This window comes from Salmo trutta, unplaced genomic scaffold, assembly GCF_901001165.1.
Source record: "Salmo trutta unplaced genomic scaffold, fSalTru1.1, whole genome shotgun sequence".
NCBI classification, from domain to species: Eukaryota; Metazoa; Chordata; class Actinopteri; order Salmoniformes; family Salmonidae; genus Salmo; species Salmo trutta.
The window spans coordinates 14,554-158,732 of NW_021822680.1; the positions used below are offsets into that span (position 1 = coordinate 14,554).

The window sequence follows — 144,179 nt, forward strand, 5'->3', positions numbered from 1 at the left end:
ATTGATTTGTAGTGGTGAGTTCAGTCAGACAGTCTATTGATCTGTAGTAGTGAGTTCAGACAGACAGACACACGCAGAGTCCTGCTCTCTCAGTCTTTTGATCTGTAGTAGTGAGTTCAGACAGTCTATTGATCTGTAGTAGTGAGTTCAGACAGTCTATTGATCTGTAGTAGTGAGTTCAGACAGCCTATTGATCTGTAGTAGTGAGTTCAGACAGACAATCTATCGATCTGTAGCGGCGAGTTCAGTCAGACAGTCTATTGATCTGTAGCAGTGTGTTCAGTCAGACAGTCTATTGATCTGTAGTAGTGAGTTCAGAGAGAAAGTCTATTGATCTGTAGTAGTGAGTTCAGTCAGACAGTCTATTGATCTGTAGCAGTGAGTTCAGACAGTCTATTGATCTGTAGTGGTTAGTTCAGACAGACAGTCTATTGATCTGTAGTAGTGAGTTCAGTCAAACAGTCTATTGATCTGTAGAGGTGAGTTCAGACAGACAGTCTATTGATCTGTAGCAGTGTGTTCAGTCAGACAGTCTATTGATCTGTAGAGGTGAGTTCAGACAGACAGTCTATTGATCTGTAGTAGTGAGTTCAGTCAGACAGTCTATTGATCTGTAGTGGTGAGTTCAGACAGTCAGTCTATTGATCTGTAGCGGTGAGTTCAGACAGTCAGTCTATTGATCTGTAGTGGTTAGTTCAGACAGACAGTCTATTGATCTGTAGTAGTGAGTTCAGTCAGACAGTCTATTGATCTGTAGTGGTGAGTTCAGTCAGACAGTCTATTGATCTGTAGTGGTGAGTTCAGTCAGACAGTCTATTGATCTGTATTGGTGAGTTCAGACAGTCTATTGATCTGTAGCATTGAGTTCAGTCAAACAGTCTATTGATCTGTAGAGGTGAGTTCAGACAGCCAGTCTATTGATCTGTAGTAGTGAGTTAAGACAGTCTATTGATCTGTAGTAGTGAGTTCAGACAGACAGTCTATTGATCTGTAGCGGTGAGTTCAGACAGACAGTCTATTGATCTGTAGTGGTGAGTTCAGACAGTCTATTGATCTGTAGTAGTGAGTTCAGTCAGACAGTCTATTGATCTGTAGCAGTGAGTTCAGACAGTCTATTGATCTGTAGTGGTGAGTTCAGACAGTCTATTTATCTGTAGTAGTGAGTTCAGACAGTCTATTGATCTGTAGTGGTGAGTTCAGACAGTCTATTGATCTGTAGTAGTGAGTTCAGACAGACAGTCTATTGATCTGTAGCAGTGAGTTCAGACAGCCTATTGATCTGTAGTAGTGAGTTCAGACAGACAGTCTATTGATCTGTAGCAGTGAGTTCAGACAGACAGTCTATTGATCTGTAGTGGTGAGTTCAGACACACGCAGAGTCCTGCTCTCTCAGTCTTTTGATCTGTAGTAGTGAGTTCAGACAGTCTATTGATCTGTAGTAGTGAGTTCAGACAGACAGACACACGCAGAGTCCTGCTCTCTCAGTCTTTTGATCTGTAGTAGTGAGTTCAGACAGTCTATTGATCTGTAGTAGTGAGTTCAGACAGTCTATTGATCTGTAGTAGTGAGTTCAGACAGCCTATTGATCTGTAGTAGTGAGTTCAGACAGTCTATTGATCTGTAGTGGTGAGTTCAGACAGACAGTTATTGATTTGTAGTGGTGAGTTCAGACAGACAGTTATTGATTTGTAGTGGTGAGTTCAGTCAGACAGTCTATTGATCTGTAGTAGTGAGTTCAGACAGTCTATTGATCTGTTGTGGTGAGTTCAGACAGTCTATTGATCTGTAGCGGTGAGTTCAGACAGTCTATTGATCTGTAGTGGTGAGTTCAGTCAGACAGTCTATTGATCTGTAGTGGTGAGTTCAGTCAGACAGTCTATTGATCTGTAGTAGTGAGTTTAGACAGTCTATTGATCTGTAGCAGTGAGTTCAGACAGTCTATTGATCTATAGAAGTGAGGTCAGTCAGTCTAGAGTCCTGCTCTCTTTGTCTATTGATCTGTAGCAGTAGTATTGATCTGCTCTCTCTGTACTCAGCAGGAATTTGTGCTGATCTGTTCCACTCTGCTCCAACATTTACCTGCAGAATACAGACACAAGTCCTCATAGTCATCCATGTGTGTGTTTCAAATCTAAATCAAATAAAGTTTTATTAGTCACATGCGCCGAATACAACAAGTATACCTTACGCTGAAATGCTTATTTATGAGCCCCTAATGAACAATGCAGTTAAACAAAATACAGATAAGAATATAAGAATAAGAGATAACAGTAACAAGTAATTAAAGAGCAGCAATAAAATAATGATAGTGAGACTATATACAGGGGGGGTACCAATACAGAGTCAATAAGTCACCGGTTAGTTGAGGTAATATGTACATGTAGGTAGAGTTATTAAAGTGACTATGAATAGATGACAACAGAGAGTAGCAGTGGTGTAAAAGGGGGGGCAATGCATTTTTTAAAATTTAATTAAAAAAAAATTGTCATTTAGCAGACGCTCTTATCCAGAGCGACTTACAGTAGTGAATGCATACATTTCCTACATTTTTTTCTCCGTGCGTATGTTATCGTGTGTATGTGTCTGTATGCATGTCTGTGCCTATGTTTGTGTCTCTTCACAGTCCCCGCTGTTCCATAAGGTGTATTTTTATCTGTTTTTTTAAATCTAATTCTACTGCTGCATCAGTTACCTGATGTGGAATAGAGTTCCATGTAGTCATGGCTCTATGTAGTACTGTGCTCCTCCCATAGTCTGTTCTGGACTTGGGGACTGTGAAGAGACCTCTGGTGGCATGTCTTGTGGGGTATGGATGGGTGTCTGAGCTGTGTGCCAGTAGTTTAAACAGACCTCTGGTGGCATGTCTTGTGGGGTATGGATGGGTGTCTGAGCTGTGTGCCAGTAGTTTAAACAGATAGCTCTGTGCATTCAACATGTCAATACCTCTCAGAAATACAAGTAGTGATGAAGTCAATCTCTCCTCCACTCTGAGCCAAGAGAGATTGACATACATATTATTAATGTTAGCTCTCTGTGGACATCCAAGGGCCAGCTGTGCTGCCCTGTTCTGAGCCCTTTTTTATCCCTTTTTTTGGCACCTGACCACACAACTGGTCAGCTGCCATGAGAGTAGTCCAGGTGCCATGACAGTAGTCCAGGTGCCATGACAGTAGTCCAGGTGCCATGACAGTAGTCCAGGTGCCACGACAGTAGTCCAGGTGCCATGACAGTAGTCCAGGTGCCACGACAGCAGTCCAGGTGCCACGACAGCAGTCCAGGTGCCACGACAGCAGTCCAGGTGCCATGACAGTAGTCCAGGTGCGACCAAACTAGAGTCTGTAGGACCTGCGTTGGTGATAGTGTTAAGGCAGAGTAGCGCTTTATTATGGACAGACTTCTCCCCATCTTAGTTTCTGTGGTATCAATATGTTTTGACCATGACAGGTTACAATCCAGGGCTACTCCAAGCAGTTTAGTCACCTCAACTTGCTCAATTTCCACGTTATTTATTACAAGATTTAGTTGAGGTTTTAGGGTTTAGTGAATTACTAACTTATTCCTTGTGTAATAATATTTTAAGATAATACACAACGTAGAGTACTAACGGTCAACGGGGAAATTAACGATCAATGGAAATAGTTGGTTTTCAGGTCATCTGTTTATAATCTGTGTAGGAATGTCCTGGACTCATGGCTACGTGTGCCACGTTTTCATTGGTCTGAATCATCTGTACATTGAGCCTCAAACAGGATACTTGTTATTTGGCCATTGGCCCAATTTAACGGCAAGGACTTCTGATTGGTCAACCACAGGCTAGGGGTGGGGGTTAGAAATTACACCTGGTTACTTTGTTCTGTGGAGAGAAACACTGAGGACAGGGGAGAAGCAATTTCCATGTTATTTATTACAAGATTTAGTTGAGGTTTTAGGGTTTAGTGAATGACTAACTTATTAAATTAAATACTTATTAATTAATTAAACTAATTAATTAATTATTAATTAAACTTATTAATTAAATACATAGATACATTATTACGGTCAACAGGGAATTAACGATCAATGGAAATAGGTGGGGGTCATAAATTACACCTGGTTACTTTGTTCTGTGGAGAGAAAGTCACCGAGGACAGGAGAGGAGGAACCATCTATTTCCTAGCATAACATCCATGATTTGTCCTCTTTGAATAAACCTATTTCTCTCCCCCTGATTTCCTTTGGGGTCTGTGTTATTGAATAATAATATCAAATAAAATCAAATGTATTTATAAAGCCCTTTTTTACATCAGCCGATGTCACAAAGTGCTATACAGAAACCCAGCCTAAAACCCCCAAAACAGCAAGCAATGCAGGTGTAGAAGCACGGTGGCCAGGAAAAACTCCCTAGAAAGGCAGGAACCTAGGATGACACCTAGAGAGGAACCAGGCTCTGAGGGATGGCCAGTCCTCTTCTGGGTGAAGATTATAACAGAACAGGACCAAGATGTTCCTAGCGGACCAGCAGGGTCAAATAATAATAATCACAGTGGTTGTAGAGGGTGCAACAGGTCAGCACCTCAGGAGTAAATGTCAGTTGGCTTTTCATAGCCAAGCATTCAGAGTTAGAGACAGCAGGTGTTGTAGAGAGAGAGAAGGTCGAAAACAGCAGGTCCGGGGAAAGGTAGCACGTCCAGTGAACAGGTCAAGGTTCCATAGCCACAGGCAGAACAGTTGAAACTGGAGCAGCAGCAAGACCAGGTGGACTGGGGACAGCAAGGAGTCATCAGGCCAGGTAGTTCTGAGGCATGGTCCTAGGGCTCAGGTCCTCCGAGAGAAGAGCAAAAGAGAGAGAGTTAGAGGGAGCATACTTAAATTCACACAGGACACTGGATAAGACAGGAGAAATACTCCAGATATAACAGGCTGATTCCTAGCCCCCCAACACAAACTATTGCAGCATAATTACTGGAGGCTGAGACAGGAGGGGTCGAGAGACACTGTGGCCCCGTCCGATGATACCCCCAGACAGGGCCAACAAGGCAGGATATAACCCCACCCACTTTGCCAAAGCACAGCCCCCACACCACTGGAGGGATATCTCCAACCACCAACTTACTACCCTGAGACAAGGCCGAGTATAGCGCACAAAGATCTCTCCCACGGCACAACCCAAGGGGGGGGGGCGCCAACCCAGACAGGAAGACCACGTCAGTGACTCAACCCACTCAAGTGACGCACCCCTCCTAGGGACGGCATGGAAGAGCACCAGTAAGCCAGTGACTCAGCCCCTGTAATAGGGTTAGAGGCATAAAGCTGTGCCAACAGCAGAACTTTCTTTTCAGCACCATGGAGTGAATCCTTACCACTGCTACACCTGGTTATCAGCGGAGCCTTGTCTGGCTGCAAAACAGCTAATTCAGCCTCGTTTACTGCCTTTTTAAAAAAACATAGCTGATATGGCTGACTTGCTTAAAGAAATGTGGTTTCTACTGACAAGTGAGATGTACAAACTATGGCATAAGGGAACGACGAGCGTATAAGAGACAATCCGTGGCCTCCGAAGTGGCGCAGCGGTCTAAGGCACAGCATCATGGGCTTTCGGTCCCAGGCTGTGTCATTACCGGCCATGACCGGGAGTCCCATAGGGCAGCGCACAATTGGCCAAGCGTCGTCCGGGTTATGGCAGGGTTTGGCCAGTGGGGGCTTCACTTGATTCATCGCGCTCTAGCGACTCCTTGTGGCGAGCCGAGCACCTGCAGGCTGACCTCGGTCGTCAGTTGAACGGTATTTCCTCTGACACATTGGTGCATCTGGCTTCCAGGTTAAGCGAGTGGGTGTTAGGAATCGTGGTTTGGCGTGTCATGTTTCGGAGGACACATGACTCGACCTTCGCCTCTCCCGAGCCCGTTGGGGAGTTGCAGTGATGAAACAAGATCGTAATCACAAAATTGGGGGTAAAAATAAAAAATCTGTAATTTCGATTAAGACATTTATAAGCAAGCTAGGACGGACATAGTCAATATATTTATTTGTTCAGCACTTTTGAAATGTACAGTGACAGAATTTAGAACATGGGCCTTTCTTACAGTATTCTCCCTGTACACCAAGTCAGAACCGTAGGATAAATAAAGGGGACATATAAGCAGACAATGAAAGCTCTTACAATATTCAGTGATTACATTTCTCTAAAACAGGCTATAGGCTATATGTGCACTACCAAGTCAGAACAGTAGGCTAAGTTATGAGGGGGAAAGGGACCAAATTATTACTGCGAGGCACAAGGGCTACTAACAGCTTACTACACAACATACACTTAGTATTACTTTCTTAGCTACAGTATACATATTGCCGTGGGATATTACATAATTTATGTAGCATCATAAAATACATTTTTGGACTCACCATGTTGTGCTGTGCTCACTTGAACAGGAAGGTGGCGTGCCGGTCCTTCTTGTAGGCAAATTTTGTCATCAAACTTTGTCATCAAAGTCTGGCATTCTCTGGATTTATGGTGCTTTCAAGACAACTGGGAACGTTGAAAAAAAACAAGGTTGAATCATGATGTCAGTGATCTTCAGGTCGGAGCTCTAGAAAGAGGCCCTAGTTCCCGACTTGGAATTCCGAGTTGGGTGACCGTTCAAAACGTATTTTCCCAGTCGGAGCTAGTTATTCCCAGAGTTCCCAGTTGTCTTGAACTCACTGAAGTCTGAGATTTTCCAGCTCCGAGTTCCCAGTTGTCTTGAACTCACTGAAGTCTGAGATTTTCCAGCTCCGAGTTTCCAGTTGTTTTGAACGTGGCAGAAGTCATGATGGATTGACAGCAAGGCCAATGTATTCAACCTTTTTTGTCCCATCTTGTTGAATGTGAATGTTTATCATTTTAAGCTTGGAAAAGAGACCCTTAAACCCAGACTTGGACAACACACCCACTCCACCGAATAGTCGTAGGCCTGATCACCGACAACGATGAGACAGCCAATAGGGAGGAGGTCAGAGACCTGGCCGTGTGGTGCCAGGACAATAACCTCTCCTTCAATGTGCACAAGACAAAGGAGCTGATCGTGGACTACAGGAAAAGAAGGGCCGAACAGGCCTCCATTAACATCAACAGGGCTGTAGTGGAGCAGGTTGAGAGCTTCAAGTTCCTTGGTGTCCACATCACCAACAAACTATCATGGTCCAAACACACCAAGACAGTCGTGAAGAGGGCACCACAACACCTTTTCCCCCTCAGAAGACTGAAAAGATTTGGCACGGGTCCCCAGATCCTCAAAAAGTTTACAGCTGCACCATCGAGAGCATCCTGACCGGTTGCATCACCGCCTGGTATGGCAGCTGCTCGGCATCTGACCGTAAGGCGCTACAGAGGGTAACGCGTACGGCCCAGTACATCACTGGGGCCAAGCTTCCTGCCATCCAGGACCTATATAATAGGCGGTCTCAGAGGAAAGCCCCAAAAATTGTCAGAGACTCCAGTCACCCAAGTTATAGACTGTTCTCTCTGCTACCGCACGGCAAGCGGTACCGGAGAGCCAAGTCTAGGACCAAAAGGCTCCTTAGCAGTTTTTACCCCCAAGCCATAAGACTGCTGAACAATTAATCAAATGTCTACCCGGACTATTTACATTGACCCCCCCCCCCTTTGTTTTGTACACTGCTGCTACGCTGTTTATTATCTATGCATAGTCACGTCACCCCCACCTACACATACAAATTACCTCAACTAGCCTGTACCCCTGCACACTGACTTGGTACCGGTGCCCCCTGTACATAGCCTCGTTATTGTTATGTTATTGTGTTACTTTTTATTATTTTATACTGAAGTTTATTTGGTAAATATTTTCTTAACTCTTCTTGAACTGCACTGTTGGTTAAAGGCTTGTAAGTAAGCATTTCACGGTAAAGGCGAATACTTGTTGTATTCGGCGCATGTGACAAATCAAGTTTGATTTGATAGCAGGCTAGTGATTGCTTTGCAACGCTTGCAGTTAGCCACTGAGTCCTTCCAAACCACAAATTGTTGAATTTGCGATTTCCAACTTGTTGTGTAATATTTATGTCCAATGGTCGATGAGCACCGATATGTTTTATCTAACATTTCTCTTCATATAACAAGGATTGAAAAGGATTTGCCAGTAGATTGCCGACATTATTCATGATGATGACTGATTGTCTAGCTTGCTAGCTAAGATTTTGAATGTATGATGTTGACATGATCAGTCCAATCAAAGCTACTGTAGATATAACGTGATTTGACATAATTTTATCTGTGGCCAATGACCTTGAGCCTTCTTGGATGGACACTTCTAATGTAAATCTAAATCTCCCCGTAGATTTAGAGGTGAAGTAGTGTCCTCATGAGTGACAGAACACTGAGCCAATCACGGCGCAGCTAGGGAACATTACCAACCCCTAAGCTCTGTATTTTCCTCTGGCTGCCCCTCCACCACAGAAAGCACTGAGCTGGGCTGAAACACCTGTATTTTCCTCTGGCTGCCCCTCCACCACAGAAAGCCCTGAGCTAGGCTGAAACACCTGTATTTATCTCTGGCTGCCCCTCCACCACAGAAAGCACTGAGCTGGGCTGAAACACCTGTATATTTCTCTGGCTGCCCCTCCACCACAGAAAGCACTGAGCTAGGCTGAAACACCTGTATTTTCCTCTGGCTGCCCCTCCACCACAGAAAGCACTGAGCTGGGCTGGTACACCTGTATATTCCTCTGGCTGCCCCTCCACCACAGAAAGCACTGAGCTGGGCTGGTACACCTGTATATTCCTCTGGCTGCCCCTCCACCACAGAAAGCACTGAGCTGGGCTGAAACACCTGTATATTCCTCTGGCTACCCCTCCACCACAGAAAGCACTGAGCTGGGCTGAAACACCTGTATATTCCTCTGGCTGCCCCTCCACCACAGAAAGCACTGAGCTGGGCTGAAACACCTGTATATTCCTCTGGCTGCCCCTCCACCACAGAAAGCACTGAGCTGGGCTGAAACACCTGCATTTTGGAGCTGCCTTACTCAAGAGAACAAATAGACCATCTTTGTATATATTTTTTTACACTGTTTGCAAACTGATCAAATCAAATTGTATTTGTCACATGCAGGTGTTAATGCGAGTGTAGTGAAATGCTTGTGCTTCTAGTTCCGACCGTGCAGTAATATCTAACAACAACAACTACTTTATACACAGAAGTGTAAAGGAATGAATAAGAATATGTACATAAAAATATATGGATGAGTGATGGCCGAACGGCATAGACAAGATGCAGTAGATGGTATAGAGTACAGTATATACATATGAGATGAGTAATGTAGGGTAAGTAAACATTATATAAAGTGGCATTGTTTAAAGTGGCTAGTGATACATTTAATTACATCAATTTTTCATTATTTAAAGTGGCATTGTTTAAAGTGGCTAGTGATACATTTAATTACATCAATTTTTCATTATATAAAGTGGCATTATTTATTGAGTCAGTATGTTGGCAGCAGCCACTCAATGTTAGTGATGGCTGTTTAACAGTCTGATGGCCTGGAGATAGAAGCTGTTTATCAGTCTGATGGCCTTGAGATAGAAGCTGTTTTTCAGTCTCTCGGTCCCAGCTTTGATGCACATATTAACGCCAAATTAACATGCTAAACAGGTGGGGCTCAAATGACGGGTCGCCCTGAATGACGGGTCGACCTGCATGATGGGTCGCCCTGAATGACGGGTCGCCCTAAATGACGGGTCGCCCTGAATGACGGGTCGCCCTGAATGACGGGTCGCCCTAAATAACGGGTCGCTCTGAATGACGGGTCGACCTGCATGACGAGTTGCCCTAAATGACGGGTCGCCCTGAATGACGGGTCGCCCTGAATGACGGGTCGACCTGAATGACGGGTCGCCCTGAATGATGGGTCGCCCTGAATGACGGGTCGACCTGAAAGACGGGTCGCTCTGAATGACGGGTCGACCTGCATGACGGGTTGCCCTAAATGACGGGTCGCCCTGAATGACGGGTCGACCTGAATGACGGGTCGCCTTGAATGACGGGTCGCCCTGAATGACGGGTCGCCCTGAATGATGGGTCGCCACTGCTCTATGCACACTCACATACACTGACACTCACACACACACACACACACATACGCTGCTGCTACTCTGTTGATTATCTATCCTGACTGCCAAGTGACTATTACCCCTACCTACACCTACATATTACTACACATTGACTCTGTACCGCTACTCCTTGTATATACCCTCATTATTATCTATTGTGTTACAATTTCCTTACTTTTTAAGTCTGCAATGTTGGGAAAGGGATAGTAGCATATCACTGTAAAGTCTAAATGAGTCCAAAAACGTGATGTGAATGATTTTGATGATATACCAGAAATCACCAAAACGGGTTTGCCCTGCCTACTTCAAGCTGGCGAGCTCTATAGACTAAAGTCTAAAGTATCTACTCGACAGCACGTAAACTTTATGTGCATAAATGTTACGAATCCCTTTGGCCCAGCAGTCTAGGGGGGGATGGATACGAGACCCGTAACATAAATCAGGATACCTGTATCCGTAACAATAAACTACTGTCATCCTATTCGAGGTACAGTTACATGTCTACAACACCAGGTGGTGCTGTTGTAGTATATGCCAGAGGCTCGTTGGCAATTTGGAAGATCAACCTAGACTCACGGATAGACGTAATTTAGTACAAAAAACATTTTGATAACTCAATTACTATATGTTACGTTTCGTATTGTATGTATTAATTTGTGGTTGTCTATCATACATTTCATATGATATGTTGCGAATTACAATTTATATTATATGTGCTAGCAGATACCCATAGACTTCCTGCCATTGCGCTAATGCTAGTTAGTTTTTGCGAGCCAATACTATCTCTAACTTCCTTCATACTGGACAGAGACTTAAAATGGTATCCATAAATTCATCTTTCTCTGGGGAAGTAGATAAAGTATATCTTCAACATATCATACTCATTGAGTGCTCTGGATTTCCGTTTACGATGTTATGTGTAGTGTATGACTCCAGGCTGCAACCGTCCAAATCCCAGGTTGCTGTGTAATCCATTGCATTGGCAGGCGACTCAATCCACAGGTTAATAAACTAGCATGCTAGCTAGTCTCTTGTAAAAAAAAAGGTGGGTCGCTTGAAAACTACATAATTCCACGTATTTCGTTAAATTGGCAGAAGACAAGTGACGAATATTATGAAGAATACATCACTTTGAAAGCTGTGCTCGTCGACAAAAAAAGCAAACCAGGTCAAGATCGGTCCTTTTTTCCAACAAATTGAATTCCCAGGTAGCTAACGATGGAAACAAAATGTAACACTGTCGAGTTTCAACCTCTGCGATTATTAATTACTCTAGAAAACAACAGTTCATGTCTGAATGTTTTAATTTATTTAAGTCGAGTTTAATGCTTTATTGAATTTCTATACCAGTTTCTAGCAAGTCCCAGGTATTTTTCCATGTGTTTGGGAAAATAGCTAATCGACTGCTAGTTTGGAGTTAGCCTAGCAAAACATTAACTAGCTTGACGTGCCTTGACACTTTGTGTTGTTTGTGAACAGTGTGATCTTAGCTGGCTTAGTTAAATATTACATGAAACGTATTTTAGATAACTAGCTTCATGTGATAACTTATTACAGTAAGTAACAAAGCAGGGGGGTCCTTTCCCAGTGTATTTGGATGAGTTATTAACATTAGTTTAAACCCCCCCTGCACACTGACAACATATTTTAAGTCTGAACTAAGAGCATTATGCCTCATGTCCACCAGATTCATCAAACTGTTTGCGTTCCGGCGGAAGTTATTCATTGTAAATGGAGCAGTGTGAAACTCCGCTGGGGATGCAGCACCAGGTTTGAGTTATTCAACCTTTTCCACTTCTGCTTTGTTTTACAGTACCGTGGTACAAACGGAAGTACACACACACACACACACACACACACACACACACACACACACACACACACACACACACACTCCAACAAGTTGAAAAAGCGACGCAGGTGCATCAAGTATAAAAATGTGGGCTAGACATCTGGTAAAATAAAACGCAGATATATCTGGTGGACATCGGGCGTTACAGTCTGGAGTGTGATCAGAAGGCAGCATAGTGGTGTAGTAAAATGTTTTATTTTAGTGGTGTAGTAAAAATGTTTTTTTTTCTTCAGTTATCAAGAAAAAGCTTAATTTTTTTTTTTCTGTTATTGAAAACTGACCTCTTGTCTTTTATCAAGTGAGGTGTTTTTCTAAGCTCCATGGACACCTTGGATAGTAGGAGTGAGCCCCGATATTCTGAAGGCGATCACAACCACTGGCTGATGGAGAAACCGGAAGACCTGGATCAGAGGAGTCGGGAAGGGTGGCGGCTGGTAGATGTCCTGCTCTCGGGGGGTGCTCCATGGGGATTCACTCTCAAAGGAGGCAGAGAACACCAAGAACCACTGCTCATCACCAAGGTAATTCAGGAGACGGTCTGCTCTAATTTAAACAAACATTTAATACCATGCAAGAAAGGCACTCTTCCAAGTCTGAGTTGTGAAATATGAGAGGACATTAATACTCTTTACTGTTTTATGTTCCTGATAACTTTGACAAGTGTTTCCTGTTGTAGAAGGAAGTGTGATGGATTTGCTTGTCAGTCTGAAGGAGTATATTCAGTAGGTCATGTGTAGCTCAGTTGGTAGAGCATGGGGTTTGCAACACCAGGGTTGTGGGTTTGATTCCCACTGGGGGACCAGTACGAAAAAGAAAGAAAAAAATGTATGAAATGTATGCATTCACTACTGTAAGTCACTCTGGATAAGAGCGTCTGCTAAATGACTAAAATGTAAAAATGTGTAGACCAGCCTCTTTACCCCAGGAGACCTGTACTTGGTCTCCTGTCGCAGAAGGTGACATCCAGTACTCCAAAAACATATTTAACAGCCCTCTGTTTGACCCATTTCTGAGAAACTTCCCGTCACGAAAGGTAAATCTATAAACCGGACTTACCAGTTGGTAGGGGCCATACAATGTGTGAACTGTGGTAAAAACACATGTTTAAATCTACATTTTTCTAAGCTCACTGCCTAGTTCCCATTCGCCGTAGTAGTTACCTCGCGAGATACCTGCGTGATCCCAGGTGGCACCTTTAGGGAGATACGGTTAGAATTCAGTAAACTCTGGAAAAGTTGGATTTAAACATTTATTTTCACACATTGTATGGCCCTTAACGACTGGTAAGGCCACGGCCCTAGTAGCTACTTTAAGTCAATTCCTGCAGTCGAAAAATGTAGATTTACCACAGTTCACACATTGTATGGCCCCTACCGACTGGTAAGGCATTCGGGTTTATAGATTTGTTTTTAGTGACGGAAATTTGTCAGAAATGGGTCAAACAGAGGGCTGTTAAATATGTTTTTGGAGTACGGGATGTCACCTTCAGCGACGGGAGACCAAGTACAGATCTCCTGGAGTAAAGACGCTAGTGGAGGTTTGACCTCTCACCCAGCACGCTAGTGGAGGTTTGACCTCTCACCCAGCACACTAGTGGAGGTTTGACCTCTCACCCAGCACACTAGTGGAGGTTTGACCTCTCACCCAGCAGAAAGACACTAGTGGAGGTTTGACCTCTCACCCAGCACACTAGTGGAGGTTTGACCTCTCACCCAGCAGGAAGACGCTAGTGGAGGTTTGACCTCTCACCCAGCACGCTAGTGGAGGTTTGACCTCTCACCCAGCAGAAAGATGCTAGTGGAGGTTTGACCTCTCACCCAGCAGGAAGACGCTAGTGGAGGTTTGACCTCTCACCCAGCACACTAGTGGAGGTTTGACCTCTCACCCAGCAGAAAGACACTAGTGGAGTTTTGACGTCTCACCCAGCAGAAAGACACTAGTGGAGGTTTGACCTCTCACCCAGCAGGAAGACGCTAGTGGAGGTTTGACCTCTCACCCAGCACACTAGTGGAGGTTTGACCTCTCACCCAGCAGAAAGACACTAGTGGAGGTTTGACGTCTCACCCAGCACGCTAGTGGAGTTTTGAACTCTCACCCAGCAGGAAGACGCTAGTGGAGGTTTGACCTCTCACCCAGCACGCTAGTGGAGGTTTGACCTCTCACCCAGCAGGAAGACGCTAGTGGAGGTTTGACCTCTCACCCAGCAGAAAGACACTAGTGGAGGTTTGACCTCTCACCCAGCAGGAAGACGCTAGTGGAGGTTTGACCTCTCACCCAGCAGAAAGACGGATGGAATAGACAGATCAGGACCTAACATCAGGACAACTCAGAGGATGCTATTCTGTTCTCCTGAAATAGACTACATTTTCTTCATATCATGTTTCTTTAGACCTGTCTATAATAAATAATGGATTTATTGTGATGGTGTAGACTATATTACATGGATTTATTGTGATGGTGTAGGTAGACTATATTACATGGATTTATTGTGATGGTGTAGACTATATTACATGGATTTATTGTGATGGTGTAGACTATATTACATGGATTTATTGTGATGGTGTAGACTATTACATGGATTTATTGTGATGGTGTAGACTATATTACATGGATTTATTGTGATGGTGTAGACTATATTACATGGATTTATTGTGATGGTGTAGACTATATTACATGGATTTATTGTGATGGTGTAGGTAGACTATATTACATGGATTTATTGTGATGGTGTAGGTAGACTATATTACATGGATTTATTGTGATGGTGTAGCTAGACTATATTACATGGATTTATTGTGATGGTGTAGGTAGACTATATTACATGGATTTATTGTGATGGTGTAGGTAGACTATATTACATGGATTTATTGTGGTGGTGTAGACTATTACATGGATTTATTGTGGTGGTGTAGACTATTACATGGATTTATTGTGGTGGTGTAGACTATATTACATGGATTTATTGTGATGGTGTAGACTATATTACATGGATTTATTGTGATGGTGTAGGTAGACTATATTACATGGATTTATTGTGATGGTGTAGGTAGACTATATTACATGGATTTATTGTGATGGTTTAGGTAGACTATATTACATGGATTTATTGTGAAGGTGTAGGTAGACTATATTACATGGATTTATTGTGATGGTGTAGGTAGACTATATTACATGGATTTATTGTGATGGTGTAGGTAGACTATATTACATGGATTTATTGTGATGGTGTAGGTAGACTATATTACATGGATTTATTGTGATGGTGTAGGTAGACTATATTACATGGATTTATTGTGGTGGTGTAGACTATTACATGGATTTATTGTGATGGTGTAGGTAGACTATATTACATGGATTTATTGTGATGGTGTAGGTAGACTATATTACATGGATTTATTGTGATGGTGTAGACTATATTACATGAATTTATGATGATGGTGTAGGTAGACTATATTACATGGATTTATTGTGATGGTGTAGGTAGACTATATTACATGGATTTATTGTGATGGTGTAGGTAGACTATATTACGTGGATTTATTGTGAAGGTGTAGGTAGACTATATTACATGGATTTATTGTGATGGTGTACGTAGACTATTACATGGATTTAGTGTGAAGGTGTAGGTAGACTATATTACATGGATTTATTGTGAAGGTGTAGGTATACTATATTAGAGATAAAGCAGATTACGTTCTTCATTTCACATGTCACGTTATAATGCATTCTGAAGCTTACCATAGTTCATCAGAACAGTTGAGCCAGTCACGTGTTTGTTTGTTTGTTTGTAAATTACACAACAGGAGAAAGAGGGAGGAGAGTCTAGCTGTGTATTTAGTTTAACATGCTAGTTATCTCAGTAACTGGCTGAATTAACAAGGCGACGTGGCATCATATAGTGTTAACTTTCTGCCGTGTTTGAGAAGTCAAAGCGCTTTGGATGAGTTAGCAGCAGTGTTAGCTGTATAGATATCTTCCCTTCTTCTCCTCTGAGCGGGCCCTAGCTGCTCCTTCTCCTCTGAGCGGGCCCTAGCTGCTCCTTCTCCTCCTCTGAGCGGGCCCTAGCTGCTCCTTCTCCTCCTCTGAGCGGGCCCTAGCTGCTCCTTCTCCTCCTCTGAGCGGGCCCTAGCTTCTCCTTCTCCTCCTCTGAGCGGGCCCTAGCTGCTCCTTCTCCTCCTCTGAGCGGGCCCTAGCTGCTCCTGCTCCTCCTCCTCTGAGTGGGCCCTAGCTGCTCCTGCTCCTCCTCCTCTGAGCGGGCCCTAGCTGCTCCTTCTCTTCTGAGCGGGCCCTAGCTGCTCCTTCTTCTCTGAGCGGGCCCTAGCTGCTCCTTCTTCTCTGAGCGGGCCCTAGCTGCTGCTCCTTCTTCTCCTCTGAGCGGGCCCTAGCTGCTGCTCCTTCTTCTCCTCTGAGCGGGCCCTAGCTGCTGCTCCTTCTTCTCCTCTGAGCGGGCCCTAGCTGCTGCTCCTTCTTCTCCTCTGAGCGGGCCCTAGCTGCTGCTCCTTCTTCTCCTCTGAGCGGGCCCTAGCTGCTCCTTCTTCTCCTCTGAGCGGCCCTAGCTGCTGCTCCTTCTTCTCCTCTGAGCGGGCCCTAGCTGCTCCTTCTTCTCCTCTGAGCGGGCCCTAGCTGCTCCTTCTTCTCCTCTGAGCGGGCCCTAGCTGCTGCTCCTTCTTCTCCTCTGAGCGGGCCCTAGCTGCAGCTCCTTCTTCTCCTCTGAGCGGGCCCTAGCTGCAGCTCCTTCTTCTCCTCTGAGCGGGCCCTAGCTGCTCCTTCTTCTCCTCTGAGCCGGCCCTAGCTGCTCCTTCTTCTCCTCTGAGCGGGGCCCTAGCTGCTCCTTCTTCTCCTCTGAGCGGGCCCTAGCTGCTCCTTCTTCTCCTCTGAGCGGGCCCTAGCTGCTCCTTCTTCTCCTCTGAGCGGGCCCTAGCTGCTCCTTCTTCTCCTCTGAGCGGGCCCTAGCTGCTCCTTCTTCTCCTCTGAGCGGGCCCTAGCTGCTCCTTCTTCTCCTCTGAGCGGGCCCTAGCTGCTCCTTCTTCTCCTCTGAGCGGGCCCTAGCTGCTCCTTCTTCTCCTCTGAGCCGGCCCTAGCTGCTCCTTCTTCTCCTCTGAGCCGGCCCTAGCTGCTCCTTCTTCTCCTCTGAGCCGGCCCTAGCTGCTCCTTCTTCTCCTCTGAGCGGGCCCTAGCTGCTCCTTCTTCTCCTCTGAGCCGGCCCTAGCTGCTCCTTCTTCTCCTCTGAGCGGGCCCTAGCTGCTCCTTCTTCTCCTCTGAGCCGGCCCTAGCGGCTCCAGAGCCAGTGCTCTTCTTCCATCAGAGAAGCATATTTCAAAACGTTGTTCATTTGCACAATGTCTCTCGTTCACATTTACTTGTTAATGTCCAAACTCCCCAAAAACGACATTCGGTGGCTACTACCTACAAAGCCTTCAGAAAGTATTCATACCCTTTGACTTAATCAACATTTTGTTAGTCTGATTTAAAAAAAACGGATGAAATTATTATTTCTCACCCATCTACACACAATACCCAATAATGACAAAGTGAAAGCATGTTCTTATACATTTTTAGAAAATGTTTTTAAAATGAAATACAGGTGTTATTTACCTAAGTATTCACTCCCCGGAGTCAATAGATGTTCGAATCATCTTTTGGCAGCCACTACAGCTGTGAGTCTTTCTGGGTAACTCTCTAAAAGCTTTGCACACCTGGCTTGTACAATATATCCACTTCTTCAATCTCGTCAAGTTGGTTGTTGATCATTGCTAGACAGACATTTTCAAGTCTTGTCGTAGCTTTAAGTGAACTTTACCTCTGCCACTCGGGAACATTCAGTGTAGTCTTGGTAAGCAACTCCAGTCTATATCTGGCCTTGTGTTTTAGGTTATTGTCCTGCTGAAAGGTGAATTTGTCTCCCAGTGTTTGTTGGAAAGCAGAACCAGGATTTTGCTTGTTCTTAGCTCTGTAATGTTTATTTTTATGCTAAAAAAACTCCTTAGTACTTGCTGAAGACAAGCATACCCATAACATGATGCAGCCACCACCATGCTTGACAATATGAAGAGTGGTACTCAGTGATGTAGGATTTGCCCCCAAACATAACGCTTTGTATTTAGGACAAAGTTGTTTTACTTTAGTGCCTTATTTCAAACAGGATGGATGTTTTTGAATATTTGTCGTCTTTTCACTCTGTCAATTAGGTTAGTATTGTGGAGTAACTACAATGTTGTTGATCCATCCTCAGTTTTCTCCTACCACAGCCATTAAACTCTGTAACTGTTTTAAAGTCACCATTGGCCTCATGTTGAAATCCCTGAGTAGTTTCCTTCCTCTCCGGCAACTGAGTTAGGAAGGACGCCTGTATCTTTGTAGTGACTGGGTGTATTGATACACCGCTCAAAGGGATATTCAATGTCTGCTATTTACATTTTTACCCATCTACCAATAGGTGCCCTTCTTTGTGAGATGTTGGACAACCTCCCTGGTCTTTGTGGTGTTTTGTATACCAGACACAGTGGCAGGTACAGTGCATTCCTAAAGTATTCAGACCCCATTTTGTTACATTACAGCCTTATTCTAAAATTGATTAAGAAAAAAAATTCTCAGCAATCTACACAGTTTATTTATAATGTTATTGCAAATGTATTAAAACTAAACTGAAATCACATTTTACATAAGTATTCAGTCCTTTTACTCAGTACTTTGTTGAAGCACTTTTGGCAGTGATTACAGCCTCGAGTCTTCTTGGGTATGACGCTACAAGCTTGGCACACCTGTATTTAGGGAGTTTCTCCCATTCTTCTCTGCAGATCCTCTCAAACTCTGTCAGGTTGGATGGGGAGCGTCGCTGCACAGCTATTTTCAGATCTCAAGAGATGTTCGATTGGGTTCAAGTCCGGGCTCTGGCTGGGCCACTCAAGGACATTCAGAGACTTGTCCCTAAGCCACTCCTGCGTTGTCTTGCCTGTGTGCTTAGGGTCGTTGTCCTGTTGGAAGGTGAACCATCGCCCCAGTCTGAGGTCCTGAGCGCTCTGGAGCAGGTTTTCATCAAGGATCTCACTGTACAATGCTCCGTTCATCTTTCTCTCAATCCTGACTAGTCTCCCAGTCCCTGCCACTGAAAAACATCCCCACAGCATGATGCTGCCACCACCATGCTTCACTGTAGGGATGGTGCCAGGTTTCCTCCAGACATGACGCTTGGCATTCAGGCCAAAGAGTTCAATCTTGGTTTCATCAGACCAGAGAATCTTGTAAATAAAAATTTGTTCTTAACTGACTTGCCTATAATTGATTTTTACTAAGCCTGTTTTTGCTTTGTCATTATGGGGTATTGTGTGTAGATTGATGAGGAAATCCATTTTAGAATAAGGCTGTAACGTAACAAAATGTGGAAAAAGGGATCTGAATACTTTCCGAATGCGCTGTAGATACCGTCCACTCCGATTTTTGTTGTTGTTGCCCTAATTACACAAATAAGCAACAAACAAAAGATGTGCGTGCTTATTAATGTTTCTAAAACAAGAAACGTTTTACGAGTAAGAAGTAATGTGGTATATTGGTCATTTTAATATTCTTTGACCTTAGTATTTTAACAAATCAGAATTTTTAGCTGCCCCTTTAAGGTTACCTTGGTAACAGGGCCACTGGAGTCATCACTGTACATTAAAGGCCAATGTCTCTTGCTTGCAGTGGGAGCTAACTCAAACATTTGTAAAAGCAACCTAGCTTGTGAACAAGTGTAACTAAGTCAAGAAACGAGGACAAAGTCTCACTTTTTAGCAGACTTTCGAATAAATAACTTTTGTCCCTGTCCCCGTTGCTTCTAAACACAAATCTTTCAGTGCTCACAGCTCCCCAGAAAGGCAGTGTTGCTATGCGAGGTGGGATAGCTATAACGTTAGGATACCGTTTATGCGTTACCCAGATATGAAACAAATTAGCAGAAAATACTTTGAAAACAGCTGCTACAGCATTTATTTAGCTATTAAAATCACAACTCTCACTTGTGCCCGTACTTGACTATTTGTGTTAGATGCCCACACTGTAGAGCCCGGAGTGTTACCACGCGCCGTGGCTGGTGAATTAGACATTGTTACCCGTTTGACACGTGGAGGCCCTGCTCCTGAATTTATTTAGGTTTGCCATGACAAGTGACACAATCTCAATTTAAAATTCAGGCTGTAACAAAACAAAACGTCTCAAAAGTAAAGAGTTGCGAATACTTCCTGAGGGAACTGTGTGCTAGGCTAGTTGGGAGATGCGCCATCATAGTACCAATGGAGATTTTTTTTAAACTCTTTTAAAACTTTTTTTAAAGTCCATCTGGCCGTAGACAATCATACAGAATCGTTCTAAAAATCCCACTAGCTTGTTTGTTAGCTTAAGCTGCAGGTTAATGATTAACCAGCAAGGTTTTCACCGGATAGTTCCAGGGGGTATGACAGCAGGCAGCTGCTGTAGTCCGATTGCTGTGAATCTCTTCTTCTTTTGTGTAGCGTTCTGTATTGACCCAAACGGGTGTAAAGTTCAGTAGCTCACCTCCAGCATGCAGAGCTCACAGTGTTTTTAGTGCTGTCACAGTGGGCTCAGTCTCAACACAGTACAGCAGCTCAAAGCACCTTCCTTCTCTCCCTAAAGGTTAAGGGACGTGGTCCACACCAGCAGAATTCCTGAGAAGCTTATGGTCAGGTGGGTCCGGCTGCTGAATGATTTAGTGTTTAAGCCGCTAACCAAGCGTAGCGTTCTGGACTGAAGTTGGCTCTAGTTGTCTTGGCAGGAGTTCAGTGGCGTTTGTCACACAGTCCTGGGCCTTCCCTGTAGCTCAGGGGCCTTCTCTGTGGCTCAGCTCAGGGCCTTTCCTGTGGCTCAGGGGCCTTCTCTGTAGCTCAGGGGCCTTCTCTGTAGCTCAGGGGCCTTCTCTGTAGCTCAGGACCTTCCCCTGTAGCTCAGGGCCTTCCCTCTGTGGCTCGGCTCAGGGCCTTCCCTCTGTGGCTCGGCTCAGGGCCTTCCCTCTGTGGCTCGGCTCAGGGCCTTCCCTGTGGCTCGGCTCAGGGCCTTCCCTGTGGCTCGGCTCAGGGCCTTTCCTGTAGCCTTTCCTGTAACACCAGGGTTGTGGGTATGATTCCCACGGGGGACCAGCACAGAAAAACAAAACAAAAATGTATGAAATGTATGCATTCACCACTGTAAGTCGCTCTGGATAAGAGCGTCTGCTAAATTACTAAAATGTAGAACAGCCAGCAGTGCCCTAGTGTAAACTTGGGCAGTATACCGTGTATAGGAGGGTATTCTGAAATGCCCACTTTATGATTTTAAATGTCTCTTTTTATTCTTTTTTTGTTGTTGTGTGTGACACCCTAAAGTTTGGTGGGGTGCATGCTACGCCATAACTTACAGTGATCTCCAGCTCAGGGATCCAGCTATGCTTTTGGTTTGCTAACTGGCTAGATGTCAAGATCAATCTTCTTAGTTACAGCAGAGAATCAATCCCCTCCTGGATAAAGATCCCCGATGCCTAAATGTTGTTTTGTGCATCAAAAATATTTTGTTTTGGAATGAAATGGCACCCCTTGTGTGCACTGCCGGTAATACAGTATACCCTAGTATTGTAGAGGAATGGTATGGAAAGCTGGAGCCCAATCCTACCCTAGGCTTCTAGAACAGCCAGCCAGCCAGCGCTCCAGGGGGACCAGCTGAGAAAACGTCCATCACACCTCAACGACTAACTGCCTGGTGAGAGGATGTTAAAGTAGGCCTAACCGTTTAATATTCAGTCTAACAGATGGACTGGGGGGGGTAGCTTAGGGGCGGAAGCCGACAGTTTTACGACTCAACGTTTTCCTAGTGATGGGCTTTCACTTTGACACTAGAATGTACCGTTGACATGGACACTAATACGATTACTGTGTGAACAGGGAGGGAAATTTAACAGCTGCTAAATGCGAGTAGTATTTTGCCATTGGTGGGTAAGAACGTCTTTCATCAGCCACGTTGGCGCGATGGTGTGGTGGTTTATTTCTTTACTATCAAATGAGGAGAGACAAACTTATCACACAAGTCAGAGTTATACTTAAAACTAAATCTTTATTCACTTATTAATAAGGGAGCAGATCAATACAACACACACACAAAGTGAATCGATTGAGTGCTCTTCGTTAATGATGGCTGGTCTACGAATCGCCCTCTGATGATTCGTTGAGAGCCCCGAGACACAAGTACAAAGGTCTTTTTATAGCCAAGATACCCCCCCCCCTACATGACAAACAACAGATGTATAGAACAGGTCACAAGGTTAAGATTTGTATGAAAGATATTTATAATTCACAGTAGACAGTATCTGCTGTAAAAACAGTATTCTTTGAGGAGAGGCCCAGGAGTCATCTCTCCCTGGTACCATGTAGAACAGAAGCATTAACTCATGCTATGGAATGTGGAATCACCCAAAAGACATCGTAAATCTCCTGTCAGTGTTAAATCTCCCAGAAGCCCACTTTCAGTTAACACAGACACAGTAGAGTTAAAATTACTATTCTGTTTCATAAAACAACCATTTGATGCAATGAAAGTATTATAACATAATCTTCTAATTTCTCTCACAGTGGTGTCAGAGCATTTGGGAAGCGCTTTTTTATTTTCAATCCAAAGGCCACATGTAGAAGTTGGTTGAGTTGACCCGAAAGGATACTTGGTGCTCTTGTTTCTTGGCTCACACACTAGGTGGTTTTTCACTATTATACTGAACAAAAATATAAATGCAACATGTAAAGTGTGTAAAGTGTTGGTTTCATCAGCTGAAATAAAAGATCCCAGAAATGTTCCATTTTGTGCATACATTTGTTTACTTCCCTGTTAGTGAGCGTTTCTCCTTTGCCAAGATAATCCATCCACCTGCTGGGGACAATAAAAGGCCACTCTAAAATGTGCAGTTTTGTCACACAACACAATGCCACTGTCTCAAGTTTTGAGGGAGCGTGCAATTGGCATGGTGACTGTAGTAATGTCCACCTGAGCTGTAGCCAGAGAATCAAATCAAATGTATTTATAAAGCCCTTCTTACATCAGCTGATATCTCAAAGTGCTGTACAGAAACCCAGCCTAAAAAAAAACCCAAACAGCAAGCAATGCAGGTGTAGAAGAACTGAATGTTAATTTCTCTACCATAAGCCACCTGCAATGTCATTTTAGAGAATTTGGCAGTGCGTCCAACCGGCCTCAAAACAGCAGACCACGTATAACCATGCCAGTTCACGACCTCCACATCCTGCTTCTTCACCTGCGGGATCGTCTGAGACCAGCCACCTGGACAGCTGATGAAACTGAGGAGTATTTCTGTCTGTCATAAACCCCTTTTTGTGGGGGGAAAAACTAATTCTGATTGGCTGGGCCTGGCTTCCAAGTGGGTGGGCCTATGTCCTCCAAGGCCCATCCATTGCTGCGCTCCTGCCCAGTCCATATATTGGGGCCTAATTAATTAATTTAAATTGACTGATTTCCTTATGAACTGTAACTCAGTAGAATCTTTTGAAATTGTTGAATGTTGCGTTTTTTTTATTTTTTATTTTTTGTTCAGTATAGTTTGAGTTTGCTACAACTGTATGCTGCTAGCGAAGACACAGAGATTCTCATATCGAAACAGAGCAGTATGCATTTTGGAACACTAAGAGCGTCTGCTAAAAATGACTTAAATGTAATGTTCTATCTGGAACATATAGCGAGTACGGAAGTTAACTGTCATTTTTCAAGTGAGATTCCAAACGTAAGAACGCGAAAAGGCAGGTATGTACTAAGTTTACCTGAAGTTCTATAATGGCGCTTGGGAGGTCTGGAAAACTAAGCACGTATGGGAGCATACTTTTTCAGTTTCCTTAGCCTGGGAGGCTATCCCATAACCCCTTGCGACCCATCAAAAATTTCCCTCATTTCTGAATTAACGGCGTACTGAAGTCCCTGCTTGGGAGAAAGTGTTCCAGATGAATATGGAACGACTTTGTAAAATGTAAGTTACATTTTATTTAACATTTAGTTTCATAAAAAAAAAAAAATAACATTAGTTTCGTAAGAATTCTGAATTCAAATGTTGAGTCACTGCTGTCTAGCCAAGCTAAGTTAGCTCATTGAACACGATGGCTAGCTAGCAGGCGATCTCTTCCTGGTTATCAGCTGTTTAGGGCTGAACAACTAAAGGAACTAATAGTAAAATCAGCCGTGTCAACAAGGAAGACCTGGACAGTTTACATTTTTTTATCCTGAATTTGTGAACTTGCTTGCCAGCTAATGACAAATGTAGCAAATCGTTTTTTTTCTCAATTTGTTTTCCGGGACAGATGGCAACTGATGCGTTCATTTCACTACATGGCATTGACTTAGCAGGACAATTATCGTGCTGGACTGGTTTGGAGGCAAACATTTTAACATCTGATTTTTAAAAGGTAGGAAATGCAGCAAGCTGTGTTGTTAAATTTACATTTACGTAATTTAGCAGACGCTCTTATCCAGAGCGACTTACAAATTGGTGCATTCACCTTATGATATCCAGTGGAACAACCACTTTACAATAGTGCATCTATATCTTTTAGGGGGGGGGTTAGAAGGATTACTTTATCCTATCCCAGGTATTCCTTAAAGAGGTGGGGTTTCAGGTGTAAATCTAGGCTTGTTAGCCAGCCAGGTTGTGTGTGTATTCATACATGATCAGTCAATACATGCAGTGTCTGTTTACCAACTTTCAACCAAGCTAATTTCAGCTTACCTTCCTCTTTCTCTAGGGCGTTTAGTTAGTGGGATAGGGTGTAAGTGAGGCCCTGTGGTCTCAAAACACCATCACCACTTTCCACTCCAACACATCACTACTCTTGCGTCCTACCTTGGCCCTCTTTTATGCTTTCTTTGCTAGACTCTCCACTGCTTTCTGTATCATGATCGGTCTTCTTCGGGTCCTTGACCCTCATCCTCCCGCTCCATACCATCAGAACTGACACCCATATTGTTCGCATTCCAGTACAGCTGTTCCTTCACCAACTTTTTCGCAATTTCGTCCGCACCTGTGTAATGAGCATGCTGTTTAATCAGCTTCTTTGTATGCCACACCTGTTATCTTGGCAAAGGAGAAATGCTCACTAACAGGGATGTAACCTAATTTGTGCACAACATTTGAGTGACATAAGCTTGTTGTGGGTATGGAACACATCTCCAATGAGCTTGTTGTGGGTATGGAACACATCTCCAATGAGCTTGTTGCGGGTATGGAACACATCTCCAATGAGCTTGTTGCGGGTATGGAACACATCTCCAATGAGCTTGTTGCGGGTATGGAACACATCTCCAATGAGCTTGTTGCGGGTATGGAACACATCTCCAATGAGCTTGTTGCGGGTATGGAACACATCTCCAATGAGCTTGTTGCGGGTATGGAACACATCTCCAATGAGCTTGTTGCGGGTATGGAACACATCTCCAATGAGCTTGTTGCGGGTATGGAACACATCTCCAATGAGCTTGTTGCGGGTATGGAACACATCTCCAATGAGCTTGTTGTGGGTATGGAACACATCTCCAATGAGCTTGTTGTGAGTATGGAACACATCTGAAACGTTCTATTACAGGAGCTACACTACATATTGCCTTGCAATATACCACATTACTTCTCACTAGTAATACATTTCTTGTTTTATAAACATTCCAAAGCATGCTCATCCATTATGTGAATTTTGGTGTTATGAGGTAAAAATATTTTGGCTGGTAGGTTTTTAAAATCTAACTACCACAGTGGCAAAAAAATATATATATAATAATAATAAAAATTAAGGTCCTACCCAGATTTGTGAATACTCCGATTAATATTATAGTTTGAATAAAACGTTTACATGCTTTGCAAAAATAACTATTTCCCCCGAATTAATCCTGTTTACATGGATACATCTGAAATCAGGCAACCTAATGGGATTAAACGCTATATCAAAGTGGCCATATTATGTTTAGTTCGTACATATAGAGTTTGTATGTGAACTAGTTCTAATATGCATACTTTCAGATACTCCGAACTCGCAAAAGATGGATGCTCGCACATGCCTAGAACAGATACTCTGGATCTCTGATTTAAGGTGTTTACATGTGCAAAAGAATCTAGGTGTTTAAGCCGGTTTATGCTTAATTCTATTATGACCTTACACTGAATGAGATGGAGTTAACATGTTAACATGACTAATGCCATACTCTGCCTGTTGCCAAAATCGGTTTAATATTTCATTATTAGTGTTCATGTAAATGTACTCGGCCACGGTTTCAGTGTTCATGTAAATGTACTCGGCCACGGTTTCAGTGTTCATGTAAATGTACTCGGCCACGGTTTCAGTGTTCATGTAAATGTACTCGGCCACGGTTTCAGTGTTCATGTAAATGTACTCGGCCACGGTTTCAGTGTTCATGTAAATGTACTCGGCCACGGTTTCAGTGTTCATGTAAATGTACTCGGCCACGGTTTCAGTGTTCATGTAAATGTACTCGGCCACGGTTTCAGTGTTCATGTAAATGTACTCGGCCACGGTTCAGTTCATGTAAATGTACTCGCCACGGTTTCAGTGTTCATGTAAATGTACTCGGCCACGGTTTCAGTGTTCATGTAAATGTACTCGGCCACGGTTTCAGTGTTCATGTAAATGTACTCGGCCACTGTTTCAATGTTCATGTAAATGTACTCGGCCACGGTTTCAGTGTTCATGTAAATGTACTCGGCCACAGTTTCAGTGTTCATGTAAATGTACTCGGCCACAGTTTTAGTGTTCAAGATGTTCAAATGTTCATAGATGACCAGCAGGGTCAAATAATAATCACAGTAGTTGTAGAGGGTCCAACAGGTCAGCACCTCAGGAGTTGATGTCAGTTGGCTTTTCATAGCCATAGCAGGTGCGGTAGAGAGAGAGTCGAAACAGCAGGTCAGGGTTCCATAGCCGCAGGTAGAACAGTTGAAACTAGAGCAGCAGCACGACCAGGTGAACTGGGGACAGCAAGGAGTCATCAGGCCAGGTAGTCCTGAGGCATGGTCCTAGGGCTCAGGTCCTCTGAGAGGAGAGAGCGAGAGAATCTTAGAGGGAGCATACTTAAATTCACACACGACACCGGATAAGACAGAAGAAATACTCCAGATTTAATGCAACCGCTGTGCCAGATTTCAAAATAGCTTTACAGCGAAAGCACATTATTCAATATTCTGAGTACAGAGCTCAGCCATCAAAGCAAGCTATACAGTTACCCGCCAAGTTCTGGAGTCAACTAAACAGTATTATAAATCTTCACTTTGCTGATCTTCGTTCGAATCCACTCCCAGGACTCCCACTTCCACAAGAAATGTTTGTTTTGTTCGATAAACTCCATATTTATGTCCAAATACCTCCGTTTTGTTCGCGCGTTCAGATCACTAATCCAAAGGCATAATGCGTGAGCGCAAAACCCGAGACGAAAAGTAAAATAGTTCCATTACCGTTCGTAGAAACATGTCAAACGATGTTTACAATCAATCCTTAGGGTCTTTTAAACATAAATCTTCTATAATATTCCAACCGGACAATATCATATTCAGTACAGAGGAAAAAGAAGGAGCGGCGCCCCTGCGTGAGCACGCAGTAAACAACTCACTGGTCCCAGGCTTGAGACAGCTCTTATTCTCTACCCAGTAACAGTAGAAGCATGAAACAAGGTTCTAAAGACTGTTGACATCTAGTGGAAGCCTTAGGAAGTGCAAAATGACCCCACAGACACTGTAGTTTGGAAAGGCAATAAGTTGAAAAACTACAAACCACTTCCTGGTTGGATTTTTTCCTCAGGTTTTTGCCTGCCATATGAGTTCTGTTATACTCACAGACATCATTCAAACAGTTTTAGAAACTGCAGAGTGTTTTCTATCCAAATATACTAATAATATGCATATCCTACCTTCTGGTCCCGAGAAGCAGGCAGTTTAATTTGGGCACGTTATTCATCTGAATTTCCGAATACTGCCCCCTGTCACCAAGAAGATAACAGACTGACGCTAGCCCCCCGACACAAACTATTGCAGCATAATTACTGGAGGCTGAGACAGTCGCCCTGGTCGGTCTGTCATCAGGGGTTCATGACCCCCAGTTGTCCTGGTCGGTCTGTCATCAGGGGTTCATGACCCCCTGTTGACCCGGTCGGTCTGTCATCAGGGGTTCATGACCCCCAGTTGTCCTGGTCGGTCTGTCATCAGGGGTTCATGACCCCCAGTTGTCCTGGTCGGTCTGTCATCAGGGGTTCATGACCCCCTGTTGACCCGGTCGGTCTGTCATCAGGGGTTCATGACCCCCAGTTGCCCTGGTCGGTCTGTCATCAGGGGTTCATGACCCCCCAGCCAGTCAGAGAGCAGCGTTGTTTCAACCAGACAGCCAGTCAGAGAGCAGCGTTGTTTCAGCAAGACAGCCAGTCAGAGAGCAGCGTTGTTTCAGCCAGACAGCCAGTCAGAGAGCAGCGTTGTTTCAACCAGACAGCCAGTCAGAGAGCAGCGTTGTTTCAACCAGACAGCCAGTCAGAGAGCAGCGTTGTTTCAACCAGACAGCCAGTCAGAGAGCAGCGTTGTTTCAACCAGACAGCCAGTCAGAGAGCAGCGTTGTTTCAACCAGACAGCCAGTCAGAGAGCAGCGTTGTTTCAACCAGACAGCCAGTCAGAGAGCAGCGTTGTTTCAACAAGACAGCCAGTCAGAGAGCAGCGTTGTTTCAACCAGACAGCCAGTCAGAGAGCAGCGTTGTTTCAACCAGACAGCCAGTCAGAGAGCAGCGTTGTTTCAACCAGACAGCCAGTCAGAGAGCAGCGTTGTTTCAACCAGACAGCCTGTCAGAGAGCAGCGTTGTTTCAACCTGAAAATATATATTTTTGTTTTGTCATACTCCGAACTCACAAAAGATGGATGCTCCCCACCCCACCCAGATACCATGCTCCCCTCCCCACCCCAGAAACCATGCTCCCCTCCCCACCAGAACCATGCTCCCCTCCCCACCCAGAAACCATGCTCCCCTCCCCACCCAGAAACCATGCTCCCCTCCCCACCCAGAAACCATGCTCCCCTCCCCACCCAGAAACCATGCTCCCCTCCCCACCCAGAAACCATGCTCCCCTCCCAGAAACCACCCAGAAACCATGCTCCCCTCCCCACCCAGAAACCAAGGTAGGTTGCTTATCAGTAATGTAAAATAATCTGCTTCTAATTAAAATTCTTAAAATTCCTCCCATACCGTTAAGTTTTGCCAAAGGTCTTGGTGGACTTTAAGTCCTCGATCTCAATGAACCTACATAACTGAAAGGTTGCTGGACCAAATCCCCAAGCTGACAAGGTAAAAATCTGTCATTCTGCCTCCGAACAAGGCAGTTAACCCACTGTTCCCCGGGCGCCGAAGACGTGGATGTCGATTTAAGTTGCCTCTGATTCAGAGGTGTTGGGTTAAATGCGGTGGACACGTTTCAGTTTAATACATTCTGTTGGACAACTGACTAGGTATCCCGCTTTCCCTTCGTCCTAATTCAGTCACACCCGCCATGGAGTCAGGGTCTCGGACAGTAGCTCTATATTTCAGTTATGAAAGGCTAGCGTAGAAATGCTATGAAAATGCAATAATTTAAAATGTTTTCTGTGAGCCTCTGCTCTGGCCCAGGACCCAGGCCTACCCCCCCACCCAGGCCTACCCCCCCAGGACTACCCCCCCAGGCCTACCCTCAGTAGGGCGTCTGACTAAATGAACAAATACAGCAGCATATTTGGAACGGAATATATTTTATGTTGATGTAGTGGCTATAAGTCAACCCCAGGCAGTCTTGACTTTTTAAATGTTTTGTCTTTAATATGTTGATGTTCTGTGAGCCTCTGACCCAGAATAACCTCTGACTCTTTATTTTATTATTTATTTAGTTCTCATTTACAACTGCGAACTGGCCAAGATAAAGCAAAGCAGTGCGACAGAAACAACAACAGAGTTACACATGGAATAAACAAGCGTATAGTCAATAACACAATAGAAAAAAAGAAAGTCTATATACAGTGTGTGCAAATGGAGTAAGGAGGTAAGGCAATAAATAGGCCAATGGTAGCGAAGTAATTTCAATTTAGCAAATTAACACTGGAATGATAGATGTGCAAGTAGAAATACTGGTGTGCAAAAAAGTAAACAATATGAGGTCGAGGTAGGTAGTTGGATGGGCTATTTACAGATGGGCTGTGTACAGCTGCAGCGATCGGTAAGCTACTCAGATAGCTGATGCTTAAAGTTATTGAGGGAGATTTAAATCTCCAACTTCAGCGATTTTTGCAATTCGTTCCAGTCATTGGCAGCAGAGAACTGGAAGGAAAGGAGGCCAAAGGAGGTGTTGGCTTTTGGGATGACCAGTGAGATATACCTGCTGGAGCGCGTGCTGCAGGTGGGTGTTATCGTGACCAGTGAGCTGAGATAAGGCGGGGCTTTACCTAGCAAAGACTTGTAGATGACCTGGAGCCAGTGGGTTTGGCGACGAATATGTACCGAGGGTCAGCCGACGAGAGCATACAGGTCGCAGTGGTATAAGGGGCTTTGGTGACAAAACGGATGGCACTGTGATAGACTGCATCCAGTTTGCTGAGTAAAGTGTTAGAGGCTATTTTGTAAATGACATCGCCGAAGTCGAGGATTGGTAGGATAGTCAGTTTTACCAGGGTATGTTTGGCAGCGTGAATGAAGGAGGCTTTGTTGCGAAATAGGAAGCCGATTCTAGATTTTATTTTGGATTGGAGATGCTTAATGTGAGTCTGGAAGGAGAGTTTTCAGTCTAACCAGACACCTAGATATTTGTAGTTGTCCACATATTCTAAGTCAGAACCGTCCAGAGTAGTGATGCTAGTCGGGCGGGCGGGTGCAGGCAGCGATCGGTTGAAGAGCATGCATTTAGTTTTACTAGCATTTAAGAGCAGTTGGAGGCCATGGAAGGAGTGTTGTATGGCATTGAAGCTCGTCTGGAGGTTTGTTAACACAGTGTCCAAAGAAGGGCAAGAAGTATACAGAATGGTGTCGTCTGCGTAGAGGTGGATCAGAGAATCACCAGCAGCAAGAGAAGGCCCGAGAATTGAACCCTGTGGTACCCCCATAGAGACTGCCAAAGGTCCGGGCAACAGGCCCTCTGATTTGACACACTGAACTCTGTCTGAGAAGTAGTTGGTGAACCAGGCGAGGCAGTCATTTGAGAAACCAAGGCTCTTGAGTCTGCCGATAAGAATACGGTGATTGACAGAGTCGAAAGCCTTGGCCAGGTCGATGAATACGGCTGCACAGTAATGTCTCTTATCGATGGCGGTTATGATATCGTTTAGTACCTTGAGCGTGGCTGAGGTGCACCCATGACCAGCTCTGAAACCGGATTGCATAGCGGAGAAGGTACGGTGGGATTCGAAATGGTTGGTGATCTGTTTATTAACTTGGCTTTTAAAGACTGTAACAGTTTGGGTCTAGAGTGTCTCCCCCTTTGAAGAGGGGGATGACTGCAGCAGCTTTCCAATCTTTGGGAATCTCAGACGATACGAAAAAGCTGTTGAACAGGCTAGTAATAGGAGTTGCAGCAATGACGGCGGATAATTTTAGAAAGAGAGGGTCCAGATTGTCTAGCCCAGCTGATTTGTACGGGTCCAGGACTCTGAGCCAGGCTAACCTCCAGCAGAGCAGTCTGACTCAGTCCAGAGCCAGGAACTAATGTATCATGACTTCTAAGGCTGATACCCAGGCTTGGATGTCTCACCAGTTATCTGGCCTCACTTTAAGCTGTGCGATGGTTAAGCGTGCGTCTGATAGAGCTGATTTCACAGCCTTCTATTTTTGAATATCGAGGAATAATTCACTTTTTCTGGTCAACATGAATTGGTATGTGAGGCAGAAGTAATGTGACTTAAGTTTAGCACATGTCTGGTTAGAGGTGCGGGAGCCCTGTTGTCTGGTTCGTGGCGCAGGAGCCCTGTTGTCTGGTTCGTGGCGCGGGAGCCCTGTTGTCTGGTTCGTGGCGCAGGAGCCCTGTTGTCTGGTTCGTGGCGCGGGAGCCCTGTTGTCTGGTTCGTGGCGCAGGAGCCCTGTTGTCTGGTTCGTGGCGCGGGAGCCCCGTTGTCTGGTTCATGGCGCGGGAGCCCCGCTGTCTGGTTAGTGGCGCGGGAGCCCCGTTGTCTGGTTCGTGGCGCGGGAGCCCCGTTGTCTGGTTCGTGGCGCGGGAGCCCCGTTGTCTGGTTCGTGGTGCGGGAGCCCTGTTGTCTGGTTAGTGGTGCGGGAGCCCCGTTGTCTGGTTAGTGGCGCGGGAGCCACGTTGTCTGGTTAGTGGTGCGGGAGCCCCGTTGTCTGGTTTGTGGCGCGGGAGCCCCGTTGTCTGGTTAGTGGCGCGGGAGCCCCGTTGTCTGGTTAGTGGCGCGGGAGCCCTGTTGTCTGGTTAGTGGCGCGGGAGCCCTGTTGTCTTGTCTGGTTCGTGGCGCGGGAGCCCTGTTGTCTTGTCTGGTTCGTGGCGTATCTGTTGCACCCACAGTGTGATGACGTTACATTGTACATGCATCAGAAACAGTTTTCATTATTACCGTAACTAACCTAATTACCATAACAGACAACCATATGGTAATGAGAATTGGTCATTACGGTAATGAGAAGCTCTTACCAAAAATGTTTACATCAATTCATGCTCTTTATAATCTATTATAGTGTAAATACACTGAACTAAAATAGGAACGCAACATACAGCAATTTCAAAGAGTTTACTGAGTTAGTTTATTTAAGGGAATCAGTCAATTTAAATACATTCATTAGGCCCTTATCTATAGATGTCACATGAATGGGAATCCAGATATGCATCTGTTGGTCACAGACACCTTAAAGAAAAGGTAGAGGTGTGGATCAGAAAACCAGTCTGTAGCTGGTGTGACCACCATTTGCCTCATGTAGCGCAACACATCTCCTTTGCGTTGAGTTGATCAGGCTGTTGATTGTGGAATGTTGTCCTACTCTTCTTCAATGTCTGTGCGAAGTTGTTGGATATTGGCGGGAACTGGAGCACGCTGTCAATCCAGAGCATCCCAAACATGCTCAACGGGTGACATGTGAGTATGCAGGCCATGGAAGAACTGGGACATTTTCAGCTTCCAGGAATTGTGTTCAGATCCTTGCGACATGGGGCTGTGCATTATCATGCTGAAACATGAGGTGATGGTGGTGGATGAATGGCACGACAACGGGCCTCAGGATCTCGTCACGGTATCTGTTCATTCCAATTGCAATCGATGAAATACGATTGTGTTGGTTGCCCGTAGCATATGCCTGTCCATACCATAACCCCACCACCACCATGGGCCCATACCATAACCCCACCTCCACCATGGGGCCCATACCATAACCCCACAACCACCATGGGGCCCATACCATAACCACACCTCCACCATGGGGCCCACACCATAACCCCACCTCCACCATGGGGCCCATACCATAACCCCACCTCCACCATGGGGCCCATACCATAACCCCACCACCACCATGGGGCCCATACCATAACCACACCTCCACCATGGGGCCCACACCATAACCCCACCTCCACCATGGGGCCCATACCATAACCCCACCTCCACCATGGGGCCCATACCATAACCCCACCACCACCATGGGGCCCATACCATAACCCCACCTCCACCATGGGGCCCACACCATAACCCCACCTCCACCATGGGGCCCACACCATAACCCCACCTCCACCATGGGGCCCATACCATAACCCCACCTCCACCATGGGGCCCATATCATAACCACACCTCCACCATGGGGCCCATACCATAACCACACCTCCACCATGGGGCCCACACCATAACCCCACCTCCACCATAGGGCCCACACCATAACCCCACCTCCACCATGGGGCCCACACCATAACCCCACCACCACCATGGGGCCCATACCATAACCACACCTCCACCATGGGGCCCACACCATAACCCCACCTCCACCATGGGGCCCACACCATAACCCCACCTCCACCATGGGGCCCACACCATAACCCCACCTCCACCATGGGGCCCACACCATAACCCCACCTCCACCATGGGGCCCACACCATAACCCCACCTCCACCATGGGGCCCACACCATAACCCCACCTCCACCATGGGGCCCACACCATAACCCCACCTCCACCATGGGGCCCATACCATAACCCCACCTCCACCATGGGGCCCATACCATAACCCCACCGTCACCATGGTCTGCGGCTGTGAGGCTGTTTGGACGTACTGCCAAATTCTCTAAAACGACTTTGGAGGCGGCTTATGGTAGAGAAATTAACATTAAATTATCTGGCATTCCTACAGTCAGCATTCCAATTGCACACTCCCTCAAAACTTGAGACGTCTGTAGCATTGTGTTGTGTGACAAAACTGCAAATTTTAGTGGCTTTTTATTTTCCCCCGAACAAGGTGCACCTGTGTAATGATCATGCTGTTTAATCAGATTCTTGATATGCCACACCTGTCAGGTGGATGGATGATCCTGGTAAAGGAGAAATGCTCACTAACAGGGATGTGCGTATGGAACATTTCTGGGATCTTTTATTTCAGCTCATGAAACATGGGACCAACACTTTACATGTTGTGTTTTAGATTTTTGTTCAGTAAAGATTGAAATGTTTCAATGTGGATTATGTTTCCATTCAACATGGAAAGGAACGTCAATGAATACTCTGTTTTAGCCCTAACCATGATGTTTTAACCCAAAATCAGGTTTTTTAGCCCTGACCCTGTTGTGTTAACCCTAACCATGTTGTTTTAACCCTAAATCAGGGGTTTTAACACTAACCCTGCTGTGTTAACCCTAACCCTGCTGTGTTAACCCTGCTGTGTTATCCCTAACCCTGCTGTGTTAACCCTAACCCTGCTGTGTTAACCCTAACCCTGTTGTGTTAACCCTGTTGTGTTAACCCTAACCCTGCTGTATTAACCCTGCTGTATTAACCCTGCTGTATTAACCCTGCTGTGTTAACCCTGCTGTGTTAACCCTGCTGTATTAACCCTAACCTGCTGTGTTATCCCTAACCCTAACCTGCTGTGTTATCCCTAACCTGCTGTGTTAACCCTAACCCTGCTGTGTTAACCCTAACCTGCTGTGTTAACCCTAACCTGCTGTGTTAACCCTAACCTGCTGTGTTAACCCTAACCCTGCTGTGTTAACCCTAACCCTGCTGTGTTAACCCTAACCCTGCTGTGTTAACCCTAACCTGCTGTGTTAACCCTAACCCTGCTGTGTTAACCCTAACCCTGCTGTGTTAACCCTAACCCTGCTGTGTTAACCCTAACCCTGCTGTGTTAACCCTAACCTGCTGTGTTAACCCTAACCCTGCTGTGTTAACCCTAGCCCTGCTGTGTTAACCCTAGCCCTGCTGTGTTAACCCTTCTGTGTTAACCCTGCTGTGTTAACCCTGCTGTGTGTGGTATAGGTGGAGGAGGGCAGCAAGGCAGCAGCAGTCAGCCTCCAGGTTGGAGACGAGATGGTGAACATCAACCAGGTTCCTCTGAGCGGTTACAGGCAGGAAGCCATCTGCCTGGTCAAGGGGTCATACAAGACCCTCAATCTGGTTGTCAAGAGGTAGGAAACCACACACATCCCAACACACATAACGGCTGCTCTTTCCCCCCTGGCTGCCCCTCCAGGTAACCGGTCCCTATGGTTACAGGGGAGAGATGAGATGGAGGTCCCTGGGCTATCACTGAGCTGCTCTTCTCTGCACAGTGTCGGTCTGTCTGGACTAGGGCTGAGGCTCTGCTACAGGGCTGTCTGGGCTAGTGCTGAGGCTCTGCTACAGGGCTGTCTGGACTAGGGCCGAGGCTCTGCTACAGGGCTGTCTGGACTAGGGCTGAGGCTCTGCTACAGGGCTGTCTGGGCTAGGGCTGAGGCTCTGCTACAGGGCTGTCTGGGCTAGGGCTGAGGCTCTGCTACAGGGCTGTCTGGACTAGGGCTGAGGCTCTGCTACAGGGCTGTCTGGGCTAGGGATGAGGCTCTGCTACAGGCTTGTGACTGCTCTGTGCTGGGGCTCTGCTACAGGGCTGGGGCTCTGCTACAGGGCTGAGGCTCTGCTACAGGGCTGGGGATCTGCTACAGGGCTGGGGATCTGCTACAGGGCTGAGGCTCTGCTACAGGGCTGAGGCTCTGCTACAGGGCTGGGGATCTGCTACAGGGCTGAGGCTCTGCTACAGGGCTGGGGCTCTGCTACAGGGCTGAGGCTCTGCTACAGGGCTGTCTGGGCTAGGGATGAGGCTCTGCTACAGGCTTGTGACTGCTCTGTGCTGGGGCTCTGCTACAGGGCTGGGGCTCTGCTACAGGGCTGAGGCTCTGCTACAGGGCTGGGGATCTGCTACAGGGCTGAGGCTCTGCTACAGGGCTGAGGCTCTGCTACAGGGCTGAGGCTCTGCTACAGGGCTGAGGCTCTGCTACAGGGCTGGGGATCTGCTACAGGGCTGGGGATCTGCTACAGGGCTGGGGCTCTGCTACAGGGCTGGGGCTCTGCTACAGGGCTGAGGCTCTGATACAAGGCTGGGGATCTGCTACAAGGCTGAGGCTCTGCTACAGGGCTGGGGCTCTGCTACAGGGCTGGGGCTCTGCTACAGGGCTGGGGCTCTGCTACAGGGCTGAGGCTCTGCTACAGGGCTGGGGCTCTGCTACAGGGCTGGGGCTCTGCTACAGGGCTGAGGCTCTGCTACAAGGCTGGGGCTCTGCTACAGGGCTGAGGCTCTGCTACAGGGCTGGGGCTCTGCTACAGGGCTGGGGCTCTGCTACAGGGCTGAGGCTCTGCTACAGGGCTGGGGCTCTGCTACAAGGCTGGGGCTCTGCTACAGGGCTGGGGCTCTGCTCTGTGCTGGGGCTCTGCTACAGGGCTGTGACTCTGCTCTGTGCTGGGGCTCTGTCTGCTACAGTGCTGTGATAGCAGGCTGGTTGTGTGCTGTGAGATTGCAGCAGCAGTTGAGAGTTTAGGGTTGTTGACAGTTTCCAGCAGTACTGATTAAGATGGGAGGGGGAGGCAGGGGGAGGAAGAGACAGGAGGGGGAGGAAAGAATGACATTTTGATGTAGTAGTGTATCTGACCAGGCCACCCCCAGCCGGGTTTGGTTAAGGCCCCCCCAGCCGGGTTTGGTTAAGGCCCCCCCCCAGCCGGGTTTGGTTAAGGCCCCCCCCCAGCCGGGTTTGGTTAAGGCCCCCCCCCAGCCGGGTTTGGTTAAGGCCCCCCCCCAGCCGGGTTTGGTTAAGGCCCCCCCCCAGCCGGGTTTGGTTAAGGCCCCCCCCAGCCGGGTTTGGTTAAGGCCCCCCCCCAGCCGGGTTTGGTTAAGGCCCCCCCCCCCCAGCCGGGTTTGGTTAAGGCCCCCCCCCCAGCCGGGTTTGGTTAAGGCCCCCCCCCCAGCCGGGTTTGGTTAAGGCCCCCCCCCCAGCCGGGTTTGGTTAAGGCCCCCCCCCAGCCGGGTACGGGAAAGACCCAACCTAGGGTTGCAAAATTCTGTACATTTTCCAAAAATGTCCCAGTTTTCCAGAAATCCGATTGGAAGATTCCCGTATCCAGGATGGAGTATGTCAGGGTTCAGCTCAATTCAGAATTTTGTTATTGACTCGCATTCAACTCATGAGTTGAAATTCAAGTTGAATTTGCCACACCCCACAGGATGTAGCGTTTGAGTGAAAGGAAGTAGAATTTAATTGCAATTCAAAGTAGGGCTGACCGCATTTAGTCGACTGGTCGATTGTTTGGTCGATAGGCTGTTGGTCGAACCATCTAAGATATATATTTTTAGTCGAGCAGTGGCAAATATATTTACAAAAATGTTGGAACACGAGACACCAGTCTGATTCACGCCTGTCTCGCTGGACTGATCCGTTGCGGAGGCCTGTCTCGCTGGACTGATCCGTTGCGGAGGCCTGTCTCGCTGGACTGATCCGTTGCGGAGGCCTGTCTCGCTGGACTGATCCGTTGCGGAGGCCTGTCTCGCTGGACTGATCCGTTGCGGAGGCCTGTCTCGCTGGACTGATCCGTTGCGGAGGCCTGTCTCGCTGGACTGATCCGTTGCGGAGGCCTGTCTCGCTGGACTGATCCGTTGCGGAGGCCTGTCTCGCTGGACTGATCCGTTGCGGAGGCCTGTCTCGCTGGACTGATCCGTTGCGGAGGCCTGTCTCGCTGGACTGATCCGTTGCGGAGGCCTGTCTCGCTGGACTGATCCACTGCGGAGGCCTGTCTCGCTGGACTGATCCACTGCGGAGGCCTGTCTCGCTGGACTGATCCACTGCGGAGGCCTGTCTCGCTGGACTGATCCACTGCGGAGGCCTGTCTCGCTGGACTGATCCACTGCGGAGGCCTGTCTCGCTGGACTGATCCACTGCGGAGGCCTGTCTCGCTGGACTGATCCACTGCGGAGGCCTGTATCGCTGGACTGATCCACTGCGGAGGCCTGTCTCGCTGGACTGATCCACTGCGGAGGCCTGGCATTAAAATGCAAATCAATTTATAACATTTTGACATGCGTTTTTCTGGATTTTTTTGTTGTTATTCTGTCTCTCACTGTTCAAATAAACCTACCATTAAAATTATAGACTGATCATTTCTTTGTCAGTGGGCAAACGTACAAAATCAGCAGGGGATCAAATACTTTTTTCACCTCACTGTAGTCCTAGGTGACCTGGCCTACGTGCAAATGTAGTCCTATAAATGTTTCCTCTTTGGGGATCTGATAGTGTTTCTGATTGGCTTAACTCGCCACCACTGTGGAGCTTCTCAAAGTCATTTTTTCTTCACCTCAAACAGCAAGTCTGTTTTTACATCCATTGAGAAGGACAATAATTCCTCAACGTAGCCTATTGGAAAAATCGAAGCACCCAGCATGAAAGGGAAAAATGTCCTGCTCTGATCCAGTGGAAACTTCATAAAATACCTGATTACTTCTTATCCCTTAAGCAAATAGTCTACAGCTGTGTCTGTCCAGAGCTCACTGGTACAGGAAACACTGAGGGGACAGAATATTTTATGCAATGTTGCAAGTTGGTTAGCACCAGTTTGGGGCTGGACCAGGTTAATAGTTGATACAATGTTGCAAGTTGGTTAGCACCAGTTTGGGGCTGGACCAGGTTAATAGTTGATACAACATTGCAAGTTGGTTAGCACCAGTTTGGGGCTGGACCAGGTTAATAGTTGATACAACGTTGCAAGTTGGTTAGCACCAGTTTGGGGCTGGACCAGGTTAATATTTTATTCAATGTTTCCAGTTCGTTGCGGACAGGCCATGCGTGTAGCCAATGTGATTTATAGGATATATATTTTTATCAGGATATTTTCTACCTGCAGGCTGCACTGTTGTTGTTTGTTGGTTTTATGTTGACTATTTTTACATATTGGCAATGTCAATAGAAGTTACTTTTAGAATTGTATCATTTTTAGTTAGATAGAATTTTAATTGACCACACAACATTGATTTTGAGATATGAAGACTTTTAAAGTAAATTAAACTGTTCCACGAAAATGGTTTAAGAGTTCAATCTTGATTTCATCAGACCAGCGAATCTTATTTTTCATGGTCAGTCTCGGGCCTGATTGGTGGAGTGCTGCAGAGATGGTTGTCCTTTTGGAAGGTTCCCCCTAGCTGTTAGCCTCATGGGTGAGTAGAGTTAGCTGTTAGCCTCATGGGTGAGTAGAGTTAGCTGTTAGCCTCATGGGTGAGTAGAGTTAGCTGTTAGCCTCATGGGTGAGTGGAGGTAGCTGTTAGCCTCATGGGTGAGTGGAGGTAGCTGTTAGCCTCATGGGTGAGTGGAGGTAGCTCATGGGTGAGTAGAGGTAGCTGTTAGCCTCATGGGTGAGTGGAGGTAGCTGTTAGCCTCATGGGTGAGTGGAGGTAGCTCATGGGTGAGTAGAGTTAGCTGTTAGCCTCATGGGTGAGTGGAGTTAGCTGTTAGCCTCATGGGTGAGTGGAGTTAGCTGTTAGCCTCATGGGTGAGTGGAGTTAGCTGTTAGCTTCATGGGTGAGTAGAGTTAGCTGTTAGCCTCATGGGTGAGTAGAGTTAGCTGTTAGCCTCATGGGTGAGTAGAGTTAGCTGTTAGCCTCATGGGTGAGTAGAGTTAGCTGTTAGCCTCATGGGTGAGTAGAGTTAGCTGTTAGCCTCATGGGTAGTGTTAATTGTTAGCCTCATGAGATGAGTAGTTCTAGGCTGTTCGCTGTTAGCATCATAGATGAGTAGTGTTAGCCTCATAGATGAGTAGTTCTTGGCTGTTAGCTGTTAGCATCATAGATGAGTAGTCTTAGCCTCATAGATGAGTAGTCTTAGCCTCATAGATGAGTAGTCTTAGCCTCATAGATGAGTAGTCTTAGCATCATAGATGAGTAGTGTTAGCCTCATAGATGAGTAATGTTAGTCTCCTAGATGAGTAGTTCTAGGCTGTTAGCTGTTAGCCTCATAGATGAGTAGTGTTAGTCTCCTAGATGAGTAGTGTTAGTCTCCTAGATGAGTGGTGTTAGTCTCCTAGATGAGTAGTGTTAGTCTCCTAGATGAGTGGTTCTAGGCTGTTAGCTGTTAGCCTCATGGATGAGTAGTGTTTGCTGTTAGCCTCATGGGCGCTGAAGTCGTTAGCCTCAAGCGCCTGTACTGGGCGCTGAAGTCGTTAGCCTCAAGCGCCTGTACTGGGCGCTGAAGTCGTTAGCCTCAAGCGCCTGTACTGGGCGCTGAAGTTGCAAATCATAATGATTGGCTGCTCTTGAGGATGTTTTTGATGCTGCTATAGCAGCAGTTATATCAGAACTAGAGGGAATTTTACCTGCAGACTTTCTTGTTCAATAGTAGTTAGTTGAATGACTGTTCAGAAATGAAACTGTTTCCTTCTGTATCTTACTTGTCTAAATGCAACTGATTAAAACGGTCTGTGGTGTTTAATTTCAACTGTTAATTAACATTAGGATTTTATTTTAATGATGAATTAATCAAGAATCATACATGTAAGTTTGATGTTTACTTTGTTTACAGTTGACAACAGAACAATGACACATGGAAAATATAAAATCTGTACTGATAAATCCAGATCAATAAGACATATTTAGTGACAACATGAATTGATTTCGCCTCCTGCTGCTCCTCCCAATCACTCTCTCCCTCAGAGTGGGTTTAATAGTCAGACTAAGCCAACCATATTTCCAGCTATCCTGGCACCCAAGTTGTTTTAAATCAAACTGGAACATTTCTCTACTCCTTCCAGTACCCCTACAGCTCACTGTCCTTCACCTTAGAGAGGTTTCTGTTAAAACCAGGGAATGCTGGGAACTCTCTGCCTGGTTGGGTTTTGACCAGCTCCGTCTCCCTGACAACCTCCAGGGGCTAGAATGTCCCCGGTCTGGCGAGCAGTAGGATGGATGCCACTAGACTTTGAAGATTGTTTGTTTGTTTTTTATGATAATGTTTTGTAATTTAGTATTTTATTGTGTTTTGTATTGATGTACATTACCGTTCAAAAGTTTGGGGACACTTAGAAATGTGTTTGTTTTTTGAAAGAAAAGCCCCAAAAAATATTGTCCATTTTAAAATAACATCAAATTGATCAGAAATACAGTGTAGACATTGTTAATGTTGTAAATTACTATTGTAGCTGGAAACGGCTGATTTTTAATGGAATATCTACTTAGGCGTACAGAGGCCCATTATCAGCAACCATCACTCCTGTGTTCCAATGGCACGTTGTGTTTGCTAATCCAAGTTTATAATTTTAAAAGGCTAATTGATCATTAGCACAGCTGAAAACTGTTGTTCTGATTAAAGAAGCAATACAACTGGCCTTCTTTAGACTAGTTGAGCATCAGTATTTGTGGGTTCGATTACAGGCTCAAAATGGCCAGAAACAAAGTACTTTCTTCTGAAACTTGTCAGTCTATTCTTGTTCTGAGAAATGAAGGCTATTCCATGCGAGAAATTGCCAAGAAACTGAAGATCTGGTACAACGCTGTGTATTACTCCCTTCACAGAACAGCGCAAACTGGCTCTAACCAGAATAGAAAGAGGAGTGGGAGGCCCCGGTGCACAACTGAGCAAGAGGACAAGTACATTAGTGTCTAGTTGGAGAAACAGACGCCTCACAAGTCCTCAACTGGCAGCTTCATTAAACAGTACCCACAAAACACCAGTCTCAACGTCAACAGTTTTAAAAAATATATATTTTACCTTTATTTAACCAGGTAGGCCAGTCGAGAACAAGTCCTTTATTTAACCAGGTAGGCCAGTTGAGAACAAGTCCTTTATTTAACCAGGTAGGCCAGTTGAGAACAAGTTCTCATTTACAACTGCGACCTGGCCAAGATAAAGCAAAGCAGTGCGACACAAACAACAACACAGAGTTACACATGGAATAAACAACCATACAGTCAATAACACAATAGAAAAGTCAATATACAGTGTGTGCAGATGAAGTAAGATTAGGGAGGGTAAGGCAAAAAAAATAATTACAATTTAGCAATTAAACACTGGAGTGATAGATGTGCAGAAGATGAATGTGCAAGTAGAGATACTGGGGAGCAAAGGAGCAACAAAACAATATGGGGATGAGAGGTGGGTGGGCTATTTACAGATGGGCAGGTGTAATGATCTGAGCCTATATGGGGATGAGAGGTGGGTGGGCTATTTACAGATGGGCAGGTGTAATTAATGATCTGAGCCTATATGGGGATGAGAGGTGGGTGGGCTATTTATAGATGGGCAGGTGTTATGATCTGAGCCTATATGGGGATGAGAGGTGGGTGGGCTATCTATAGATGGGCAGGTGTAATGATCTGAGCCTATATGGGGATGAGAGGTGGGTGGGCTATTTACAGATGGGCAGGTGTTATGATCTGAGCCTATATGGGGATGAGAGGTGGGTGGGCTATTTACAGATGGGCAGGTGTTATGATCTGAGCCTATATGGGGATGAGAGGTGGGTGGGCTATTTATAGATGGGCAGGTGTAATGATCTGAGCCTATATGGGGATGAGAGGTGGGTGGGCTATTTACAGATGGGCAGGTGTTATGATCTGAGCCTATATGGGGATGAGAGGTGGGTGGGCTATTTACAGATGGGCAGGTGTTATGATCTGAGCCTATATGGGGATGAGAGGTGGGTGGGCTATTTACAGATGGGCAGGTGCAATGATCTGAGCCAATATGGGGATGAGAGGTGGGTGGGCTATTTATAGATGGGCAGGTGTAATGATCTGAGCCAATATGGGGATGAGAGGTGGGTGGGCTATTTACAGATGGGCAGGTGCAATGATCTGAGCCAATATGGGGATGAGAGGTGGGTGGGCTATTTACAGATGGGCAGGTGTAATGATCTGAGCCTATATGGGGATGAGAGGTGGGTGGGCTATTTATAGATGGGCAGGTGTTATGATCTGAGCCTATATGGGGATGAGAGGTGGGTGGGCTATTTACAGATGGGCAGGTGTAATTAATGATCTGAGCCTATATGGGGATGAGAGGTGGGTGGGCTATTTACAGATGGGCAGGTGTTATGATCTGAGCCTATATGGGGATGAGAGGTGGGTGGGCTATTTATAGATGGGCAGGTGTTATGATCTGAGCCTATATGGGGATGAGAGGTGGGTGGGCTATTTACAGATGGGCAGGTGTAATGATCTGAGCCAATATGGGGATGAGAGGTGGGTGGGCTATTTACAGATGGGCAGGTGTTATGATCTGAGCCTATATGGGGATGAGAGGTGGGTGGGCTATTTACAGATGGGCAGGTGTAATGATCTGAGCCTATATGGGGATGAGAGGTGGGTGGGCTATTTATAGATGGGCAGGTGTAATGATCTGAGCCTATATGGGGATGAGAGGTGGGTGGGCTATTTACAGATGGGCAGGTGTTATGATCTGAGCCTATATGGGGATGAGAGGTGGGTGGGCTATTTACAGATGGGCAGGTGTTATGATCTGAGCCTATATGGGGATGAGAGGTGGGTGGGCTATTTATAGATGGGCAGGTGTAATGATCTGAGCCTATATGGGGATGAGAGGTGGGTGGGCTATTTACAGATGGGCAGGTGTTATGATCTGAGCCTATATGGGGATGAGAGGTGGGTGGGCTATTTACAGATGGGCAGGTGTTATGATCTGAGCCTATATGGGGATGAGAGGTGGGTGGGCTATTTATAGATGGGCAGGTGTAATGATCTGAGCCTATATGGGGATGAGAGGTGGGTGGGCTATTTACAGATGGGCAGGTGTTATGATCTGAGCCTATATGGGGATGAGAGGTGGGTGGGCTATTTACAGATGGGCAGGTGTTATGATCTGAGCCTATATGGGGATGAGAGGTGGGTGGGCTATTTACAGATGGGCAGGTGTAATGATCTGAGCCTATATGGGGATGAGAGGTGGGTGGGCTATTTACAGATGGGCAGGTGTAATTAATGATCTGAGCCTATATGGGGATGAGAGGTGGGTGGGCTATTTATAGATGGGCAGGTGTAATGATCTGAGCCTATATGGGGATGAGAGGTGGGTGGGCTATTTACAGATGGGCAGGTGTTATGATCTGAGCCTATATGGGGATGAGAGGTGGGTGGGCTATTTACAGATGGGCAGGTGTTATGATCTGAGCCTATATGGGGATGAGAGGTGGGTGGGCTATTTATAGATGGGCAGGTGTAATGATCTGAGCCTATATGGGGATGAGAGGTGGGTGGGCTATTTACAGATGGGCAGGTGTAATGATCTGAGCCTATATGGGGATGAGAGGTGGGTGGGCTATTTATAGATGGGCAGGTGTAATGATCTGAGCCTATATGGGGATGAGAGGTGGGTGGGCTATTTACAGATGGGCAGGTGTTATGATCTGAGCCTATATGGGGAAGAGAGGTGGGTGGGCTATTTATAGATGGGCAGGTGTAATGATCTGAGCCAATATGGGGATGAGAGGTGGGTGGGCTATTTATAGATGGGCAGGTGTAATGATCTGAGCCTATATGGGGATGAGAGGTGGGTGGGCTATTTACAGATGGGCAGGTGTAATGATCTGAGCCAATATGGGGATGAGAGGTGGGTGGGCTATTTACAGATGGGCAGGTGCAATGATCTGAGCCTACGTGTTATAACTTGTTTTTCTATGTTTTCCATTCATGATGTCACCTAGATCAGTGGTTCCCAAACTGGGTCCTGCAGGGGTCCAAACTGGGTCCTGCAGGGGTACAAACTGGGTCCTGCAGGGGTACAAACTGGGTCCTGCAGGGGTCTAAATTGGGTCCTGCAGGTGGTCCAAACTGGGTCCTGCAGGTGGTCCAAACTGGGTCCAGCAGGGGTCCAAACTGGGTCCTGCAGGGGTACAAACTGGGTCCTGCAGGGGGTCCAAACTGGGTCCTGCAGGGGGTCCAAACTGGGTCCTGCAGGGGGTTCAAACTGGGTCCAAACTGGGTCCTGCAGGGGTCCAAACTGGGTCCAGCAGGGGGTACAAACTGGGTCCTGCAGGGGGTCCAAACTGGGTCCAGCAGGGGGTCCAAACTGGGTCCAGCAGGGGGTCCAAACTGGGTCCAGCAGGGGGTTCAAACTGGGTCCTGCAGGGGTCCAAACTGGGTCCTGCAGGGGGTGCAAACTGGGTCCTGCGGGTGTCTAAACTGGGTCCAAACTGGGTCCTGCAGGGGTCTAAACTGGGTCCAAACTGGGTCCTGCTGGGGTCCAAACTGGGATAAAACTGGGTCCTGCAGGGGTACAAACTGGGATCTGCAGGGGGTCCAAACGGGGTCCAAACTGGGTCCTGCAGGGGTCCAAACTGGGATCTGCAGGGGTCCTGCAGGGGTTCAAACTGGGATCTGCAGGTGTCCTGCAGGGGTCCAAACTGGGATCTGCAGGGGTCCTGCAGGGGGTACGCGGCCAGATATTTTTTATTTTATAAATATTGCTACAAACACATTTGGCCAATGGGTCAATGGAAGAAGTTTTAGAGGGTGCAATACAATGTCATATTATTCATCTACTATGCCCTTAGATGCACAACAGGGCAAACAGTACTCCATCAATGATACACTTTTCCTCCCCAATTTTTTTTTTTTTACCTCTCTGGGACATGTGGGACACACTATTCAACAGCCAGTGAAATAGCAAGGCGGCAAATTCAAAACAACAAAAATCTTTATTCAAATTTCTCAAACATACAACTATTATATCCCATTTTAAAGATACACTTCTCGTTAATCAAACCACACTGTCCGATTTCAAAAAGGCTTTACGGCGAAAGCATAACATTATATTATGTTAGGACAGCGCCTAGACAAGAAAAACCACACAGCCATTTTCCAAGCAAGGAGAGGCGTCACAAAAACCAGAAATACAGCTAAAATTAATCACTAACCTTTGATGATCTTCATCAGATGGCACTCATAGGACTTCATGTTACACAATACATGTATGTTTTGCTCGATAAAGTTCATATTTATGTCCAAATACCTCCATTTTGTTTGCGCGGTAGGTTCACTATTCCAAATGCAAGGCACGCGCTTACTAAGTCCATACGAAAAGTCCAAAAAGTTATACTACAGTTTGTAGAAACATGTCAAACGATGTATAGAATCAATCTTTAGGATGTTTTTATCATAAATCTTCCATAATATTCCAACCGGACTTTGTCTTCAAAAAAGAAAAGGAACACAGCTAACTCTCACATCAGCGCGCGCAATTGAGCTCATGTCATTTTCTCAGTCATCTGATTCCAATGGCTCTTATTCTCTCCCCAGTCACAGTAGAAGTATGAAACAACGTTCTAAAGACTGTTGACATCTAGTGGAAGCCTTAGGAAGTGCAAAATGACCCCATTGACACTGTATACTGGATAGGGAATCACTTGAAAAACTACAAACCTCAGATTTCCACACTTCCTGGTTGGAATGAATGATAAAGTTAATGTAATTGCACAGTTTTTAACTTTTACCCCTTTTTCTCCACAATTTCGCGGTATCCAATTGGTAGTTAGTCTTGTCCCATTGCTGCAACTCCCGTACAGACTCGGGAGAGGCAAAGGTCGAGAGACATGCCTCCTCTGAAACACGACCCTGCCAAGCCGCACTGCTTCTTGACACACTGCTCGCATAACCCGGAAGCCAGCCGCACCAATGTGTTCAGAGGAAACCGCGTACAACTGGTGACTGGGTCAGCGTGCATGTGCTCGACCTACCACAAGGAGTCGCTAGAGCGCGATGGGACAAGGTCATCCCGGCCAGCCAAACCCTCCCCTAACCCGGACGACGCTGGGCCAATTGTGAGACGCTTCATTGGTCTCCTGGTCGCGGCCGGCTGCAACACAGCCGGGGATCGAACCCGGGTCTGTAGTGACGTTTCTAGACTGCTGTGGCACTTTGGAGGCCACTGTAGTTTTAAGTTTAAACTGCAGAATTGTCTCTGACCCATGGGGAAAATGTGTAGACTTGCAGGAAATGAGCTTTAAAAACGGCAAAAGTTTCTCTCGTATGTGAAGGGGGCGGGCCTTTAAATAGTTCTTTCCCAGGGACAGAATTGATTCGTCTGGCCATGCACTGCTGCAGTCATAGTAAAACTCCATGTATACTATCTCTATCGCACTCCAAAGTTGGAGTTGAGTTCTGATTTTGAGGGGGAGGATGTCGCTATGACAAAAGGGATGTGACAGTCACGGAATTCTGGATGGCGGGATATTGGTCAGCCAAATGACCCTCCCAACAAAAAACATTTTTAATTTGGTTACACAACTCACATTTTCTCTTCTCTTCCTGACTGCATGTGCTGCTGCTGTAGGGCTGGGTGGTGTTGCCTACAGCAACCAAAAACATGTTTGTTTACGCAAGGAGGAACAAAGTTTAATCGCATTGTAAAGAGTGTTACCGCGGAAACGGAGGCCGTCCCGTCTTCAGTCAGCTGTTCGTTCTACAAGAACAAACAAAACATTTTTTTTATTTTCATGACGGTCTTAATCCATAATCGTTGTTTTACACGATTATACGGTTATTGTGCCTAGTCCCTCCAGCGCTTAGGTTGACCGTTTGTTAGGTTTGTTAAAATGGAGTCCTACGTGTCCGCTCTCTGGTTCAGCGTTTCAGCCTGTGTTCCTTCCCTGTTGGCAGGAATATGACAATGGTGGATTTAGTAGCTACTGGACAAATGCCCTCTGAGACTGATGTCCATGTGGCCAGGAGCTTTCTTAACAAGATATTACGAACTTCCATGAGGTATGCTTCCATTAGCTAGTTAGCCAATAACATCCATCCCTCTTCCTCCTCCGCTTGCCGTCATCCACCCAGACCTCTACCCATAATGCCATTCTTCTGCTGTGTGGTAATATCATCTTTCCAACCATCAGTGTTCCTTCGTAGTTCAGCATCTCCCGTGATTAGTCACCATTTTGTTTCATGATCGGTGTCCATTTTGTTTCATGATTAGTCACCATTTTGTTTCATGATCAGTGACCATTTTCTTTCCTTCATTGAGTAGTGTCATGGATAATGCTTTTATCGTGAGATTTATAGACTATAAGTAAGATTAATGTCAAGACCTTGACCTGTCATTCATGTTGAGGAGTTTCCATGGTTATCATAAACATTATCAGCCCATCTACACTGCCCTCATGACTTAATACTGTTGTGTTGTCAGTACTGCCTGTTGTGTTGTCAGTACTGCCTGTTGTGGTGTTAAATACTGCCTGTTGTGTTGTCAGTACTGCCTGTTGTGGTGTTGTGGTGTTACCACTGCCTGTTGTGGTGTTACTACTGCCTGTTGTGGTGTTACTACTGCCTGTTGCGGTGTTGTGGTGTTACTACTGCCTGTTGCGGTGTTACTACTGCCTGTTGTGGTGTTACTACTGCCTGTTGTGGTGTTGCTACTGCCTGTTGTGGTGTTACTACTGCCTGTTGTGGTGTTGTAGTGTTAGTACTGCCTGTTGCGGTGTTACTACTGCCTGTTGCGGTGTTACTACTGCCTGTTGCGGTGTTACTATTGCCTGTTGCGGTGTTGCTACTGCCTGTTGCGGTGTTGCTACTGCCTGTTGTGGTGTTGCTACTGCCTGTTGTGGTGTTGCTACTGCCTGTTGTGGTGTTGTGGTGTTACTACTGCCTGTTGTGGTGTTGTGGTGTTACTACTGCCTGTTGTGGTGTTGTGGTGTTACTACTGCCTGTTGCGGTGTTACTACTGCCTGTTGCGGTGTTACTACTGCCTGTTGTGGTGTTGCTACTGCCTGTTGTGGTGTTACTACTGCCTGTTGCGGTGTTACTACTACCTGTTGCGGTGTTACTACTGCCTGTTGTGGTGTTACTACTGCCTGTTGTGGTGTTACTACTGCCTGTTGCGGTGTTTTGATGTGACCTCATCACATGCATCACAGAATGAACCGTTTTAAAGGGTATGTTTTTGTTTCACTGCATAAGTCTGTTCGTTGTTTGATAGTCAAGGTTCAAGGTTTGTGAGCCAGAACTTTCTCTGCGGTTTTCATAGTTGTGAATATGGTGTGCAGTGTCCACACACTTTGTATTTCTTGTGCCTTGATCATGGTGTCATGGCCGTAGTGATCATGGCCGTAGTGATCATGGTGTCATGGCCGTAGTGATCATGGTGTCATGGCCGTAGTGATCATGGCCGTAGTGATCATGGCCGTAGTGATCATGGCGTTATGGCCGTAGTGATCATGGTGTCATGGCCGTAGTGATCATGGCCGTAGTGATCATGGTGTCATGGCCGTAGTGATCATGGCCGTAGTGATCATGGTGTCATGGCCGTAGTGATCATGGCCGTAGTGATCATGGCCGTAGTGATCATGGTGTCATGGCCGTAGTGATCATGGTGTCATGGCCGTAGTGATCATGGCCGTAGTGATCATGGCCGTAGTGATCATGGCGTCATGGCCGTAGTGATCATGGCGTCATGGCCGTAGTGATCATGGCCGTAGTGATTATGGTGACGTGTTTGTGATTTTCAGACGTGTCATGTTGCCTTTGTACTGTGTTGTTACTGTAACTCTTGTGTTACTGTAACTCTGTGTTGTGTTACTGTGTTGTGTTACTGTAACTGTATGTTTTGTTACGGTAACTGTATGTTTTGTTACTGTAACTCTGTGTTGTGTTACTGTGTTGTGTTACTGTAACTGTAACTCTGTGTTGTGTTACTGTAACTGTGTTGTGTTACTGTAAGTCTGTGTTGTGTTACTGTAACTCTGTGCTGTGTTACTGTAACTCTGTGCTGTGTTACTGTGTTGTGTTACTGTGTTGTGTTACTGTAACTGTAACTCTATGTTGTGTAACTAACTCTGTTGTGTTGCTGTAACTCTGTGTTTTGTTGCTGTAACTCTGTGTTGTTACTGTGGTGTTACTGTGTTGTGTTATTGTAACTGTGTGTTGTGTTACTGTAACTCTGTTGTGTTACTGTAACTCTGTGTTGTTACTGTAACTCTGTTACTGTAACTCTGTTGTGTTACTGTAACTCTGTTGTGTTACTGTAACTCTGTTGTGTTACTGTAACTCTGTGTTGTTACTGTAACTCTGTTACTGTAACTCTGTTGTGTTACTGTAACTCTGTGTTGTGTTGTCAATCAGCCAGTCACAGTAATGGAGGCCTGTTAATTTCTGCTTCCCAAGAGGACTTGGTCTAATCTAGTGCTTATCTCTCTCTCTCACTCACATCTTTAGGAGGAATGAATCCGTTAGCAGGCCTCACTCCTGGCACGCCACCAAGTTCAACGAGAGTCAATCAGAGACCGCCAAAACTCAGTCTCCGCCTCTGCCAGTCTGGCAGACCAGATATGATGCAAGGTAACCCAGTGTTCTGATCAGACACCAGATATGATGCAAGGTAACCCAGTGTTCTGATCAGACACCAGATATGATGCAAGGTAACCCAGTGTTCTGATCAGACACCAGATATGATGCAAGGTAACCCAGTGTTCTGATCAGACACCAGATATGATGCAAGGTAACCCAGTGTTCTGATCAGACACCAGATATGATGCAAGGTAACCCAGTGTTCTGATCAGACACCAGATATGATGCAAGGTAACCCAGTGTTCTGATCAGACACCAGATATGATGCAAGGTAACCCAGTGTTCTGATCAGACACCAGATATGATGCAAGGTAACCCAGTGTTCTGATCAGACACCAGATATGATGCAAGGTAACCCAGTGTTCTGATCAGACACCAGATATGATGCAAGGTAACCCAGTGTTCTGATCAGACTTAGAGCCCTACCCATTCGGGCCCTACCCATGCCCACTACATTCGGGCCCTACCCATGCCCACTACATTCGGGCCCTACCCATGCCCACTACATTCGGGCCCTACCCATGCCCACTACATTCGGGCCCTACCCATGCCCACTACATTCGGGCCCTACCCATGCCCACTACATTCGGTATTTGGGTTGGGGTTGACCCGTGAATACCTCTACTAGCATGTCCCCCCAAGTACTGTTAGACTATAGCATTATGTAGGACAATGGGCCTCTACTAGCATGTCCCCCAAGTACTGTTAGACTACAGCATTATGTAGGACAATGGGCCTCTACTAGCATGTCCCCCCAAGTACTGTTAGACTATAGCATTATGTAGGACAATGGGCCTCTACTAACATGTCCCCCAAGTACTGTTAGACTACAGCATTATGTAGGACAATGGGCCTCTACTAACATGTCCCCATAGTACTGTTAGACTACAGCATTATTTAGGACAATGGGCCTCTACTAGCATGTCCAAGTACTGTTAGACTATAGCATTATGTAGGACAATGGGCCTCTACTAACATGTCCCCCAAGTACTGTTAGACTACAGCATTATGTAGGACAATGGGCCTCTACTAACATGTCCCCCCAAGTACTGTTAGACTATAGCATTATGTAGGACAATGGGCCTCTACTAGCATGTCCCCCAAGTACTGTTAGACTACAGCATTATGTAGGACAATGGGCCTCTACTAGCATGTCCCCCCAAGTACTGTTAGACTATAGCATTATGTAGGACAATGGGCCTCTACTAACATGTCCCCCAAGTACTGTTAGACTACAGCATTATGTAGGACAATGGGCCTCTACTAACATGTCCAAGTACTGTTAGACTACAGCATTATGTAGGACAATGGGCCTCTACTAACATGTCCAAGTACTGTTAGACTACAGCATTATGTAGGACAATGGGCCTCTACTAGCATATCCAAGTACTGTTAGACTACAGCATTATGTAGGACAATGGGCCTCTACTAGCATGTCCCCCCAAGTACTGTTAGACTACAGCATTATGTAGGACAATGGGCCTCTACTAACATGTCCCCCAAGTACTGTTAGACTACAGCATTATGTAGGACAATGGGCCTCTACTAACATGTCCCCCAAGTACTGTTAGACTATAGCATTATGTAGGACAATGGGCCTCTACTAGCATGTCCCCCAAGTACTGTTAGACTACAGCATTATGTAGGACAATGGGCCTCTACTAGCATGTCCAAGTACTGTTAGACTACAGCATTATGTAGGACAATGGGCCTCTACTAGCATGTCCCCCAAGTACTGTTAGACTACAGCATTATGTAGGACAATGGGCCTCTACTAACATGTCCCCCCAAGTACTGTTAGACTACAGCATTATGTAGGACAATGGGCCTCTACTAGCATGTCCAAGTACTGTTAGACTACAGCATTATGTAGGACAATGGGCCTCTACTAGCATGTCCAAGTACTGTTAGACTATAGCATTATGTAGGACAATGGGCCTCTACTAACATGTCCCCCAAGTACTGTTAGACTATAGCATTATGTAGGACAATGGGCCTCTACTAGCATGTCCAAGTACTGTTAGACTACAGCATTATGTAGGACAATGGGCCTCTACTAACATGTCCAAGTACTGTTAGACTATAGCATTATGTAGGACAATGGGCCTCTACTAGCATGTCCCCCAAGTACTGTTAGACTACAGCATTATGTAGGACAATGGGCCTCTACTAGCATGTCCAAGTACTGTTAGACTACAGCATTATGTAGGACAATGGGCCTCTACTAACATGTCCCCATAGTACTGTTAGACTACAGCATTATGTAGGACAATGGGCCTCTACTAACATGTCCCCCAAGTACTGTTAGACTACAGCATTATGTAGGACAATGGGCCTCTACTAACATGTCCCCCCAAGTACTGTTAGACTACAGCATTATGTAGGACAATGGGCCTCTACTAGCATGTCCAAGTACTGTTAGACTACAGCATTATGTAGGACAATGGGCCTCTACTAGCATGTCCAAGTACTGTTAGACTATAGCATTATGTAGGACAATGGGCCTCTACTAACATGTCCCCCAAGTACTGTTAGACTACAGCATTATGTAGGACAATGGGCCTCTACTAGCATGTCCAAGTACTGTTAGACTATAGCATTATGTAGGACAATGGGCCTCTACTAGCATGTCCAAGTACTGTTAGACTATAGCATTATGTAGGACAATGGGCCTCTACTAGCATGTCCCCCCAAGTACTGTTAGACTACAGCATTATGTAGGACAATGGGCCTCTACTAGCATATCCAAGTACTGTTAGACTACAGCATTATGTAGGACAATGGGCCTCTACTAGCATGTCCCCCAAGTACTGTTAGACTACAGCATTATGTAGGACAATGGGCCTCTACTAACATGTCCAAGTACTGTTAGACTACAGCATTATGTAGGACAATGCATTATGTATCTCCAACAGCCTGTCTCTGTCCTCCCTAGCTCCTCTTCTACCAACCTCTCCTCGTCCGGCTGGGACCAGAACCAGACTAACCTACGGCGAGTATCAGACCAGTTCAGCTCTCTGGGCAGCATGGACAGTCTAGACGTCTCCCACCACCCCTACCCACCTGGTCACCTGTCCCCTGGACGCCTCTCCCCGGTCAAGTCCAACACCAGCACGGAGCACCTGGGAGGAGGAAAGAGGGACTCGGCATACAGCTCCTTTTCCACCAATTCTGGTACCCCAGACTACACCCTCTCCAAGACACCAGACTACACCCTCCCTAAGAGCAATGCTGCCTCCACAGAGAACATGCTTTATGAGGTGAGCCAGTGGGAATCAGGGGGCCGGCCCAGTAACGACAGACACAGCCTGAGTAGTGAGGGGGTGAGGCAGGACGAGAGGCCAGGGTACCTGCAGCTTGCTGGGGGACATGGGGCCAGTGTGGGCCGGGACAGCCCCAGGACAGAGGAGCAGTCAGGACCAGGTTTTTCCCACTCCTCCAGCTCTGCTAGGGCTAGCTGCGGGCCCGTCTGGCACGTTCCTGACAAGAAGAAGACCTCTGATCCTTCTCCTCCCCTTCCGCCCGTACGCAGTGACAGTTTCGCTGCTACGAAGTCCCATGAGAAGGTTCTGGTTATAGCCTGTCCAGAGGGACCTGGTGCTCACACCCAGCCCAAGGCCCATGGTAAAGCACTGGACAAAGGAATGGACAACATGGTCCCTCCTTACATTTCACCAAAGAACTGTCATCAGAACCAAGTGAACTGTAACACGCTGTGCTCTCTATCCAGTAGTGATGTCAGGCAGGGCCAGCCCCCACCTACCTACCTGCCCTGCCACCAGAGACAGTACAGTAATGAGAGCTCTCTCTACTCTCACCCCAGGACTTGGTCTGTCCCCAAACAGCAGAACGTTAGCGGCTGCTACAGCAGTATGCAGGAGCTCCCCACCAACTACAATACCCAGAACACCCAGCTCTACAGCCAGACCACCAACTACAATACCCAGAACACCCAGCTCTACAGCCAGACCACCAACTACAATACCCAGAACACCCAGCTCTACAGCCAGACCACCAACTACAATACCCAGAACACCCAGCTCTACAGCCAGACCCCAGACAGCACTGAAGACAGCCGGTACTACTGTGTGACGGCCAGACAGCCTGGTCAACCGGTCACCCAGGCCTTACTGGTCAAGACTGACGAAAGGAAGGGTGGAGGGTGCAGAGAGGAGGGTGTGGAGGGTGGCGGTGAAAGGAGGAGCGCAGTGAGCATCGTACAGGGTGGAAGAGATAAGAAGTCACTCACTCCCCTGGGGTCAGGGGTTACCAAGGCTAAGTACCAGCCACTTCAACCCCTCAACAACAAGGACAGTAAGGGATACAGCAGACAGGATGACGGCTCCCGCCACAAACAGCCAGCTACCATTTGTCCCTCTGCTGTACTGGACACGTCTACAGGCCAGCCCAACCTGAAGAGAAACAACAGTCCGAATGCAGAGCCCCACTATATGAGTTACCCCCTTAGAAGACAGTCTCTACAGCCTCTTCAGCAGGACACCATACACCATCAAGAGATGCTGCCAGACAGTCAGATCCGCCCTCAGACCACCAGCGGCCTCAGCAACTCAGGCCTCGTACCCAGAGACTGTTCCACTGGGGAGACTGTAGATCTCTCCAGTAACCAGTGCACCAGGACCGACCGGTTCGCCACCACCCTGAGGAATGAGATCCAGATGAGACGAGCCCAGCTGCAGAAGAGTAAGAGCGCTGCCTCCCTGAGTGGACCCTGTGAGGCGGAGGAGGACCATGAGGTGCCAGAGGTCTGGAGGCCCAAAGACACCAGCTCTTCTTCAGATGGCTGCTTCACCTCCACCTATAAGGATCATCTGAAGGAAGCGCAGGCCCGCGTGCTGAAGGCCACCTCCTTTAGAAGGAGAGACCTGGAGCCTGTCCTTCTGGAGCACCCTGGGGTGGAGGCAGGGTCCCCGCCGGACTACTCCTCCTCTGGTTTGGGGAGGAGCGACAACTCTAACCCCCTGTCCAACATCTTTGAGGGCCTCCCAGCCAGGTCTGGCTCTGCCCAGAGTCAGGTGACCCGTATCGGAAGCAGGAAGCGTTTCACCATGGAGAAGAAGGTCCGGTGTTTCTCTGAGCCAGACAAAATCAATGAGGTGGGAGTGGAGGAGGACCTGACCCCCACTGAGGGTGCAGGTGCTTTGCTGAACCGACACTCCACCGCCAGACCTGCTTTCACCAGACCCCTCCCTAAAACTGCCCTGCCAGGCTCTGTAGAGGACTGTGGAGAGGGCAAACAGATAGCCAGGGGTGATTGTGACATGTCCAGCGGCAGGAAGGAACAGAGAGAGTGTCAGGGACAGGACCACAGACAGCAGGCCCTTCTGGAGCTGCAGAGACTGGGGACTTTTGCTGAGTACGAGACCACCTGGAACACCCAGAAGAAAGCAGCTGAGACCAGACGCTCAGCACGCTCCCAGTCTGCTGATAACATCCTGGATCCTGGAGGAGATGACAGGACCAAACCAGCCCCAGTCCACGAGAGGTCCCGATCCTCACCCTCCGCTGACTTCTATGACAAGGTGAGATACTGGCATCCTATCCTCACCCTCCGCTGACCCCTTGGGCTAGGCTGAGGAGTGACCCCTTGGGCTAGGCTGAGGAGTGACCCCTTGGGCTAGGCTGAGGAGTGACCCCTCGGGCTAGGCTGAGGAGTGACCCCTCGGGCTAGGCTGAGGAGTGACCCCTCGGGCTAGGCTGAGGAGTGACCCCTCGGGCTAGGCTGAGGAGTGACCCCTCGGGCTAGGCTGAGGAGCGACCCCTCGGGCTAGGCTGAGGAGTGACACTAGGGTACATCTGTAGAGTGCAGGAATGATGGTTGAAGACAAGGTTTCCATTTCTGGTTATTATTAACCAACTAAAAGGTCAGACACAAGGACTCAGGAGCTCATGGGGTTGGGTAAGATGAAGATATGTAATGGCTTGTAAGGCTGATAAGGTTGTGTGTGTTCTGGAACATTCCTCGCTGGCCATAACTAATAACAGGAGCATTTGCAGTGGAGACTATACTATGTAGGCCTGATTCTTCAGAGAAACTAAAGGCAATCAAACTTCGCTCCAACTGAACTGTCCCGTTGGTGTTGAGCGTTCTTCTTCCTTTGGTCGTTGCGTGCTAGAGATGTTATTTTCCTTGTTTTCTACGTACCAACTCGTTATTCTTTGGGTTGTTGCTTATTACAATCCTAACATACCTGAGCCTATCACATTGAACAACAACCTGTAGTGTTTTCTCAACGTAGTGGTGAACACACTAAACCATCTGACACAGACTGGGGTCACACACTGCAAGACTCTTCACTTGGTCGTGAGGATTCTCCACACCGCCACGCTGTCCCACAAAATAATAGCTAGAACGACCTGTGGCTCAAAGCTGCCTCATAAAAGTTTTCAATCAGACATTCACGCTTGCCTTACAGTTCAAATATCAAGCCATCATCCTAAATTGAATAACATTGCTTGTGAACTAAAGAGCTGCAATGATTTAACACTTTGGTTAAAGGCAAGTACAAACACATTCTAGTAGTAGTCATGGCTCCAGAGTCTATACATTAGAGGTCGACCGATTATGATTTTTCAACACCGATACCGATTATTGGAGGACCCTCGAAAAAATACCGATTAATCGGCCACTTTTGTTTTTTAAATGTATTTATTTGTAATAATGACAATTACAACAATACTGAATGCACACTTATTTTAACTTAATATAAATACATCAATATAATCTATTTAGCCTCAAATAAGTAATGAAACAAGTGTTGGAGAAGAAAGTAAAAGTGCAATATGTGCCATGTAAAAAAGCTAACGTTTAAGTTCCTTGCTCAGAACATGAGAACATATGAAAGCTGGTGGTTCCTTTTAACATGAGTCTTCAATATTCCCAGGTAAGAAGTTTTAGGTTGTAGTTATTATAGGAATTATAGGACTATTTCTCTCTATACCATTTGTATTTCATATACCTTTTGACTATTGGATGTTCTTATAGGCACTTTAGTATTGCCAGTGTAGCAATATAGCTTCCGTCCCTCTCCTCGGACCTACCTGGGCTCGAACCAGGAACACATCGACAACAGCCAACCTCGAAGCAGCGTTACCCATGTAGAGGAAGGGAAACAACTACTCCAAGTCTCAGAGCGAGTGGCGTTTGAAACGCTATTAGCGCGCACCTGGCTAACTAGCTAGCCATTTCACATCGGTTACACCAGCCTCATCTCGGGATTTGATAGGCTTGAAGTCATAAACGGCGCATTGCGAAGAGCTGCTGGCAAAACGCACGAAGGTGCTGTTTGACTGAATGCTGACGAGCCTGATGGTGCCTACCACCGCTCAGTCAGACTGCTCTATCAAATCATAGACTTAATTATAACATAATAACACACAGAAACACAAGCCTTAGGTCATTAATATGGTCCAATCCGGAAACTATCATCTTGAAAACAAAATGTTTATTCTTTCAGTGAAGTACAGAACCGTTCTGTATTTTATCTAACGGGTGGCACCCATAAGTCTAAATATTCCTGTTACATTGCACAACCTTCAATGTTATGTCATAATTACGTAAAATTCTGGCAAATTAGTTCGCAACGAGCCAGGCGGCCCAAACTGTTGCATATACCCTGACTCTGCGTGCAATGAACGGAAGAGAGGTGACACAATTTCACCTGGTTAATATTGCCTGCTAACCTGGATTTCTTTTAGCTCAATATGCAGGTTTAAAAATATATACTTCTGTGTATTGATTTTAAGAAAGGCATTGATGTTTATGGTTAGGTACAGTCGTGCAACGATTGTGCTTTTTTCGCAAATGCGCTTTTGTTAAATCATCCCCCGTCAAAGTCGGCTGTCTTTGTTAGGAAGAAATAGTCTTCACAGTTCGCAACGAGCCAGGCGGCCAAAACTGCTGCATATACCCTGACTCTGTTTGCAAGAGAAGTGACACATTTTCCCTAGTTAAAAGAAATTCATGTTAGCAGGCAATATTAACTAAATATGCAGGTTTAAAAATGTATACTTGTGTATTGATTTTAAGAAAGACATTGATGTTTATGGTTAGGTACAAGTTGGAGCAACGACCGTCCTTTTTCCGCGAATGTGCACCGCATCGATTATATGCAACGCAGGACAGGCTAGATAAAATAGTAATATCATCAACCATGTGTAGTTAACTTGTGATTATGATTGATTGATTGATTGTTTTTTATAAGATAAGTTTAATGCTAGCTAGCAACTTACCTTGGCTTCTTACTGCATTCGCGTAACAGGCAGGCTCCTCGTGGAGTGCAATGTAAAGCAGGTGGTTAGAGCGTTGGACTAGTTAACCGTAAGGTTGCAAGATTGAATCCCCGAGCTGACAAGGTAAAAACCTGTCGTTCTGCCCCTGAACAAGGCAGTTAACCCACCGTTCCTTGGCCGTCATTGAAAATAAGAATGTATTCTTAACTGACTTGCCTAGTTAAAAAATATTTATAAAAAAAAAAAAGAAGCTAATTGGTGGCCAAAAATACCGATTATCGATTGTTATGAAAACTTGAAATCGGCCCTAATTAATCGGCCATTCCGATTAATCGGCCGACCTCTAATTCATATGGTTACACTCAAGACTCCCAGTTACCCAGTAAATGTTCGTTTTGTTCAATCAAGTCCCTCTTTATATCCCAAAACCTCTGTTTTGCTAGCGCGTTTTGTTCAGTTATCCACTGTCTCAAACAACATCCGGTGAAATTGCAGAGCGTGAAACTCAACAAAACAGAAATTCTCATAATAAACATACATAAAAGATACAAATGATATACACCAGCTTAAAGATAAACTTCTTGTTAACCTGTTGGGGATAGGGGGCAGTATTTGCACGGCCGGATAAAAAACGTACCCGATTTAATCTGGTTACTACTCCTGCCCAGTAACTAGAATATGCATATAATTGATTTGGATAGAAAACACCCTAAAGTTTCTAAAACTGTTTGAATGGTGTCTGTGAGTATAACAGAACTCATATGGCAGTCAAAACCCTGAGACAAATCCTGACAGGAAACTGAAATCTGATGTGTGGAAATCACTTCAAACATTTGCCATTGAAACACACAGGGGCTTATGAATCATTTAGCACTTCCTATGGCTTCCACTAGATGTCCCCAGTCTTTACAAAGTGGTTTGAGTCTCCTACTATCAAAACTGACTGAAAGAGAGGCTGTTGATCTTGGTCACAGGTGGAGGGCCATTTACCATTATGACGCGGCCGCCCATGGCTACCCTCCCCTTTCGAAACGTTTTGAAAGACAATGCAACCGTCCCCATGGAATATTATTGAAGCTCTGGTTGAAAAAGGCCCTAAAGATTTATGTTATACAACGTTTGACATGTTTGAACGAACTTAAATATTTTTTTTTTGTACATTCGTGACGACAAGTCCGACTCACCATGGTACATTTTCAGTAGCCTTCGGAGCGCGCTAACAATTGGGACATAAATGATTAACTTTTTCGAACAAAACTACATTTGTTATGGATCTGGGGTTCCTGGAAGTGCCTTCTGATAAAGATAATCAAAGGTAAGGGGTTATTTACAATAGTATTTTTGATGGTTGATCGTTCCAAGATGGCTCCAACATGTATAGCCTAGCCTATTTTTCTGGGCATACCACGTCGTTTATTGCAAAGTGTGATTTCCCAGTAAAGTTATTTTTAAATCTGGCAAAGCGGTGGCATTCAAGACATGTTAATCTATAAGTCTTTGAATGACAATATTAAATTTTAACAATGTTTTCGAATAGTAATTTTGTAAATTGTAGCGCTGCTTCACCGGAAGCATTTGAGGGAAAAGATTTTCTGAACGTCACGCGCCGATGTAAAATGCTGTTTTTATATATAAATATGAACTTTATCGAACAAAAAATGCATGTATTGTGTAACATGATGTCCTAGGAGTGTCATCTGATGAAGATTGTCAAAGGTTAGTGCTGCATTTAGCTGTGTTTTGGGTATTTGTGATGCATCTAGTTGCTTTGAAAATGGCTGTGTGATTATTTCTGGCTGGGTTCTCTCCTAACATAATCTAATGTTTTGCTTTTGCTGTAAAGTCTTTTTGAAATCGGACAACTTGGTTCGATTCAGGAGAGGTGTATCTATAAAACGGTGTAAAATAGTCATATGTTTGAGAAATTGAAGTTATAGCATTTATGAGGTTTTGCATTTCGCGCGACGCGATTCCACTGGCTGTTGATTAGGGTGGGACGCAGAGAGGTTAATCCAACTGCTGTATCAGATTTCAAAAAGGCTTTACGGCGAAACCAAACCATGCGATTATCTGAAAACAGCGCCCAGCAGACAAATCATTACAAACAGTTAGCAGCCAAGAAGAGGAGTAACAAAAGTCAAAAATAGCGATAAAATGTATCACTTACCTTTGATGACCTTCATATGGTTGCACTGCGAAGACTCCATGTTACACAATAAATGTTTGTTTTGTTCGATAATGTCCCTCTTTATATTCAAAAACCTCAATTTTTGTTGCTGTGTTTTGTTCAGTAATCCACTAGAACAATGCGCGATCACAATAGACAGACGAAAAATCTAAAAAGTACCATAAAAGTTCGTAGAAACATGTCAAATGATGTTTATAATCAATCCTCAGGTTGTTTTTGTCATAAATAATCGATCATATTTCAACCGGACAATAGCTTCGTCAATAGAAAAGGAGAAACAAGAAAGGTGCGCTCCCGGTCATGCGCTGGACTCATGTCTGGAAATTTCCACTGTCCTCTCATTGAAAGGGGTGTTTCTCCCTAATATTTCAGCGTAAAAGCTTGAAATAATGCCTAAAGACTGGCCACATGTAGTGGAAGCCATAGGGATCATGAACTGGGTCATAAGTCTTTGTATGGTGGATAGACTTTCAATGGAAAAACAGGCATTTCAAAATAATAGCACTTCCTCTATGGATTTTCCTCAGGTTTTTGCCTGCCATATCAGTTCTGTTATACTCACAGACATTATTTTAACAGTTTTGGAAACTTTAGAGTATTTTCTATCCAAATCTTATATACATGTCCTAGCTTCTGGGCCTGAGTAGCAGGCAGTTTACTTTGGGCACGCTTTTCATCCAAAATTACGAATGGTGCCCCCTACCCTAGTGAGGTTAACTGAGGAGAGTAGCCTTTTCTGGGTGTTTGGAGTCATACCTTGTGGGAATGGTAATAATCTGAGAAAGATTTAGGGAGTCCCACTGTTTTAGGATTTGGTCAGGTGGTTTAAGCATATCCCAGTTTAGGTCACCTAGCAGGACAAATTCAGACTTGCTGATGGAGGACGATAGCGCCCAGCAACAGTCAACAAAGAGCTATTTGAAAGTTTAATGCTTAAAACCAGCAAATCAAATTGTTTGGGGACAGACTTGGTGGAGACAACCGAGCACTGAAGGTGATCCTTGGTAAAGATTGCCACTCCACCACCTTTGGAAGATCTGTCTTGCCGAAAAAGGTTATAACCATAAAGGTTAACATCAGTATTCAAAACACTCTTCCTTAACCACGTCTCAGTAATGACCAACACATCTGGATTGGAGCTGTGAACCCACACTTTCAATTGGTCCATTTTAGGTAATAAGCTTCTAGTGTTAAAGTGCAGAAAACCCAGGCTTTTACAAGAGCAGAAATCAGTGAAGCAGATATCAGAGCACAAGACAGAATTGGTGCTAGCAACAGTAGATGGGACAGGGTGTACATGCACATTTCCAGATATCATCAGTAGTAATATAATCAGGGCACGGCAGAGGACAGGGAGAGCTCTGCAGTGTTGATTTATGACATCTGAATGTGCATTAGATGGCAACAAGATCATATTATACAGCAATTTCATCAGGTAACATGAATACAAAGCCGGTGAGAGGTGGTTAGAATAGGATGGGAGGCCAAAAGTCTGTGTAACCAATAGAAAGTCAGAGTCCCGAGTATGGGAACAAACAGACTGTCCCACGGTTAGGTAAACAAGAAAGTTCATAGTCAACAAAGCATGCAGGAGTCATAAGGCAAATAGCAAAATGCACAAGATAAAAATACACAACGACTTGGGGCTAGCCATTGTAAGTTCAGAGTCACCCCTACCTTGTCACAACACAACTGATTGGCTTAAAACACATTAAGAAGGAAAGAAATGCCACTAACTTTAAAAAAAGGCACACCTGTTAATTGAAATGCATTCCAGGTGACTACCTCCTATGGCTGATTGAGAGAATGCCAAGAGTGTGTAAAGCTGTCAAGGCAAAGGGTTTTGAAGACTTTGAAGAATCTCAAGTATAAAATATATTTGGATTTGTTTAACACTTTTATTGGTTACTACATGATTCCATATGTGTTATTTCATAGTTTTGATGTCTTCACTATTATTCAACAATGTACAGCTGGGACAGGAGAGGGTCTCCCAGTGTAGTCCACAGTGTGCTGGGACAGGGTCTCCCAGTGTAGTCCACAGTGTGCTGGGACAGGGTCTCCCAGTGTAGTCCACAGTGTGCTGGGACAGGAGAGGTTCGATAGGCTCCCATGCCTCAGCTGGGTGAACAGGTTCTCGTGCCTTGACGGAGGCGACCGGGGAGATCTCAGCCGGCTCATCAGTCTCTCACGCCTGTATCTTTGGATGGTGTATCAATATACCCTGTCACTACAAAGTGTAATTAATAACTTCACCATGCTCAAAGGGATATTCATCTGCTTTTTACATTTTTACACATCTACCAATCAGTGCCCTTCTTTGCGAGACATTGGAAAACCTCCCTGGTCTTTGTGGTTGAATCTGTGTTTGAAATACACTTCTCGATTGAGTGTCCTAACAGATAATTGTATGTGTGGGGTACAGAGATGAGGTAGTCATTCAAACATTATTGAACACTGAATGAGTCCATGTGACTTATTATGTGACTTGTTAAACACATTTTTAATCCTGAACTTATTTAGGCTTGCTATAACAAAGGGGATGAAAACTTATTGACTGAAGACATTTCAGCTTTTATTTTTTTCTTAAATTCAAAAAAAAGAATTGACAAAAAAAAATCCACTTTGACATTATGGGGTATTTTGTGTAGGCCAGTTACAAAATCTCAATTGAATCCATTTTAAATTCAGGCTGAAATGTGTAAAAAGGAAAGGCTAAAGTACTTTCTGAAGGCGCCGTATGACCTCATCTTGTTAGGACAAGTTGACTGAGTGAGTAATATAGTAAACAAATATTAATCCAGGTTAACACAAAGACACACCCTCAGATGAGAGAGATCACAAAACCGAAAACCTTCAGTAATCTGTAGAACCGACTGGATGTTTCACTGATGTACAAGAATCTAAATCTGGCTGTCTGTCTGTTGCTGCAGTGGTGAGGGTTGTTGTCTGTCTGTCTGTCTGTCTGTCTGTTGCTGCAGTGGAGAGGGTTGCTGTCTGTCTGTCTGTCTGCTGCAGTGGTGAGGGTTGTTGTCTGTCTGTCTGTTGCTACAGTGGTGAGGGTTGTTGTCTGTCTGTCTGTTGCTGCAGTGGTGAGGGTTGTTGTCTGTCTGTCTGTTGCTGCAGTGGTGAGGGTTGTTGTCTGTCTGTCTGTTGCTACAGTGGTGAGGGTTGTTGTCTGTCTGTCTGTTGCTACAGTGGTGAGGGTTGTTGTCTGTCTGTCTGTTGCTGCAGTGGTGAGGGTTGTTGTCTGTCTGTCTGTTGCTGCAGTGGTGAGGGTTGTTGTCTGTCTGTCTGTTGCTGCAGTGGTGAGGGTTGTGGTCTGTCTGTCTGTTGCTGCAGTGGTGAGGGTTGTGGTCTGTCTGTCTGTTGCTGCAGTGGTGAGGGTTGTGGTCTGTCTGTCTGTTGCTGCAGTGGTGAGGGTTGTTGTCTGTCTGTCTGTTGCTGCAGTGGTGAGGGTTGTGGTCTGTCTGTCTGTTGCTGCAGTGGTGAGGGTTGTTGTCTGTCTGTCTGTTGCTGCAGTGGTGAGGGTTGTCTGTCTGTCTGTCTGTTTGTTGCTGCAGTGGTGAGGGTTGTGGTCTGTCTGTCTGTTGCTGCAGTGGTGAGGGTTGTGGTCTGTCTGTCTGTCTGCTGCAGTGGTGAGGGTTGTTGTCTGTCTGTCTGTTGCTGCAGTGGTGAGGGTTGTTGTCTGTCTGTTGCTACAGTGGTGAGGGTTGTGGTCTGTCTGTTGCTACAGTGGTGAGGGTTGTGGTCTGTCTGTTGCTTCAGTGGTGAGGGTTGTGGTCTGTCTGTCTGTCTGTTGCTGCAGTGGTGAGGGTTGTGGTCTGTCTGTCTGTCTGTCTGTTGCTTCAGTGGTGAGGGTTGTGGTCTGTCTGTCTGTCTGTCTGTTGCTGCAGTGGTGAGGGTTGTTGTCTGTCTGTCTGTTGCTGCAGTGGTGAGGGTTGTTTGTCTGTCTGTCTGTCTGTCTGTTGCTACAGTGGTGAGGGTTGTCTGTCTGTTGCTGCAGTGGTGAGGGTTGTTGTCTGTCTGTTGCTACAGTGGCGAGGGTTGTAGTCTGATGGCGAGGGTTGTAGTCTGATGGCGAGGGTTGTAGTCTGATGGCGAGGGTTGTAGTCTGATGGCGAGGGTTGTAGTCTGATGGCTGGTGAGTTTACAACATTTATGTTCCATCTTCCTCTCAGAGCCACGTTCCAGGGAGGAAGTCAGCAGAAAATTCCCAACTGGAGAGCCAACCTACCCAACAGGACAACAACATCACTGTGAGGTGAGCATCTCTCATTTAATATCCCTGCAATTATACAGTTACACTACATTGCTGTCTGGGGAACGTTGCCCTTTTAGCAATCCTCCAAGGAGAAATGTCAACTGGAGTGTTCAAGAGTTTTTGTCGCCCGGGGAAACAGATGATCGTCTTTAGTTACTGAGGAGAGTGCTGTTACAGGTGTACCTCTCTTTTGGAAATGTTGTGATTGGGAATCTTTGCTGGATCTATTGTCTCACCGTGATAGACTCCCAATGGTAATGTCTGCTGTGAGGCTTTGCCAGTAGGGTAACCCTACCCAAGGGTACCAGTGGTATGTAATGTAGCATGGCCATAACCCTGTCAGACCAGTGGTATGTAATGGAGCATGGCCATAACCCTGTCAGACCAGTGGTATGTAATGTAGCATGGCCATAACCCTGTCAGACCAGTGGTATGTAATGTAGCATGGCCATAACCCTGTCAGACCAGTAGACCAGTGGTATGTAATGTAGCATGGCCGTAGCCCTGTCAGACCAGTAGACCAGTGGTATGTAATGTAGCATGGCCGTAGCCCTGTCAGACCAGTGGTATGTAATGTAGCGTGGCCATAACCCTGTCAGACCAGTAGACCAGTGGTATGTAATGTAGCATGGCCGTAACCCTGTCAGACCAGTGGTATGTAATGTAGCATGGCCGTAGCCCTGTCAGACCAGTGGTATGTAATGTAGCATGGCCATAACCCTGTCAGACCAGTAGACCAGTGGTATGTAATGTAGCATGGCCGTAGCCCTGTCAGACCAGTAGACCAGTGGTATGTAATGTAGCATGGCCGTAGCCCTGTCAGACCAGTGGTATGTAATGTAGCGTGGCCATAACCCTGTCAGACCAGTAGACCAGTGGTATGTAATGTAGCATGGCCGTAACCGTCAGACCAGTAGACCAGTGGTATGTAATGTAGCATGGCCGTAGCCCTGTCAGACCAGTGGTATGTAATGTAGCATGGCCGTAACCCTGTCAGACCAGTGGTATGTAATGTAGCATGGCCGTAGCCCTGTCAGACCAGTGGTATGTAATGTAGCATGGCCGTAGCCCTGTCAGACCAGTGGTATGTAATGTAGCGTGGCCGTAGCCCTGTCAGACCAGTGGTATGTAATGTAGCATGGCCGTAGCCCTGTCAGACCAGTGGTATGTAATGTAGCGTGGCCGTAACCCTGTCAGACCAGTGGTATGTAATGTAGCATGGCCGTAGCCCTGTCAGACCAGTGGTATGTAATGTAGCATGGCCGTAGCCCTGTCAGACCAGTGGTATGTAATGTAGCATGGCCGTAGCCCTGTCAGACCAGTGGTATGTAATGTAGCATGGCCGTAGCCCTGTCAGACCAGTGGTATGTAATGTAGCATGGCCGTAGCCCTGTCAGACCAGTGATATGTAATGTAGCATGGCCGTAGCCCTGTCAGACCAGTAGACCAGTGGTATGTAATGTAGTGTTGTGTCTTTGGCTATGCCGGATTAAGTGATATGACATGCTAACTTATAAAATTATTTCTCTGTAATTAATATTACCTGATTAAGCTAATCATGTAAATGCAATTAACTAGAAAGTCGGGGCACCACAGAAGAACGTTTATAGAGCTGTTATCTTCTGAATAAACTCTTAAAATACTTAGTAATATTTTACATCGATAGCAGTCAATCTTATCTTATTTTCAATCTCATCATGAAAGTTATAAATTCTTGGTTATCTTCACGAACCCTGGCTAACAAGTTGAATCAGCAATACAAAATTGGGTTTAATTATTTATTTACTAAATACCTAACTAATCACACAGAATTACAAATACACAGAATACATATGATGTCATACAGAAAACGTCCTAGTGGACTGAGCCTGTATCATGGCTGGTTACACAAAGGAAAAGGGGGTTGGGCTTGAATGAAAGAGCGGGAAGATTTAGGAACACAGAAACAGCAGCTATGCTATCGTAAATACATTATCTTATGCATTCTAAATTACCGCCCATTTGGAAAAGGAAAATGCAATAAATATTTACTCTGAGCTGCGCTTCGGTAGATTGGTCGTAGATGCTGGCCGTGGTTGGCCAACAGATCTTCCTGTTGTGTAGTGGAAGAATGTCAATGGTGGTAAATTGGATACGTGGTGGTATCTTCGTCCGTCTGTTAGACTGGATCCGTCGTCCGTCCTTTCCTAGCCCACGTCGACAGCGGCCGCTGCTAACTCAACGGCTAGGAAGTATCACTTCTGTAGTGAATAAGCTCAAAGTTCATACCATTCGCCATCAAAGCTCACGCCGAGGTTGGCTTAGTTCTGTCCTTGATATGGTTTAGTTAACATGTCTGTCCTTATAACGTCGAGGCTGCAGACCTCTCGTACTGGAACACGGAATGTCTTTTCGTCAAAGACTTATATAGTGGAGAGGGGGAAAGGAGGGGTTTCATCGTTTATAACCCCATGTCTCTTCACAGGGTTGGCCACTGATCGGCAGGGCACTTTCCCTATGAAAACCCAATTCTCTCATTTGGAAGCTAAAATTACATTTAATCTCCTAACAAACAATTTCAATATCAAACATTTCAATTGCATAACAATTCCATGTGACTCTGATAACTAGAGAGTGTATACTTTCTCCGGTACAGTTTATGTCGTCCTGCCATCAATCATAATGTCTCAGATAACAATGAACTGACCTACATACTCATTACGTTATCAAGCATATTTCCAACTGGTTTTATTAACAAAAGATGGTTCCTTTCCCCATTTGTTTGATGTTCCCAGACTCTCTATATTTAACACAGGCTATTCCAGTCCTTCAGTAGGGTCAGAGAGAGAGGGGAAGGGAGAAGGTATTTATGGGGGGGTCATAAACCTTACCCACAGGCCAACGTCATGACAGTAGCATGGCCGTAGCCCTGTCAGACCAGTGATATGTAATGTAGCATGGCCGTAGCCCTGTCAAACCAGTGATATGTAATGTAGCATGGCCGTAGCCCTGTCAGACCAGTAGACCAGTGGTATGTAATGTAGCATGGCCGTAGCCCTGTCAGACCAGTGGTATGTAATGTAGCATGGCCGTAGCCCTGTCAGACCAGTGGTATGTAATGTAGCATGACCGTAGCCCTGTCAGACCAGTGGTATGTAATGTAGCATGGCCGTAGCCCTGTCAGACCAGTGGTATGTAATGTAGCATGGCCGTAGCCCTGTCAGACCAGTGGTATGTAATGTAGCATGGCCGTAGCCCTGTCAGACCAGTGGTATGTAATGTAGCATGGCCGTAGCCCTGTCAGATCAGTGGTATGTAATGTAGCATGGCCGTAACCCTGTCAGACCAGTGATATGTAATGTAGCCTGGCCGTAGCCCTGTCAGACCAGTAGACCAGTGGTATGTAATGTAGCATGGCCGTAGCCCTGTCAGACCAGTAGACCAGTGGTATGTAATGTAGCATGGCCGTAACCCTGTCAGACCAGTGATATGTAATGTAGCATGGCCGTAGCCCTGTCTTTGGCTTGCAAGCCTCACCCTTTTTTCCTCCAAATATAACAATGGACATTATGGCCAAACAGTTCTATTTTTGTTTCATCAGACCCGAGGACATTTCTCCAAAAAGTATGATCTTTGTCCCCATGTGCATTTGCAAACTTTAGTCTAGCTTTTTTATGGCGGTTTTGGAGCAGTGGCTTCTTCCTTGCTGAGCAGCCTTTCAGGTTACGTCGATATAGGACTTGTTTTACTGTGGATATAGATACTTTTGTACCTGTTTCCTCCAGCATCTTCACAAGGTCCTTTGCTGTTGTTCTGCGATTGATTTGCACTTTTTGCACCAAAGTACGTTCATCTCTAGGAGACAGAACGCGTCTCCTTCCTGAGCGGTATGACGGCTGCGTGTCCCATGGTGTTTATACTTGCGTACTATTGTTTGTACAGATGATCGTGGTACCGTCAGGCATTTGGAAATTGTTCCCAAGGATGAACCAGACTTGTGGGGGTCTACACATTTAGTAGTAGAAAGACATCAAGCAAAGAGGCACTGAGTTTGAAGGTAGGCCTTGAAATACATCCACAGGTACACCTCCAATTGACTCAAATGATGTCAATTAGCCTATCAGAAGCTTCTAAAGCCATGACATCATTTTCTAGAATTTTCCAAGCTGTTTAAAGGCACAGTCAACTTAGTGTATGTAAACTTCTGACCCACTGGAATTGTGATACAATGAATTATAAGTGAAATAATCTATTTGTAAACAATTGTTGGAAACATGACTTGTGTCATGCACAAAGTAGATGTCCTAACAGACTTGCCTAAACTATAGTTTGTTAACAAGAAATTTGTGGAGTGGTTGAAAAACAAGTTTTAATGACTCCAACCTAAGTGTATGTAAACTTCCGACTTCAACTGTACATGTACAGATTACCTCAACTAGCCTGTACCCCTGTATATAGCCTCATTACTAGCCTGTACCCCTGCACACTGACTTGTACCGGTACCCCCTGTATATAGCCTCCACATTGACTCTGTACCGGTACCCCTGTATACAGCCTCCACATTGACTCTGTACCGGTACCCCCTGTATATAGCCTCCACATTGACTCTGTACCGGTACCCCCTGTGTATAGTCTCCACATTGACTCTGTACCGTAATACCCTGTATATAGCCTCCACATTGACTCTGTACCGGTACCCCCTGTATATAGTCTCCACATTGACTCTGTACCGGTACCCCCTGTATATAGCCTCCACATTGACTCTGTACCGGTACCCCCTGTATATAGCCTCCACATTGACTCTGTACCGGTACCCCCTGTATATAGCCTCCACATTGACTCTGTACCGGTACCCCCTGTATATAGCCTCCACATTGACTCTGTACCGTAATACCCTGTATATAGCCTCCACATTGACTCTGTACCGTAATACCCTGTATATAACCTCCACATTGACTCTGTACTGTAATACCCTGTATATAGCCCCGTTATTGTTATTTACTGTTGCTCTTCAATTATTTGTTATTTCTTATCTCTTACTTTTTTTGTAGGTATTTTCTTAAAACTGCATTGTTGGTTAAGGGCTTGTAAGTAAGCATTTCACGGTAAGGTCTACACCTGTTGTATTCGGCGCATGTGACATAACATTTTCTTTGATTTTGGGTAGGTGCATTCGGAAAGCATTTAGACCCCTTCACTTTTTCCACATTTTGTTACGTTACAGACTTATTCTAAAGTGGATTATACAAAACCTTTCCTCATCCATCTACACACAATAATTGGGGGAGAAGGGTCTTGATCAGGGAGGTCACTCTGCCAGAGCTCCAGAGTTCCTCTCTGGAGATGGTAGAACCTTCCAGAAGGACAACCTTCTCTGCAACACCACCAATCAGGCCTTTATGGTAGAGTGGCCAGACAGAAGCCACTCCTCAGTAAAAGGCACATGACAGCCCGCTTGGAGTTTGCTCAAAGGCACCTAAAGACACTCAGGCCATGAGAAACAAGTTTCTCTGGTCTGATGAAACCAAGATTGAACTATTTGTCCTGAATGCCAAGCGTCACGTCTGGAGGAAACCTGGCAACATCCCTACGGTGAAGCATGGTGGTGGCAGCATCATGCTGCGGGGATGTTTTTCAGCGGCAGGAACTGGGAGACTAGTCAGGATCAAGGGAATGCTGAACGGAGCAAAGTACAGAGAGATCCTTGATGAAAACCTGCTTCATAGCGCCCAGGACCTCAGACTGGGGCGAAGGTTCACCTTCCAACAGGACAACAACCTTAAGCACACAGCCAAGACAACGCAGGAGTGGCTTCGGAAACAAATCTCAATGTCCTTGAGTGGCCCAGACTTGAACCTGATCGAACATCTCTGAAGAGACCTGAAAATAGCTGTGCAGCGACGCTCCCCATCCAATCTGACAGAGCTTGAGAGGATCTGCGGAGAAGAATGGGAGAAACTCCACAAATACAGGTGTGCCAAGCTTGTACTGAGTAAAGGGTGTGAATACTTATGTAAATGTGATTTATATAAATTTGCAAAAATGTTGTAACTTTTTTTTTTGCTATGTCATTATGGGGTATTGTGTGTAGATTGATGAGGGGGGTAAAAAACGATTTAATCAATTTTAGAATAAGGCTGTAACGTGAGAAAATGTTAAGTCAAGGGGTCTAAATGCTTTCAGAATGCACTGTGTATATACTGTAATAGGCTCCATATGGTTAACATGTATTGTGACACACACACACTGATCCTCTCTTTTTATACTCTACATAAGTACAAGTGTTTTGGTTGTGAACGTCCTCAGAGAGCCTTTGAGAACAGCGACTGCTGCTATAATATTCATCTCCCAGAAGTCCATTTTCTCCCTTCAGAGCAGACATCACACCGGAGCATTTTGTCCCACAGCCTTGAGCCATCAGCTTTGACATCCGAGGGTTAAAGATCTGACTGAACTGGGCGATCTGGGCCAGAGTGGCGTAGGAGGATAATTTATTCTCCTCTGTGACGGGGCTGTGGGAACACGAGTGTGTCCTATCACGTCCTAGTTATTAGTTACAGTCATCATTACTTCAGTTAGCTGCTGTCAACATGACTTTCTCTGTTATGTGTATGTATACTGTGTGTGTGTGTGTGTGTGTGTGTGTATGTATACTGTGTGTGTGTGTGTGTGTGTGTGTGTGTGTGTGTATGTATACTGTGTGTGTATGTATACTGTGTGTATGTATTGTGTGTGTGTGTGTGTGTCTGTGTGTGTGTGTATGTATGTATACTGTGTGTATGTATGTATACTGTGTCTATGTATACTGTGTATGTATACTGTGTATGTATACTGTGTGTGTGTGTGTGTGTGTGTGTTGTGTCATATGAACAGTGTTTGACTATGCTTTCTCCCAGGTTGTCTGACAGATGTCGTGTTGGAGAATTCAGAGAAACAGTGAAGAGAGAGAAGGCTCTGGAACCTCTGGAGCTGAAAGACTTCCCAGAACCCCCTCCGGCCGTGACCAACGAGGAGAGCCCTGACATCAGATCCACCGCTTCCCTCTACGACCCTCTCCCTTTAACGTCTGCCCCTCTCCCTGCCTACCACAGACCCACATCCATCTCTTACCAGCCCCTGGAAACGGACCTCCTTCCCCCAGATGAGTCCTACACCGAGCCTCGGACCTCAATACCCCAGCTTTACACCCAGCTCCAGTCTGGTACCAGGAGGACGGGTCCGGTCTCCCCACCCAGACAAGACCATTCAAAATATCCACAGAACACCCACTCCCAGGAGTCTCTGTCTGGCTCTCAGGGCAGAGCTTCAGCCTCCCACGTCCTGGTCTCCTCCTACTTTACCTCTGGTCCCACCCACTCCCCAAGGAGGGATTCTGAGCAGAGCAGAGGATTGGTGGAGAGGGAGCAGGAGGCGGTACACCAGGTAGTGCCATCCAATCCTGGTCCAGCCCTTCCTGCCCTGCCCAGTATGGAGTGCCATCGTTCTCCGTCTCCTCAGTTTGCTCCTCCTCAGCTGACAGACAAGCCTCCTGTCTCTCTCCAACAGCATCATGACAACCCTGTCTCTCTCTCCGTCTGTCTGCACTATGACCAAAAGAACAGGTAAGATTAGACTTCACTCTCTGATCTAGTTGGAACTATGATAGATAGATAGATATTGGATTTATCGAGCTGCTTGTAGCTGGTTTGAGAATTATTTAAAATGACAGAACACAGTGTGTACTTACTGACGGCGTTAAATCAGGATTTCGATACATAACAAAGGGTGTCCCACAGGGTTCAATTCTTGGTCCAAGTTTTTTTCACTATTTATATGAACAGCATTGTGCTACTGCCCGTACTGCAGCTCCAGGCTCTGTTGACTCTTCAACCTGATTTTACTACCTTGCAGAAAGCCTTGGTTGACCTGAAGTTGGTAGTAAATGCTGGGGAAACCAAGTACACGTTATTTTCCAAATCGTGTAATAATGTAGCTGATGATTTGTGCGTAAGTACGTTAGATGGTGGCCTCATTGATCGTGTCTCCGCCTATAAATATCTGGGCATCTGGATTGACGAAAAGATATCTTGTAAAAAGCATGTTGACGAGTTAGTCAACAAATTAAGAATTAATGTTGGTCTTCTATAGAAATACTGTCTTTCATTAAATATAGAACACAGATCATTCAGTCGACATGTATTCCTGTTATAGATTATGGAGATATTATATACACGAGTGCAGCTACCAGTGTTTTGAAGCATGTTTTATAACATCTGACAGTAATGCCACTCACCACTGCATCAATTTACCATGAAGTTGGTTAGACCTCACCACTGCATCAATTTACCATGAAGTTGGTTAGACCTCACCACTGCATCAATTTACCATGAAGTTGGTTAGACCTCACCACTGCATCAATTTACCATGAAGTTGGTTAGACCTCACCACTTCATCAATTTACCATGAAGTTGGTTAGACCTCCACTGCATCCTTTATCATGAAGTTGGTTAGACCTCACCACTGCTGCATCCTTTATCATGAAGTTGGTTAGACCTCACCACTGCATCCTTTATCATGAAGTTGGTTAGACCTCACCACTGCATCCTTTACCATGAAGTTGGTTAGACCTCACCACTGCTGCATCCTTTACCATGAAGTTGGTTAGACCTCACCACTGCTGCATCCTTTACCATGAAGTTGGTTAGACCTCACCACTGCATCCTTTACCATGAAGTTGGTTAGACCTCACCACTGAATCATTTATCATAAAGTTGGTTAGACCTCACCACTGCATCCTTTACCATGAAGTTGGTTAGACCTCACCACTGAATCCTTTATCATAAAGTTGGTTAGACCTCACCACTGCATCCTTTATCATAAAGTTGGTTAGACTAGAAATATAGAAACTGGGATTATAAGACTAGATCGCAGAGTTGGTTAATGATGGAGACTCCACGTGTATCCACAGAGTTGGTTAATGATGGAGACTCCACGTGTATCCACAGAGTTGGTTAATGATGGAGACTCCACGTGTATCCACAGAGTTGGTTAATGATGGAGACTCCACGTGTATCCACAGAGTTGGTTAATGATAGAGACTCCACGTGTATCCACAGAGTTGGTTAATGATGGAGACTCCACGTGTATCCACAGAGTTGGTCAATGATGGAGACTCCACGTGTATCCACAGAGTTGGTCAATGATGGAGACTCCACGTGTATCCACAGAGTTGGTTAATGATGGAGACTCCACGTGTATCCACAGAGTTGGTCAATGATGGAGACTCCACGTGTATCCACAGAGTTGGTTAATGGTGGAGACTCCACATGTATCCACAGAGTTGGTTAATGATGGAGACTCCACGATTATCCACAGAGTTGGTTAATGATGGAGACCACGTGTATCCACAGAGTTGGTTAATGATGGAGACTCCACGTGTATCCACAGAGTTGGTTAATGATGGAGACTCCACGTGTATCCACAGAGTTGGTCAATGATGGAGACTCCACGTGTATCCACAGAGTTGGTTAATGATGGAGACTCCACGTGTATCCACAGAGGTGGTTAATGATGGAGACTCCACGTGTATCCACAGAGTTGGTTAATGATGGAGACTCCACGTGTATCCACAGAGTTGGTTAATGATGGAGACTCCATGTGTATCCACAGAGTTGGTTAATGATGGAGACTCCACATGTATCCAATAAATCTATTAGAAGTCACTCTGATCTAGTTGGAACTATGATAGATAGACAGAGTTATCTATTTCTTATCCATTGCATAGCTGTAGTAACTGGTCTACTCTTCTCAGTAGTCTGTAGTAGTCTGAAGTAGTCTGAAGTAGTCTGTAGTAGTCTGTAGTAGTCGGTAGTAATCTGTGGTAGTCGGTAGTAGTCGGTAGTAGTCTGTAGTAGTCGGTAGTAGTCGGCAGTCGTCTGTAGTAGTCAGCAGTAGTCTGTAGTGACTGGTCTACTCCTCTTCGTAGTAGTCTGTAGTAGTCTGTAGTAGTCTGTAGTAGTCAGCAGTAGTCTGTAGTAGTCTGTAGTAGTCAGCAGTAGTCTGTAGTAGTCGGTAGTAGTCGGTAGTAGTCTGTAGTGACTGGTCTACTCCTCTCCTCAGTAGTCAGCAGTAGTCTGTAGTAGTCAGCAGTAGTCTGCAGTAGTCTGTAGTGACTGGTCTACTCCTCTCCTCAGTAGTCTGTAGTAGTCAGCAGTAGTCTGCAGTAGTCTGTAGTGACTGGTCTACTCCTCTCCTCAGTAGTCTGAAGTGACTGGTCTACTCCTCTTCTCCTCAGTAATCTGTAGTAGTCAGCAGTAGTCTGTAGTGACTGGTCTACTCCTCAGTAGTCTGCAGTAGTCAGCAGTAGTCTGCAGTAGTCTGAAGTGACTGGTCTACTCCTCTTCTCCTCAGTAATCTGTAGTAGTCAGCAGTAGTCTGTAGTGACTGGTCTACTCCTCAGTAGTCTGCAGTAGTTTGTAGTAGTCGGTAGTAGTCTGTAGTGACTGGTCTACTCCTCTCCTCAGTAGTCTGCAGTAGTCGGCAGTAGTCTGCAGTGACTGGTCTGCTCCTTTCCTCCTCAGTAGTCAGCAGTAGTCAGCAGTGACTGGTCTGCTCCTCTCCTCAGTCTCTCTGTACAAAGGCTCTTATTGATTGTCTCCATCCAGCAGCATTAGCATGTGAATAACTCTTCCAACGCAGTAGCAGAATAGTTAAACAGCCTCGATCTGATGCCTTTCCAGAGCAGAGCGACGTGATCTGTTACAGAGGTCGTTTGTTGCAGCTCTGAGTTGAAACATAATTGATATCGTCTGTAGAGAAGAGAGCTCTGTGGTGTACCGGACATTCCAGCCGTGCTGGGTGAGGGGGGAGGGGCACCAGAACCTCTCAGCATTGCCAGGATGTTGGCCACTGGATGGTAGAATGACTGTAGTTCAGTTCCTCTCTGAGGAACATTTGTTATAACAGCTTTTGGACTTTTTGGGGCATCCTGTTCCGTGGTCTGAGTGTTCTCTCTGGGTCGTCCTGTTCCGTGGTCTGAGTGTTCTCTCTGGGTCGTCCTGTTCCGTGGTCTGAGTGTTCTCTCTGGGTCGTCCTGTTCCGTGGTCTGAGTGTTCTCTCTGGGTCGTCCTGTTCCGTGGTCTGAGTGTTCTCTCTGGGTCGTCCTGTTCCGTGGTCTGAGTGTTCTCTCTGGGTCGTCCTGTTCCGTGGTCTGAGTGTTCTCTCTGGGTCGTCCTGTTCCGTGGTCTGAGTGTTCTCTCTGGGTCTGAGTGTTCTCGCTGGGGCGTCCTGTTCCGTGGTCTGAGTGTTCTCTCTGGGTCTGAGTGTTCTCTCTGGGTCTGAGTGTTCTCTCTGGGTCTGAGTGTTCTCTCTGGGTCGTCCTGTCCCGTGGTCTGAGTGTTCTCTCTGGGTCGTCCTGTTCCGTGGTCTGAGTGTTCTCTCTGGGTCGTCCTGTTCCGTGGTCTGAGTGTTCTCTCTGGGTCTGAGTGTTCTCTCTGGGTCGTCCTGTCCCGTGGTCTGAGTGTTCTCTCTGGGTCGTCCTGTCCCGTGGTCTGAGTGTTCTCTCTGGGTCGTCCTGTTCCGTGGTCTGAGTGTTCTCTCTGGGTCTGAGTGTTCCGTGGTCTGAGTGTTCTCTCTGGGTCGTCCTGTTCCGTGGTCTGAGTGTTCTCTCTGGGTCGTCCTGTTCCGTGGTCTGAGTGTTCTCTCTGGGTCGTCCTGTTCCGTGGTCTGAGTGTTCTCTCTGGGTCGTCCTGTTCCGTGGTCTGAGTGTTCTCTCTGGGTCTGAGTGTTCTCTCTGGGTCGTCCTGTCCCGTGGTCTGAGTGTTCTCTCTGGGTCGTCCTGTCCCGTGGTCTGAGTGTTCTCTCTGGGTCGTCCTGTTCCATGGTCTGAGTGTTCTCTCTGGGTCTGAGTGTTCTCTCTGGGTCGTCCTGTTCCGTGGTCTGAGTGTTCTCTCTGGGTCGTCCTGTTCCGTGGTCTGAGTGTTCTCTCTGGGTTGTCCTGTCCCGTGGTCTGAGTGTTCTCTCTGGGTCGTCCTGTTCCGTGGTCTGAGTGTTTTCTCTGGGTCGTCCTGTTCCGTGGTCTGAGTGTTCTCTCTGGGTTGTCCTGTTCCGTGGTCTGAGTGTTCTCTCTGGGTCGTCCTGTTCCGTGGTCTGAGTGTTCTCTCTGGGTCGTCCTGTTCCGTGGTCTGAGTGTTCTCTCTGGGTCGTCCTGTTCCGTGGTCTGAGTGTTCTCTCTGGGTCTGAGTGTTCTCTCTGGGTCGTCCTGTCCCGTGGTCTGAGTGTTCTCTCTGGGTCGTCCTGTTCCGTGGTCTGAGTGTTCTCTCTGGGTCTGAGTGTTCTCTCTGGGTCGTCCTGTCCCGTGGTCTGAGTGTTCTCTCTGGGTCTGAGTGTTCTCTCTGGGTCTGAGTGTTCTCTCTGGGTCGTCCTGTTCCGTGGTCTGTGTTCTCTCTGGGTCTGAGTGTTCTCTCTGGGTCGTCCTGTCCCGTGGTCTGAGTGTTCTCTCTGGGTCGTCCTGTCCCGTGGTCTGAGTGTTCTCTCTGGGTCGTCCTGTTCCGTGGTCTGAGTGTTCTCTCTGGGTCTGAGTGTTCTCTCTGGGTCGTCCTGTTCCGTGGTCTGAGTGTTCTCTCTGGGTCGTCCTGTTCCGTGGTCTGAGTGTTCTCTCTGGGTCGTCCTGTTCCGTGGTCTGAGTGTTCTCTCTGGGTCTGAGTGTTCTCTCTGGGTCGTCCTGTCCCGTGGTCTGAGTGTTCTCTCTGGGTCTGAGTGTTCTCTCTGGGTCGTCCTGTCCCGTGGTCTGAGTGTTCTCTCTGGGTCGTCCTGTTCCATGGTCTGAGTGTTCTCTCTGGGTCTGAGTGTTCTCTCTGGGTCGTCCTGTTCCGTGGTCTGAGTGTTCTCTCTGGGTCGTCCTGTTCCGTGGTCTGAGTGTTCTCTCTGGGTCGTCCTGTCCCGTGGTCTGAGTGTTCTCTCTGGGTCGTCCTGTTCCGTGGTCTGAGTGTTCTCTCTGGGTCGTCCTGTTCCGTGGTCTGAGTGTTCTCTCTGGGTTGTCCTGTTCCGTGGTCTGAGTGTTCTCTCTGGGTCGTCCTGTTCCGTGGTCTGAGTGTTCTCTCTGGGTCGTCCTGTTCCGTGGTCTGAGTGTTCTCTCTGGGTCGTCCTGTTCCGTGGTCTGAGTGTTCTCTCTGGGTCTGAGTGTTCTCTCTGGGTCGTCCTGTCCCGTGGTCTGAGTGTTCTCTCTGGGTCGTCCTGTTCCGTGGTCTGAGTGTTCTCTCTGGGTCTGAGTGTTCTCTCTGGGTCGTCCTGTCCCGTGGTCTGAGTGTTCTCTCTGGGTCTGAGTGTTCTCTCTGGGTCGTCCTGTTCCGTGGTCTGAGTGTTCTCTCTGGGTCTGAGTGTTCTCTCTGGGTCGTCCTGTTCCGTGGTCTGAGTGTTCTCTCTGGGTCGTCCCTCTCCTTTCTCCATCTGTGTGTGTCTGTGATGATTTTAGGATGGAGAATGTGATGGAGCCAACCACTGTGAGGAAGGTTCCTATAAAGATTGTTCACTCAGAGAGCGAGAAGGAGAAGGAGAGCCGACAGTACCTGCTACGTCAAAGTCACTCCACAGTGGAAGAAGCCCAGGGGCCCGGTCTGGTCCCCCTCAGCAGCCTGGGGACCTCAGGGGACCCGGAAAAGTCCTACTCTCTGTTCTGTGCCTACAGCCGGCAGAGGGACCAGGGGTCGGAGAGAGAGAAGACACTGGCTCCACTCAGCTACCCAGCGCCAGAACTGCCTACACCCCTACCCTCATACCAAACCCCAACCCCTGAGATGGACCTGGAGCAACACATGGGTCCTCTCAGGGTCCACAACAGCCAAATGGCAGTCCTGGCCACATCCCCACCCGGCCGGCAGACCACCTCGGACCCAGACCCCCCCAGCGGTAACTGCGTGTCCCTTCCCGTCTCTCTCCCCTACTCTGAGGAGGATGTGAAGAGAGAGCAGCTGGCCAGAGACATCATGAATAAGGACCAGTCCCTAGCCGACGTCTTGGACAAGAGCTGGAGGAGGACCACCATGGACCTGATGGAGGGACTCTTCCCCCAGGGAGAAGTGCTGCTGGAGGGGAAGGAGAGGAGGAAGGTGTCCCCCAAACACTCCTCACCACCGCCTTCAGAGGACAGGTCAGTTACTGCTCTTAACACCTAACGCTACCCCTTACCTAACGCTAACTTAACTCTTACCTAACGCTACCCCTTACCTAACGCTACCCCTTACCTAACGCTACCCCTTACCTAACGCTACCCCTTACCTAACGCTACCCCTTACCTAACCCTACCCCTTACCTAACCCTACCCCTTACCTAACCCTACCCCTTACCTAACCCAACCCCTTACCTAACCCTACCCCTTACCTAATCCTACCCCTTACCTAACGCAACTCTTACCTAACCCTACCCCTTACCTAACCCTACCCCTTACCTAACGCTACCCCTTACCTAACGCAACTCTTACCTAACGCTACCCCTTACCTAACCCTACCCCTTACCTAACCCTACCCCTTACCTAACGCTACCCCTTACCTAACGCTACCCCTTACCTAACGCTACCCCTTACCTAACGCTACCCCTTACCTAACGCTACCCCTTACCTAACACTACCCCTTACCCAACCCTACCCCTTACCTAACGCAACTCTTACCTAACCCTACCCCTTACCTAACCCTACCCCTTACCTAATCCTACCCCTTACCTAATCCTACCCCTTACCTAACCCTACCCCTTACCTAACCCTACCCCTTACCTAACCCTACCCCTTACCTAACCCTACCCCTTACCTAACGCTACCCCTTACCTAACCCTACCCCTTACCTAACCCTACCCCTTACCTAACCCTACCCCTTACCTAACGCTACCCCTTACCTAACCCTACCCCTTACCTAACCCTACCCCTTACCCAACCCTACCCCTTACCTAACGCTACCCCTTACCTAACGCTACCCCTTACCTAACCCTACCCCTTACCTAACGCTACCCCTTACCTAACGCAACTCTTACCTAACCCTACCCCTTACCTAACGCTACCCCTTACCTAATCCTACCCCTTACCTAATCCTACCCCTTACCTAACCCTACCCTTACCCAACCCTACCCCTTACCTAACCCTACCCCTTACCTAACGCTACCCCTTACCTAACGCTACCCCTTACCTAACCCTACCCCTTACCTAACGCTACCCCTTACCTAACGCAACTCTTACCTAACCCTACCCCTTACCTAACCCTACCCCTTACCTAACGCTACCCCTTACCTAATCCTACCCCTTACCTAATCCTACCCCTTACCTAACCCTACCCCTTACCCAACCCTACCCCTTACCTAACGCTACCCCTTACCTAACGCTACCCCTTACCTAACGCTACCCCTTACCTAACGCTACCCCTTACCTAATCCTACCCCTTACCCAACCCTACCCCTTACCTAACGCTACCCCTTACCTAACCCTACCCCTTACCTAACGCTACCCCTTACCTAACCCTACCCCTTACCTAACGCTACCCCTTACCTAACGCTAACCCTTACCTAACCCTACCCTTACCTAACGCTACCCCTTACCTAACGCTACCCCTTACCTAACGCTACCCCTTACCTAACGCTACCCCTTCCCTAACCCTACCCCTTACCTAACGCTACCCCTTACCTAACGCCTACCCCCTACCTAACCCTACCCCTTACCTAACGCTACCCATTACCTAACCCTACCCCTTACCTAACCCTACCCTACCTAACCTACCCCTTACCTAACGCTAACCCCTTACCTAACCCGACCCCTTACCTAAAACCTAGACCCCGTACCTAACCTACCCCTTACCTAACCCTACCCCTTACCTAACGCTAACCCCTTACCTAAACGCTACCCCTTACCTAACGCTACCCCTTACCTAACGTACCCCTTACCTAACGCTACCCCTTACCTTAAGCTAACCAATAAACCAAACCCTTACCTAACCCTACCCCTTACCTAACGCTACCCTTACCTACCCTACCCCTTACCTATACGCTAACCCCCTTACCTAACCCTACCCCTTACCTAACCCTACCCCTTACCTAACACTACCCCTTACCTAACCCTACCCCTTACCTAACGCTACCCCTTACCTAACGCTACCCCTTACCTAACCCTACCCCTTACCTAACCCTACCCCTTACCCAACCCAACCCCTTACCTAACCCTACCCCTTACCTAACGCTACCCCTTACCTAACCCTACCCCTACCTAACCCTACCCCTTACCTAACCCTACCCCTTACCTAACGCTACCCCTTACCTAACGCTACCCCTTACCTAACCCTACCCCTTACCTAACCCTACCCCTTACCTAACCCTACCCCTTACCTAACCCTACCCCTTACCTAACCCTACCCCTTACCTAACGCTACCCCTTACCTAACGCAACTCTTACCTAACCCTACCCCTTACCCAACCCTACCCCTTACCTAACGCTACCCCTTACCTAACGCTACCCCTTACCTAACGCTACCCCTTACCTAATCCTACCCCTTACCTAACCCTACCCCTTACCTAACGCTACCCCTTACCTAACCCTACCCCTTACCTAACCCTACCCCTTACCTAACCCTACCCCTTACCTAACGCTACCCCTTACCTAACCCTACCCCTTACCTAACCCTACCCCTTACCTAACCCTACCCCTTACCTAACGCTACCCCCTTACCTAACCCTACCCCTTACCTAACGCTACCCCTTACCTAACGCCTACCCCTTACCTAACCTACCCCTTACCCCGATCTTACCTAACGCTACCCCTTACCTAACGCTACCCCGTACCTACCCTACCCCTTACCTAACCCTACCCCTTACCTAACCTACCCCTTACCTAACCACTACCCCTTACCTAACCCTACCCCTTACCTAACCCTACCCCTTACCTAACGCTACCCCTTACCTAACCCTACCCCTTACCTAACCCTACCCCTTACCTAACGCTACCCCCTTACCTAACCCAACCCCTTACCTAACCCTACCCCTTACCTAACGCTACCCCTTACCTAACCCTACCCCTTACCTAACACTACCCCTTACCTAACCCTACCCCTTACCTAACGCTACCCCTTACCTAACGCTACCCCCTTACCTCACGCTACCCCTTACCTAACCCTACCCCTTACCTAACGCTACCCTTACCTAACCCAACCCCTTACCTAACGCTACCCCTTACCTAACGCTAACTTAACTCTTACCTAACCCTACCCCTTACCTAACGCTACCCCTTACCTAACGCTAACTTAACTCTTACCTAACCCAACCCCTTACCTAACGCTACCCCTTACCTAACGCTAACTTAACTCTTACCTAACGCTACCCCTTACCTAACCCTACCCCTTACCTAACGCTACCCCTTACCTAACCCTACCCCTTACCTAACGCTACCCCTTACCTAACCCTACCCCTTACCTAACGCTACCCCTTACCTAACGCTACCCCTTACCTAACCCTACCCCTTACCTAACCCTACCCCTTACCTAACACTACCCCTTACCTAACCCTACCCCTTACCTAACGCTACCCCTTACCTAACGCTACCCCTTACCTAATCCTACCCCTTACCTAACGCTACCCCTTACCTAACGCTACCCCTTACCTAACGCTACCCCTTACCTAACCTACCCCTACCTAACCCTACCCCTTACCTAACGCTACCCCTTACCTAACCCTACCCCTTACCTACCCCTTACCTAACGCTACCCCTTACCTAACCCTACCCCTTACCTAACCCTACCCCTTACCTAATCCTACCCCTTACCTAACCCTACCCCTTACCTAACCCTACCCCTTACCTAACGCTACCCCTTACCTAACCCTACCCCTTACCTAACGCTACCCCTTACCTAACCCTACCCCTTACCTAACACTACCCCTTACCTAACCCTACCCCTTACCTAACGCTAACTTAACTCTTACCTAACGCTACCCCTTACCTAACGCTACCCCTTACCTAACGCTAACTTAACTCTTACCTAACCCTACCCCTTACCTAACCCTACCCCTTACCTAACGCTAACTTAACTCTTACCTAACCCTACCCCTTACCTAACCCTACCCCTTACCTAACGCTACCCCTTACCTAACGCTACCCCTTACCTAACCCTACCCCTTACCCAACCCTACCCCTTACCTAACGCTACCCCTTACCTAACGCTAACTTAACTCTTACCTAACCCTACCCCTTACCTAACCCTACCCCTTACCTAACGCTACCCCTTACCTAACGCTACCCCTTACCTAACCCTACCCCTTACCCAACCCTACCCCTTACCTAACGCTACCCCTTACCTAACGCTAACTTAACTCTTACCTAACCCTACCCCTTACCTAACCCTACCCCTTACCTAACGCTACCCCTTACCTAACGCTACCCCTTACCTAACCCTACCCCTTACCCAACCCTACCCCTTACCTAACCCTACCCCTTACCTAACGCTACCCCTTACCTAACCCAACCCCTTACCTAACGCTACCCCTTACCTAACGCTACCCCTTACCTAACGCTACCCCTTACCTAACGCTACCCCTTACCTAACGCTAACTTAACTCTTACCTAACCCTACCCCTTACCTAACGCTACCCCTTACCTAACGCTACCCCTTACCTAACGCTACCCCTTACCTAATCCTACCCCTTACCTAACGCTAATTTAACTCTTACCTAACCCTACCCCTTACCTAACCCTACCCCTTACCTAACGCTAACTTAACTCTTACCTAACGCTACCCCTTACCTAACGCTAACTTAACTCTTACCCTAACCCTACCCCTTACCTAACCCTACCCCTTACCTAACGCTACCCCTTACCCAACCCTACCCCTTACCTAACCCTACCCCTTACCTAACCCTACCCCTTACCCAACCCTACCCCTTACCTAACGCTACCCCTTACCTAACGCTACCCCTTACCTAACGCTACCCCTTACCTAACCCTACCCCTTACCTAACGCTACCCCTTACCTAACGCTACCCCTTACCTAACCCTACCCCTTACCTAACCCTACCCCTTACCTAACGCTACCCCTTACCTAACCCTACCCCTTACCTAACCCTACCCCTTACCTAACCCTACCCCTTACCTAACGCTACCCCTTACCTAACGCTACCCCTTACCTAACGCTACCCCTTACCTAACGCTAACTTAAATCTTACCTAACGCTACCCCTTACCTAACCCTACCCCTTACCTAACGCTACCCCTTACCTAACGCTACCCCTTACCTAACGCTACCCCTTACCTAACGCTACCCCTTACCTAACCCTACCCCTTACCCAACCCTACCCCTTACCTAACCCTACCCCTTACCTAACCCTACCCCTTACCTAACGCTAACCCCTTACCTAACCCTACCCCTTACCTAACGCTACCCCTTACCTAACGCTACCCCTTACCTAACGCTACCCCTTACCTAACCCTACCCCTTACCTAACCCTACCCCTTACCTAACGCTACCCCTTACCTAACCCTACCCCTTACCTAACGCTACCCCTTACCTAACGCTACCCCTTACCTAACGCTACCCCTTACCTAACCCTACCCCTTACCTAACCACTACCCCTTACCTAATCCTACCCCTTACCTAACCCTACCCTTACCTAACCCTACCCCTTACCTAACGCTACCCCTTACCTAACCCTACCCCTTACCTAACGCTACCCCTTACCTAATCCTACCCCTTACCTAACCCTACCCCTTACCTAATCCTACCCCTTACCTAACCCTACCCCTTACCTAACCCTACCCCTTACCTAACGCTACCCCTTACCTAATCCTACCCCTTACCTAATCCTACCCCTTACCTAACCCTACCCCTTACCTAACCCTACCCCTTACCTAACGCTACCCCTTACCTAACGCTAACTTAACTCTTACCTAACGCTACCCCTTACCTAACGCTACCCCTTACCCAACCCTACCCCTTACCTAACCCTACCCCTTACCTAACCCTACCCCTTACCCAACCCTACCCCTTACCTAACGCTACCCCTTACCTAACGCTACCCCTTACCTAACCCTACCCCTTACCTAACCCTACCCCTTACCTAACCCTACCCCTTACCCAACCCTACCCCCTTACCTAACGCTACCCCTTACCTAACGCTACCCCTTACCTAACCCTACCCCTTACCTAACGCTACCCCTTACCTAACGCTACCCCTTACCTAACGCTACCCCTTACCTAACGCTACCCCTTACCTAACGCTAACTTACCTCTTACCTAACCCTACCCCTTACCTAACGCTACCCCTTACCTAACCCTACCCCTTACCTAACGCTACCCCTTACCTAACGCTAACTTAACTCTTACCTAACGCTACCCCTTACCTAACCCTACCCCTTACCTAACCCTACCCCTTACCTAACGCTACCCCTTACCTAACCCTAACCCCTTACCTAACCCTACCCCTTACCTAACCCTACCCCTTACCTAACGCTACCCCTTACCTAACGCTACCCCTTACCTAACGCTACCCCTTACCTAACCCTACCCCTTACCTAACGCTACCCCTTACCTAACGCTAACTTACCTCTTACCTAACCCTACCCCTTACCTAACGCTACCCCTTACCTAACGCTACCCCTTACCTAACGCTACCCCTTACCTAACGCTACCCCTTACCTAACGCTACCCCTTACCTAACGCTAATTTAACTCTTACCTAACCTACCCCTTACCTAACCCTACCCTTACCTAACGCTACCCCTTACCTAACGCTACCCCTTACCTAACGCTACCCCTTACCTAACGCTACCCCTACCTAACGCTACCCCTTACCTAACCCTACCCCTTACCTAACGCTACCCCTTACCTAACGCTACCCCTTACCTAACGCTACCCCTTACCTAACCCAACCCCTTACCTAACGCTACCCCTTACCCAACCCTACCCCTTACCTAACGCTACCCCTTACCTAACGCTAACTTAACTCTTACCCAATCCTACCCCTTACCTAACGCTACCCCTTACCTAACGCTACCCCTTACCTAACCCTACCCCTTACCTAACGCTACCCCTTACCTAACGCTACCCCTTACCTAACGCTACCCCTTACCTAACCCTACCCCTTACCTAACCCAACCCCTTACCTAACGCTACCCCTTACCTAACGCTAACTTAACTCTTACCTAACCCTACCCCTTACCTAACGCTACCCCTTACCTAACGCTAACTTAACTCTTACCTAACCCTACCCCTTACCTAACGCTACCCCTTACCTAACGCTACCCCTTACCTAACGCTACCCCTTACCTAACCCTACCCCTTACCTAACCCTACCCCTTACCTAACCCTACCCCTTACCTAACGCTACCCCTTACCTAACGCTACCCCTTACCTAACCCTACCCCTTACCTAACACTACCCCTTACCTAACCCTACCCCTTACCTAACGCTACCCCTTACCTAACCCTACCCCTTACCTAACGCTAACTTAACTCTTACCTAACCCTACCCCTTACCTAACCCTACCCCTTACCTAACGCTACCCCTTACCTAACCCTACCCCTTACCTAACCCTACCCCTTACCTAACGCTACCCCTTACCTAACGCTACCCCTTACCTAACGCTACCCCTTACCTAACGCTAACTTAACTCTTACCTAACGCTACCCCTTACCTAACGCTAACCCCTTACCTAACCCTACCCCTTACCTAACGCTACCCCTTACCTAACGCTACCCCTTACCTAACCCTACCCCTTACCCAACCCTACCCCTTACCTAACGCTACCCTTACCTAACGCTAACTTAACTCTTACCTAACGCTACCCCTTACCTAACGCTACCCCTTACCTAACCCTACCCCTTACCTAACGCTACCCCTTACCTAATCCTACCCCTTACCTAACGCTACCCCTTACCTAACGCTACCCCTTACCTAACCCTACCCCTTACCTAACGCTACCCCTTACCTAACCCTACCCCTTACCTAACCCTACCCCTTACCTAACGCTACCCCTTACCTAACGCTACCCCTTACCTAACGCTACCCCTTACCTAATCCTACCCCTTACCTAACCCTACCCCTTACCTAACGCTACCCCTTACCTAACCCTACCCCTTACCTAACGCTACCCCTTACCTAACGCTACCCCTTACCTAATCCTACCCCTTACCTAACCCTACCCCTTACCTAATCCTACCCCTTACCTAATCCTACCCCTTACCAAACCCTACCCCTTACCTAACTTTACCCCTACCTAATGCTAACTTACCTCTTACCTAACCCTAGTCTTTACCTAACGCTAACTTAACTCTTACCTAACGCTACCCCTTACCTAACGCTACCCCTTACCTAACGCAACTCTTACCTAACCCTACCCCTTACCTAACCCTACCCCTTACCTAATCCTACCCCTTACCTAATCCTACCCCTTACCTAACCCTACCCCTTACCTAACCCTACCCCTTACCTAATCCTACCCCTTACCTAACCCTACCCCTTACCTAACGCAACTCTTACCTAACCCTACCCCTTACCTAACCCTACCCCTTACCTAATCCTACCCCTTACCTAATCCTACCCCTTACCTAACCCTACCCCTTACCTAATCCTACCCCTTACCTAACCCTACCCCTTACCTAATCCTACCCCTTACCTAACCCTACCCCTTACCTAATCCTACCCCTTACCTAATCCTACCCCTTACCTAACCCTACCCCTTACCTAATCCTACCCCTTACCTAACCCTACCCCTTACCTAATCCTACCCCTTACCTAATCCTACCCCTTACCTAACGCTAATTTAACTCTTACCTAACCCTACCCCTTACCTAACCCTACCCCTTACCTAATCCTACCCCTTACCTAAAGCTAACTTAACTCTTACTCTTATAATAGTCTTCCTTCTCATAGTGGGAGCTGGATTATAATAGTCTTCCGTCTCGTAGTGGGAGCTGGATTATAATAGTCTTCCTTCTCATAGTGGGAGCTGGATTAAAGTAGTCTTCCTTCTCATAGTGGGAGCTGGATTATAATAGTCTTCCTTCTCATAGTGGGAGCTGGATTATAATAGTCTTCCATCTCATAGTGGGAGCTGGATTATAATAGTCTTCCATCTCGTAGTGGGAGCTGGATTATAATAATCTTCCTTCTCGTAGTGGGAGCTGGATTATAATAGTCTTCCGTCTTGTAGTGGCAGCTGGATTATAATAGTCTTCCTTCTCATAGTGGGAGCTGGATTATAATAGTCTTCCTTCTCATAGTGGGAGCTGGATTATAATAGTCTTCCTTCTCATGGTGGGAGATGGATTATAATAGTCTTCCGTCTCGTAGTGGGAGCTGGATTATAATAGTCTTCCGTCTCGTAGTGGGAGCTGGATTATAATAGTCTTCCGTCTTGTAGTGGCAGCTGGATTATAATAGTCTTCCTTCTCATAGTGGGAGCTGGATTATAATAGTCTTCCTTCTCATAGTGGGAGCTGGATTATAATAGTCTTCCTTCTCATAGTGGGAGCTGGATTATAATAGTCTTCCATCTCATAGTGGGAGCTGGATTATAATAGTCTTCCATCATAGTGGGAGCTGGATTATAATAGTCTTCCGTCTCGTAGTGGGAGCTGGATTATAATAGTCTTCCGTCTCGTAGTGGGAGCTGGATTATAATAGTCTTCCGTCTCGTAGTGGGAGCTGGATTATAATAGTCTTCCTTCTCGTAGTGGGAGCTGGATTATAATAGTCTTCCGTCTCATAGTGGGAGCTGGATTATAATAGTCTTCCTTCTCGTGGTGGGAGCTGGATTATAATAGTCTTCCGTCTCGTAGTGGGAGCTGGATTATAATAGTCTTCCGTCTCATAGTGGGAGCTGGATTATAATAGTCTTCCGTCTCGTAGTGGGAGCTGGATTATAATAGTCTTCCATCTCGTAGTGGGAGCTGGATTATAATAGTCTTCCTTCTCATAGTGGGAGCTGGATTATAATAGTCTTCTCATAGTGGGAGCTGGATTATAATAGTCTTCCATCTCGTAGTGGAAGCTGGATTATAATCTTCCGTCTCGTAGTGGGAGCTGGATTATAGTAGTCTTTTCATAGTGGGAGCTGGATTATAATAGTCTTCTCATAGTGGGAGCTGGATTATAATAGTCTTCCATCTCATAGTGGGAGAAAGATTATAATCTTCCTTCTCATAGTGGGAGCTGGATTATAATCTTCCTTCTCGTAGTGGGAGCTGGATTATAATCTTCCTTCTCGTAGTGGGAGCTGGATTATAATAGTCTTTTCATAGTGGGAGCTGGATTATAATAGTCTTCCTTCTCATAGTGGGAGAAAGATAATCTTCCTTCTCATAGTGGGAGCTGGATTATAATCTTCCTTCTCGTAGTGGGAGCTGGATTATAATCTTCCTTCTCGTAGTGGGAGCTGGATTATAATAGTCTTTTCATAGTGGGAGCTGGATTATAATAGTCTTCCTTCTCATAGTGGGAGCTGGATTATAATAGTCTTCTCGTAGTGGGAGCTGGATTATAATAGTTAAATGTTTAAGAGGTTTGATTTGTATTCGTGATAAGAAAGATCTGATGAGAATGACATCATTCAAAGTAAAGGGTGAATGTTGCCACCTGCTGGTGAAGTTCTGAATTGCAGCTCAGTCCCACAAATCTCATTTCAGGTTTGTGCGTTTATACTTGTGTTCTAAATGAGTCCGTCTCTTATTCCAGGGGTGAGGAGGACAGCGTAGCGGTTGCTTTGGTGACCAGCTCCACCTACTACAGCACGTCGGCACCAAAGGCGGAGCTTCTGATCAAGCTGAAAGACATGCAGGAGAGGGAGGGGCTAGAGGAGGAGCTGGAGGAGGAATCAGCGGATGAGTTGGACCACGACCTGGCCAATAAAAAGGTACCAGGAGCCCTCTCTTTACTGTACTGCTCTCTGTACATCTAACCCCAACTCTGTGTTCTACTGTAGCTAGACCTCTGTAGCTAGACATCTAACCCCAACTCTGTGTTCTACTGTAACAGACCTCTCTGTAGTTAGACATCTAACCCCAACTCTGTGTTCTACTGTAACAGACCTCTGTAGCTAGACATCTAACCCCAACTCGGTGTTCTACTGTAACAGACCTCTCTGTAGCTAGACATCTAACCCCAACTCTGTGTTCTACTGTAACAGACCTCTGTAGCTAGACATCTGTAGCTAGACATCTAATCCCAACTCTGTGTTCTACTGTAACAGACCTTTGTAGCTGGACATCTAACCCCAACTCTGTGTTCTACTGTAACAGACATCTAACCCCAACTCTGTGTTCTACTGTAACAGACCTCTGTAGCTAGACATCTAACCCCAACTCTGTGTTCTACTGTAACAGACCTCTGTAGCTAGACATCTAACCCCAACTCTGTGTTCTACTGTAACAGACATCTAACCCCAACTCTGTGTTCTACTGTAACAGACATCTAACCCCAGCTCTGTGTTCTACTGACCTCTGTAGCTGCTGCACTCATTTACAGTGGGACAGGGAACAGTTGGTGAATCATGGTTTGTTTACCTAAGACCCCAAACATGCCACTATTGAACAGCATTGATCATAGACTGATCATAGCTCTGCCCTTGGTTCAGTCCAGAGCTATCTGAAGTCCTACACAACAGACTGGGCCAAAGCTAGATTCACAGACTGGCAGTCTTTCAGGCGATTTGAGAAATCTGTGTGTAAAACTAGTTAAAAAAGCAAAATTAGATTATTATGTAAATACCCTATTTGAATGTACAGGCTACATTTTGGAAAGCTGTTATCTCCCCCAATAAATTAATTTAGATTCTGGCCCTATTACTAATGGATATCATTAATGCATTTCATCACCATTTTATCTCTGCGGCCTTTATATTTCAATATATTTCAAAGCCAGCTCTTGAAAAGAGTTTGGATGTTGATGGTAAATCTATTGAATGACGGTAAATGTATTGAATGATGGTAAATGTATTGAATGATGGTAAATCTATTGAATGATGGTAAATCTATTGAATGATGGTAAATCTATTGAATGACGGTAAATGTATTGAATGACGGTAAATGTATTGAATGATGGTAAATCTATTGAATGATGGTAAATCTATTGAATGATGGTAAATCTATTGAATGATGGTAAATCTATTGAATGACGGTAAATCTATTGAATGACGGTAAATGTATTGAATGATGGTAAATCTATTGATTGATGGTAAATGTATTGAATGATGGTAAATGTATTGAATGATGGTAAATGTATTGAATGATGGTAAATCTATTGAATGACGGTAAATGTTTTCTGAAGTTCACTGATACAGAAGTCCTGGATGCTTTGTTAACATTAGACATGATTAAATCCCCAGGGGCTGATCATTTAGAGCCTGGTCTGCTGAAGTGTGCCCCTTCCTACTGGCTCAGTGGCCCACATTTTATATTTAACATTGTTATCAGGAAGTATTCCAAAAGCATGGAAATCTGTATATGTTTAGCTAAGATTATAGAATCCTTGCTTAATGTACAACCTCTTTCCTTTTTTATCTGATAATTGTATTGTTAATATACACCAATCAGGGTTTAGACCTGGGCATAGTACTACCACGCTAGATGTCAATGCCTTGGATGCTAAAAATAGCTTTGCTGCCTTGTTTATTGACCTGTCAAAGGCATTCGACACTGTTGATCATTCTGTTTTGCTGAAGAAGTTATCAAGAGTTGGCCTGGGATATACAGCCTGTTTATGGTTTCAGAATTATCTCAGTGACAGAACTCAGGCGATCTGGATAGATGGGGGTTAAATCTGAATTATCTCAGTGACAGAACTCAGGCGATCTGGATAGATGGGGTTAAATCTGAATTATCTCAGTGACAGAACTCAGGCGATCTGGATAGATGGGGGTTAAATCTGAATTATCTCAGTGACAGAACTCAGACCATCTGGATAGATTGGGGTTAAATCTGAATTATCTCAGTGACAGAACTCAGACCATCTGGACAGATGGGGGTTAAATAAGAATTTCTTGAGATTCAAAAAAGTGTTCCTCAGGGTTTGATTTTGGGTCCATTATTATTCATCTTGTATATTAATGACAGGAAACACGGTTAATACTTGTAACATTCATCTCTATGCAGATGACAGGTTTGTATTCCTGTGCTGCCTCAGTGCAGCAGGCCATTCCTGAACTTCAGCATGACTTTGATTCAATTCAGAAATCACTTACAGATCTTAAATTAGTGTGGACATTCAGGAGGTCCAGGGAGAAGACATGGAAGCCTGAGAGGAAGACAACCAAAGCTTTAGTTTCTAGACTATCAATTTACAGATGTTGAAAACGTTTTTGGGAGATGTGATGGTTCATTGGGGATCAATATTCCCTTTCTGTTGTTGTTCAGTGAAATCAGCCCATGTGAAGAGTCAACTCATTTAATTAAAGTTCAATTCGTTGGTTTATGTTTCTGTCTCCATATGATATGGTAAATATATCCAATGCAAAAAAACATCTACATTTTAAATGGTATTAATATTAATTTGCATATATTTCCGTTAATTCCCACGGAAAGTTTCCACCTCTGAATATTCCCCAAAATGTGCAACCCTACTCATTATTGAAAATACGAGAAAAATAGTTCAAACAACGCTTCTCCCTGTATTGGATTTTGGTGATATTGTTTACATGTATTCATCAACCTCTGTTTTGAAACCCTTGGACGCAGTCTACCATTCCGCAATACGTTTTATCACAGGGGACAATTTTAGGACTCATTGTAGTCTGTATAAAAATGTGGGATGGACCTCTCTGTCTGTAAGAAAAGAGCTACGTTCTCGTTTAGTTGTTTACAAAGCAACCTGACAGAAACTCCCTCCATGTGTAACATCATCAACTAAGATAAGAATCAGAAGTTACCAAACCTGTTCTCAGGAATGGATAACACCAGAGATCCCTTCAGTCTGTTCCACAAATTAGGGGCATACAAACAATCTGCAGAGTTCACTGCAGTTAGATGTACTGGTGCCACTCAGGCAGTTAGATGTACTGGTGCCACTCAGACAGTTAGATGTACTGGTGCCACTCAGGCAGTCAGATGTACTGGTGCCACTCAGACAGTTAGATGTACTGGTGCCACTCAGACAGTTAGATGTACTGGTGCCACTCAGACAGTTAGATGTACTGGTGCCACTCAGACAGATGTACTGGTGCCACTCAGACAGATGTACTGGTGCCACTCAGGCAGTTAGATGTACTGGTGCCACTCAGGCAGTTAGATGTGCTGGTGCCACTCAGGCAGTCAGATGTACTGGTGCCACTCAGGCAGTCAGATGTACTGGTGCCACTCAGGCAGTCAGATGTACTGGTGCCACTCAGGCAGTCAGATGTACTGGTGCCACTCAGGCAGTCAGATGTACTGGTGCCACTCAGGCAGATGTACTGGTGCCACTCAGGCAGTTAGATGTACTGGTGTCACTCAGATGTACTGGTGCCACTCAGACAGTCAGATGTACTGGTGCCACTCAGGCAGATGTACTGGTGCCACTCAGGCAGTTAGATGTACTGGTGCCACTCAGGCAGTTAGATGTGCTGGTGCCACTCAGGCAGTTAGATGTACTGGTGTCACTCAGATGGGCCGGTGCCACTCAGATAGTTAGATGTGCTGATGCCACTCAGGCAGTTAGATGCACTGGTGTCACTCAGATGTACCGGTGCCACTCAGGCAGTCAGATGTACTGGTGCCACTCAGGCAGTTAGATTTCCTGGTGCCACTCAGGCAGTTAGATTTCCTGGTGCCACTCAGGCAGTTAGATGTGCTGGTGCCACTCAGACAGTTAGATGTACTGGTGCCACTCAGACAGTTAGATGTACCGGTGCCACTCAGGCAGTTAGATGTACCGGTGCCACTCAGGCAGTTAGATGTACCGGTGCCACTCAGGCAGTTAGATGTGCCGGTGCCACTCAGGCAGTTAGATGTGCCGGTGCCACTCAGGCTGTTAGATGTGCCGGTGCCACTCGGGCAGTTAGATGTGCCGGTGCCACTCGGGCAGTTAGATGTGCCGGTGCCACTCGGGCAGTTAGATGTACCGGTGCCACTCGGGCAGTTAGATGTACCGGTGCCACTCGGGCAGTTAGATGTACCGGTGCCACTCGGGCAGTTAGATGTACCGGTGCCACTCGGGCAGTTAGATGTGCTGGTGCCACTCGGGCAGTTAGATGTGCTGGTGCCACTCGGGCAGTTAGATGTGCTGGTGCCACTCAGGCAGTTAGATGTGCTGGTGCCACTCAGGCAGTCAGATGTGCTGGTGCCACTCAGGCAGTCAGATGTGCTGGTGCCACTCAGGCAGTTAGATGTGCTGGTGCCACTCAGGCAGTTAGATGTGCTGGTGCCACTCAGGCAGTCAGATGTGCTGGTGCCACTCAGGCAGTCAGATGTGCTGGTGCCACTCAGGCAGTCAGATGTACTGGTGCCACTCAGGCAGTTAGATGTGCTGGTGCCACTCAGGCAGTTAGATGTGCTGGTGCCACTCAGGCAGTTAGATGTACTGGTGTCACTCAGATGGGCCGGTGCCACTCAGATAGTTAGATGTGCTGATGCCACTCAGGCAGTTAGATGCACTGGTGTCACTCAGATGTACCGGTGCCACTCAGGCAGTCAGATGTACTGGTGCCACTCAGGCAGTTAGATTTCCTGGTGCCACTCAGGCAGTTAGATTTCCTGGTGCCACTCAGGCAGTTAGATGTGCTGGTGCCACTCAGACAGTTAGATGTACTGGTGCCACTCAGACAGTTAGATGTATCGGTGCCACTCAGGCAGTTAGATGTACCGGTGCCACTCAGGCAGTTAGATGTACCGGTGCCACTCAGGCAGTTAGATGTACCGGTGCCACTCAGGCAGTTAGATGTACCGGTGCCACTCAGGCAGTTAGATGTGCTGGTACAACTCAGGCAGTTAGATGTACCGGTGCCACTCAGGCAGTTAGATGTACCGGTGCCACTCGGGCAGTTAGATGTACCGGTGCCACTCGGGCAGTTAGATGTGCTGGTGCCACTCGGGCAGTTAGATGTGCTGGTGCCACTCGGGCAGTTAGATGTGCTGGTGCCACTCAGGCAGTTAGATGTGCTGGTGCCACTCAGGCAGTCAGATGTGCTGGTGCCACTCAGGCAGTTAGATGTGCTGGTGCCACTCAGGCAGTTAGATGTGCTGGTGCCACTCAGGCAGTTAGATGTGCTGGTGCCACTCAGGCAGTTAGATGTGCTGGTGTCACTCAGATGGGCCGGTGCCACTCAGATAGTTAGATGTGCTGGTGCCACTCAGGCAGTTAGATGTACTGGTGTCACTCAGATGTACTGGTGCCACTCAGACAGTCAGATGTACTGGTGCCACTCAGGCAGATGTACTGGTGCCACTCAGGCAGTTAGATGTACTGGTGCCACTCAGGCAGTTAGATGTGCTGGTGCCACTCAGGCAGTTAGATGTACTGGTGTCACTCAGATGGGCCGGTGCCACTCAGATAGTTAGATGTGCTGATGCCACTCAGGCAGTTAGATGCACTGGTGTCACTCAGATGTACCGGTGCCACTCAGGCAGTCAGATGTACTGGTGCAACTCAGGCAGTTAGATGTACCGGTGCCACTCAGGCAGTTAGATGTACCGGTGCCACTCGGGCAGTTAGATGTACCGGTGCCACTCGGGCAGTTAGATGTGCTGGTGCCACTCGGGCAGTTAGATGTGCTGGTGCCACTCGGGCAGTTAGATGTGCTGGTGCCACTCAGGCAGTTAGATGTGCTGGTGCCACTCAGGCAGTCAGATGTGCTGGTGCCACTCAGGCAGTCAGATGTGCTGGTGCCACTCAGGCAGTTAGATGTGCTGGTGCCACTCAGGCAGTTAGATGTGCTGGTGCCACTCAGGCAGTTAGATGTGCTGGTGCCACTCAGGCAGTTAGATGTGCTGGTGTCACTCAGATGGGCCGGTGCCACTCAGATAGTTAGATGTGCTGGTGCCACTCAGGCAGTTAGATGTACTGGTGTCACTCAGATGTACTGGTGCCACTCAGACAGTCAGATGTACTGGTGCCACTCAGGCAGATGTACTGGTGCCACTCAGGCAGTTAGATGTACTGGTGCCACTCAGGCAGTTAGATGTGCTGGTGCCACTCAGGCAGTTAGATGTACTGGTGTCACTCAGATGGGCCGGTGCCACTCAGATAGTTAGATGTGCTGATGCCACTCAGGCAGTTAGATGCACTGGTGTCACTCAGATGTACCGGTGCCACTCAGGCAGTCAGATGTACTGGTGCCACTCAGGCAGTTAGATTTCCTGGTGCCATTCAGGCAGTTAGATTTCCTGGTGCCACTCAGGCAGTTAGATGTGCTGGTGCCACTCAGACAGTTAGATGTACTGGTGCCACTCAGACAGTTAGATGTGCTGGTGCCACTCAGGCAGTCAGATGTGCTGGTGCCACTCAGGCAGTCAGATGTGCTGGTGCCACTCAGGCAGTCAGATGTGCTGGTGCCACTCAGGCAGTCAGATGTGCTGGTGCCACTCAGGCAGTTAGATGTGCTGGTGCCACTCAGGCAGTTAGATGTGCTGGTGCCACCCAGGCAGTTAGATGTGCTGGTGCCACTCAGGCAGTTAGATGTGCTGGTGTCACTCAGATGGGCCGGTGCCACTCAGATAGTTAGATGTGCTGGTGCCACTCAGGCAGTTAGATGTACTGGTGTCACTCAGATGTACTGGTGCCACTCAGACAGTCAGATGTACTGGTGCCACTCAGACAGTCAGATGTACTGGTGCCACTCAGACAGTCAGATGTACTGGTGCCACTCAGGCAGATGTACTGGTGCCACTCAGGCAGTTAGATGTACTGGTGCCACTCAGGCAGTTAGATGTACTGGTGTCACTCAGATGGGCCGGTGCCACTCAGATAGTTAGATGTGCTGGTGCCACTCAGGCAGTTAGATGCACTGGTGTCACTCAGATGTACCGGTGCCACTCAGGCAGTTAGATGTACTGGTGCCACTCAGGCAGTTAGATGTGCTGGTACAACTCAGGCAGTTAGATGTACCGGTGCCACTCAGGCAGTTAGATGTACCGGTGCCACTCGGGCAGTTAGATGTACCGGTGCCACTCGGGCAGTTAGATGTACCGGTGCCACTCGGGCAGTTAGATGTACCGGTGCCACTCGGGCAGTTAGATGTACCGGTGCCACTCGGGCAGTTAGATGTACCGGTGCCACTCGGGCAGTTAGATGTACCGGTGCCACTCAGGCAGTTAGATGTACCGGTGCCACTCAGGCAGTTAGATGTACCGGTGCCACTCAGGCAGTTAGATGTGCCGGTGCCACTCAGGCAGTTAGATGTGCCGGTGCCACTCAGGCAGTTAGATGTACTGGTGCCACTCAGGCAGTTAGATGTACTGGTGCCATTCAGGCAGTTAGATGTACTGGTGCCACTCAGGCAGTTAGATGTACTGGTGCCACTCAGGCAGTTAGATGTACTGGTGCCACTCAGGCAGTTAGATGTACTGGTGCCACTCAGGCAGTTAGATGTACTGGTGCCACTCAGACAGTTAGATGTACTGGTGCCACTCAGACAGTTAGATGTACTGGTGCCACTCAGACAGTTAACATTATTGGTTGAGGACCTCTATGTAGTTGAATGTGATTGCTTGTATTAAATATTTTATTTTGGTTTATATTGTTTTATACATGTGTGTGTTTTTATTATTCTTTATATTGTAATGTATACAGGGCTCTCTTGTAAAATAGATTTATTATCTCCATGTGACTCCCTGTTTAAATAAAGGTTAAATCAAATAAAAAATAGTAGTGGTTCTGAATGAGATTAGAGATAATTTCCCCCTTGACTGCCACTTTCTCCCTAACCATCCTCTGATTCTGACCTTTAACCCTTTCCTCCTGCATTAGGAGCTCATGGACTCTCAGCAGGAAGCTGCAGCTGCTGCGTGAGGCCAGGATCCTAACCTCTAACCCTCTCCCTCTCGTCCTGCAGCAGGAGCTGGTGGACTCTCTCAGCAGGAAGCTGCAGGTGCTGTGTGAGGCCAGAGAGAGTCTTCAGGAGGACGTCCATGATAACAACGCCCTAGGAGAGGAAGTGGAGGCCACGGTGCAGCAGGTCTGTAAGCCAAACCAGCTGGACAAGTTCAGGATGTTCATAGGAGACCTGGACAAGGTGGTCAGCCTGCTGCTGTCCCTGTCCGGACGCCTGGCCAGAGTGGAGAACGCCCTTAACAGCCTGGAGGAGGGTACATCACCTGAGGAGAGGGTGAGTTAGAGTTGGGGAGAGGAGAGGAGAGGGTGAGTTAGAGCTGAGGAGAGGATGGGTTAGAGTTGGGGAGAGGAGAGGGTGGGTTAGAGCTGGGGAGGAGAGAGGGGGAGGGTGGGTTAGAGCTGGGGAGGGGAGAGGAGAGGGTGGGTTAGAGTTGGGGAGGAGAGAGGAGAGGGTGGGTTAGAGTTGGGGAGGGGAGAGGAGAGGGTGGGTTAGAGTTGGGGAGAGGAAAGGAGAGGGTGGGTTAGAGCTGGGGAGGGGAGAGGAGAGGGTGGGTTAGAGCTGGAGAGGAGAGAAGAGAGGGTGGGTTAGAGTTGGGGAGGGGAGAGGAGAGGGTGGGTTAGAGCTGGAGAGGAGAGAAGAGAGGGTGGGTTAGAGTTGGGGAGAGAAAAGGAGAGGGTGGGTTAGAGCTGGGAGGGGAGAGGAGAGGGTGGGTTAGAGTTGGGGAGGAGAGAAGAGAGGGTGGGTTAGAGTTGGGGAGAGGAGAGGGTGGGTTAGAGCTGGAGAGGGAGAGGAGAGGGTGGGTTAGAGCTGGGGAGGGGAGAGGAGAGGGTGGGTTAGAGCTGGGGAGGGGAGAGGAGAGGAGAGGGTGGGTTAGAGCTGGGGAGAGGAGAGGGTGGGTTAGAGCTGGGGAGGGGAGAGGAGAGGGTGGGTTAGAGCTGGGGAGGGGAGAGGAGAGGGTGGGTTAGAGCTGGGGAGAGGAGAGGGTGGGTTAGAGCTGGGGAGAGGGAGAGGAGAGGGTGGGTTAGAGTTGGGGAGGAGAGGGCGGGTTAGAGTTGGGGGGGAGGGGAGAGGAGAGAGGGTGGGTTAGAGTTGAGGAGAGGGTGGGTTAGAGCTGGGGAGAGGGAGAGGAGAGGGTGGGTTAGAGCTGGGGAGGGGAGGGGAGAGGGTGGGTTAGAGCTGGGGAGGGGAGAGGAGAGGGTGGGTTAGAGCTGGGGAGGGGAGAGGAGAGGGTGAGTTAGAGCTGGGGAGGGGAGGGGAGAGGAGAGGGTGGGTTAGAGTTGGGGAGGGGAGAGGAGAGGGTGGGTTAGAGTTGGGGAGGGGAGAGGAGAGGGTGGGTTAGAGCTGGGGAGGGGAGGGGAGAGGGAGAGGGTGGGTTAGAGTTGGGGAGGGGAGGGGAGAGGGTGGATTAGAGTTGGGGAGAGGGTGGGTTAGAGTTGGGGAGGGGAGGGGAGAGGGTGGGTTAGAGTTGAGGAGAGGGTGGGTTAGAGTTGGGGAGGAAAGGAGAGGGTGGGTTAGAGCTGGGGAGAGGAGAGGGTGGGTTAGAGCTGGGGAGGGGAGAGGGTGGGTTAGAGTTGGGGAGAGGGTGGGTTAGAGTTGGGGAGAGGGTGGGTTAGAGTTGGGGAGGAAAGGAGAGGGTGGGTTAGAGCTGGGAGAGGAGAGGGTGGGGTTAGAGCTGGGGAGGGGAGAGGGTGGGTTAGAGTTGGGGAGGGGAGAGGGTGGGTTAGAGTTGGGGAGAGGGTGGGTTAGAGTTGGGGAGGGGAGAGGGTGGGTTAGAGTTGAGGAGAGGGTGGGTTAGAGCTGGGGAGAGGAGAGGGTGGGTTAGAGCTGGGGAGGGGAGAGGGTGGGTTAGAGTTGGGGAGGGGAGAGGGTGGGTTAGAGTTGGGGAGGGGAGAGGGTGGGTTAGAGTTGGGGAGGGGAGAGGAGAGGGTGGGTTAGAGCTGGAGAGGAGAGGGGTGGGTTAGAGCTGGGGAGGGGAGAGGAGAGGGTGGGTTAGAGCTGGGGAGGGGAGAGGAGAGGAGATGAGAGGGTGGGTTAGAGTTGGGGAGAGGAGAGGGTGGGTTAGAGTTGGGGGGGGAGGGGAGAGGAGAGGGTGGGTTAGAGCTGGGGAGAGGAGAGGGTGGGTTAGAGTTGAGGAGAGGGTGGGTTAGAGTTTTGGGAGAGGAGAGGGTGGGTTAGAGTTGGGGAGAGGAGAGGGTGGGTTAGAGCTGGGGAGGGGAGGGGAGAGGAGAGGGTGGGTTAGAGCTGGGGAGGGGAGGGGAGAGGAGAGGGTGGGTTAGAGTTGGGGAGAGGAGAGGGTGGGTTAGAGTTGAGGAGAGGGTGGGTTAGAGTTTTGGGAGAGGAGAGGGTGGGTTAGAGCTGGGGAGGGGAGAGGGTGGATTAGAGCTGGGGAGGGGAGAGGAGAGGGTGGGTTAGAGTTGGGGAGAGGAGAGGGTGGGTTAGAGCTGGGGAGGGGAGGGGAGAGGGTGGGTTAGAGTTGGGGAGAGGAGAGGGTGGGTTAGAGCTGGGGAGGGGAGGGGAGAGGGTGGGTTAGAGTTGGGGAGAGGAGAGGGTGGGTTAGAGCTGGGGAGAGGAGAGGGTGGGTTAGAGTTGGGGAGGGGAGAGGAGAGGGTGGGTTAGAGCTGGAGAGGGAGAGGAGAGGGTGGGTTAGAGCTGGGGAGGGGAGAGGAGAGGAGAGGGTGGGTTAGAGCTGGGGAGGGGAGAGGAGAGGGTGGGTTAGAGCTGGGGAGAGGGAGAGGAGAGGGTGGGTTAGAGTTGGGGAGGAGTGGGCGGGTTAGAGTTGGGGGGGGAGGGGAGAGGAGAGAGGGTGGGTTAGAGTTGAGGAGAGGGTGGGTTAGAGCTGGGGAGAGGGAGAGGGTGGGTTAGAGCTGGGGAGGGGAGGGGAGAGGGTAGGTTAGAGCTGGGGAGGGGAGAGGAGAGGGTGGGTTAGAGCTGGGGAGGGGAGGGGAGAGGAGAGGGTGGGTTAGAGCTGGGGAGGGGAGAGGAGAGGGTGGGTTAGAGCTGGGGAGGGGAGGGGAGAGGGTGGGTTAGAGCTGGGGAGGGAGGGGAGAGGAGAGGGTGGTTAGAGTTGGGGAGGGGAGAGGAGAGGAGAGGGTGGGTTAGAGTTGGGGAGGGGAGAGGGTGGGTTAGAGTTGGGGAGGGGAGAGGGGGATTAGAGCTGGGGAGGGGAGAGGAGAGGGTGGGTTAGAGTTGGGGAGACGGTGGGTTAGAGCTGGGGAGGGGAGGGGAGAGGGTGGGTTAGAGTTGGGGAGGGAGAGGGTGGTTAGAGCTGGGGAGGGGGAGAGGGTGGGTTAGAGTTGGGGAGGGGAGAGGGTGGGTTAGAGCTGGGGAGGGGAGAGGGTGGGTTAGAGTTGGGGAGGGGAGAGGGTGGATTAGAGCTGGGGAGGGGAGAGGAGAGGGTGGGTTAGAGTTGGGGAGGGGAGAGGGTGGGTTAGAGCTGGGGAGGGGAGGGGAGAGGGTGGGTTAGAGTTGGGGAGGGGAGAGGGAGAGGAGAGGGTGGGTTAGAGTTGGGAAGGGGAGAGGGTGGGTTAGAGTTGGGGAGGGGAGAGGGTGGGTTAGAGTTGGGGAGGGGAGAGGGTGGGTTAGAGTTGGGGAGGGGAGAGGGTGGATTAGAGTTGGGGAGGGGAGAGGAGAGGGAGGAGAGGGTGGGTTAGAGTTGGTTAGGGGAGAGGGTGGGTTAGAGTTGGGGAGGGGAGAGGACAGGAGAGGGTGGGTTAGAGTTGGGGAGGGGAGAGGGTGGGTTAGTGCTGGGGAGGGGAGAGGACAGGAGAGGGTGGGTTAGAGTTGGGGAGGGGAGAGGGTGGGTTAGAGCTGGGGAGGGGAGGGGAGAGGGTGGGTTAGAGCTGGGGAGGAGAGAGGAGAGGGTGGGTTAGAGTTGGGGAGAGGAGAGGAGAGGGTGGGTTAGAGTTGGGGAGAGGAGAGGAGAGGGTGGGTTAGAGCTGGGGAGGGGAGAGGACAGGAGAGGGTGGGTTAGAGTTGGGGAGGGGAGAGGGTGGGTTAGTGCTGGGGAGGGGAGAGGACAGGAGAGGGTGGGTTAGAGTTGGGGAGGGGAGAGGGTGGGTTAGAGCTGGGGAGGGGAGGGGAGAGGGTGGGTTAGAGCTGGGGAGAGGAGAGGGTGGGTTAGAGATGGGGAGAGGAGGAGAGGGGGTTAGAGCTGGGGAGGGGCGGAGAGGGTGGGTTAGAGTTGGGGAGGGGAGAGGGTGAGTTAGAGTTGGGGAGGGGGTGAGTTAGAGTTGGGGAGGGGAGAGGGTGGGTTAGAGTTGGGAGGGAGAGGGTGGGTTAGAGGAGAGGAGAGGGTGGGTTAGAGTTGGGTAGGGGAGAGGAGAGTATGGGTTAGAGCTGGGGAAGGGAGAGGGTGGGTTAGAGTTTGGGAGGGGAGAGTAGAGGGTGGGTTAGAGTTGGGGAGGAGAGGGGAGAGGAGAGGGTGGGTTAGAGTTGGGGAGAGGAGAGGGTGGGTTAGAGTTGGGGAGGAGAGAGGAGGGGAGAGGAGAGGGTGGGTTAGATTTGGGGAGCGGAGAGGAGAGGGAGAGGGTGGGTTAGAGCTGGGGAGGGGAGAGGAGAGGGAGGAGAGGGTGGGTTAGAGCTGGGGAGAGGAGAGGAGAGTGTGGGTTAAAGTTGGGGAGAGGAGAGGGTGAGGCGACAGTGGCTACTGTGGATGGCAATGGCAACATTGCTGCCAATCCATTACCTCTCTTGGAAGTGAGCCAATTTGTTACTTTGACGCTAAGTAGGTTGCAACTACAGATCATCACTTACTTCCCCTCCCATTTTCTCTGTCGGCGCTCCCGTTCATTTCTATATTGATGGCAATGTCAGGGTTAAAAAAAAAAACAAGATACAGAGACATGTTATCTCCCCTCCCAGCTCTACTTCATTAACAGATACATGTTATCTCCCCTCCCAGCTCTACTTCATTAACAGAGACATGTTATGTCCCCTCCCAGCTCTACTTCATTAACAGATGCATGTTATCTCCCCTCCCAGCTCTACTTCATTAACAGATACATGTTATCTCCCCTCCCAGCTCTACTTCATTAACAGATACATGTTATCTCCCCTCCCAGCTCTACTTCATTAACAGATACATGTTATCTCTCCTCCCAGCTCTACTTCATTAACAGATACATGTTATCTCCCCTCCCAGCTCTACTTCATTAACAGAGACATGTTATCTCCCCTCCCAGCTCTACTTCATTAACAGAGACATGTTATCTCCCCTCCCAGCTCTACTTCATTAACAGATACATGTTATCTCCCCCTCCCAGCTCTACTTCATTAACAGATACATGTTATCTCCCCTCCCAGCTCTACTTCATTAACAGATACATGTTATCTCCCCTCCCAGCTCTACTTCATTAACAGAGACATGTTATCTCCCCTCCCAGCTCTACTCATTAACAGAGACATGTTATCTCCCCTCCCAGCTCTACTTCATTAACAGAGACATGTTATCTCCCCTCCCAGCTCTACTTCATTAACAGAGACATGTTATCTCCCCCTCCCAGCTCTACTTCATTAACAGATACATGTTATCTCCCCTCCCAGTTCTACTTCATTAACAGATACATGTTATCTCCCCTCCCAGCTCTACTTCATTAACAGATACATGTTATCTCCCCTCCCAGCTCTACTTCATTAACAGAGACATGTCATCTCTCCTCCCAGCTCTACTTCATTAACAGAGACATGTTATCTCCCCTCCCTTCCACAGAGAACCCTGACAGATACATGTTATCTCCCCTCCCAGCTCTACTTCATTAACAGATACATGTTATCTCCCCTCCCTTCCACAGAGAACCCTGACAGACAAGAGGAAGCTGTTGATCCAGCAGCATGAGGATGCCAAGGAGCTGAAGGAGAACCTGGACCGTCGGGAGAGAGTGGTCTACAACATCCTGGCTTCCTACCTCCCAGAGGAGCGCCTGACCGACTACCAACACTTTGTCAAGATGAAGTCTGCCCTCATTATTGAGCAGCGCAAACTAGAGGACAAGATTAAACTGGGAGAGGAGCAGCTGAAGTGTCTGATGGACAGCCTGCCGCTAGAGCAGAGGATGAGCCTGTAACCTCTGACCCCTGGATCAGAGAAATGGCCCTGTGAGGGCGACACTGGGATCCAAACGCACATGACTTCTCAAACTGTGTATGATGGACCTGACCACTCTGGCCTCACTGCAGTGGAACCCTAAGGCCACTAAGGGGCAGCAGAGAGGAGCAGCAGTACCCCCCACCAGATGGCAGCAAAGAGCAGAGCTCCAGACTGGAGGAGTTGTAATGTTTAGCTGCCGTTTCCTCCTCAGTATCTCAACACTGACCTGAATCTAATGGAGCCCCACCAGAACACATGGCAGATCATATATTTACACTAAATAAAGGTTAAATAAATAAACTAATAATAATAAAATAAACACAACATGAAACAGTTTCAATGATTTTACTGAGTTACAATTCATATAAGGAAATCAGTCAATTGAAATAAATTCATTACGTCAGAATCTATGGATTTCACATGACTGGGCATGGGCACAGCCAAGGTTGGGCATGGGAGGGCATAGGCCCACCCACTGGGGAGCCAGGCCTAGCCAATTATAATTCGTTTTTCTCCACAAAGGGCTTTAATACAGGCAGAAATACTCCTCAGTTTCATCAGCTGTCCGGGTGGCTGGTCTCAGACGATCCCGCAGGTGAAGAAGCCGGATGTGGAGGTCGTGAACTGGCGTGGTTATACGTGGTCTGCTGTTTTGAGGCCGGTTGGACGCACTGCCAAATTCTCTAAATCGACAGCAGTATTGTAGAGAAATGAACATTAAATTCTCTGGCAACAGCTCTGGTGGACATTCCTGCAGTCAGCATGCCAATTGCACTCTCCCTCAAAACTTGAGACATCTGTGGCCTTGTGTTGTGTGACAAAACTGCAGATTTAGTGGCCTTTTTATTGTCCCCAGCACAAGGTGCACCTGTGTAATGATCATGCTGTTTAATCAGCTTGTTGATATGCCACACCTGTCAGGTGGATGTATTATCTTGGCAAAGGAGAAATGCTCACTAACAGGGATGTAAACAAATTTGTGCACAAAATTGGAGAGAAATGAGCTTTTTGTGTGTATGGAACATTTCTGGAATCTTTTAATTAAGCTCATGAAACATGGGATCAACACTTTACATGTTGTGTTTATATTTTTGTTCAAATATATATATATATATATATATATATACACACGGTGCATTCGGGGGGTGCACAATTGGCCCAGCGTCGTTTGGCTGGGCTAGGCCGTCATTGTAATTAAGTTAAAAATTCAATTAAAAATACAAAATAAAAATTCCGAATGTGTTCGGACTTTTTCCATATTTTGTTACATTACAGCCTATTTCTAAAATGTATTAAATTGTTTTGTTCACCTCATCAATCTACACATAATACCCCATAATGACAAAGCAAAAACAGTTTTTTTAAAAATGTTTGCAAATGTATAAAAAAAGTACTGAAATATCACATTTACATAAGTATTCTGACCCTTTACTCAGTACTTTGTTGAAGAACCTCTGGCAGCGATTACAGCCTGGAGTCTTCTTGGGTATGACGCTACAAGCTTGGCACACCTGTATTTGGGGAGTTTCTCCCATTTTTTTTCTCTGCAGATCCTCTCAAGCTCTGTCAGGTTGGATGGGGATTGTTGCTGCACAGCTATTTTCAAGTCTCTCCAGAGATCGGGTTCAAGTCCGGACTCTGGCTGGGCCACTCAAGCACATTCAAAGACTTGTCCCGAAGCCACTGCTGCGTTGTCTTGGCTGTGTGCTTAGGGTCGTTGTCCTGTTGGAAGGTGAACCTTTGCTCCAGTCTGAGGTCCTGAGCGCTCTCAAGCAGGTTTTCATCAAGGATCTCTGTGTACTTTGCTCCATTCATCTTTCCCTCTATCCTGACTAGTCTCCCAGTCCCTGCCGCTGAAAAACATCCCCACAGCATGATGCTGCCACCACCATGCTTCACCGTAGGGATGGTGCCAAATTTCCTCCAGACATGACGCTTGGCATTCAGGACAAAGAGTTCAATCTTGGTTTCATCAGACCAGAGAACCTTGTTTCTCATGGCCTTAGTCTTTAGGTGCCTTTTGGCAAACTCCAAGTGGGCTGTCATGTGCCTTTTACTGAGGAGTGGCTTCAGTCTGGCCACTCTACCATAAAGGCCTGATTGGTGGAGTGCTGCAGAGATGGTTGTCCTTCTGGTTACCTCCCTAACCAAGGCCCTTCTCCCCCGATTGCTCAGTTTGGCCGAGCGGCCAGCTCTAGGAAGAGTCTTGGTGTTTCCAAACTTCTTCCATTTACGAATGATGGAGGCCACTGTGTTTTTGGGGACCTTCAATGCTACAGAAGTGTTTTGGTACCCTTCCCCAGATCTGTACCTCGACACAATCCTGTCTCGGAACTCTATGGACAATTCCTTCAACCTCATGGCTTGGTTTTTGCTCTAACATGCACTGTCAACTGTGGGACCTTATATAGACAGGTGTGAGCCTTTCCAAATCATGTCCAATCAATTGAATTTACCACAGGTGGAGTCCAGTCAAGTTGTAGAAACATATCAAGGATGATCAATGGAAACAGGATGCACCTGAGCTCAATTTCGAGTCTCATAGCAAAGGGTCTGAATACTTTCTAAAAACCTGTTTTTGCTTTGTCATTATGGGGTATTGTGTGTAGATTGAGGATTTTGTTTTATTTAATCAATTTTAGAATTAGGCTGTAACGTAACAAAATGTGGAAAAAGGGAAGGGCCTGAATACTTTCCGAATGCACTCTGTGTGTGTGTGTGTGTGTGTGTGTGTATATATACATACTGTATAAACAATACCAGTCAAAAGTTTGGACACACCTACTCATTCCAGGGTTTTTCTTTATTTTGACTATTTTCGACATTGTAGAATAATGGTGGACATCAATACTGTGAAATAACTCATGGAATCATGTAGTAAACAAAAAAGTGTTAAACAAATCAAAATATATTTTATATTTGAGATTCTTCAAAGTAGCCACCCTTTGCCTTGATGAGGCTTTGCACACTCATGGCATTCTCTCAACCAGCTTCATGAGGTAGTCACCTGGAATGCATTTCAATTAACAGGTGAGCCTTCTTAATGCATTTGAGGCAATCAGTTGTTTTTTGACAAGGTACGGGTGGTATACAGAAGATAGCCCTGTTTGATAAAAGACCAAGTCCATATTATGGCATGACAGCTCAAATAAGTAAAAATAAATTACAGTCCATCATTACTTTAAGACATGGTCAGTCAATCCAGAACAATTTTAAGATCTTTGAAAGTTTCTTGAAGTGCAGTCGCAAAAACCATAGCGCTGTGATAAAACATGAGGACCTCCACAGGAAAGGAAGACCCAGAGTTACCTCTGCTGCAGAGAATAAGTTTATTAGAGTTACCAGCCTCCGAAATTGCGGCCCAAATAAATGCTTCACAGAGTTCAAGTGACACACATCTCAACATCAACTGTTCAGAATAGACTGTGTGAATCAGGCCGTCATTGAATTGCTGCAAAGAAACCACTACTAAAGGACACCAATAAGAAGACTTGTTTGGGCCAAAAAACACGAGCAATGCACATTAGACCGGCGAAAATCTGTCCTTTGGTCTGATGAATTCTAATTTGAGATTTTTGGTTCCAACCGCCGTGTCTTTGTGAGACGCAGAGTAGGTGAATGGATGATCTCCGCATGTGTGGTTCCCACCGTGAAGCATGGAGGAGGAGGTGTGATGGTGTGGGGGTGATTTGCTGGTGACACTGTCTGTGATTTATTTAGAATTCAAGGCACACTTAACCAGCATGTCTACCACAGCATTCTGTAGCGATACACCATCCCATCTGGTTTGGGCTTAGTTGGACTATAATTTGTTTTTCTACAGGACAATGACCCAACACACCTCCAGGCGGTATAAGGGCTATTTGACCAAGAAGGAGAGTGATGAGTGCTGCATCAGATGACCTGGCCTCCACAATCACCCGACCTCAACCCAATTGTGATGGTTTGGGAAGAGTTGGACCACAGAGTGAAGGAAAAGCAGCCAACAAGTGCTCAGCATACTGTATGTGGGAACTCCTTCAAGACTGTTGTAAAAGCATTCCAGCTGAAGCTGGTTGAGAGAATGCCAAGAGTGTATAATGCTGTGATTAAATGTTGTTTTTTTTTCACCTTTATTTAACCAGGTGGCCAGTTGAGAACAAGTCCTTTATTTAACCAGGTAGGCCAGTTGAGAACAAGTCCTTTATTTAACCAGGTAGGCTAGTTGAGAACAAGTTCTCATTTACAACTGCGACCTGGCCAAGATAAAGCAAAGCAGTGCGACACCAACAACAACACAGAGTTACACATGGAATAAACAAACATATAGTCAATAACAAAATAGAAAAAGTCTATATACAGTGTGTCCAAATGAGGTAGGATAAGGGAGGTAAGGCAATAAATAGGCCATAGTGGCGAAATAATTACAATTTAGCAATTAAACACTGGTGTGATAGATGTGCAGAAGATGAATGTGCAAGTAGAGATACTGGGGCGCAAAGGAGCAAAATAAATAAATAACAGTATGGGGATGAGGTAGTTGGGTGGGCTGTTTACAGATGGGCTATGTACAGGTGCAGTGATCTGTGAGCTGCTCTGACAGCTGGTGCTTAAAGTTAGTGAGGGAGATATGAGTCTCCAGCTTCAGAGATTTTTGTAGTTCGTTCCAGTCATTGGCAGCAGAGAACTGCAAGGAAAGGCGGCCAAAGGAGGAATTGGCTTTGGGGGTGACCAGTGAAATATACGTGCTGGAGCGCGTGCTACGGGTGGGTGCTGCTATGGTGACCAGTGAGCTGAGATAAGGCAGGGCTTTACCTAGCAAAGACTTATAGATGACCTGGAGCCAGAGTGTTTGGCGACGAATATGAAGCGAGGGCCAACCAACGAGAGCATACAGGTCGCAGTGGTGGGTAGTATATGGGGCTTTGGTGACAAAACGGATAGCACTGTGATCAAGGCAAAGGGTGGCAACTTTTGAAGAATCTCAAATATAAAATATATTTTTTTGATATGTTTTTGGTTACTACATTATTCCATATGTGTTATTTCATAGTTTTGATGTCTTCACTATTATTCAACAATGTAGAAAATAGTAAAATAAAATAAAACCCTGGACTGAGTAGGTGTGTGTGTATATATGTATGTGTGTGTGTGCACATTTATTTCACACAGGACTGTACTGCCATGAACCATGATGTCCCAGTCTGGGATAATCCATCTCCGATAGACTGTACTGAGAGTCTGTTGCTCTGTTCACATGGCACTATCAACCACTGTGTATTATGTTCAGTAATAATTCACTGTTTTATTTAGTAATTTATTGTAGCATTTTGATTATGTACGGAGGAGTAGGGTAGAAGTGTTTTATTCTCAACTGATTTTAGTTTGTCTTTAGTCAATAATGCATTTATCAACTGCGCTTTATACCTCCACTTTGCAAAGCGCAATATTTAATTAACATAACTGTAATTATTTTATCCTATTCATGTCGAATAATCCAAAAGACTGGCCTGATATTTCACTGAAAAAAGGGTGTTGCTGTTTTGTAAAACTAGCAGCCTTTTGTTCTGATGTTTTGTAAAACTAGCAGCCTTTTGATGTGATGTTTTTTAAAACTAGCAGCCTTTTGATGTGATGTTTCATGCTGTTTCCTCATCTAGATTCTCTGTCCTGTAGCCAAACTTTATTATTCTATTGAGAAGCATTAAGCTTATTGACACCATGTGAAGGCAGAAGAACACTACAGAGTTTCATCACTGTATAAGGAATCAACGGTTAAATGGTTCCCTGCTATATTCAAGGAGCACTTTGTTCAACAATGATAAAGACAGATTTAGCAAAAGGACTAGTCCACCTCTGATGTGGCTGAGACGTCCTTTACTCATCTGTAGTAGTTCATCCAGGTGCTGCTGTTTATTAGGTGACCATTACTTCCTGCTTCTACCTCCCAAGGTTTGAAGGAGTGTGATATAAAGGACAGCATAGCCACGATCAGGGTTCAGGGCATTTCCCCAAAGGTAAACTAAATGAGTGTTACATCGCTCTATACACACTGCTACACTGTCTATCAGATGTGCTGTTTTATATCAAATAAACAGGCTGCGTTTGTGTGTGTGTGTGGGGTGCCATCAACAAATTCTCCAGTGTAATATTTAACCCTCCACTGATCATGTTAATAACGGGGAAGACATTAAATCAAGCTTTATGTACAGTGCATTCGGAAAGTATTCAGACTCCTTCACTTTTTGCACATTAATTGCGTTACAGCCTAATTCTAAAATGGTTTTAAATACATTTTTTCCCCCTCATCAATCTACAAACAATACCCCAAAATGACAAAGCGAAAACTTTTTTTATTTATTTTTAAATGTATTAATAATTGTAAAAAACAAAATACCTTATTTTGGCACACAACTGTCTATATAAGATCTGGGGAAGGGTACCAGAAAATGTCTGGAGCATTGAAGGTCCCCAAGAACACAGTGGCCTCCATCATTCTTAAATGGAAGAAGTTTGGAACCACCAAGACTCTTCCTAGAGCTGGCCGCCCGGCCAAACTGACCAAACAGGGGAGAAGGGCCTTGGTCAGGGAGATAACCAAGAACCTGATGATCACTCTGATAGAGCTCCAGAGTTCCTCTGTGGAGATGGGAGAACCTTCCAGAAGGAAAACCATCTCTGCAGCACTCCACCAATCAGGCCTTTATGGTAGAGTGGCCAGTTGGAAGCCACTCCTCTGTATTTTTTTATTTGTATTGGATCCCTATTAGTTCCTGCCAAGGCAGCAGCTACTCTTCCTGGGGTTTATTATGTATCCCCATTAGTTCCTGCCAAGGCAGCAGCTACTCTTCCTGGGGTTTATTATGGATCCCCATTAGTTCCTGCCAAGGCAGCGGCTACTCTTCCTGGGGTTTAATATGGATCCCCATTAGTTCCTGTCAAGGCAGCAGCTACTCTTCCTGGGGTTTATTATGGATCCCCATTAGTTCCTGCCAAGGCAGCAGCTACTCTTCCTGGGGTTTATTAGTGATCCCCATTAGTTCCTGCCAATATATCAATTAAACACTGGAATGGTAGATGTGCAGAAGATGAATGTGCAAGTAGAGGTACTGGGGCGCAAAGGAGCAAGATAAATAAATAAATACAGTATGGGGATGAGGTAGGTAGATAGATGGGCTGTTTACAGATGGGCTGTGTACAGGTGCAGTGATCTGTGAGCTGCTCTGACAGCTGGTGCTTAAAGTTAGTGAGGGAGATATGAGTCTCCAGCTTCAGTGATTTTTGCAGTTCGTTCCAGTCATTGGCAGCAGAGAACTGGAAGGAAAGACGACCAAAGGAGGAATTGGCTTTGGGGGTGACCAGTGAGATATACCTGCTGGAGCGCATTGATACGGGTGGGTGCTGCTATGGTGACCAGTGAGCTGAGATAAGGCGGGGCTTTACCTAGCAGAGACTTGTAGATAACCTGTAGCCAATGGGTTTGGAGACGAATATGTAGCGAGGGTCAGCCGACGAGAGCATACAGGTCGCAGTGGTATAAGGGGCTTTGGTGACAAAACGGATGGCACTGTGATAGACTGCATCCAATTTGTTTAGTAGAGTGTTGGAGGCTATTTTATAGATGACATCACCGAAGTCAAGGATCGGTAGGACGATCAGTTTTACGAGGGTATGTTTGGCAGCGTGAGTGAAGGATGCTTTGTTGCGATATAGGAAGCCGATTCTAGATTTAATTTGGGATTGGAGATGCTTAATGAGAGTCTGGAAGGAGAGTTTACAGTCTAACCAGACACCCAGGTATTTGTAGTTGTCCACGTATTCTAAGTCAGAGCCGTCCAGAGTAGTGATGCTGGACGGGCGAGCAGGTGCGGGCAGTGATCGATTGAATAGCATGCATTTAGTTTTGACTTAATGATGGTCTTGGAGTGGTGCGCGGCCACGCAGTCGTGGGTGAACAGGGAGTACAGAAGGGGACTGAGCACGCAGCCCTGAGGGGCTCCAGAGTTGAGGGTCAGCGTGGGGATGTGTTATTGCCTACCCTCTAGTACAATACCATTTATATTCCTAAAACTTAAGTTGAACATGGTCCTGTTGACAAGACACATTGATAAATAGCCCCAATGTCAAAACACAGTTTTAAAGGGTCCAAATCAATAACCAATATGCAGAAACAGTTTGTGATATATTGAAAACCTAAAACATCAAATGTACTATCTACACATACATGTGCAACAATAGTAAACATATTAACTGGTATTTCTTATAAACAAGCACCTTGTTTTGAAGTGCCAATAAAATCACTCATTGATTGGGGGGAATATGCCCTGTTGAAACTACCAAACTCAAAAAACCACATGGAAACTGGAGATATTAATTACTGGTTAGAGGACAACCTGCAGAACACAGTCCGATACAGCGCATTCGGAAAGTATTGAGACCACTTTTTCACATTTTGATACATTACAGCCTTATTCTAAAATGGATTAAATGTTTCCCCCCCCCCCCTCAATCTACACAAAGTACCCCATAATGACAAAGCGAAAACACATTTTAAGAAATGTATCACATTTATATAAGTAGTCAGACCCTTTACTCTTTGTTGAAGCACCTTTGGCAGCGACTACAGTCTTGAGTCTTTTTGGGTATGATGCTACAAGCTTGGCACACCTGTATTTGAGGAGTTTCTCCCATTCTTCTCTGCAGATCCTCTCAAGCACAGTCAGTTTGGATGGGGAGCGTCGCTGCACAGCTATTGTCAGGTCTCTGCAGAGATGTTCGATCAGGTTCAAGTCCGGGCTCTGGCTGGGCCACTCAAGGGCACTCAGAGACTTGTCCCGAAGCCACTCCTGCGTTGTCTTGGCTGTGTGCTTAGGGTCGTTGTCCTGTTGGAAGGTGAACCTTCGCCCCAGTCTGATGTCCTGAGCGCTCTCAAGCAGGTTTTCATCAAGGATCTCTGTGTACTTTGCTCCATTCATCTTTCCCTCTATCCTGACTAGTCTCCCAGTCCCTGCCGCTGAAAAACATCCCCACAGCATGATGCTGCCACCACCATGCTTCACCAATAGGGATGGCGCCAGGTTTCCTCCAGACATGACGCTTGGCATTCAGGACAAAGAGTTCAATCTTGGTTTCATCAGACCAGAGAATCTAGTTTCTCATGGTCTGAGTCCTTTTTAAAAAAATCAATTTCAGAATAAGGCTGTAATGTAACAAGCTTCCAATTGGCTCATTAATCCCCCCTCCTCTCCCCTGTAACTATTCCCCAGGTCGCTGCTGTAAATTACAACGTGTTCTCAGTCAACTTACCCGGTAAAATATATATATATATTTTTTAAAGTCAAGGGCTCTGAATACTTTCCGAATGCACTGTACATTTTGGGTTGTTGCATTTTAGTACGGGGGTCACCTAAACAGAAAGAGAAACGCAACACTGTTTTGTCAATCATTCATCAATTATCAAGTTGAAATCAATTGCGCGAGAAGGAGATGAGGTTGCAAGTCCTGTTAAAATGAACACAGCTCAAAAAGACATATACGTAATCTGTGAATAATGTGTACATCACTGGTAGCAGGACAATTTGTAGAAGACGGCTAGCTACATTTTAAAGTGTTGCATTTTGATTCAAGTGGGTTGTGTAATGCAACACTTTTTTTGTTAATTCCTTCCATCAATATCACGCTGAAACCAATAGAACAGGGGGAAACGTTTGGGGGGGTAGCGCTGTTCAAACTAACACTATTCAAAAGGCCACACGAGAACTTGGAATAACCTATCCCTGGTTGGTTAGATGGGAACTTGCAGAAGGCTTCTATTTATATTCTGGAATAGTGGATGTTGATTTCGGGAGGCTGCCATCAAAGGAAAGGGAACAAAACACTTTTTCCTGTTAGTTAACCTCAAGGAATCACGACCCGCCATAGGATATCAACAGTTACAAATTTGTATTTGCTATTTAAGTGATAGTTTGACTGTGAAATCAGTGTATTGCTGTGTGGCCAGAAACTTTTATAGAGAGACCGGCCCGAATTATTAGTGCCATTTGAGAAAGAAAATGAAAGCTGCGTTCGAAGTCCTGCGACAGCCAGCATGCCTGACAAAATCAACAGCACAAAGCCAAAGATATTGATCGGTTTTATGCTATTGATCTTCTGTCCTCGTGTTGGGTATAAACTTTTATACTAAGATCACCAATCTGAGGTAAAAATATATTTTTTTATATTATCACATATTTCTCGCTAGTTAAACCATTTAGAGATTTTTTTAAAAATGCTCCTAAACACAATTTAACCAGCGCCTCTAGACTAGAGCCTCCACAGGGTCTGTGCAGCAGGCTGAACGGCTGAACGTCAAGCCGCTCTAGACTAGAGCCTCCACAGCGTCAGTGCAGCAGGCTGAACGGCTGAACGTCAAGCCGCTCTAGACTAGAGCCTCCACAGCGTCAGTGCAGCAGGCTGAACGGCTGAACGTCAAGCCGCTCTAGACTAGAGCCTCAACAGGGTCTGTGCAGCAGGCTGAACGTCACGGCGCTCTAGACTCGAGCCTCCACAGGGTCTGTGCAGCAGGCTGAACGTCACTCTAGACTAGAGCCTCCACAGGGTCAGTGCAGCAGGCTGAACGTCACAGCGCTCTAGACTAGAGCCTCCACAGGGTCAGTGCAGCAGGCTGAACGGCTGAACGTCACAGCGCTCTAGACTAGAGCCTCCACAGGGTCAGTGCAGCAGGCTGAACGTCAAGCCGCTCTAGACTAGAGCCTCCACAGGGTCTGTGCAGCAGGCTGAACGTCACGGCGCTCTAGACTAGAGCCTCCACAGGGTCAGTGCAGCAGGCTGAACGTCACGGCGCTCTAGACTAGAGCCTCCACAGGGTCAGTGCAGCAGGCTGAACGTCACGGCGCTCTAGACTAGAGCCTCCACAGGGTCAGTGCAGCAGGCTGAACGTCCCGGCGCTCTAGACTAGAGCCTCCACAGGGTCAGTGCAGCAGGCTGAACGGCTGAACGTCACGGCGCTCTAGACTAGAGCCTCCACAGGGTCTGTGCAGCAGGCTGAACGTCACAGCGCTCTAGACTAGAGCCTCCACAGGGTCTGTGCAGCAGGCTGAACGTCATGGTGCTCTAGACTAGAGCCTCCACAGGGTCTGTGCAGCAGGCTGAACGTCACAGCGCCTCTAGACTAGAGCCTCCACAGGGTCTGTGCAACAGGCTGAACGGCTGGACGTCAAGCCGCTCTAGACTGGAGCCTCCACAGGGTCTGTGCAGCAGGCTGAACGTAACGGTGCCTCTAGACTAGAGCCTCCACAGGGTCTGTGCAGCAGGCTGAACGGCTGAACGTCACGGTGCCTCTAGACTAGAGCCTCCACAGGGTATGTGCAGCAGGCTGAACGTCACGGTGCTCTAGACTAGAGCCTCCACAGGGTCTGTGCAGCAGGCTGAACGTCACGGCGCTCTAGACTAGAGCCTCCACAGGGTCTGTGCAGCAGGCTGAACGTCACTTTAGACTAGAGCCTCCACAGGGTCAGTGCAGCAGGCTGAACGTCACAGCGCTCTAAACTAGAGCCTCCACAGGGTCAGTGCAGCAGGTTGAACAGCTGACCGTCAAGCCGCTCTAGACTAGAGCCTCCACAGCGTCAGTGCAGCAGACTGAACGGCTGAACGTCAAGCCGCTCTAGACTAGAGCCTCCACAGGGTCTGTGCAGCAGGCTGAACGTCACTCTAGACTAGAGCCTCCACAGGGTCAGTGCAGCAGGCTGAACGTCACAGCGCTCTAAACTAGAGCCTCCACAGGGTCAGTGCAGCAGGCTGAACGTCAAGCCGCTCTAGACTAGAGCCTCCACAGGGTCAGTGCAGCAGGCTGAATGGCTGAACGTCAAGCCGCTCTAGACTAGAGCCTCCACAGGGTTTGTGCAGCAGGCTGAACATCACGGCGCTCTAGACTAGAGCCTCCACAGGGTCAGTGCAGCAGGCTGAACGTCACGGCGCTCTAGACTAGAGCCTCCACAGGGTCTGTGCAGCAGGCTGAACGTCATGGTGCTCTAGACTAGAGCCTCCACAGGGTCTGTGCAGCAGGCTGAACGTCACGGCGCTCTAGACTAGAGCCTCCACAGGGTCTGTGCAGCAGGCTGAACGTCATGGTGCTCTAGACTAGAGCCTCCACAGGGTCTGTGCAGCAGGCTGAACATCAAGCCGCTCTAGACTAGAGCCTCCACAGGGTCTGTGCAGCAGGCTGAACGTCACAGCGCCTCTAGACTAGAGCCTCCACAGGGTCTGTGCAACAGGCTGAACGGCTGGACGTCAAGCCGCTCTAGACTAGAGCCTCCACAGGGTCTGTGCAGCAGGCTGAACATCACGGTGCCTCTAGACTAGAGCCTCCACAGGGTCAGTGCAGCAGGCTGAACGTCACGGTGCCTCTAGACTAGAGCCTCCACAGGGTCTGTGCAGCAGGCTGAACGTCATGGCGCTCTAGACTAGAGCCTCCACAGGGTCTGTGCAGCAGGCTGAACGTCACTCTACACTAGAGCCTCCACAGGGTCAGTGCAGCAGGCTGAACGTCAAGCCGCTCTAGACTAGAGCCTCCACAGGGTCTGTGCAGCAGGCTGAACGTCACGGAGCTCTAGACTAGAGCCTCCACAGGGTCATTGCAGCAGGCTGAACGTCACGGCGCTCTAGACTAGAGCCTCCACAGGGTCAGTGCAGCAGGCTGAACGTCCCGGAGCTCTAGACTAGAGCCTCCACAGGGTCAGTGCAGCAGGCTGAACGGCTGAACGTCACGGCGCTCTAGACTAGAGCCTCCACAGGGTCTGTGCAGCAGGCTGATTGTCACAGCGCCTCTAGACTAGAGCCTCCACAGGGTCAGTGCAGCAGGCTGAACGTCACGCCGCCCTAGACTAGAGCCTCCACAGATTCAGTGCAGCAGGCTGAACGTCATGGTGCTCTAGACTAGAGCCTCCACAGGGTCTGTGCAGCAGGCTGAACGGCTGAACGTCACGCCGCTCTAGACTAGAGCCTCCACAGGGTCTGTGCAGCAGGCTGAACGTCAAGCCGCTCTAGACTAGAGCCTCCACAGGGTCTGTGCAGCAGGCTGAACGTCATGGTGCTCTAGACTAGAGCCTCCACAGGGTCTGTGCAGCAGGCTGAACGTCACGGCGCTCTAGACTAGAGCCTCCACAGGGTCTGTGCAGCAGGCTGAACGTCATGGTGCTCTAGACTAGAGCCTCCACAGGGTCTGTGCAGCAGGCTGAACGGCTGAACGTCACGGTCCCTCTAGACTAGAGCCTCCACAGGGTCAGTGCAGCAGGCTGAACGTCACGCCGCTCTAGACTAGAGCCTCCACAGGGTCTGTGCAGCAGGCTGAACGTCACAGCGCCTCTAGACTAGAGCCTCCACAGGGTCTGTGCAACAGGCTGAACGGCTGGACGTCAAGCCGCTCTAGACTAGAGCCTCCACAGGGTCTGTGCAGCAGGCTGAACATAACGGTGTCTCTAGACTAGAGCCTCCACAGGGTCTGTGCAGCAGTCTGAACGGTTGAACGTCACGGTGCCTCTAGACTAGAGCCTCCACAGGGTCAGTGCAGCAGGCTGAACGTCACGGCGCTCTAGACTAGAGCCTCCACAGGGTCTGTGCAGCAGGCTGAACGTCACGGCGCTCTAGACTAGAGCCTCCACAGGGTCTGTGCAGCAGGCTGAACGTCACGGCGCTCTAGACTAGAGCCTCCACAGGGTCTGTGCAGCAGGCTGAACGTCACTCTAGACTAGAGCCTCCACAGGGTCAGTGCAGCAGGCTGAACGTCACAGCGCTCTAAACTAGAGCCTCCACAGGGTCTGTGCAGCAGGTTGAACGGCTGACCGTCAAGCCGCTCTAGACTAGAGCCTCCACAGCGTCAGTGCAGCAGGCTGAACGGCTGAACGTCAAGCCGCTCTAGACTAGAGCCTCCACAGGGTCTGTGCAGCAGGCTGAACGTCATAGCGATCTAGACTAGAGCCTCCACAGGGTCTGTGCAGCAGGCTGAACGTCACTCTAGACTAGAGCCTCCACAGGGTCAGTGCAGCAGGCTGAACGTCACAGCGCTCTAAACTAGAGCCTCCACAGGGTCATTTCAGCAGGCTGAACGTCAAGCCGCTCTAGACTAGAGCCTCCACAGGGTTAGTGCAGAAGGCTGAATGGCTGAACGTCAAGCCGTTCTAGACTAGAGCCTCCACAGGGTTTGTGCAGCAGGCTGAACGTCATGGTGCTCTAGACTAGAGCCTCCACAGGGTCAGTGCAGCAGGCTGAACGTCACGGCGCTCTAGACTAGAGCCTCCACAGGGTCTGTGCAGCAGGCTGAACGTCACTCTACACTAGAGCCTCCACAGGGTCAGTGCAGCAGGCTGAACGTCAAGCCACTCTAGACTAAAGCCTCCACAGGGTCTGTGCAGCAGGCTGAACGGCTGAACGTCACGGCGCTCTAGACTAGAGCCTCCACAGGGTCAGTGCAGCAGGCTGAACGTCACGGCGCTCTAGACTAGAGCCTCCACAGGGTCAGTGCAGCAGGCTGAACGTCCCGGCGCTCTAGACTAGAGCCTCCACAGGGTCAGTGCAGCAGGCTGAATGGCTGAACGTCACGGCGCTCTAGACTAGAGCCTCCACAGGGTCTGTGCAGCAGGCTGAACGTCACAGCGCCTCTAGACTAGAGCCTCCACAGGGTCAGTGCAGCAGGCTGAACGTCACGCCGCCCTAGACTAGAGCCTCCACAGATTCAGCGCAGCAGGCTGAACGTCATGGTGCTCTAGACTGGAGCCTCCACAGGGTCTGTGCAGCAGCCTGAACGGCTGAATGTCACGCCGCCCTAGACTAGAGCCTCCACAGATTCAGTGCAGCAGGCTGAACGTCACAGCGCTCTAGACTAGAGCCTCCACAGGGTCTGTGCAGCAGGCTGAACGTCACGGCGCTCTAGACTAGAGCCTCCACAGGGTCTGTGCAGCAGGCTGAACGTCAAGCCGCTCTAGACTAGAGCCTCCACAGGGTCTGTGCAGCAGGCTGAACGTCATGGTGCTCTAGACTAGAGCCTCCACAGGGTCTGTGCAGCAGGCTGAACGGCTGAACGTCACGGTCCCTCTAGACTAGAGCCTCCACAGGGTCAGTGCAGCAGGCTGAACGTCACGCCGCTCTAGACTAGAGCCTCCACAGGGTCTGTGCAGCAGGCTGAACGTCACAGCGCCTCTAGACTAGAGCCTCCACAGGGTCTGTGCAACAGGCTGAACGGCTGGACGTCAAGCCGCTCTAGACTAGAGCCTCCACAGGGTCTGTGCAGCAGGCTGAACATAACGGTGTCTCTAGACTAGAGCCTCCACAGGGTCTGTGCAGCAGTCTGAACGGCTGAACGTCACGGTGCCTCTAGACTAGAGCCTCCACAGGGTCAGTGCAGCAGGCTGAACGTCACGGCGCTCTAGACTAGAGCATCCACAGGGTCTGTGCAGCAGGCTGAACGTCACGGCGCTCTAGACTAGAGCCTCCACAGGGTCTGTGCAGCAGGCTGAACGTCACGGCGCTCTAGACTAGAGCCTCCACAGGGTCTGTGCAGCAGGCTGAACGTCACTCTAGACTAGAGCCTCCACAGGGTCAGTGCAGCAGGCTGAACGTCACAGCGCTCTAAACTAGAGCCTCCACAGGGTCTGTGCAGCAGGTTGAACGGCTGACCGTCAAGCCGCTCTAGACTAGAGCCTCCACAGCGTCAGTGCAGCAGGCTGAACGGCTGAACGTCAAGCCGCTCTAGACTAGAGCCTCCACAGGGTCTGTGCAGCAGGCTGAACGTCATGGCGATCTAGACTAGAGCCTCCACAGGGTCTGTGCAGCAGGCTGAACGTCACTCTAGACTAGAGCCTCCACAGGGTCAGTGCAGCAGGCTGAACGTCACAGCGCTCTAAACTAGAGCCTCCACAGGGTCAGTGCAGCAGGCTGAACGTCAAGCCGCTCTAGACTAGAGCCTCCACAGGGTTAGTGCAGAAGGCTGAATGGCTGAACGTCAAGCCGTTCTAGACTAGAGCCTCCACAGGGTTTGTGCAGCAGGCTGAACGTCATGGTGCTCTAGACTAGAGCCTCCACAGGGTCAGTGCAGCAGGCTGAACGTCACGGCGCTCTAGACTAGAGCCTCCACAGGGTCTGTGCAGCAGGCTGAACGTCACTCTACACTAGAGCCTCCACAGGGTCAGTGCAGCAGGCTGAACGTCAAGCCACTCTAGACTAAAGCCTCCACAGGGTCTGTGCAGCAGGCTGAACGGCTGAACGTCACGGCGCTCTAGACTAGAGCCTCCACAGGGTCAGTGCAGCAGGCTGAACGTCACGGCGCTCTAGACTAGAGCCTCCACAGGGTCAGTGCAGCAGGCTGAACGTCCCGGCGCTCTAGACTAGAGCCTCCACAGGGTCAGTGCAGCAGGCTGAATGGCTGAACGTCACGGCGCTCTAGACTAGAGCCTCCACAGGGTCTGTGCAGCAGGCTGAACGTCACAGCGCCTCTAGACTAGAGCCTCCACAGGGTCAGTGCAGCAGGCTGAACGTCACGCCGCCCTAGACTAGAGCCTCCACAGATTCAGCGCAGCAGGCTGAACGTCATGGTGCTCTAGACTAGAGCCTCCACAGGGTCTGTGCAGCAGCCTGAACGGCTGAATGTCACGCCGCCCTAGACTAGAGCCTCCACAGATTCAGTGCAGCAGGCTGAACGTCACAGCGCTCTAGACTAGAGCCTCCACAGGGTCTGTGCAGCAGGCTGAACGTCACGGCGCTCTAGACTAGAGCCTCCACAGGGTCTGTGCAGCAGGCTGAACGTCAAGCCGCTCTAGACTAGAGCCTCCACAGGGTCTGTGCAGCAGGCTGAACGTCATGGTGCTCTAGACTAGAGCCTCCACAGGGTCTGTGCAGCAGGCTGAACGTCACGGCGCTCTAGACTAGAGCCTCCACAGGGTCTGTGCAGCAGGCGAACGTCATGGTGGTCTAGACTAGAGCCTCCACAGGGTCTGTGCAGCAGGCTGAACATCAAGCCGCTCTAGACTAGAGCCTCCACAGGGTCTGTGCAGCACACTGAACGGCTGAACGTCACGGTGCTCTAGACTAGAGCCTCCACAGGGTCAGTGCAGCAGGCTGAACGTCACGGCGCTCTAGACTAGAGCCTCCACAGGGTCTGTGCAGCAGGCTGAACGTCACTCTAGACAAGAGCTTCCACAGGGTCAGTGCAGCAGGCTGAACGTCACAGCGCTCTAAACTAGAGCCTCCACAGGGTCAGTGCAGCAGGCTGAACATCAAGCCGCTCTAGACTAGAGCCTCCACAGGGTCTGTGCAGCAGGCTGAACGTCACTCTAGACAAGAGCCTCCACAGGGTCAGTGCAGCAGGCTGAACGTCACAGCGCTCTAGACAAGAGCCTCCACAGGGTCAGTGCAGCAGGCTGAACGTCACGGCGCTTTAGACTAGAGCCTCCACAGGGTCTGTGCAGCAGGCTGAATGTCACTCTAGACTAGAGCCTCCACAGGGTCAGTGCAGCAGGCTGAACGGCTGAACGTCACGGCGCTATAAACTAGAGCCTCCACAGGGTCAGTGCAGCAGGCTGAACGTCAAGCCGCTCTAGACTAGAGCCTCCACAGGGTCAGTGCAGCAGGCTGAACATCAAGCCGCTCTAGACTAGAGCCTCCACAGGGTCTGTGCAGCAGGCTGAACGTCACGGCGCTCTAGACTAGAGCCTCCACAGGGTCAGTGCAGCAGGCTGAACGTCACGGCGCTCTAGACTAGAGCCTCCACAGGGTCAGTGCAGCAGGCTGAATGGCTGAACGTCACGGCGCTCTAGACTAGAGCCTCCACAGGGTCTGTGCAGCAGGCTGAACGTCACAGCGCCTCTAGACTAGAGCCTCCACAGGGTCAGTGCAGCAGGCTGAACGTCACGCCGCCCTAGACTAGAGCCTCCACAGATTCAGCGCAGCAGGCTGAACGTCATGGTGCTCTAGACTAGAGCCTCCACAGGGTCTGTGCAGCAGCCTGAACGGCTGAATGTCACGCCGCCCTAGACTAGAGCCTCCACAGATTCAGTGCAGCAGGCTGAACGTCACAGCGCTCTAGACTAGAGCCTCCACAGGGTCTGTGCAGCAGGCTGAACGTCACGGCGCTCTAGACTAGAGCCTCCACAGGGTCTGTGCAGCAGGCTGAACGTCAAGCCGCTCTAGACTAGAGCCTCCACAGGGTCTGTGCAGCAGGCTGAACGTCATGGTGCTCTAGACTAGAGCCTCCACAGGGTCTGTGCAGCAGGCTGAACGGCTGAACGTCACGGTCCCTCTAGACTAGAGCCTCCACAGGGTCAGTGCAGCAGGCTGAACGTCACGCCGCTCTAGACTAGAGCCTCCACAGGGTCTGTGCAGCAGGCTGAACGTCACAGCGCCTCTAGACTAGAGCCTCCACAGGGTCTGTGCAACAGGCTGAACGGCTGGACGTCAAGCCGCTCTAGACTAGAGCCTCCACAGGGTCTGTGCAGCAGGCTGAACATAACGGTGTCTCTAGACTAGAGCCTCCACAGGGTCTGTGCAGCAGTCTGAACGGCTGAACGTCACGGTGCCTCTAGACTAGAGCCTCCACAGGGTCAGTGCAGCAGGCTGAACGTCACGGCGCTCTAGACTAGAGCCTCCACAGGGTCTGTGCAGCAGGCTGAACGTCACGGCGCTCTAGACTAGAGCCTCCACAGGGTCTGTGCAGCAGGCTGAACGTCACGGCGCTCTAGACTAGAGCCTCCACAGGGTCTGTGCAGCAGGCTGAACGTCACTCTAGACTAGAGCCTCCACAGGGTCAGTGCAGCAGGCTGAACGTCACAGCGCTCTAAACTAGAGCCTCCACAGGGTCTGTGCAGCAGGTTGAACGGCTGACCGTCAAGCCGCTCTAGACTAGAGCCTCCACAGCGTCAGTGCAGCAGGCTGAACGGCTGAACGTCAAGCCGCTCTAGACTAGAGCCTCCACAGGGTCTGTGCAGCAGGCTGAACGTCATGGCGATCTAGACTAGAGCCTCCACAGGGTCTGTGCAGCAGGCTGAACGTCACTCTAGACTAGAGCCTCCACAGGGTCAGTGCAGCAGGCTGAACGTCACAGCGCTCTAAACTAGAGCCTCCACAGGGTCAGTGCAGCAGGCTGAACGTCAAGCCGCTCTAGACTAGAGCCTCCACAGGGTTAGTGCAGAAGGCTGAATGGCTGAACGTCAAGCCGTTCTAGACTAGAGCCTCCACAGGGTTTGTGCAGCAGGCTGAACGTCATGGTGCTCTAGACTAGAGCCTCCACAGGGTCAGTGCAGCAGGCTGAACGTCACGGCGCTCTAGACTAGAGCCTCCACAGGGTCTGTGCAGCAGGCTGAACGTCACTCTACACTAGAGCCTCCACAGGGTCAGTGCAGCAGGCTGAACGTCAAGCCACTCTAGACTAAAGCCTCCACAGGGTCTGTGCAGCAGGCTGAACGGCTGAACGTCACGGCGCTCTAGACTAGAGCCTCCACAGGGTCAGTGCAGCAGGCTGAACGTCACGGCGCTCTAGACTAGAGCCTCCACAGGGTCAGTGCAGCAGGCTGAACGTCCCGGCGCTCTAGACTAGAGCCTCCACAGGGTCAGTGCAGCAGGCTGAATGGCTGAACGTCACGGCGCTCTAGACTAGAGCCTCCACAGGGTCTGTGCAGCAGGCTGAACGTCACAGCGCCTCTAGACTAGAGCCTCCACAGGGTCAGTGCAGCAGGCTGAACGTCACGCCGCCCTAGACTAGAGCCTCCACAGATTCAGCGCAGCAGGCTGAACGTCATGGTGCTCTAGACTAGAGCCTCCACAGGGTCTGTGCAGCAGCCTGAACGGCTGAATGTCACGCCGCCCTAGACTAGAGCCTCCACAGATTCAGTGCAGCAGGCTGAACGTCACAGCGCTCTAGACTAGAGCCTCCACAGGGTCTGTGCAGCAGGCTGAACGTCACGGCGCTCTAGACTAGAGCCTCCACAGGGTCTGTGCAGCAGGCTGAACGTCAAGCCGCTCTAGACTAGAGCCTCCACAGGGTCTGTGCAGCAGGCTGAACGTCATGGTGCTCTAGACTAGAGCCTCCACAGGGTCTGTGCAGCAGGCTGAACGTCACGGCGCTCTAGACTAGAGCCTCCACAGGGTCTGTGCAGCAGGCGAACGTCATGGTGGTCTAGACTAGAGCCTCCACAGGGTCTGTGCAGCAGGCTGAACATCAAGCCGCTCTAGACTAGAGCCTCCACAGGGTCTGTGCAGCACACTGAACGGCTGAACGTCACGGTGCTCTAGACTAGAGCCTCCACAGGGTCAGTGCAGCAGGCTGAACGTCACGGCGCTCTAGACTAGAGCCTCCACAGGGTCTGTGCAGCAGGCTGAACGTCACTCTAGACAAGAGCTTCCACAGGGTCAGTGCAGCAGGCTGAACGTCACAGCGCTCTAAACTAGAGCCTCCACAGGGTCAGTGCAGCAGGCTGAACATCAAGCCGCTCTAGACTAGAGCCTCCACAGGGTCTGTGCAGCAGGCTGAACGTCACTCTAGACAAGAGCCTCCACAGGGTCAGTGCAGCAGGCTGAACGTCACAGCGCTCTAGACAAGAGCCTCCACAGGGTCAGTGCAGCAGGCTGAACGTCACGGCGCTTTAGACTAGAGCCTCCACAGGGTCTGTGCAGCAGGCTGAATGTCACTCTAGACTAGAGCCTCCACAGGGTCAGTGCAGCAGGCTGAACGGCTGAACGTCACGGCGCTATAAACTAGAGCCTCCACAGGGTCAGTGCAGCAGGCTGAACGTCAAGCCGCTCTAGACTAGAGCCTCCACAGGGTCAGTGCAGCAGGCTGAACATCAAGCCGCTCTAGACTAGAGCCTCCACAGGGTCTGTGCAGCAGGCTGAACGTCACGGCGCTCTAGACTAGAGCCTCCACAGGGTCAGTGCAGCAGGCTGAACGTCACGGCGCTCTAGACTAGAGCCTCCACAGGGTCTGTGCAGCAGGCTGAGCGTCACAGCGATCTAGACTAGAGCCTCCACAGGGTCAGTGCAGCAGGCTGAACGGCTGAACGTCATGGTGCTCTAGACTAGAGCCTCCACAGGGTCTGTGCAGCAGGCTGAACGTCACAGCGCCTCTAGACTAGAGCCTCCACAGGGTCAGTGCAGCAGGCTGAACGTCAAGCCATTCCTATGGGGGAAATGAGTTCCCTCTGGTTCGTTCAGCCATTCCTATGGGAGAAATGAGTTCCCTCTGGATCGTTCAGCCATTCCTATGGGGGAAATGAATTCCCTCTGGTTCGTTCAGCCATTCCTATGGGGGAAATGAATGGGGAAAGAATAGGGTTATGGGATAAACGCCAAAAATAAGGTCTGAGGTTAACACAGGTTTAGGAGATGTTATAGGTTTTGTCTGAGAGATCAGTCCATTAAAATGACCTTTATAAATGATTAACCTTATCCACCATGAGGTGGGGTTGGATAGTGTTAAACATGCTACTGAAGTCAATGAATACAATTTTCACTAGGCTTTTTGCCTGTTCTAAACATTGGTAGATATTGTTCAGCATGACCAGTAACATATCATCAACACCCCTGGAGGCCCTCACCACATGGTGGGACTGTAATGGAGGCCCTGACCACATGGTGGGACTGTAATGGAGGCCCTGACCACATGGTGGGACTGTAATGGAGGCCCTGACCACATGGTGGGACTGTAATGGAGGCCCTGACCACATGGTGGGACTGTAATGGAGGCCCTGACCACATGGTGGGACTGTAATGGAGGCCCTGACCACATGGTGGGACTGTAATGGAGGCAGTAGTTTGTCATCTCACTGATTTGAGGAATTGAATACTTCCCCTGAATACAATTCAAGTGGTAATTGATTGTAACTTTATCCAGCACATCCTCCATTGAAGATCGGGTATGGGCACGCTCCCTCTCTGAAACATTGAGGATTTGTGGGCAAATACAGTAATACTTTAGCATGTGGAAACAGTGCCAGAGAAATAACCAAAAAATGGATTGCTGTCATACCTTGTCCATAGACTACTTACATGATAAGGAAACCAGCATGTAATTCCGTAATTTAGGTGAACTATTCCTTTAAGAGTGCTAGCTCAGCTTAAAGTTTAGAATAATACAGCCATTTTGTAACATTTGTATCGTGGATTCCTCAATGGTTTCTATTGTCTTCTAAATCTCATGAACTCCTAAGTAGTGAAACTGATTAATGGACAATTTAATTCTGCAAGTCAATGGACATGAACTACCAGCCAGTGACGAGCCCATGGCCATGAGGATAAAATATTAACTTTGTATTTTAATAGAGAATGTATCAACATTACACAGTAAACCATGGACTCTTCAGAGACAGGAGAATGTATCAACATTACACAGTAAACCATGGACTCTTCAGAGACAGGAGAATGTGTCAACATTACACAGTAAACCATGGACTCTTCAGAGACAGGAGAATGTGTCAACATTACACAGTAAACCATGGACTCTTCAGAGACAGGAGAATGTGTCAACATTTAAGTGATAATTCCCACGAAGCTGGTGCTTGAGGGATATATTGGCCCAGCAAACCATGCCGATACGTCCTCCAAACACCGGCTTCTAGGGACCTATCACTTTTATACAAAGGGTTTACCAACATATTCAAATAATGATTGACATGTTTTCATGAACTTTATTTTAATGAATTTATTCATACTATTTAATCCTTCCACAAGATATAGTCCTGACACAAATCTACGGTTGCTACCCAAGCCGCCTGGTCGTTCGTTCTATCGGTTCGGTTGCCAGAGACGTGACCCAGTCGTTTGGTCTTTGTGTTCTGTATCTATGGACGTATCCCAGTCGTTTGTTCTAAATGTCCCATACTGGCTGGCAACGTTCTTCTCCCTTGCTTTCTAGCTAGCCAACTACGGCTAACTTACAGTCACGTCAAACAGTGCAGCCAGAATAACAACAACAAAGGAGGTGCATTTGCATTTGTTTCAGCTGTTTTCTAATGACATTTATTTGGATACATCCATAACAATGAGCTAATGATGCGTAATTTCACCTGGTGTAGAAAATGTGCTCTCTCGTCAGGACGCTGTTGTTCAGAGGAGCCAACAACACAGCTAAAGACAATCACTTAAAACCAAATCAGGAACGACTGTAAACTAGCTGCACTTCGTTTCGTTTGACCTGTTTTCTATTGATAGTTCTTTGTATTTACAGTTGAAGTAGGAAGTTTACATACACCCTAGCCAAATACATTTAAAAACTCACTTTTTCACAATTCCTGACATTTAATCCTTGTAAAAATTCCCTGTCTTAGGTCAGTTAGGATCACCATTTTATTTTAAGAATGTGAAATGTCAGAATAATAGTAGAGAGAATGATTTGGGGTGGCAAGTAGCCTAGTGGTTAGAGAGTCAAACTAGTAACCGAAAGGTTGCAAGATTGAATCCCCGAGCTGACAAGGTAAAAATCTGTCGTTCTGCACCTGAACAAGGCAGTTAACCCACTGTTCCTAGGCTGTCATTGAAAATAAGAATTTGTTCTTAACTGACTTGCCTAGTTAAATAAAGGTAAAATAAAAATGTATTTCAGCTTTTATTTCTTTCATCAAATTCCCAGTGGGTCAGAAGTTTACATACACTCAATTAGTATTTGGTAGCATTGCCTTTAAATTGTTTAACTTGGGTCAAATGTTTCGGGTAGCCTTCCACAAGCTTCCCACACTAAGTTGGGTGAATTTTGGCCCATTCCTCCTGACAGAGCTGGTGTAACTGAGTCAGGTTTGTAGGCCTCCATGCTCGCACACGCTTTTTCAGTTCTGCCCACAAATTTTCTATAGGATTGAGGTCAGGGCTTTGTGATGGCCACTCCAATACCTTGACTTTGTTGTCCTTAAGCCATTTTGCCACAACTTTGGAAGTATGCTTGGGGTCATTGTCCATTTGAAAGACCCATTTGTGACTAAGCTTTAACTTCCTGACTGATGTCTTGAGATGTTGCTTTAATATATCCACATAATTTTCCATCCTCATAATTTTCCATCCTCACATCTATTTTGTGAAGTGCACCAGTCCCTCCTGCAGCAAAGCACCCCCGCAACATGATGCTGCCACCCTCGAGCGTCTACTAAATGACGTAAATGTGTTCCTCAGCTTGCAAACCTCCCCCTTTTTCCTCCAAACATAACAATGGTCATTATGGCCAAACAGTTATATTTTTGTTTCATCAGACCAGAGGACATTTCTCCAAAAAGTACGATCTTTGTCCCCATGTGCAGTTGCAAACCGTAGTCTGTCTTTTTTATGGCGGTTTTGGAGCAGTGGCTTCTTCCTTGCTGAGCGGCCTTTCAGGTTATGTCGATATAGGACCCGTTTTACTGTGGATATAGATACATTGTACCTGTTTCCTCCAGCATCTTCACAAGGTCCTTTGCTGTTGTTCTGGGATTGATTTGCACTTTTCACACCAAAATATGTTCACCTCTAGGAGATGGAACGTGTCTCCTTCCTGAGCGGTATGACGGCTGCGTGGTCCCATCGTGTTTATACTTGCATACTATTGTTTGTACAGATGAACGTGGTACCTTCAGGCGTTTGGAAATTGCTCCCAAGGATGAACCAGACTTGTGGAGGTCTACAATTTTTTACTGAGGTCTTGGCTGATTTCTTTTGATTTTCCCAAGATGTCAAGCAAAGAGGCACTGAGTTTGAAGGTAGGCCTTGAAATACATCCACAGGTACACCTCCAATTGACTCAAATGATGTCAATTAGCCTATCAGAAGCTTCTAAAACCATGACATCATTTCCTGGAATTTTCCAAGCTGTTTAAAGGCACAGTCAACTTAGTGTATGTAAACTTCTGACCTACTGGAATTGTGATACAGTGGATTATAAGTGAAATAATCTGTCTGTAACCAATTGTTGGAAAAATGTATTGCGTCATGCACAAAGTAGATGTCCTAACCGACTTGCCAAAAATATAGTTTGTTAAAAACAAATTTGTGGAGTGGTTGAGTTTTAATGACTCCAACCTAACTGTATTTAAACTTCAGACTTCAACTGTATTCATAAAAATGATTCATGATTTCGACTGCCTGCCAGTCTGTCTCGTCCAGTCATGTTCATTACTATGGGACAGCTGGAGATTGAATTTGAATATTGAAACAATGTTGCACATGTCTGAGAGACAAACAGCAAGGTTTATACAAATCTCTGCTGTTAAAACTAAATGTTAGTCTAAAAGAAATATGAGATAATATCTAGATGCTTTTTATAGTGGAGATCAAGTTTATAAATTGCCTGGCTGGGCTGATGAGACAGTGGATTGCGCAGTCAGATGGAACAGAGTAAATAGGCATTTTAACGGCATAGATTTTGCCGGTAGTCACTTGTGGAATTGACCGGCTGGAATGCAGATTTAACCAAATCAGCATTCAGGATTAGACCCACCCGTTGTATTATACACAGTAAACCATGGCCTCTTCAGATCGACAACAAACAGTGGAAACAGCTGATGGAAGTATGTGAGAAACTGAAAGTGTGGACCAATGACCTATGACCTTTGATGATGTAGCCGTGGTCCTGTGTGGATCAGTTGGTAAAGCATGGCACTTTAGGGGGCTGAGGATGATGAGCCAGGTGCTGGAGGGACCATGTTCTGGGGGGGGGGAGTGGTCACGTGTTGAGTGGGAGGGGCTCCTCATGCAGAGTGGACAGGACAGCAGTGGAATGGTGACAGCAGCTGACAGCAGTAGTGGACGTTTAGTACACAGGCACATTAAAGTACTCATGACGGGGCTGAGGGAAGAGAGATGCACACAGCTGTAAGACAACAGCCATCCCAGGTCCCACCCCGACCCACGACAGACAGACACATACAGCATCCACATGACTGGGCGATGAGAGGGAGAAGCAGGCAGAGCTTCATAGATTAATAGACTACAGATCTGCACACTGTGAATAAAGGCCTGTATAAATAATCATAATACCGTTTTGAAGAACAGTCCAAATGTTCTGTAAAGACAAACTATCATTGTTGGCTTTAACCTGAGATTTGTTTAAAGTGCTAAACAGACTTCACAAGATTACAGGTTAGACAAATGTACACAGAGATAAAAAACACAGACACAAACCCTCACAAACTGTTTTCCAGTGATATAAAAACATTTAGTAACTGCCTTCCATGAATAGCAAACGTTACAACAGACTGGGAACCAGATATGGGTTTGATGCCCAGATATGGGTTTGATGCACAACAACAGACTTCATAACTAGGGGTTGATGCACGACTAGGGTTGCAAAGGGTCTGAATTATTCCTGGAATTTGGGGAAATTTGCTTAAATTCATCAAAAAAGTTAGCTTATAACAGTGAACTTTTTATTTGTGGGATAAACATAAGACAATTCTAGGTCTTATGGCATATTTTGGTTAAACTATCCACAATTCAATGGAATTGCAACCCTCTGTATGCACAGTGCATTCTACCATCACATGTACAGCTGATTCTCAAGATCTGGTACACTAATGAGATGCTATTGAGCCCACACTACTACACTGTCTGAGACAAGGACTACATGCTTTCTGGTAAGTTTTGATTACAATACTGGGTGGGGTGAATATATTTTATATGACATACATGATTTGTTGTAACCTACAGCAAAGTGTGTTTAAATCATTTCTAACTTGTTAGCAATTTCGGCTAGTTAGTTTTTGCTACCATGTGGGTTTTACCTTGATTGAATCTGATAACTGAGGAGTGTTAATTCACCTGTTTCCATACATGTTTCATTTTAAAACATTTATCTTATAAAGGAGTTGTTTAATCTAATGTAACTATTTATCTGTACATGGAATTGTATTTGTTTTATTTATTTTTATTTTTTTCTAATCTTTACAGGAAAATGCCACGGGCACTATCTGATGTGTGGAGACATTTCACTGAAGCTAATGTAAAAGGAAAAGCTGTGTACTATACTACTTGTGGGCTATACTCGGCCTTGTCTTAGGACGGTAAGTTGGTGTTTGGAGACATCCCTCTAGTGGTGTGGGGGCTGTGCTTTGGCAAAGTGGGTGGGGTTATATCCTGCCTGTTTGGCCCTGTCCGGGGGTTTCATCGGATGGGGCCACAGTGTCTCCTGACCCCTCCTGTCTCAGCCTCCAGTATTTATGCTGCAGTAGTTTATGTGTCGGGGGGCTAGGGTCAGTCTGTCACATCTGGTGTATTTCTCTTGTCTTTTCCGGTGTCCTGTGTGAATTTAAATATGCTCTCTCTAATTCTCTCTTTCTCTCTTTCTTTCTTTCTTTCTTTCTTTCTTTCTTTCTTTCTCTCTCTCGGAGGACCTGAGCCCCAGGACCATGCCTCAGGACTACCTGGCTTGATGACTCCTTGCTGTCCCCAGTTCACCCGACCGTGCTGCTGCTCCAGTTCCAACTGTTCTGCCTGCAGCTATGGAACCCTGACCTGTTCACCGGACGTGCTACCTGTCCCAGACCTGCTGTTTTCAACTCTCTAGAGACAGCAGGAGCGGTAGAGATACTCTCAAAGATCGGCTATGAAAAAACCAACTGACACTTACTCTTGTGTTACTGACTTGTTGCACCCTCGACAACTACTATGATTATTATTATTTGACCATGCTGGTCATTTATGAACATTTGAACATCTAGGCCATGTGCTGTTATAATCTCCACCCGGCACAGCCAGAAGAGGACTGGCCACCCCTCATAGCCTGGTTCCTCTCTAGGTTTCTTCCTAGGTTTTGGCCTTTCTAGGGAGTTTTTCCTAGCCACCGTGCTTCTACACCTGCATTGCTTGCTGTTTGAGGTTTTAGGCTGGGTTTCTGTACAGCACTTTGAGATATCAGCTGATGTAAGAAGGGCTATATAAATAAATTTGATTTGATTTGAATGACCTTGGACCACAGAAGGTATTTGCACTGGTGACAGACAACGCTGCGAACATGAAGGCTGCTTGGTCTAAAGTGGAGGAGTCCTACCCTCACATCACACCCATTGGCTGTGCTGCTCATGCATTGAATCTGCTCCTCAAGGACATCATGGCACTGAAAACAATGGATACACTCTACAAGAGAGCCAAGGAAATGGTTAGGTATGTGAAGGATCATCAAGTTATAGCAGCAATCTACCTCACCAAGCAAAGTGAGAAGAATAAGAGCACCACATTGAAGCTGCCCAGCAACACCCGTTGGGGTGGTGTTGTCATCATGTTTAACAGTCTCCTGGAGGGGAAGGAGTCTCTCCAAGAAATGGCCATATCACAGTCTGCCGATATGGACAGCCCCATCAAGAGGATCCTCCTGGATGATGTATTTTGGGAGAGAGTGGTAAGATTATACCCTGATGAAGACAGCTTGTCTGTTGAAATGTTGGACATAAATATTTTTGCATCTGAGCTCCTAGAGTGTGCAACTCTCCTTTACTTTTTGAGAGAGTGGTAATCAGCCTGAAACTCCTGAAACCTACAGCAGTAGCCATTGCACGGATTGAGGGAGACAATGCCATCCTGTCTGATGTTCAGACTCTGCTTGCAGATGTAAGAGAAGAAATCCATACTGCCCTGCCCACTTCACTGTTTCTCCAAGCAGAGGAAACTGCAGTTCTGAAATACATCAAAAAGCGTGTAGACTTCTGCCTGAAGCCCATACACGCCGCAGCGTACATGTTGGACCCCAAGTATGCTGGCAAAAGCATCCTGTCTGGGCCAGAGATCAACAAGGCCTATGGTGTCATCACTACCGTGTCTCGCCACCTTGGCCTGGATGAGGGCAAGGTACTTGGCAGTCTGGCGAAGTACACTTCCAAGCAAGGGCTTTGGATGGAGATGCAATATGGCAGTCTGGTGAAGTACACTTCCAAGCAAGGGCTTTGGGATGGAGATGCAATATGGCAGTCTGGCGAAGTACACTTCCAAGCAAGGGCTTTGGGATGGAGATGCAATATGGCAGTCTGGCGAAGTACACTTCCAAGCAAGGGCTTTGGGATGGAGATGCAATATGGTAGTCTGACAAAGTACACTTCCAAGCAAGGGCTTTGGAATGGAGATGCAATATGGTAGTCTGACGAAGTACACTTCCAAGCGAGGGCTTTGGGATGGAGATGCAATATGGCAGTCTGGCGAAGTACACTTCCAAGCGAGGGCTTTGGGATGGAGATGCAATACGGTAGTCGTGCCAACAGATCTCATCAGCCACCTGGTGGAAGAAGGGACTTTGTGGATCTGAGGCTCTTTCCCCTGTTGTCTCCATCATCCTCCAAATCCCACCAACATCAGCCGCCTCAGAGTGCAACTGGTCCTTGTTTGGGAACACACACACCAAAGCACGCAACAGGCTGACCAATACAAGGGTTGAAACATTGGTGGCCATCCGGGCAAATTTGATGCTTTTTGAGCCTGACAACGAGCCAACCTCAACAAGGTTGGAAAGGGACAGTGAAGATGAGGCCTCAGTCTGATGTTCAAGAGGTGGACATTGAGGAGGTCCAGGGAGAAGACATGGAAGCCTGAGAGGAAGACAACCAAAGCTTTAGTTTCTAGACTATCATTTTACAGATGTATGTTGAAAACGTTTTTGGGAGATGTGATGGATCTTTGGGGATCGCTCCCCTCCTGTACTCCTTGTTCACTCATAACTTCACGGCCAGGCATGACTCCAACACCATCATTACATTTTCAGATGACACAACAGTGGTAGGCCTGATCACCGACAATGTTGAGACACCGGCAACGTTGTGCCCTGTTCACCGGACGTGCTACCTGTCCCAGACCTGCTGTTTTCAACTCTCTAGAGACAGCAGGAGTGGTAGAGATACTCTCAAAGATCGGCTATGAAAAGCCAACTGACATTTACTCCTGAGGTGCTGACCTATTGAACCCTCGACAACCATTGTGATTATTATTATTTGACCCTGCTGGTCATTTATGAACATTTGAACATCTAGGCCATGTGCTGTTATAATCTCCACCCGGCCATGTTCTGTTATAATCTCTACCCGGCACAGCCAGAAGAGGACTGGCCACCCCTCATAGCCTGGTTCTTCTCTAGGTTTCTTCCTAGGTTCTGGCCTTTCTAGGGAGTTTTTCCTAGCCACCGTGCATCTACACCTGCATTGCTTGCCGTTTGGGGTTTTAGGCTGGGTTTCTGTACAGCACTTTGAGATATCAGCTGATGTAAGAAGGGCTTTATAAATACATTTGATTTGATTTGACAGGAGGTGGTGAGAGACCTGGCCGTGTGGTGCCAGGACAACAACCTCTCCCTCAACGTGATCAAGACAAACGAGATGATTGTGGACTACGGGAAAAAGAGGACCGAGCACACCCCAGCTACAGACGCACAAATATCATACCCCCAAGACATGCTAACCTCTCACCATTACAATAACAGGGGAGGTTATCATACCCCCATGACATGCTAACCTCTCTACATTACAATAACAGGGGAGGTTATCATACCCCCAAGACATGTTAACCTCCATTACAATAACAGGGGAGGTTATCATACCCCCACGACATGCTAACCTCTCACCATTACAATAACAGGGGAGGTTATCATACCCCCACGACATGCTAACCTCTCACCATTACAATAACAGGGGAAGTTATCATACCCCCAAGACATGCTAACCTCTCTACATTACAATAACAGGGGAGGTTATCATACCCCCACGACATGCTAACCTCTACATTACAATAACAGGGGAGGTTATCATACCCCCACGACATGCTAACCTCTCACCATTACAATAACAGGGGAGGTTATCATACCCCCACGACATGCTAACCTCTCACCATTACAATAACAGGGGAGGTTATCATACCCCCATGACATGCTAACCTCTCTCCATTACAATAACAGGGGAGGTTAGCATTTTATATCATACCCCCAAGACATGCTAACCTCTCTACATTACAATAACAGGGGAGGTTAGCATACCCCCACGACATGCTAACCTCTCTACATTACAATAACAGGGGAGATTAGCATACCCCCAAGACATGCTAACATCTCTACATTACAATAACAGGGGAGGTTATCATACCCCCAAGACATGCTAACCTCTCTCCATTACAATAACAGGGGAGGTTAGCATACCCCCACGACATGCTAACCTCTCTACATTACAATAACAGGGGAGGTTAGCATTTTATATCATAACCCCAAGACTAGCTAACCTCTCTCCATTACAATAACAGGGGAGGTTAGCATACCTCCAAGACATGCTAACCTCTCTACATTACAATAACAGGGGAGGTTAGCATTTTATATCATACCTCCAAGACATGCTAACCTCTCCCCATTACAATAACAGGGGAGGTTAGCATTTTACATCATACCCCCAAGACATGCTAACCTCTCACCATTACAATAACAGGGGAGATTAGCATACCTCCAAGACATGCTAACCTCTCTACATTACAATAACAGGGGAGGTTAGCATTTTATATCATACCTCCAAGACATGCTAACCTCTCCCCATTACAATAACAGGGGAGGTTAGCATTTTATATCATACCCCCAAGACATGCTAACCTCTCTCCATTACAATAACAGGGGAGGTTAGCATTTTATATAATACCCCCAAGACATGCTAACCTCTCTCCATTACAATAACAGGGGAGGTTAGCATTCTTTTTTTTGGGGGGGGGAGGGTAATATTTATGCCTCTGTATTTTTAATTTAGAGGTGTTTAGAAACATATTCTATTCTTATTTACAATAAAAGTGACTCCAAAATGACACCCATACGTTATTTACCATTCATTTCTATTGGGCACAAGATAATCTGAAACACAACCAAAACAAACAGCAAATGCATCCAACAAATTTGTAGTCGCAAGCTAGATGTAGTCATTGCGTGCTGGGAATATGGGACCAAATTCAAAAATGTGTGAATATATAATATATAAGTGAATTTGTCAGAATACTTTTGGTCCCCTAAACAGCTGTAATTTCTAAACGGTTCACCCGATATGATTTAAAAAAAAAAAAAAAAAAAACATCCAATGAATGAAATCTGACAGTCTGCACTTTAACCTCACAGTGCTGGAGTACAGATTTGTCACTGTCCCAATACTTTTCGAGCTCACTGTACTTGATTTACCTTGATGTGAAGTTGAATTAATGTTTAGGTAGTGCCACACCGGCGGTCACGAGTCATGACGGCAGTCAAATTCCACGCGTCCGTTTAGTCACAGTAATTAGTCTTCTCCAAGCTCTGATGCTGCTGATGATCATTAGTAGCCTACCAAACTAGCTAACTGCCTGGTACTCAGCACTCTATTGTCCCTCTAATCACTCTGACATCAATGCAAATATATTCAAAAATCTAATCAAACACTTAATGTGAGCCCATTAGCTCATGTTGCGTAACATTTCTATAGGCTATGCATGAGTGATGGCCTCTATTAAAAAGAGGAGGATCCTACCAGCTTTCTATAGGCTAGACCTACTATATTTATTTCTCAACTTTCCTAATATTAAGCACATTGCTTGTCTTTACAACAGGAGTATAGCCTACCTGACTGGTATGAAAATGAACCACGGGAAAAGCAACGTCCATTTGCTATTTAAGTCTGTAGATGACAGGTATTTTTTCCCCCTGTTTCGAGACAGGTACATGATAATGGTCCATTCTAAATCAAAACAAATTTCACACATATATTATTTAGTCTATGTAAAGACAATATTAAATCAAGAATAGCTGGCTGACTGGCTGGCTGATGGGTGACAATATTAGCCTATCACTTGTGAATGATGCCCAGCTTGTGCGCAGCAAGGCAAGAAACGGCGCCTTTTTTTTGCGACTTTGTCAAATCATAGTCGCACAACTCATGTAGCCTAGCCCATAGTCCTATATGTTTTAATAAGGTTAGTAGCCCATAGGCCTATATGTTTTAATAAGGTTAGTATCACTAAGGTGGCTAAACAGCTTCTTAAAATAAAGCACATGAATCCACTTTACAACGGGTGTAGAGAACTGGCATACATAAGCAGGGCGTGAGTTTCAAGTTCGGGGAAGATCATTTTCACCATAAAAATGCCCCTTTGCAATAAAAGCATTAGATGCATATTCTCATTTGCGGTCACTTTTGAGAATGGTGTTTTCCAGCAAATTTATTGCACTTATTGCCTACTGCTGTGTGTGTATTGCTGCGATTATAATGTGAAGAAATAGCCTAATAGTTTATTAACATTTTAAGCTAAATGTTCTGATCTGTTGCATCAACCTCATTGGTTAAAAAAGTTTTTGGGATGCTAGAGGTTGAATTAATTTGGGATCTATCATTTCCCACAAGTATGTTTTTTTTTGGGGGGGGGGGGCATTACGGCCACACAAAGGGGATGTTGCCGGGAAATTCGAGGCATTATCAAGTGCTTGTCTCATTGTGAATGAGAGACTGATGAAGTGTGTACAGCCTGTGCAATAAACTAAGCTGGGAAATTCGAGGCATTATCAAGTGCTTGTCTCATTGTGAATGAGAGACTGATGAAGTGTGTACAGCCTGCGCAATAAACTAAGCAGAGCTCAGGCCTTTCATGATACTGTTTTCAAATCATCATTAGAGTCTAATCATGCAGCCTTACAATGTATTAAACATCAAAACGTAAAGCCCAACGTTGGTAGAACTAAAGTTACATTAATAACTCTACATGAAGCGTATAGGAGGACCTGTTTCTTTGTTAACCGCTCAACACAGAATAGCTGCATGAGGGCACTACCTCAAATCTTTTGGAGAAAATATCCTTTCTATTTTATTCAGCTATGTTCAATTATATTCTTCATACTATAAAATAATGCTATGGAATTCTTGTCTGCAAAATGAACTAGTGTAGCCCACAGCCATTTGGCATAGACAGATCAGGACCTAACATCAGGACAACTCAGAGTATGCTATTCTGTTCTTCTGAAATAGACCACATTTTCTTCATATCATGTTTCTTTAGACCTGTCTAAAATAAATAATGGATTTATTGTGAAGGTGGAGGCTATATTAAATGGATTTATTAGACTTTTTTTTAAATGTTCCAAAGGTGTGGAAGCCAGGAGATAAATGTGTTTATGTTAAGTAGACCAACAGTTATTTGCTTGACAATCACCGGCTGATGAAATTTCCGCCACAGCCCTAGTAGTGCTTCCCTCGACCCTGTACCAAACTCCGTTTTTGTTTGTATATTTCATTGGTGTTCTCCTGTGTGCTTCTTATCCTTTGACCAGTCTTAAGAGATAGAAGTCTGAGGTTTTGACTAACGGTGGAGAAGGAGAAAATAAAACTTGCAACCTGTTGTTGACCTCTTTATTTTGTCACTCAACCCAAACTTTAAGAACCTGTATGCATGGTAAGCAGAGCTCCCCATGCTCCCTTAAACCTTATCCAATCAGGATACAGAGAGAAACTTCCCTTATCCAATCAGAATACAGAGAGAAACTTCCCTTATCCAATCAGTATACAGAGAGAAACTTCCCTTATCCAATCAATATACAGAGAGAAACTTCCCTTATCCAATCAGTATACAGAGAGAGAAACTTTCCTTATCCAATCAGTACACAGAGAGAGACTTCCCTTATCCAATCAGTACACAGAGAGAGACTTCCCTTATCCAATCAGTATACAGAGAGAGAAACTTTCCTTATCCAATCAGTGTACAGAGAGAAACTTTCCTTATCCAATCAATATACAGAGAGAAACTTCCCTTATCCAATCAGTATACAGAGAGAGAAACTTCCCTTATCCAATCAGTATACAGAGAGAAACTTCCCTTATCCAATCAGTACACAGAGAGAAACTTCCCTTATCCAATCAGTATACAGAGAGAGAAACTTTACTTATCCAATCAGTACACAGAGAGAGTAACTTCCCTTATCCAATCAGAATACAGAGAAACCTTCCTTCGTCCTCTAGTGCTGAGTGTGTATTTAGAATCGGCTCAGTATTTTAACAAAGCGCTGCGGTCGCTCTGCAATACCACTGAGCTGCTCCAGTTTCATTAAAATAGCTTCATCCTAAGCCCTGAGGTATGCCTTCCTTCCTCCATATTAATTAGTGCATCATGTGCTTCCCCTATGGCAGACCACTCTAGCAACCTAAGCCCCCATTCTCATTTCACTGGAATGTTTCCTGCTGGACACCTTTAGATACTCAGACGCGGCCAAAACCAGTCCAGTTTGGGTTCATATCCGATGCTTACTGACTGGTGTTGCCATCTACTTTCCCCACAGCATTACAAGGTGAACAGTATGCTACATGCAGTCACCGAATACAGCACACTGAACACATTGCTGAATGATCGACTGGCTGGTTCACACCATGCTGACTGGCTGGTTCACACCATGCAGACTGACTGGTTCACACCATGCTGACTGACTGGTTCACACCATGCTGACTGACTGGTTCACACCATGCTGACTGACTGGTTCACACCATGCTGACTGGCTGGTTCACACCATGCTGACTGACTGGTTCACACCATGCTGACTGGCTGGCTGGTTCACACCATGCTGACTGACTGGTTCACACCATTCTGACTGACTGGTTCACACCATGCTGACTGACTGGTTCACACCATGCTGACTGGCTGGCTGGTTCACACCATGCTGACTGACTGGTTCACACCATGCTGGCTGGCTGGTTCACACCATGCTGACTGACTGGTTCACACCATGCTGGCTGGCTGGTTCACACCATGCTGGCTGGCTGGTTCACACCATGCTGACTGGTTCACACCATGCTGACTGACTGGCTGGTTCACACCATGCTGACTGACTGGTTCACACCATGCTGACTGACTGGTTCACACCATGCTGACTGGCTGGCTGGTTCACACCATGCTGACTGGCTGACTGGTTCACACCATGCTGACTGGCTGGCTGGTTCACACCATGCTGACTGACTGGCTGGCTGGTTCACACCATGCTGACTGGCTGGCTGGTTCACACCATGCTGACTGACTGACTGGCTGGTTCACACCATGCTGACTGACTGACTGGTTCACACCATGCTGGCTGGCTGGTTCACACCATGCTGACTGGCTGGCTGGTTCACACCATGCTGACTGGCTGGCTGGTTCACACCATGCAGACTGGCTGACTGGTTCACACCATGCAGACTGACTGGCTGGTTCACACCATGCAGACTGACTGGCTGGTTCACACCATGCTGACTGACTGGTTCAAACCATGCTGACTGACTGGTTCAAACCATGCTGACTGGCTGACTGGTTCACACCATGCAGACTGACTGGCTGGTTCACACCATGCAGACTGGCTGGCTGGTTCACACCATGCTGACTGACTGACTGGCTGGCTGGTTCACACCATGCAGACTGACTGACTGGCTGGCTGGTTCACACAATGCAGACTGACTGGCTGGCTGTCTGGTTCACACCATGCTGACTGGCCAACTGACTGACTGGTTCACACCATGCAGACTGACCGGCTGGTTCACACCATGCTGACTGGCTGGTTCACACCATGCAGACTGACTGGCTGGTTCACACCATGCAGACTGACCGACTGACTGGCTGGTTCACACCATGCTGACTGGCTGGTTCACACCATGCTGACTGTCTGACTGGCTGGCTGGTTCACACCATGCAGACTGACCGACTGACTGGCTGGTTCACACCATGCTGACTGGCTGGTTCACACCATGCAGACTGACTGACTGGCTGGCTGGTTCACACCATGCTGACTGGCTGGTTCACACCATGCTGACTGACTGACTGGCTGGTTCACACCATGCTAAATGACTGGCTGACTGTATCAGTCATACAACACTCCACTCTGAACACCATGCACCATGGTATTTACCCAGCAGGACCTGGTGTAAAGGGGAGGTACTCCAATCCGCTATAAGATCTCCTCATTAGGTAAACCTCCCCAGTCCTCATTCTGGATCTACAAACACACAACCAGCCAATCAGAGAGGTTTCTCAGTGGTCAGCTGAGCAGGTCTGAGCAGAGAGAAAAATAACTGTGGGCGGAGGTTCTCCTCTGCACTGTTGAACCAGTAAATATGAATCAGGAATTAAGATTGAGTGTCGCACTTTAATGTCCGAAATATTAAATTGCGTCACAGGCTCTCTCCATTTTCCCTCAAAACGTTGTTTTCCCCCGTAGAGGGTGGCTGGGGAGTGAAGTGGGTGGAGGGGGGGTCTCTGGTCATTCTCTGGTCTCTCTCCTCTTATCTGGTCTCTCTCCTCTCTCATCTCTCTCCTCTCTCTCATCTGGTCTCTCCTCTCTCTCTGGTCTCTCTCCTTATCTGGTCTCTCTCCTCTCTCTGGTCTCTCATCTCTCTGGTCTCTCCCCTCTCTCTCTCTGGTCTCTCCCCTCTCTCTCTCATCTCTCCCCTCTCTCTGGGCTCTCTCCTCGCTGGAATCTCTTGCCTCTCTGACCTCTCTCCGGTCTTTCTCCTTTCTCTCTGGCCCCTGTCTTCTCTCTGCTCTCTCCGGTCTCTCTTCTCTCTCTGGTCTCTCTCCTCTCTCTGGTCTCTCTCCTCTCTCTGGTCTCTCTCCTCTCTCTGGTCTCTCTCCTCTCTCTGGTCTCTCTGGTCTCTCCTCTCTGTAGCCTGGTCTCTACACACAATGAGACTTTGTCTCTGAGCTGCCATTCTGCCTATCTGGCCCTGATCCCTGTTTTAAACCAAAATCCTATAAGAGCTGGAGTTGGACTATCAAGAGCTCTGCCTCAGGGGAGTAACAGCAGTACGGCTGTGAGGAGTAGCAGTACAGCTGTGAGAAGTAGCAGTACGGCTGTGAGGAGTAGCAGTACGGCTGTGAGGAGTAGCAGTACGGCTGTGAGGAGTAGCAGTACGGCTGTGAGGAGTAGCAGTACGGCTGTGAGGAGTAGCAGTACGGCTGTGAGGAGTAGCAGTACGGCTGTGAGGAGTAGCAGTAAGGCTGTGAGGAGTAGCAGTACGGCTGTGAGGAGTAGCAGTACGGCTGTGAGGAGTAGCAGTACGGCTGTGAGGAGCAGCAGTAAGGCTGTGAGGAGCAGCAGTAAGGCTGTGAGGAGGAGCAGCAGTAAGGCTGTGAGGAGCAGCAGTAAGGCTGTGAGGAGCAGCAGTAAGGCTGTGAGGAGTAGCAGTAAGGCTGTGAGGAGTAGCAGTGAGGCTGTGAGGAGTAGCAGTGAGGCTGTGAGGAGTAGCAGTACGGCTGTGAGAAGTAGCAGTACGGCTGTGAGAAGTAGCAGTAAGGCTGTGAGAAGTAGCAGTACGGCTGTGAGGAGTAGCAGTACGGCTGTGAGGAGTAGCTGTGAGGCTGTGAGGAGTAGCAGTACGGCTGTGAGGAGTAGCAGTACGGCTGTGAGGAGTAGCAGTACGGCTGTGAGGAGTAGTAGTACGGCTGAGAGGAGTAGCAGTACGGCTGTGAGGAGCAGCAGTACGGCTGTGAGCAGTAGGTGTGAGGAGTAGCAGTACGGCTGTGAGGAGTAGCTGTGAGGAGTAGCAGTACGGCTGTGAGGAGTAGCAGTACAGCTGTGAGGAGTAGCAGTACGGCTGTGAGGAGTAGCAGTACGGCTGTGAGGAGTAGCAGTACGGCTGTGAGGAGTAGCAGTACGGCTGTGAGGAGTAGCAGTACGGCTGTGAGGAGTAGCAGTACGGCTGTGAGGAGTAGCAGTACGGCAGTGAGGAGTAGCAGTACGGCAGTGAGGAGTAGCAGTACGGCAGTGAGGAGTAGCAGTACGGCTGTGAGGAGTAGCAGTACGGCTGTGAGGAGTAGCAGTGAGGCTGTGAGGAGTAGCAGTACGGCTGTGAGGAGTAGCAGTACGGCTGTGAGGAGTAGCAGTACGGCTGTGAGGAGTAGCAGTACGGCTGTGAGGAGTAGCTTTGAGGAGTAGCAATAAGGAGTAGCAGTAAGGCTGTGAGGAGCAGCAGTACGGCTGTGAGGAGTAGCAGTACGGCTGTGAGGAGTAGCTGTGAGGAGTAGCTGTGAGGAGTAGCTGTGAGGAGTAGCTGTGAGGAGTAGCAGTACGGCTGTGAGGAGTAGCTGTGAGGAGTAGCTGTAAGGAGTAGCTGTAAGGAGTAGCAGTAAGGCTGTGAGGAGTAGCAGTACGGCTGTGAGGAGTAGCAGTACGGCTGTGAGGAGTAGCAGTATGGCTGTGAGGAGTAGCTGTGAGGAGTAGCTGTAAGGAGTAGCAGTACGGCTGTGAGGAGTAGCAGTAAGGAGTAGCAGTACGGCTGTGAGAAGTAGCTGTAAAGAGTAGCAGTACGGCTGTGAGGAGGAGCTGTAAGGCTGTGAGGAGTAGCTGTAGGGCTGTGAGGAGGAGCTGTAAGGCTGTGAGGAGTAGCTGTACGGCTGTGAGGAGGAGCTGTACGGCTCTGAGGAGTAGCAGTACGGCTGTGAGGAGTAGCAGTACGGCTGTGAGGAGTAGAAGTACGGCTGTGAGGAGTAGCTGTAGCAGTACGGCTGTAAGGAGTAGCAGTACGGCTGTGAGGAGTAGCAGTACGGCTGTGAGGAGTAGCAGTACGGCTGTAAGGAGTAGCAGTACGGCTGTGAGGAGTAGCAGTACTGCTGTAAGGAGTAGCAGTACGGCTGTAAGGAGTAGCAGTACGGCTGTGAGGAGTAGCAGTACGGCTGTAAGGAGTAGCAGTACGGCTGTAAGGAGTAGCAGTACGGCTGTGAGGAGTAGCAGTAAGGCTATGAGGAGTAGCAGTACGGCTGTAAGGAGTAGCAGTACGGCTGTACGGCAGTGAGGAGTAGCAGTACGGCTGTAAGGCGTAGCAGTAAGGCTGTGAGGAGTAGCAGTACGGCTGTGAGGAGTAGCAGTATGGCTGTG

The 144,179-nt window shown here is 47.7% G+C and overlaps 3 protein-coding genes and 1 long non-coding RNA gene across 12 annotated transcripts in view; 2 read left to right on the forward strand and 2 right to left on the reverse strand.

Moving 5' to 3' along the window:
• Positions 1-10,735: 10,735 nt before the first annotated feature.
• On the forward strand, positions 10,736-104,758 carry shroom2a (shroom family member 2a). Of its 8 annotated transcripts, none has more exons than XM_029744573.1 (12): positions 10,736-11,289; positions 11,769-11,851; positions 12,233-12,454; positions 35,391-35,539; positions 50,578-50,700; positions 53,645-56,249; positions 65,329-65,411; positions 72,287-72,991; positions 78,841-79,515; positions 90,054-90,231; positions 98,338-98,610; positions 104,127-104,758. In XM_029744573.1, the coding sequence occupies exons 3-12, from the start codon at positions 12,254-12,256 to the stop codon at positions 104,397-104,399; spliced, it is 5,265 nt and encodes a 1,754-aa protein (XP_029600433.1). In that variant the 5' UTR covers positions 10,736-11,289; positions 11,769-11,851; positions 12,233-12,253; the 3' UTR covers positions 104,400-104,758. The 8 variants fall into 8 exon arrangements, with proteins under 8 accessions (XP_029600433.1, XP_029600434.1, XP_029600432.1 ...); XM_029744574.1 differs by having other exon boundaries at positions 10,736-11,249; XM_029744572.1 differs by lacking the exon at positions 11,769-11,851.
• LOC115183235 (uncharacterized) lies at positions 13,412-14,217 on the forward strand. 2 transcript variants are annotated; one of them, XR_003874003.1, is made up of 2 exons: positions 13,412-13,600; positions 13,632-13,970. It is a non-coding gene; the product is annotated as an uncharacterized LOC115183235 (long non-coding RNA). The 2 variants fall into 2 exon arrangements; XR_003874004.1 differs by having other exon boundaries at positions 13,413-13,470; positions 13,632-14,217.
• On the reverse strand, positions 76,234-78,834 carry LOC115183234 (protein PRQFV-amide-like). Its single transcript, XM_029744580.1, has 5 exons — positions 78,765-78,834; positions 78,304-78,710; positions 77,766-78,179; positions 77,012-77,673; positions 76,234-76,941 (listed from the first exon to the last, which is right to left on the reverse strand). The coding sequence occupies exons 1-5, from the start codon at positions 78,813-78,815 to the stop codon at positions 76,301-76,303; spliced, it is 2,175 nt and encodes a 724-aa protein (XP_029600440.1). The 5' UTR covers positions 78,816-78,834; the 3' UTR covers positions 76,234-76,300.
• A 24,917-nt stretch (positions 104,759-129,675) lies between the features above and the next one.
• The window catches only part of LOC115183231 (AP-1 complex subunit sigma-2-like), a 44,493-nt gene continuing 29,989 nt past the window's right edge, over positions 129,676-144,179 (reverse strand). The window contains exon 4 of the mRNA XM_029744570.1: positions 129,676-130,184. Within this exon, the coding sequence (XP_029600430.1) occupies positions 130,149-130,184 (36 nt within the window). The 3' untranslated portion in view covers positions 129,676-130,148. The remainder of the gene's footprint in view (positions 130,185-144,179) is intronic.

What these genes read in the sequence shown, in the direction of transcription:
- shroom2a (XM_029744573.1), top strand. Translation starts at nt 12,254, where the DNA reads ATGGACACCTTGGATAGTAGGAGTGAGCCCCGATATTCTGAAGGCGAT. An exon ending in ACGACCTGGCCAATAAAAAG is followed by an intron (nt 90,232 to 98,337) that starts GTACCAGGAGCC and finishes CTCGTCCTGCAG; the next exon opens with CAGGAGCTGGTGGACTCTCT. An exon ending in GTACATCACCTGAGGAGAGG is followed by an intron (nt 98,611 to 104,126) that starts GTGAGTTAGAGT and finishes TCCCTTCCACAG; the next exon opens with AGAACCCTGACAGACAAGAG.
- LOC115183234 (XM_029744580.1), bottom strand. Translation starts at nt 78,815, where the DNA reads ATGGAGAAAGGAGAGGGACGACCCAGAGAGAACACTCAGACCACGGAA. An exon ending in ACACTCAGACCACGGAACAG is followed by an intron (nt 78,711 to 78,764) that starts GACGACCCAGAG and finishes ACCACGGAACAG; the next exon opens with GACGACCCAGAGAGAACACT. An exon ending in CCCAGAGAGAACACTCAGAC is followed by an intron (nt 77,674 to 77,765) that starts CCAGAGAGAACA and finishes GAACACTCAGAC; the next exon opens with CACGGAACAGGACGACCCAG.